Below are 122,635 nucleotides of genomic sequence, written 5' to 3'. Positions count from 1 at the left end.
GGCTCCTGGATTCCCGAAGGCAGTCACCCGGGCGGGAGAAGGCGAAGGGCACGTACGGGAGAGACTGAGGTCCTCACTGCAGCCGGGTCCAGGGGGCCCTGGAGGAGTCTAAAAACGGATTACTATTTCTTTTTTTGCCAATTGCTGCAGTCGAAAGGGTGGGGGTGGGGGCGGGGGCAGGGTGAGACTCCACACCCCCTCCCTCTTCCTCCCACGCCCTAACCCCCCTGGGCCGTCACTCCCTGCCCAGCTGGCCGCTGCTGGCCGCGCGGGGGGCTGAAACCCCAGCCCCGGACTCGGCGGCCGTCTGTGGGGCCGTCGGTGGTTAGGATAGTGATGGGGGAAATGTTACATTATTTTTAGAGGTGGTGGGAGGGATTTATCACCGGAAGTAAATGAGCCTCCCCTAAAGTCGGGACCAGCCAGAGGTGTGAGTGGGAAGCCTGGACGGCGCAATCGCTGGCAAAACCCAGAACAGCGGGCTGGGCGAGAACCCGGGCGCGGCCGGCAGCCGGCGCTGGGCACCTCGCGTGCTCGGCTGAGCGCCGGGGCCTCTGACCCTCCCCGTCCTTACAGTCGCCGGTTCCACCTTTATCTCCACCCCCGGTTTCCAACCTCCGTCGGGGTAGTTAACTGCCCGAGAAACTGTCACTTGAAATGGTACTGATATACCTGCATTTTGATGCAGAAAAGAAAAGGGGAGGAAATGAGAGGATTAAGATTTCTCTCCCACTTTTTCAATACCCACTCTCCTTTCCTTCTCATTTAAAACGAAAACCAAACATAAATTCCCGAGTTTCTCCGCTGAAAGTCAGCGCAGGTCACACTGTTTGGCAGATTCCACTCGGGGATGGAATTGTGTGTTTGTAGACATGCACCTGATGAAAATGACGTTGCTCAAAACATCTGTGCTTGCGCTTGTAGTATGTAAGATAAATTTTAATTTGCGTTGTTTCATGGACAGGATAGATGGAGACGTGTGTGTGTGTGTGTGTGTGTGTGTGTGTGTGTGTGTGAAGTATGTTTCGAAGGCGGGTGAACGAAATATAACTGGTTATCTTGTCTTTGGGTCATATGGGGGAATGCAATAGCTGATTTATTTTGTGAAGAATTGATTTAACCAGGGAAGGTTTGAAGTGAAGTCGCTCAGTCGTTTCCGACTCTTTGCGACCGCATGGACCGTAGCCTACCAGGCTCCTTAGTCCAAAGAATTTTCCAGGCAAGAGTACTGGAGTGGCTTGCCGTTTCCTTCTCCAGGGGATCTTCCCAACCCAGGGATCGAACCCGGGTCTCCCGCACTGCAGGCAGACACTTTACCGTCTGAGCCACCTGGGAAGCCCCTAGGGAAGGTTTAGAGGTTTATTTTGCTAGGGAGAAAAATCTGACCTGCCTCACCTAAGTATTTCAGCAGTACAGTCTGTTCCGTTTGCAGTTAAGAAGTTTGTAGCAAACAAGGTTTATTGGGCTTGGGTGTTGCAACAGGAGTGAGACAACGTTTTTGAATTAGCTACAGTGACCCTGGGGGTAGGGGATAGTGTTGTCTGTATCTGAAGTGGAATGGAAGGCCATTAAACCCTTTGAAGAACTTCACTTATGCCCAGTGAGTGGTTTGGGGATAGGGTCCAGTAGATTTTGGAAGTTTCCAAGTATTTTAAGTTGGTTAGTTCAGACTTTAATGAAAAAGGGGCAGTAAAGGGCAAGAATGAATGGTTCACCCTGCAGACCCAGGGTGTGGGAAAGAAAGAAAGAAAGTGAAGTCGCTTAGTTTTGTCCTACTCTTTGCGACCCCATGGACTGTAGCCTACCAGGCTCCTCCATCCATGGGATTTTCCAGCAAGAGTACTGGAGAGGGATGCCATCAGTGTGTAGGAGGTGCCTTCAAAGACTAATGTGAGGCTCCAGTGGGAATGGACAGGGGGCAGAAGTCTGGTCATTGTGAAGCACTGGCTTGAATGTTCTTTTTTATAATATATAATGTATTTATCATTTATTATAATATATCATTTTTATAATCTACAATGTATTTATCATGTATTTTTGATTGTGCTGGGTCTCCACTGCTGCACTCGGGCTCTCTCTAGTTGTCGTGAGTGGGAGCTCCTCTTCGTGGCAGTGTGTGGGCTTCTGGTGGCTTCTGTTGTGGAGCATGGACTGCAGGTGTGCCCAGGCTGCAGTAGTTGCATCCCTCAGGCTCTGAAGCACAGGCTCAGTAGTGGTGGCACACAGGCTTAGTGCTCTATGGTATGTGGGATCTTCCCAGACCAGGGAATGAACCTGTGTCCCAGGTGATTCTCAACCACTGTATCATGAAGGCGGTCGGGCTTGACAGTTCTTGACAGACCCCAGCACAGCTGCAAGCCAGGGTAGGTGGTCAAGACATAGGTTTAAAGCTACATTTCGAGAGCAGTAGGAAGGCGTTGCCAGGCTGTGTGTGCGTCTTCTTTATGACACTTGAGGGCGGTTGATTCAGTGTGCATCCTTGAAAGGGCCCCAGCTCCTCAGAAGGACATGCCTGTTCTGATGGAAGGGTAATGCTTTACAGTGGAAATGTGGCAGAAGGCAAGCTGCCCATGAGTTCTGGATCCCGCTTTCAAGGATGCTTTACAAAGCTTGTGAATCGAAGAACTGCTGTCCATTAGACATCTTGGAAAGTGAAAGAATTGTAATGTGTTCCAGACTTTAAAAATTATTTAACAAAAATTTAGATGCTTTAATGGTTCTATTTGTTAGATACGTTTTTTAACTTTCTGAAAATTTAGAAAGTAGAGAGGAGAGTGTTTACATGTACCTATCACCCAACTTCAGCAATTCACAACTGGCAGTCTTGTTTCTTCTAAAACCCTAGCCACTTTCCCACTCCACCTCACTCTGATTTTTTCTCGTCGTTGTTCAGTTGCTAAGTCGTGTCTGATTCTCTGTGGCCTCATGGACTGCAGCAAGCCACGCTCCTCTGTCCTCCGATATTTCCCAGGGTTTCCTCTAATCCATGTCTATTGAGATAGTGATGCTATGTAATCACTTCATCCTCTGTCATCTCTTTCTCCTTTTGTCTTCAGTCTTTCCCAGCATCAGGATCTTTTCCAGTGAGCCAGCTCTTCACATCAGGTGCAAAAAGTATTAGAGCTTCAGCTTTAGCAGTAGTCTTCCAATGAATATTCAGGGTTGATTTTCCTTTAAGATCTACATTCAGGATTGATCTCCTTTCTGTCCAAGGGACTCTCAAGAGTCTTCTCCAGCACCACAGTTCAAAAGCATAAATTCTTTGGCTCTATACCTTCTTTGTGATCCAACTCCACATCTGTACATGACCACTGGAAAAACTACAGCTTTGACTATATGGACCTTTGTCAGTAAAGTGATGTCTCTGCTTTTTAATATGCTGCCTAGGTTTGTCATAGCTCTCCTTCCAAGGAGCAAGCATCTTTTAATTTCGTGGCTGCAGTCACCATTTGCAGTGATTTTGCAGCCCAAGAAAATAAAATCGGTCACTGCTTCCACTTTTTCCCTTTCTATTTGCCATGAAGTGATGGGACTGGATGCCATGATCTTAGTTTTTTAATGTTGAGTTTCAAGCCAGCATTTTCACTTTCCTCTTTCACCTTCACCAAGAGGCTTTTTAGTTCCTCTTCACTTTCTGCCATTATAGTGGCATCATCTGCATATCTAAGGTTGTTGATATTTCTCCTGGCAGTCTTGATTACAGCTTGTGATTCATCCAGCCAAGCATTTCTCATGATGTACTGTGCATATAAATTAAATAAGCAGGGTGACAATATACAGCCTTGTCATACTCTTCCCAATTTTAAACCAATCAGTTGTTCCATTTCTGGTTGTAACTTGCTTATTTTAAAATGAATCCCAAACTTTATATTATTTAATATTTTACAATTCACAAATATTTCAATATGTATCTCCAAAAGATTAAGGCTGTCTTTTTAAAAACACAACCACAATAGTATTCGTTGTTGTTGTTTAGTCAGTCGTGTTCAACTCTTTCCAACCTTATGGACTGTAGCCCACCAGGCTCCTCTGTCCTTTGGATTTTCCAGACAAGAATGCTGAAGTGGGTTGCCATTTCCTCCTCCAGGGGATCTTCCCAACCCAGGGCTCAAACTTGCATCTCCTGCAAGTCTCCTGCATTGCAGGCAGATTCTTTTACTGCTGAGCCACAGTCCAAGAAAGTGGTGACTGTTTCTCCATTATTATCTGAGTTTCAGGCTGTTAGGGGAACCACTGATCCAAACCAATATTCACATTTCTCAGATTATAATTTCCTTTTAAAAATTACTTTATTTAAATAAGGATCCAAACTTCTATACATTGTACCTGGTTAATATGTGTCTTTAATCACTTTTAAATCCTCCACCTCTCTCTCAAGTGTTTTGTTGAGAAAAATGATCATTTGTTTAATAGAGTTTCCCACAGTTTGAACTTTCTGGTTGCATCTCCATACTATGTTTGTAATTTTAAATCCTTGTTGTATTTATTTGATCTTTTAACATCCTTAAGAGAATATTTGTGTAGTGATATGCCACAGAAAATCAGTAACTAAGGAATGAAAGCAGGTAACACAATAAAACCGTCTTTGGGTGTGGTCAGATAGCAAAGAATGAGGCCTTTTGTGTTCTTTGGTGTTTATCAGGAACCCTGTGCAGGCCATTCCTGGGCAAATAAACAAACCCCGCCTCTGTTTTCTGGTAGCTGGATTCCAGAAGTAGGTGTCCCCTATTCATCTTTCAGCAAATATTGAATGTGTCGTGGGTTAAAAGGCTTCACTACAAGTTGTGCGTGTCAGGTATGAAATATATAGCCAATTTTCCAGTCTGGGTGGCTGACTTTTCTGACACAAAGCCAGTGAGGGGTGTCAGCCGTGCAGGCACGTGCTGTTCTGGAAAAGGCTCTACCTTGGTCTGGGAAGCAGAATGGGAGCAGCTTCTGCCTTCCTCCTCTGCCCCTGGCTTTCTTCACCTCCTCAGCTCCCATCACTTTCTGGGATGTCCCTTCCTCATTGTACCGCTAAGACCTAGCACAGGGGCTGCTGCTGCTTATGGATCCATGCCCAGCGCTGAGCCTGGGAGGTTCTCTGGCTGCCAAGTGCGTCAAGATAGGCAGAGTCCCTTTCCTCCTTGAGGAGGCCTAATCTGGGGCAGATAATTACACAAATGTGAAATTGTAACAGTGACAATTGACAGCTGTTAGGAAGGACAGAGGAACAGTGGGTGCCCCTCATGGGAGGTTTGACCTTGTTGGGAGGTCAGTGAAGTCTTCCGGAGCAGGCAGGGTTGAGCTCTGGCTGGAAGGAGGAACAGGAATGAACATGGAGTCAGTGAACCCTGGCAGGTGTCCTCTAGGTATGTCGGCTCAGGGGTCACTGGTCACTTTGTGGAGAGCCGTATCCAGGAGTGCTGGGAGCAGGAGGCCGCAGGGGATAGGTGAGAGGGAGGGGCGGGAGCAGATGCCGAATCCATGTAACTCTTTGGAGGAGTCTGTGAGGAGGGAGGAGGGAATAAACAGGCGGTGCAGGGAGGCCAATGAGGTATTTCTGGTTTTTACAGAAAAAAAAAAGACATAACCTAAGGGCCCTGAAATGACTGGAGGAGATGGGACACAAAACACAGGTGTGAGGATTAGCCATGGATAAAGGGAAGGACAGCTTTCTCTATGGCAGCGCTATTGTATTAACTTTTTATTGTGAAAGTTTTCAAACATACGCAAACCATTTGCTCTCAACTCACAGTAGCAGATGCATCATAATTGAAACACAAGCTTTAAGAAACAGCAAATACTCTTGGGATATATAGTAGATGCTATTTTCTATTCTTTTTATTGTATTTTAAAATGTTGGCCAAGACCTCCTAATCAAACTGCAGTTTTCAGTTGATGTGTCAGCGGGAGAGGGTGCAGCTGTTGGTAAACTTGCATGTTTGATGAGTCTGACGGTGTCTGTGCCCTCTGTGAGTGGGTAGCGGGGTCCTCTGCTGGGTGTGAAAGGAAAGAGGTGTGAGGTATCTGAAAAGCAGGGGGAACGTTTGGATATCTTGTGGGAAGAGAGAGAGAGTGTTGCCCAGGGAGGCAGGGCTGATGGTGTGGATGGTCAGCAAATACTTGAGAATGAAGGAGCAACCTTCCAGGGGGCCATCTAGGCCAGAGACTGACTCAGGGGATGGAGCACGGCTGGGGGCAGGGTAGAGGAGAGAAGCTGGTGTGGACAGCCTGAGGCTCAGAAGGCAGGAATTCTTGTGGTGGGGCTTCTCTAGAAAGGTCTGGAAACTTGACTCCTGTGGCCCCTCCTGCATTCTCTCCAAAATCTTCAGAAACTTATGTCAGTCTTCCAAGACCCACGCTGCCTGTCAGCAGATGACCTTAACCTGCTCTTCTCGGGGGCTTCCTGAGTAGCTCAGCTGGTAAAGCAATGCAGGAGACCCCGGTTTGATTCCTTGGTCTGAAGTTCCCCTGGAGAAGGGATAGGCTACCCACTGCAGTATTCTTGGGCTTCCCTGGTGGCTCAGACAATGAAGTATCTGCCCACAGTGCTGGAGACCTGGGTTGGGAAGATCCCCTGGAAAAGGGCATGGCCTCCTACTCCAGTATTCTTGCCTGGAGAATCCCATGGACAGCAAGGCCCCCAGAGAGGAACCACACCTTGCCTCCCTCTTATTACCTCTCTGTGAAGATCCACCTCTTTGCCTCTTGCCCTTCTTCTTCAAGGCCAACACCTCCACCTGATCTGCGTCTCTCCCATTTCCTGGAACCTTGAGCCACCCCCATCCTCTGTTTCTTCAGGATCTTTAATGCTGCTTCTTTGGTTTCTCTTCTGAACAAGCAAGTTCCCTCCACTTAAAACAGTTTTCTTTTTGTCCTTTCATGTACCCAAGGAAATACTTTTTTCCCTCTTTTGTCAATAGACTTTTTAAAAAATATGTATTTTTAAAAATATTTATAAATAAATTTTTAAAAAATTATTTATTTATTTACTAGGCTGCCTCAGGTCTTAATTGCATTGTTCGGGCTCTTTGTTGCGGAGCATAGGCACAAGCTTAGTTGCCCTGCAGCATGTGGGATCTCGGCTCCCTGACCAGGGATCGAGCCTGTATCCCCTGCATTGGAAGGCAGATTCTTAACCACTGGACCACCAGGGAAGTCCCTATTAAAATAGACTATATATTTTATTCAATTTTTTGAAAAAAATTTTGTGGGAGAGGTAATCGGGTTTATTTTTTTCCTGGCTTTGTTGAGATATATTGTGTGAGTTTAAGGTACTCATTGTGATTATTTGACTTGTGTGTGTGTGTGTGTGTGTGTGTGTGTGTGTGTGTTTGTATTTGTTGTTGTTGTTCAGTTGCTAAGTCATGTCCAACTCTTTGCAAGCCCAGGGACTGCAGCATGCCAGGCTCCCCTGTCCTTCACTCTCCTTGAGTTAGCTCAAATTCAAGTCCACTGAGTCAGTGATGCCATCCAACCATCTCATCCTCTGTTTCCCCTTTCTTCTCTTGCCCTCAATCTCTCCCAGCATCAAAGTGTTTTCCAATAAGTCAGCTCTTTGCATCAGGTAGCCAGAGTACTGGATCTTCAGCTTCAGCATCAGACCTTCTAATGATGGAAGGATCAGTCCTTCTTTTACTATATATATGACTGAGCCACTGGGGCGCATGCGTTGTTAACTGTGGGGCTTCCCTGGTGGCTCAGTGGTAAAGAACCCACTTGCCAGTGCAGGGGACTTGGCCTAGCGGGCTACAGTCCATAGATCGAAAAAGAGTCTGACCCGACTTAGGGACTCAACAACAGCATTGTTAACTGTAGTCAACATGCCATATGTTACATTTCCAGAACTTACTCATCTTGTAACTGAAAGTTTGTAACTTTCTATTTATTTCTGGCTGTGTTCGGTCTTCATTGCCCGCGCTTTCTCTAGTTGCAGTGAACTGGGGCTACTCATTCTTTCGGTGCATGGGCTTCTCATTGTGATGGCTTCTCTTGTTGAGGAGCACAGGCTCCGTAGTTGTGGCCCACGGGCTTAGTTGCCCCATAGCATGTGGAATCTTTCCAGACCAGGGATCCAACCTGTGTCTCCTGCATCAGCAGGTGGGACTCCTATCCACTTTACCACCAGCGAAGTGCCTGGAAGTTTGTATCTTTTGACCACCTTTGTCCATCTCCCATCCCACCCCTGGCAGCTGCCAATCTAGTCTCTTGTTTCTCTGGGTTCAACTGTAACAACAGACTTTTAAGAACAGTCATCTACCTTTGCTATGTTCAGATTCTCTATCTTATTCCCTCCTTAATCCCTTATCACCTGGTTTCTGCCTCTGCTACTTCAGTGGGAAATCCCCATTCCCTCCTAATGTTCAAGTCCGTTGTTCTTTGTAGCTCTCAGCACTGGATAAGCCCTTCTCAGAGTACAGCTCCCTGGTTCTGTGTGTTCTCTCTCCATCCCTGATCACTATTCTTCATCTTCTTTACCAGCTTCTCTCCAGCTGTCCCCTAAGTATCCGTGGGGCCAGATTTCTGTCCTGGTACCAGTTTCTAGTTCCTCACACCTCCCCTGGTGAGCTCTCCTCCTCCTCCCAGGGCACCAAGTCCTGTCCTTATGCTGATTGATTCTGGAATCCCTGGCTCCTCCTGCTTCTCTCCTGAGCCCAAACTTGGACTTCCAACACTTTTCTAGATGTTTCTATGTCTCGATATTTCCACTGTCCAAAATACCTATTTTAAGATGGCTTCAAAGGAAGTCCTTATTGTCCCAGTGATGTCCTTTTTTCTTCGATACGTAAGTTTCAGTTTATTGCTGTGTAGCAAACGAACCCAAAACTTACTGGTTTGAAATAGCAGTAACTTATTTCTCACAATTCTGTGGGCTGAACTCGGTCTGGAGCCTCAAGACAGCCTCTCTCATATGTCTTCAGCCTTGGTGCTGCACCTCGTCCCCTCCACCCAGCCTATCTCTTGCTTCAGTCTCCTTCCTAATATTGCTATTGGGCTCCAGCTTTGCATGGTGGCTGGCTTCCCAAGGGCCAAAAGTAAGTGCCACCAGCTCTCTTCAGGCTTAAGCCGGAATTGGTACAATGTCACTTCATTTGGTCAAAGCAAATCACAGAGCTGCCCAGATTCAGGACAAGGAGAAATAGATTCCAGCTCTTGATGGGTGGAGCACAGGTCTTCAGAGGGAGGAGGGGAATTGTTGGCAGATCGTAACTCTTAGCAGATAATACGGCACATTGTATATAGATAATTTTGTGAACTCGCCTATGGCGTTTACTTGTGCCAGGCAGTAGCTGAGCATGTACACCCATTACTCCTTTCAGCCTTCGCAACATCCCTGTGATAATGGTACTACTTGTTACCCGCATTGAGCAGGTGAAGAAATGAGGTGAAGGTGACTTCCGTAGGACAGAGAGCGAGTAAGAGGTGACGCTAAGACTTCAGTCGAGGTGGGACTTCCTTGGCCGTCCAGAGGTTGGGGCTTTGCCTTCTAGTGCCAGGGGTGTGGATTCCATCCCTGGGCAGGGAGCTGTGATCCCACATGCCTCTTGGCCAAGAAACCAAAACATAAAGCAGAAGCAATACTGTAACAAATTCAGTAAAGACTTTTAAAAAATGGTGCATATCAAACCAAACAACAACAAAAAAATCGAGAAAAAGAGACTTGAATGGAAGCCATCAGGTTCTTTTCATACCCCTGTCTGGTTATGATACTGCATCTGGTCACAATCCTCACCACAGTTGTAGTCTTCTGAGCAGGAAATCAGTCATCCACAGAGCCTCATTCCTCCTCACGGGGCCACCAAGCCTCCAAACACTCTCGATTCCCTCCCCTTCTCTCTGGGTCTTTTGTCTCAGCCAGCCCCCTGTCTTCAGGCCTGAGCCCCCTCCTCATCTTCTTCAATAGGTGGGCTATTGCTATAGATTTCCATCTGGTCCCTGACCACTGGGCCTCCCTGACCTCCCCCAGCACTCTGTGCCTCAGCCACTCACTGCCCTAAAATTCAAGTTGCTTGTGTCACTTTACCTAAAATTTGCCCTGGCTCCCTGTTGTCCGACTCTGTTCAGAGTCTTTGGTGAGGACGCCTGGCCCTCACGACCTGTCCCCAGCGTGCCTCCCGCTCATCTACCCCATTGCTATCACCCCAGTCACACCATCCTCTGCCATTACACCCACACTTGTGCTCCTGCACTTCCACTTATTCCTGCCACACTTATTAAATCAGCACTGACTCTGTGCTAGGCACTTCCCGGGGGTGGAGGTGCTTTACTGATGAACACACAGACAGGTCTCCCTCGGAGCTTACAGACTACCTGTGGGATGCAGACGAGCACCAGGTGGGGGGTACATGCTATACTGGGGGAAATCTAGGCGCTGAGCTCACACAGGATCACCTGTCCCCGAACAGGGGCATCAAGAGAGGGAGTGTCTGTTAGGAAGTCTAAGCTGGATCTTAAAGAATGAGTGTCATCAGGTGAAGGGAGAAAGCAGAATCGCTCACGGTGCGATTTTCTGGGTGCAGGAAATACTGCAGTGAATGAGACGGAAAGACCCTGGCCTCAAGCCAGGATAGCTCCAGGGCCTCTGATGGCAGAGGCTGGGCTTGCGCGGCAAACCTGTAAGATGTGTTGGACTAGAGCAGTGTTCTCAGCTGTGGCTGCACACTAATATCACAAAGGGAGCTTTAGAATCCCCGGATGCTCGGGGTCTTCCCCTGAGTAATTCAGTCACAGTGTCTGGAAGTGGGACTGTGATATTGGGTTTTTTTTTAAAAGCTCCCCAGGTGGTGGTGCTGGGCAACTAGGCTCATAAGCCACAGCTTATGAGGAACTGAAGATCAGAGATGAGGTTAGGAAGGTGAGCGGAGGCCAGACCACCAAGGGTCTTGTAAATCCTGTTAGGAGGTTTTGTCTTAATCAGGAAGGCACTAGGATCTAGTGAAGGACTTAAGCAGGATAATGACAGGATCAGATGGTTCCCACCAACCTGCTGCTACCACCGCCCTGCCCCCCCACCCCGGTCCCCGCTGTAGAGTCAGTCTAGATGCTAGATCCTCCGTGCTGAGTGAATTCAATGGAGCAAATGGAAAGTGATGTCCATTTGGAGGCTGTTGCAGGAACCAAGGAGAAATGGTGGCTGCCGTGAGGGGAGTGAGGATAGAGAAGGAAGGGGAGATATTTGAGAGACTTAGAGGGAGACTAGACAGGACTCAGGGATTCACTGGAGGGAAGGGCTATAGGAGGGCAAGGAGTTGTGGAAGGTCCCGGCGTGGGGAGCTGGGGCTGTAATGGGCTTGGTGCCAGGATGAACGGGTTTGGAGAGAGAGCTGGTGGGTCCACATGGGACCTGCTTCCTGCTCCCTTGTTCCACTGCCTGCAGTCTTGTGCCTTTTCTTCTCTGTGTGACAGGGCACTTGTCTCCCACAAGAGCTGTTTTACACATCTCCTCTTCCAGGAAGCCTCCCTGGATTCTCCCCTCCTTTGGCTCTGGGTGAGTGTCCAGTTGTAAAGTCAGTATCTACTCTATTCCTTGGGCTCCTTCAAGAAGGGATGTGTTTTATTCTGTGCCTAACATAACACCTGATACATGTTAATAAAGGCTTGTTAAATTGATGAAGGATGGATGGAGAATTGGGCCAGAAGCAAAGCTTTCTCCTAGGAGTGTGAATGGAGGTGGGTCGGGGGCTTGCTGTTCTCGTTCCTAGGGTAAAGAATAGAAGGAGTCCAGAGGCAGAGAAGAAGATGTTTGCTAAGCTGATCAGAAAAGAGACCTAGTTAAAGAGGTGCCAACCTGCTGACTCTAAAATAGAGTGTTATATTTAGTAAGCTATCTGAATTGTCTTTTTTTTCTTATCAAGGTATTGTACTGTATAATATAAAGATTTCCGGTGTACAACATAGTGATTCACAATTTTTAAAGATTATATTCCATTTATAGTTATTATAAAATTTTGGCTGTATTTTCTGTGCTGTATAAGATATCCTGGTGGCTTATTTATTTCATACATGGTAGTTCGTGCCCCTTAACCTCCTACCGTATCTTGCCCCTCCCTACTTCCTTCTCCCCATTGGTAACTACTGGTTTGTTCTCTAGATGTGTGAGTCTGTTCTGTTATATTCACTAGTTTATTTTTTTAGATTTCATATATAAGTGATGCTATGCACTATTTGTCTTGCTCTGTCTGACTTATTTCACTAAGCATAATACCCTCCGAGTTCTTTCATGTTGTTGCAAATGGCAAACTTTTATTCTTTTTTACGGCTGAGTCGTGTTTCATTGTATGTGCCCGTACCCACGCGTGTAGGTGTGTTAATCACATCTTCTTTATCCATTCGTCTGTTGACGGACGCTTAGATTACTTCCACATCTTGGTTATTATAAATAATGCTGTTATAAACATCATTTGAGTGCACGTAACTTTTAAGTTAATGATCTCTTTTTTTCAGACATATCCCTAGGAGTAGTATTGCTGGGTCATATAGTAGTTGTAGTTTTAGGCTTTTGAGGCACCTCTATTCTATTTTCCATGGTGACTGCACCAATTTACATTCCCACCAAAGGTCTGAATTTTTGAACGTAGTTTCAAATTTCTCTCATGTCAAAAGTCGCATAAATCTCTTGAAGACTTTCTGCATTCGTTCTGTTTTTAATGTCTCTTCCTGCCAGTAAGGTGTGATTGTGGCAATAAGTAGATCTGAGTTTAAATTCTGATTACTTGCTGTGTGACATTGGGCGTGATACTTAATTTCTCTGAACTCAGTTTCCTCCAACTGAAAAGTTGAGATAAAGAGGAAGATATATTTCTCCTAGAATGGTTGTGATGTTCAAGAAGTGGGTGGGAAAGCACCAAGTATTGGGCTAGGCCTGTGGTGGCTCCTCAACAACTGTTCCTTTCTGCCTTCTGGTCACCAGGACTTGGTCCCTTTGCACTTTTCAGCACTCAGGGTCAAGGGTGGAGCCAGAATTTGTTGTGTGTACTAAGATTTTCTCATAAAGGACCCTGTAATGATTCTCCTAGGGACAGGTGTCTGGCCTGTCTGCAATTCTGGGGGACATATGGGTAGAATTTACATGTAAATAGAACTTCCCTAGTGGCTCAGATGGTAAAGAATCTGCCTGCAGCGCAGGTGACCCGAGTTCAATCCCTGGGTTGGGAAGATCCCTTGGAGAAGCAAATGGCAACCCACTCCAGTATTCTTGCCTGGGAAATCCCAGGGACAGGAGCTTGGCAGTTCATGGAGTTATAAAGGGTCAGACACGACTGAGTGACTAACCCTTTTACTTTTCACTTTACATGTAAGTAGTTGCTGCAAAAGAAAACCAAAGAATTCTACAAAGTCAGAGCTGGACAAGTCCTGAGGGAGCCTCAAATTCCAGGACAAAAACTGGCTTATATAGTAAAAGGGAAAAATGAGGCTATGTAATTTTTTTTTTTAAGTGATGATTCATTCACTTTATAGAATTGTGAGATCATTTGCTTTTTTTTTTCAGTTTCTTTTATGAAAGCCTTTTTTATCTGTGAAATCTTCAGTTTTGAGAACCACTGATCTAATCTTACTTCACTTTACAGATAAGGGAACAGGCTATGTAACATTAATGGAACGTGAAGTATTTTCACAACCTCTAAGCTCTTATTTGACTACAGGCGCCATGAGGGATGTAGTTGTGTCTCCTGGTTTTTTTGTACATCCCATAGTCTCTGCACATGGGCACATCATGCCTGGTATGGAAAGCTCACCATAATTATCTATTGGAGGAATAACTGAAATACTCAACCCAGACACTCCAGAATCCTAGTTTGTAATGATTTTTATTGTTACTAATGGAACCAGTAAACTCTTTGTGGGATCCTCTCTCCTCTGTCACCCAGAAGGGCAGGTGTTCAGTGAATGAGCCCCCGGGTCACACAGAGTTCAGGCACGTCCCGGGAAAGATAACCCAAGAACCCGAAGGACAGTGGGAGCCTTCCCTCATATTATCTCTCTCTTTTTTTTTTTTTTAATTTTACTTTACAATCATATTATCTCATTTAATCTTCACAGTCACCTTGCCAGGAGGGTAATAATTTGAAGCAGTACAACTTCAAAATTCTTTACAAGATACAGCCAAATCTTATTTTTTAAATGTATTTATTTATTTGTTTTTGGCTGGGCTGGGCTTCCTTGCTGTGCACAAGCTCTCTCCAGTTGTGGTCAGCAGCGGCCACTCCTTGTTGCGGTACATGTGCTTATTGTGGTGGCTTCTCTTGTGGCAGAGCACACGCAGGTTCAGTAGTTGTGGCTCACGGGCTCAGGTGCTCCTGAGCATGTGGGAGCATCTTCCCAGACCAAGGATCCAACCTGTGTCCCCTGTATTGGCAGGCGGATTCTTACGCACTGTACCACCAGGGAAGTCCCAGAAGACACAGCCAAATTTTAATTCCCAAACATGTGCATTTTTAAATACTGGACATGGAAGGTGGGTGGGTGAGATCAATACCTTTTCAACCTCCATTTTTTTCTTCTTCAGTATAAGGGGAATAATGATCCACAATGTTTTGAGATGGGTTTTTGTAGAAATGCTCATTTGCTGAGATAAAATGCTTTTAAAATGTCCTGGCAGTTGAAAGTTAAAAGAAGCAAAAATATTATTCCTCTTCAACTTTTTTGCCTAGAAGTTGGAAGTTTCTCTTCTTTAGATAGAATTTTATTATTTTCTACAAAGCACCACTTTTCTGTGAAATATCATATGCTTTCAAATTGTAGGTTCCAACACAATAAGGTCATGAAATCCATTTAGTGGATAGAGATCTGCATTTAAAAAAAAAAAAAGATGAAATAAAATGGAAAATGTCACAGTGCATTGTATTCATAAGTAGGCTTATAGTATACATATATATTTTACATATACATATGTGTTACTTGCAGGATAAAATGTATTTCTTTTTAGAGTTTATGGTCAAAAAAATTGGGAAAAAAGGGTTTGGTAATGATGCTTTGCACATTATGGTTCTGAGATGTGCTCATTGACATGAATAAAGGGATGTTGTGTGTCATTAGGATGTGGCAGCAGTCAGGAAATGTGGCTGCACAGTGGGAATCCTTTTGTGCTGCAGATACTTCCTCCTCCTTCATTTCTCAGGATAATGCATGTTTGCTTACAAAATGTGAAAGATGCCAACTTAGACATGGGAACAATGGCACCTACTGTTCAGGACCATGGGTGTGTGATGGGAGCTACCGGGTAAGGCACGTGTGTTTGACAAGTGTGAGTTCTGCTCTCCGGGAAGGATCCAGTGGTCCCTAACCTGTGGTAATTTGAAATTTGTTGTTACTGTTGTTTAGTCGCTGAATCGTGTCTGACGTTGCAACCCCCTGAACTGCAGCACGCCAGGCTTCCTTGTCCTTCACTGTCTCCTGGAGTTTTCCCAAACTCATGTCCATTGAGTCAGTGATGCCATCCAACCATCTCATCCTCCCCGGTCCCCTTCTCCTTCCGCCCTCAATCTTTCCCAGCATCAGAGTCTTTTCCAATGAATCAGTTCTTCACATAATGTGGCCAAAGTATTAGAGTTTCAGCTTCAGTGTTGGTTCTTCCAGTGGACATTCAGGGTTAATTTCCTTTAGGATTGACTGGTTTGATCTCCTTACAGTCCAAGGGACTCTCAAGAGTCTTCTCCAACACCACAATTAAAAAGCATCAGTTCTTTGGCACTCAGCCTTCTTTATGGTCCAACTCTCACGTTCATACATGACTACTGGAAAAACCATAGCTTTGACTGTATGGACCTTTGTCAGCAAATTAATGTCTCTGCTCTTTAATATGCTGTCTATGTTTGTCATAGCTTTTCTTCCAAGGAGCATCTTTTAATTTTGTGGCTGCAGTCACCGTCCACAGTGATTTTGGAGCCCAAGAAAATAAAATCTGTCACTGTTTCCACTTTTCCCCATCTATTTGCCATGAAGTGGTGGGACCGGATGCCATGATCTTAGTTTTTTGAATGTTGAGCTTTATGCCACCTTTTTCACTCTCCTCTTTCACCTTCATCAAGAGGCTCTTTAGTTCCTTTTTGCTTTCTGCCATAAGGGTGGTGTCATCTGCATATCTGAGGTTATTGATATTTCTCCCGGCAATCTTGACTCCAGCTTGTGCTTTATCCAGCCTGGCATTTTGTATGATATACTCTGCATATAAGTTAAGTTAAGCAGGGTAGCAATGTATAGCCTCGATGTACTCCTTTCCCAGTTAATTTGCTGCGGCACTGATCTGAGCACATCCCAGGCCTGTGGGTGAGAGAGACAGTGATTTAGCTTCTGAGGGAGCCACGCCTCCTACCCTCCTTCTGCATTCTACAGAGCTTGTGAGGTTTTCTAATCTTTGTCTTTTTTTTCTTCTGGCAGGGTGGGGCGGGGGGATGGAATATAATCGCTTTACAATGTTGTGTTAGTTTCTCTGTACAGTGTAGTGAGTCAGCTGTATGTATGCACATATCCGTTCCCTTTTGGACCTCCCTTCCACCCTGCCCCCCATCCCACCCCTCCAGGTCATCACAGAACCCTGAGCTGAGCTTCCTGTGCTATAAAGCATACATGCATGCTCAGTCCTGTCCAACTCTGTGACCCCATGGACTGTAGCCCGCCAAGCTCCTCTGTCCATGGGATTTCCCAGGCAGGAATACTGGAGCAGGTTGCCATTTCTTACTCCAGGGGATCTCCTCAGCCCAGGGACTGAACCAGAGCCTCCTGCTTTGGCAGGTGGGTTCTTTACCCCTGAGCCACTAGGGGAGCCCTAGTCTTTGTCTTGTCATTGTTCAGTTGCTGAGTCATGTCCAACTCTTTGCGACCCTATGGGCTTTGGCACACCAGGCTTCCCTGGTCTCCACTATCTTTGTCTAAAGAGCACAATTCTCTTAAAGTAATAAAAAGTTGGTTTTTGTGTGAAGAGTGACCACAAAGTGAGAGGTGAAATTTGGGTAAAACTTTGGATTGTGAAGATAAGCCAAGAAAGATGACCTCTTGACAAAGTTGCGATTTTCCCAGAAAACAAAAGCCGCCGTGAGAGTTCCCCGGTTCTGCAGGTTGGTGATTCCTGGCGCTCTGTGTATGCAGCTCTAAAGACTGTCAGGAGCAGAGCTACCCTGGTGGCTCAGACAGTGAAGAATCTGCCCGCAATAAGGGAGATGGTCAAGGCTCTGTGCAATATGCTTGGATGCCTTTTTAGAACCTGTGGGGTAAGCCTTGATTTGAGGCAACATTCATTTAGCATATAACCTCTGGAAGACAGAAATTTAGAAGGAAAAAAAAAAGAAATTTCGAGGGTAGAAATCTTCACTTTTGTTTAAAAAGAGGAGAAAACATGCTTTTTTTTGTTGTTGTTGTCTTTTACTTATTAATTCTGGATACTTTTTGACCCATTGCATTAGGAATGGCTGTGTTACGTTCTCTGCTATGATCTTTGGATCTTTAGGACAGACCTGTCCATCTCAGGTCTGCCCAGAGCTGAGTCCTTCCCACAACTCTGGGAGGGAGAGGGAGAGTTGGGCACAGGAGATGGATTATCAGTGGACAAATCAGGACCAAATTCTGCTCCTTCCTTTGCATGTAGATGCTGACTCTTTTGAAAGAAGGACACTAAAGTCACTGGTGGGTTGACCCATGTGCCCTTCTTCTAAACCATATAAACTAGGTAAGTGGAGGGTCACCCCCATCTCCATTCTCCAGTAGTTAACCTAAAGCTTGCATTCCATAAGGTACCTGTGAGTCATAACTGCAACTGCAGAAAGAGGGAGAAAGAGAAGAAAGAGAAGTGGCATATTAGTTTATCAGGATATGAGAAATCACACCTCGATTTTCATTTAAAAGAAAAAAAAGTTAGGCTGAGATTCATTCATTCATTGCTGCATGATGGACATCACCAGGAGTCTGACTCTGCTCTTTCAGCTCTGCACCTGCAGAGGCTAGGTGGACACCTCTCCTGACCATCGTCAGATCCAGGGGAAACTTGTTCCTGCCACCTAACTGACTGTCATTGATTTGGTGGCCATTTGTCGAGTGCCTGCTAACTCCAACATCAGCCAGGTGCCTGGATACAGAAAACATGCAATGAATGTTAAACTGTTGATGCAAGATGCTTTATTCGGCCTTGAGCCGAGGGGAAGAAAAAATGAACAAAGCCTAGTCTCCTTGGGGCTCGCGATCCAGAGATAGACAAAAAGACAATTAACTGTAAGTCAGGTCAACCCCAGTATGGGTTATAAAGGAGAGAGAGGAATTCCATGGAAGTACAAAGAGAAGAGAGAGGGCAGAGAGAGGAGTGGACTGAGAGAAAGCGGGCAGAGCAGGGGCCCAGAGGAAAGGGCGCCAGCAAGGGCAGAACCGGAGCCGAGCAGGGTGGACGCCAATTGCACTTGAGGAACCTGGGGTAACGCCAGGCAGCAAGAAGGAGTCAGAAGCATCAAGGTGTGGTGGAAGATGGGGCTGGAGCCTGCAGTCATTCCCAAGGCACCAGGAACCATCAGAGGTTTTGAGCAGGGAGCAAGGCATCGAGTGCTTTCTGTTTTAGGAAGAGAAGTTGAAGAGGATGGATTGAAGCAGGGTGAGTGCCATGGGGAGGCTCCTGTAGTGGGTCACTGGATAAATGACAGGGCTTGACCGAGGGCAGTGGAAATGAAATGGAGGTTACGCCGGAATGATTTGTACTCGAAAGCCAATCTGTGAATTTATAATGGGCATGAACCTACCCAACCACTTGAATGATTAGGTCAGCTGGCCAGAACACAGCTTTTTAAATTGGAGCACATTAATAATCAAAGGATTATTCGGTGAAAGTGGAGTTAAGGCAAAAGGAGTTTAATGGTCTGAACAGACCTTCCACTCGATCTATGGCTGTCTTTGCATAGCGGTAGTTACACAACTGAAGTCTCTGGTGAATTGTTACTCTTCTCTGGAAAGACCCTTGGCCTGCAGGAGGAACCGCTCCCCTGGCTAGCACTGGAGAGAGGCCGTATTCGAGGATCTTTTGGTTTCAAGAAAAGGAACTCACTCATCAATGAGCAAGTAAAATGGGAAATAATTATAAGGAAGGGGACTCTTCCACCCCAAATACTAGAAAGGCGGCCAGACTTTCTGGGGCTTAGAATATCCCAGGTCCTTTCTCCTCCCCACTTCCTTCCCTCCACGTCCACTGAGAATCTGCTTGCTTCTGGACACGTTGGCCTTTCCATTCCCATTCACTTGCATGGACCCCATTATAACTGCCCCCAAATGGTGGTCTTGACCCCTAGTCAGACTTACAGTCTGCTCCTCACACCTGACCCAGTTTCTGTGCCTCAAGTAGGAAAGCTTGAAGAGAGGATCCCATTGTTCCAGCTTGGGTCAGGGGCCTTTCCCTTATCTAGTCAGGCTGGAAATGTGACATGATAGATTCTTGGAGGGAAAAAAAAAAAATGGTAGTCAACCCTGGATAACTCTAGTATACTGGTATTATTGGTCAGCTCTGTTCACTGATTCAGTATATTGGTTGTCTTTTGCTGTATAACAGAGTACTCCAAAACCTAGCAGCTTAAATAAGTGTTTGTTATATTATATACCCAGTTCCGTGAGTCCAGAATCCAGGGACAGCTTACCTGGGTGTTTCTGCCTCAGAGCCTCTCATGAGGTTGCCGTCACACTGTTCTGTGAGGCTGTCACCATTAGAAAGGCGGGCTGGGGGCTGACCTGCTTCCATGACAGGGAGGAAGCCTCCTTGCCCCACTGGCTGCTGGCTGGTGACCTCAGTTCCTTGTCGTGTGGGTGTCTCCACAGGCTAGGTGTCCTTAGGACGTGGCAGCTGGCTCCCCCAAGAGCGACTGTTCCAGAAGGAAAACCTAAAATGGAAGCCGCAGCCTTTCATAACCTAACCTCAGAAGTGACGATCACTAGCGCCCTGTTCTGTTGGTCACACAGACCAACCCTGGTACAGTGTGGGCGGGGGATACACAGAGGTGGGGATACCAGGAGATGAGGCCCATTGGGAATCGCCTTGAAGATCCATTACCATACTCAGTCAGCAGGCAGTGATTTAGTGCCTACACGAGTACCAGGTGCTGGAACCTGAGAGCTTGTCACACAGAGTTTCGTCCCTGAGGAGCTCAGTGTCTGGTGGGGAGACACCTTATAAGAACACCATCATGTGTCCCCTGAGCCACCACACTTATCCTCATGAGATTCACATCTCTTCACAGCAGTCTCTTATTTAACCATCCTCAAGTAGATCCCTTGTTTGCCCAGATGGAGTTTCAGTTTGCTTTTTTTAAGTCACTGCCACAATAAGTACATTTTATATCAAAAACCAGTACATACATAGACACATTTATATTGGAAACAAATTTCACAGAAGAGTTTACGCCCTCACTGCCCGCAATATATTCAAATATTTCCTATTCTAGGCAATTTCATTTTTTGCAAAAGTTGGTCACAATCTCATGGATTTCACAGCCTATCGTGTTGTGACCTGCCGAGTGGAAAGCAGTAGTCTAAAAAAGTCCAAACTCTCTGCCATGCACAACAAAGTCCCTCACCATCTACCTGTCTGCTGCTCCCCGCTCATTCATATTTAATAATGACACCCTGCATAAGGCTTCTCTACCTGGAGCTCTCTCCTCTCCTTCCCCACATGGTTTGGAGAACTCTTATTCATCCTTTAAAACCCAGCTTTACAGTGAGGCTCCTCTTCCTGCTCCATCCTCTGGCCCCCAGAGCATTTCCTGGACACTTGGTCCCTCCTCTACTTCCAGCCTGTCCTAGGGCTAGCTATTCCAAGCCCACCCTGTGTTTTCACTGAATCTCTCTCAGTACTTTAGGACATTGAGCAAATTAGCATCACACAAATGACGATGCTGCAAATGAGCGGTGTGCAGAGTTGGGGGTGTTGCAGGCAGGTTTCCTGTCGATGGAGCCACGTGCTGCTGAGAAGGGATCCCTCCCCCACAGCCGGCCGTGTCCCTGCTCATCCATCACAGGTATAATTCGCACCAGAACTGGCTGCCTGTGTTCATTACTGCGGTTCATTTTAGCTGATCTGGTTTCTTTTTTTTTCTCCTTACTTTTTTCTTGTGCTTGTGTCGATGGGGACAGCCTAGTGAGAGAGGGAGCTTTAGGCAGCAAGATAGAAAGGCCTCTATATCAGCACCCGCCCTGCAGGAGGGGGGTTTCCTTTCTGAAGTGGTACGGAAGGAGGGTTTTGAGGTTTTTGAATATTTGCTTCTGAGTATCTTAAGTAAGAGATTTGTTTGCCCACATTTGTACTATCTTGGCAAGCTAGCAACCCGACAAAATATTTTCTGGTTGGTTTTGCCTGTGCCGTGGTTTTTATTTTTGAGGGGAAGAAAAATTTACACCTTGGTTAAATTATTCTGAAATACAACGGCTGTTGTTTTAAATTGCTGTTAACTTCAAGGGTTGAAGCTAATATGATTTCCAGGCTCATGGGAGTTGCTGATAGACTATGCTGTGAACCATAACCAGAAATGAAAAAAAAAAAAAAATTAGGCACGCGCAAAAGCAATTAAATTATTCCTTCTCCAATATTCTCATTTCTGCATTTATCAACAGCTGGGTAACTACCCAAGGATATGCTGACTTCCTTGTGGTGTGTGCCTGTTGGGGGGAGGGAAGTGGGGTGGGGGACAGACTGTAAACAGATCATTACTGTAGAGTGTGATAAATAGTCTATAATAGAGTACGTATTACATGCATAGAGAGGGCGGTTATTTATTCACTTTCAGCAGTATTTTTCAAACGAAGGTTGCCTCCCTTAGTGAATCATGAAATCCATTATAAGGTGGCAAACAGCATTTTTTAAAATGGGATAATAGAATGAAATAGATCAAGTTGCATTCTCCACAGGAAGTTTGGATACTGTTTTCAGAAACCTTTGTTTCAGCTAAGCATCTACTGCATTGCAATGTGAAATCTGTTTCTTGAGACTGAGTCTCAGACAGAGATGTTTGAAAGCCACAGGGGTGGAGGGAAGGCTTCCCAGAGGAGGTGGCGTTTGAACTGGGCCTTGGAGAATGGTGGGCTTGCCCCCAAAAGAAGGACATTCCAGGCAGAGGGGAAAGGATATGGCCAAATGGGGGAGGAGTTTGTTCTTGTCCAGGGGTGGGTGTTCTCCATGACCAGACTGCAGGGTGTGGGGAGAGGAGTAGCTGCAGGTAGCCCTGGGGAGGCAGGTGGAGCCAATGAACCACTTCAAAATACAAGTATCAGGGCCTCAGTTCATCCCAGAAACTCCATTTCTCTGCAGATGAGTTTGGCCTTGGGAATCTGTGTTTCTAATAAGCTTCCCTGGGCAGTGAGGTGCTAGTAGAGGTATGACACCAACAACTCTGGGTTTTTGAAAGGTGATCTGGGGTCATAATTTAGATAGAAGATTGATTGGAGGGAAGGGAAATCGAGAGACCAAGCAAGAGATGAGGGCCTGAATTTAGGTGAGGCAGTTAGTGGAGAAAAGGGACTATGTTTGAGGGAGATTTTGGAGGTGAGTTGCCTGGGTTAAGGGAGATAAGAGAATAAGAAGTCACAGATGATTCTAAAATATGTAGAGAGTACATGTCCTTTGCTTTGATTGCCCATCTGTGAACAACCTCCTGGTTATTAGACCTGACTCAGGTTAATCTAACTCTATAAGGGACTGACCAGTATACCTAGACTGCTAGTTGACTGGTTTGATTTACAGTGAGGGAGATGCCTTAACCTTTTTGGGCACAAAGGTACTTGTACCTTTGCTCAGCAGTATCAGAGCACCTGGGAAATGGCACCAGTAATTAGAAGATTTAGGGAAGAGAGAATTGTATGGTCTGGGAGGTATTTCATGGAGGCTTTGAAATTGCCTGACCAACTTTACCCTGCTCACATTAGAATGTGATCAGAATACTTGTGGAGGTGATACAGTTTTTTCCTTCCATGTTGAAGATGTATCTTGGTGTATGCTTTGTACTTACTTATTTCTTTGTATTCGACTTGTATGTACAAGTCATCTTTTAGGGGTAGTTTCTTCTTCGTATGTCTTCCCTCTTGGTTTCATTTTCAGAAAGGACACTGACAGTTAATTTATTCAGCAAGCCCCTTTGCATGGGTAGCTTATCTTCACGGTTGGCTTTCTCTCCAAATTCTGAGCTTGTGAGACCTCTCTGCTGCTGTCTCCGTGACCCATGATCCTGCTGGGCATGGTGGAGTGGAAGGGACACTCTGCTGAGGACATATTCAGAATCCTGGCTCCACAGGGACCTGGGAGCTGGTGAATGACGCTTCCTGTGTGTGTGATGCCTCCTCCAAACCTAATGACTGTCCTCCCCCTCACATATTCAGTGGGGAAACAGGCTGGATGTGTAAGACAGCAAGGCCAGTGGGAGTGACTGTGCCTCTGTTTTCTTAAACAGTTCTTCTATATTCCTCATCCTTGTACTAGAAGCTTGTAGGAGTTCAGATTTTTTTTTAAGTCTGTCAAGAAAAATAACCAGCTTGAAATATGTCAGGACTAGAATAGCCTTAGTCTCTACAAAGATGATTTAAAATGTTTATACTCATGTATCAAATAAAATAATAATGTAGGCAAGGTACTGAAAACATTTGTAATCACTCCAGTAATTTGCTTATTTACCACTGCTTTGAAAACAATTCCACGTTACTTCTAATAATAGTATTAGCAACCACAACAGTAACGGCAACTAATGTTAAGTATTTATTTTATACCAGGCACTAAAGCTGGTTTTACATCCCTAATATCATTGAACTCTTCCCCTACTGACCCAAGATACAGATACTCTCACCTTCATTTTACATATAAGTAAACTGAGGTGAGAGAAGTTAAAAAAATAGGCCACGGTCACATGGCTAAAATGCAGCAATGATAAAGCTCTAATTGATGAGAGAGGAAGTGAAAGAGAGTGAGGAAGAACTTATAAACCATTAGGCATTGCTGCCTGGGATCAACTGGGCAATGGTTTTATGTGATTCAGGGAGACTGATTCTATTATTAGCTTAATATGTAGCTGTCTGAGTAGAAATATGATGATTTCTTGCATTCTTATACATCTTGTGGATTGGGTTGTTTTTCTTTTATCCCACAAGTACTGGTTGCGAGCTTAGTGTATACAAAGTCCTCTGCTAGGCCCTTAGAAAATAAAAAGCCTTTGAGGAGCTCCTTATCCTGGACAGAACATAAGAGACACATTTGGTGGAATCATGTGAGATTGCCATTGGAAATTTACATGGGAAGGTTTCACACGATTTAACCTGACACATAACTAAAACGAGGTGATAGGATATTAGCTGAACATACTGCCCTCTCATTATGTTTCAGGCACCATGCTAAACATTTTACATGCACTAGTTCCTGAGTCCTTAAAATAACTCTCAGACGTGAGTACTATAATTATCCCTGTTTTATAGATGAGGAAGTTGAAGCTCTGAAGAGTGAAGTGACTTGCCCAGAGCTGCACACCTGGTGTGTGACAGAGATGGAATCTGAACCCCGGACACTCTCAGTGCACAGCCAGTGCACTTTAGCCTCAGATTATAAGCACCTCAAGAGGTTCAAATAAAAGCCCCGAGCTCATTTATGCACATTGAGAACTTATAAGTTTTTTATATCACAAACATTCATTGGGTGTATCTCGGATTTCTGTGATCTGGACACATCTGGTCATGCATATCACCACTTAATCTCCAGTATTTGCATTCTCCCCGCTCTGAGAACGGCCAACCAACTGAGGGGAACACGTGGAGGAAGGACGCAAAAAACAGCAACATTTTCACTTTTACTTGTTATGTTGGTATTGAACCTGTTTATTTTGAGGTACAAGCCCATGCTAGAGCATTTCAATTTTATCTTTTTTTCCCACCTGTGTCTACTTGCCCTTCTTACTAGGTCACATATTCAGACGAGCATCATAGGAGAGAACTTGAACATAACTTTACACAATTAAAGTTTTTTGCATATGGTCAACCATTTAAAGAACTTTCCTTTTTAAAAGTTTTTGTAATCTTATATTCAGATACCAAAATCCTATCTATATAAACCATCACTTAAAATTTTATGTACAAAGGCATATCCCTTATTTTAAATGTTACATTTTTTAAATTTGCATGTGGGAAATTTTAAGAAGTTGTTTTTATTATTAAATGATACCAATTTGGTGTTATACCTGGTGAGTCTTAGAGTCTCCCTACTGCTGTCCCAGTATTTTGTGACCGACCTCCACCCCCCACCAAATATTCTAAATTATCCTTGACAACTGGCAAAGTAAATCTTCCCCAATGAGAAAGGATGGTTCCTTCTGCCTATGAGCCCCTCTGCCAATGAGAGAGGGTGGTCCCCCAACTACCACTGAACTTGGTTTTTATTGAAATAGCACAGACTGCTTGTTCCCAGGATCCTTTTTGGGACTTGAAGAGAGGGTGTGTTGAGGAGTCAACCAGGCCTGAGTTTCCCCCAGCTCTTAGACTGATGACCTCAGGCAAATGATGAGAAACATCGGGAGACTCATCAGCGAAAATCTGGGTAATTATTCTGTGGGTTTGTGTGAAGGTTCAGGCAATAGTACATACTCTAAGAATAAAGTATCTAGAATAATGCCTGGCAGGACTTTGTAGGCCCTTAATAAAAGGTAGCTCTGGTATTTGGGCATTTGTGAGAAAGCCCACAGTGCCCTGTCCTCTTCTGGAGCTCACCTCTTTGTTAAGTGATTTTAAAGTCAGATTTGTATTTTTTTAGGAGTTTTGGCCTACTAGAGAGAACAGCTTTCTGAAATCCATTAATATTTCATTGGAGTTGTGAAGCAACAGCTGTAAAACTTGCTTGGTGGGCCCTAATTGCAATGAATAATCCATGGACTCCTTTGAAATGTAATTCTTCAAAATGTGTATTATAATTAAACTCCAGCCAATCCAAAGGCACTTTAAAACAGGTTTTAAAATTTCCGGAGCCAATTAGAAAACTGGTTGGTCCAACTGTCAAGTGTAGAGAAATAATGCTAATTTATGCAAAGACTTTAGTTCCAGGAAGACCTTGGCTGAATGTGAACACAACACATATCTTCTGAGAAAACACCTCCATGATACTATGTGATACTAAATCACTGACTGTATTTATTAAGGCAGGTCTAAATACAAAGCACACATTGTGAGTGAAAGAGTGGCAGTTACTTGAACAAGATACGGTTTGTTTTTTGAAGAGATCTATCTTGAATGTGACAACATTGTATACCAGCCTTGACATATTTATTTTGTACAATAAAACAGCATAGTTACAGTATCCTTATAAAAGCAAACATGGTATGCTACCATTATGTTTTTTTAATACTCAGGGGATTTGTATTAGAAACTAACCAATTTCATTTAAATATTTTAAATCTAAGGATAATTTTAGAACTCAGTATCTAGGGGATATGGGTTTGAGCTTTCTATCAGCAGAACCCCATTGCTATATGTATTGTAAACTAATTTAAAATAACTTTAAAGTATTTCTGGGGCCTACATATGTATTTTTAAAACTCTAAATCACATTTTTGTACAATCCATCTTTTACTTTGATATTTATTTAAAATAAAAGACAACAAACCACCGACTTTATTTTTGTGGGCATTTACAGGAAAAGTAAATGTAATTAACCTAAACCACACAGGCACCTACTCCCAATCCACACTGTCATAATTAACATTTCTTTAAGTGCTCTGGATGCTGGATGGTTTATGGAGACGTCTCAATGTGAGATTAAATATGGGTGGTAATTATACTTGGACTACAGAGTGTTAAAAGGCTAGGTAGCTCTCTTTCTCTTTTTTTAACCTATTCTATTTCAATGGATGTTGGGTAGCTCTCTTTTTTTAAGACTGGGGATCACATCGTGAAAATTCCACAAATGTGACGATACAGGTATCTGCATAAAGAGTAAGCACTGGGAACTGGATGTTTTAAGAGTGACTGACTTCCCTCCTCACCTTCATCTTGGCTGCTAAAGTGTTGTGTTGTGTTTTTTTTAATGTTGACATACAGGTTTACAGATAAGGTTTCACTACACTTGGGAATGGAAAGAGGGTGTTGCAAAGGAAAGCTTAGTAGAATTAAAAGTTGGAATGAATTACCAAATAAGTTAAAAGTGATGTTTTCGCTTTTGTTTTTTTAAAGCATAAGCAAAAAAGGATTTATTGGGACATATTCTAATTAGAGTTTAAACAAATATTGTTTTTTGTTTTTAAACTACCCCCCTCCTGGCGCTCCCCCCCGTCCCCTCCCCCAGCTAAAACTGGCGTGTGTGTGTGTGTGTGTGTGTGTGTGTGTGTGTGTGTGTGCAAGGCGCCTGCTGAGAATAGCACGCATCTCGTAGATCTTTAAAAAAAAAACAAAAAACCCCAAAAACCCTGTTTCTTGAATAAACTACTACGTTTCTTGAGGTTAAAAAGAATCCCAAAGGAAGCAGGAATTATCAGCTTTGGAGTTTGATTTTTCTAAAAAAAAAAAAAAATTTTTTTTAAATTAAAAAAATCCTAATCTCCGCATTTTTTTGCTAGGCGAGAACCGAAGTTTGGAGGTAGACGAGCAGGCGAGCGGTTTGCCCGGGCGCAGAGCATGAAGGCCGGGCGGGCGCGGGGAGCGGGCGCCCGCCGCCCGGCGCGGGGGTGAGCGAGAGAGAGAGCGGAGCGCGTGTGGCCGGCGCCGCTCGGCCGGGAGCTCCCGCGCCCGCGCCCCGCGCCCCGCGCCCGCCGCCGCCGCCGCCGCCGCCGCCGCCGCCCCTGGTGCGATGGCGCAGAAACCCCGTTGACAAGGCACTGCTTTTTCATGACGGTGAGTTTCCCTTTGAGTGTATTATAATTTTGTGATAAAAATTTCAAGGAGAAAAAAAAAACACACACAACCTCCTTCCTCTGCCTCTTTCCTTCGGGGAGGGGAAAAGCGAGGGCGGGGGGGCTGGAGATCTATCTCCAGACAGACAGAAAAGAAAGAGGAGCAAATTAAACACCGAGTTGCCAAAACCAGGATATTAGGTTTCAGCCCAGAGAGCTATTGGCTAAGGCTGTGTTTTTTTTTTTGGGGGGGGGGTGGGTTTGTGGGTGGGTGATGGTGGTGGTGGGTGGATGTTTAATGGACACGGAGAAAAGGGGAATCGAGTGTTTATGCCTTTCCCAGCGATGCCCGGGCCCCGGGAAGACCAAGTTCAGTGTCGCGGGCGGGGGCGCGGGCGGGCAGGGGGCGGCGGGGCCGGGCTGGGGGCTCCTCGGCGGGGTGGGGGCCCTGGCGCCTTCTTTTTTTTTTTTTTCTTTTCGCGGATGCAAATTTCTGGAGCGGGGAGAGGGAGAAGCCTGGGAAGGGGGGTGGCGTGGCGGTTGGTGGTGGGGAGGAGAGGGGAGGGAAGCCTTTTAATGACTCATTGATTGAGCCGGTTTAAAATTAGTTGTGTGCGCGAGTGCGAGTGTGTTTTCCGCCCCCCCGGAGCCGCCGGGAGCCGGGAAGGAGGGAGCGGGGCTCGGCGAGGGGAGGACGGGCGCGGCGGGGCCGCGAGCAGGGGGCAGGGAGGGCCAGGAGTGACGGCGGGCGAGGAAGAAAAATAAGCTTTTCCAATCTCCTCCCCTCGGTTCCCCCCGCCTCGTTTCTTTTCTCTCTCGGAAGCTCTTGGGTGTGAATCGCATTTTCTTTCTTCTAGGCAAAATGGACCCCGCGTCTCAAGAGGGGGAGGGGAGCGGGTGGGAGGGAGGCGGCGGGGACGGGGTTTATTTTTCATCCTGGCTTCCTCCTTCCCGGCGCTTGTGCCGCCGGCTGCGGCGGGGAGAGCTCGGGGCCGGCCGGCCGCTCCGGCCTGGTTCCCGGCGCGCGCGCCTGGGCCGGCCGGCCTGGCCCTACCCCGGTCGCCTCGCCGCCTGGGTCCGAAGCACCGCCGACGACCCGCGGCCGGGCCCGGACGAGCCCTCGCGCCGCGCGGAGGACCGGCGGCCCAGCCGGGCTCCTCCTGCGGGCCCCGCGCGGCCGCTCCGAAGAGACGAGAGGCTCGGTGGCACTCTCTTTTGGCTGAGAGTGCGCGGGCCCGACGCGGTTCGCGCCCCCCGACCGGCCAGGACGCAGGCTCTTGCGGGGGTTGTGCGGGGCGGGGTGGGGGGGGGCGGTTGGAAGGCGCTAAGATGGCGCTGGGCCTGGCCCTTCGCCAGTGCTGGTGGCGCAGTTGCTCTGCGGGCGCCATCTTCCCCGGCGGCACGGGCAGCGCCCTTCTTGGACGGTTCGCCGGCCCGAGCGCCGGGAGGTCCGGGACGTGGGGGCCACGCTCCGCGGGCAGAAGTCTGTACGTGGGCCTTGAGTGGAGTAGCCTGGTCCCTCCCGGTGCCCCCAGACCCAAAAGAGTAGGCTGCCGGCTCAGAGCGGGGAGGGGTTGGGGACTGCGGTGTCTTGTTCCTTTTACCACTTGCCTTTAAGGGAAAAGAGCCGGGCCTTGCAGCCGAGGGGTCTCTCCCTAAACCCGCATCCCACCCCAAACCCCAGTCAAAATTGGGGATGAAGGCTTCCCCACGTCTTCCTAGGGCTTGAACCTGGAAGACTTTCCCTGGCCTGGCTGGGCGCAGATCATGCAGGCTTTCCCTTCGCCCTCTTCCACTTCATTTTGAGAGGAGAGTCAAACCCAGTTGCAGAATTGCAGAAAAAAAAGTCGAGGACAGTGTCTGTCTGCCTTCCAGTATCGTGGTTCTGTATGGGTCCCCTACTAGTTTTCTGGGTTGTGTTTTCACAACCCTGGACAGCCTTTTCTCTGGTTGGCACATTTGTGGGAAGGTAATGGGTTCCAGTGATTTGAAACTTCTCTTTGGCTTTCATAATCCCTATTATAAATGGTAGTAAATTACTTAGACCTCTCTCTGATCTGAAAAATTAAACTCGCTTTGAAACACCCCAGAGACTTTTTCCTTTCAAAAAAAAGGGGGGGACTGTTATGGTTCATCTCTTTCTAATCAGTATAAGACTTCTCAGTTCCTCCACTTTTTATTTAAAATGTTTCCTAGAAGCATTCATAAAAATACTCAGCTGTCTTGTAGTAGCAGTATAACAATGGGTGGGTGGGTTTTAACTTTGTTACTGAAAAGATTATTGGGGGGAGGAGTCTGTAAAGCTCTGATCTTTCTAGGCGTCTAGATGGAAAGTAAATAGTTAATTTCTAGTGGATAAAAGTAACATAGTGACACCATTAGGTATGTCCTTGACTGTGGTGGATGTTTTTAGGCCCTTTAAGACCTACCGTGTGCTGAACACTGTTGTAGGCCAGAAACTGTTTTTCAATTCTTATTTATCATACCAGCCCTGCAGTATTGGTTTTTATTCTCTGCTTACCAGGGAAGGAACTAATAATGTTTGTCAAGGTAGTTGAATTGTTCAAAGTCTCAAAGTTTTAAGTGATAGAATTGACAGTGGATCCCAGAAAGCCCTGTACTTTGCTCTGTATCTAATTTCCAAATCTGAGCATCAGAATCAACTGGTGAGATGTTTTTAAAAGACGGATTTGTAATATCCATTATTTGTTAGGGACAGTTGGGGTTTTTCAAAAGGTCTGATGTATTGGACAGTCTCAGTTTTAAGTTTCTGATTTTCAGTTTCTCGATGCTCGTAACTCCCTCCAAGAATTTTGAAATTCTTGCTCATCTAGGATCGCCTGGATCTAAATACGTAGGACTGTGTGTTATTCCAAGCTCTCCAGGTGACTTCATTGTGACCCAGAGACGTATTCAGAACATCCCTATATTAAACTATGCACTGTGCTGCTGGCTGTCTTTTGAATTGGAGCATGTGCTGCAATTCATGGGGTTGCAAAGAGTCGGACATGACTGAGCGACAGAACTGAACTGATGAGACTTGAGGTTCATTTCATTTTGAGTTTCAGCATAATTTTATTGCTTATGTTATTTTTAATTTTTCTCCTCTGCCATTTATCAAAATGTTGAAACGGTTTCCTTACGGAAAGAAATCTTAGGTATCCCAAGACTTTTAAATCTTAGTACATTTTAAAATATATATATAGTTTCATTCTACTGTACTAAGAAGTTATATAACATACTGCTTCAGGTCTATCCAGGCCAGCTAGTTTAGTCAAGATAGCTCTGGAACAAAAATAGAATTGAATCTAGGAAATACAGAAGTTAGAAGTGGGGTAGATTTACTGAAATCAAAACCTAGAGATAAATCCTTGAAAGAATGAGTTCTTTTTTGAATTTTAAATTGAAAAGATATTTCTTGCATTTTGGGAAGTAGGATGGGGAACTTATTCTAAACATGAGACTTGGTAGGAACAGAATATGCATTAAAGACACAGAAGGTCAGGAAGAAACACCCAGAGCAGATAATGAATAGCCAGCCAGACCAAAATGAGAGAACCAAGTCAGTGAGGAAATCATTAACTTCTCTGGAGCAAAGATCACATATTTGAGTTATTTTGTGCTTTTCTTTTTTCTGAAATCACTGTCGTGTTTAGTGATTGCTAGGGGAAATGGTTGAAACTTTTGATGCAGGTGTCAGAGTTTGTTATTTTTGCCTGTATCCGTGTTCCTCTGTCCTACATTTTGAAAGGCCTTTGTAAGGGGCCGCTGTGGACACCTGTGTGCAGCCCGTCGTCTAGTGAGTGGGTGGAGTTCTAGTATTTGACTGTCCCATGTGGTTTTTCTCCGCTTGTTTTTCATGGCGTAAATGCCACAGGAATTATTTTCTTTGACTAAAATCCAGTAAAGCTTCAAAGGGGTCAGGGTAGGAGGGTGGGGGGAGCGGGCGCATGGATCTAAAAATCAGCCTGTTCAGAGGGAAAGAGTAGCTTCTTTATTTTAAAGTAGCCTTCAGTAGAATTCAAGACAGACAAGATCTCTGCCCTCATGAAATTTGTAGTATAGTGTGAAAAACAGGAAATAAGGAAACATAATCAAGGAAACTAAAGATTAAGAAAAAACGTATAAGAAGTTAAGCTGGTGGGTCAAATGAGTGTGTTATGGGGAAAAGAGTGTATTGTTTTGGCTAGTGAGAGTCAAGGAGTGTCCCTGTGAAAAGGTGACATTTGAGCTGAGACTTGACACATGAACTTGTGTTAGCCTTGTGAAAAGCTGGGGAGACATTCCTGGCCTGGGAACAAGTGCAAAGCCCTGGAAGGGCAGGGATGTTAGAACGGAAAGAAGCAGGAGGAGAATGCAGTGAAATGGGGTTCGAGAAGTTGTGCAGGGCCTCTGAAGACATACAGGGGCTTGGGGATTTTATTTTATGAAGAGGAGAAGCTATTGTAGGGCTTCAATTAGGGGAGTGATATGTTTTTGTTTTTAAACATCACTGGCTGCTCTGGAACAAGAGAGGTAGCAGAGAGGGCAGTTGGGGAACTACTGCAATGGTGAGCTCAAGTTTGATAGTATCTTAGGTGAGTGCAGTGGAGATGGAGCAGAGTAGATGGTCGGTTTCAGAGAGATTTTGGAGGTTGAATCAGGAGTATTTGCTTCATGGGTTGTCTGTGGAGGAAGAGGAGGAGGAATCAAAGGATTCCTTCAGATCCCTGGGTTACGGCTTAGTGGCTGGGGGTGCCAGTTGCTTGCAGAGAAGACTGGGGGTGGGGGCAGGTAACTACTAGAGTTCTATATGGAACCCGTTGGATGTCTCACAAGTGTTTCCAAAACCTAAGTGGAAAGTCAAGCAGGCGGTGAATGTTCAAGTTGAGCTGAGGGTAGTGGACACAAATTTTGAGAGTCACCAGCATAGAGATGGTGTGTCATGGAACTGGTTGAGATCATCTGTGAGCATAGAGGACTTACGATCAAGCCTGAAACTTTCCCGTGAGTGAAGTAGGCGCAAAGGAGACCAAGAAGGCTCAGCACTAAAGCAGGAGAATGATTTTATCTGTTTCAAGAAAAGGGAGTGGCCTGCTGTGCCAAATACTACTGAGAAGTTAAACCCTGAGGAGAGAAAAATTCCGCTTGGATTTGGCGGTCTTGACAAGTAGTTTTAGTGGCACATGGAATGGAGGCCAAATTGGAATGCACTGAGAGAATGAGCCTCTTGCTGAGAGTGAAAGAGGAGAGTGAAAAAGTTGGCATAAAACTCAACATTCAGAAAACTAAGATGGCATCGGGTCTCATCACTTAGTGGCAAATGGATGGGGAAACAATGGAAACAGTGACAGACTATTTTGGGGGCCTCCAAAATCACTGCAGATGGTAGCTGTAGCCATGAAATTAAAAGACGCTTGTTCTTGGAAGAAAAGTTGTGACCAATCTAGACAGCATATTAAAAAGCAGAGATATTACTTTGCCAACAAGGTCCGTCTAGTCAAAGCTTGGTTTTATCAGTAGTCATATATGAATGTGAGAGTTAGACTTTATAAAAGCTGAGCGCCGAAGAATTGATGCTTTTGGACTGTGGCGTTGGAGAAGACTCTTGAGAGTCCTTTGGACAGCAAAGAGATCCAACCAGTCCATCCTAAAGGAAATCAGTCCTGAATATTCATAGAAAGGACTGATGCCGAAGCTGAAACTCCCATACTTTAGCCACCTTATATGAAGAACTGACTCATTTGAAGAGACCCTGATGCTGGGAAAGATTGAAGGTGGGAGGAGAAGGGGACAACAGAGGATGAGATGGTTGGATGGCATCATCGACTCAATGGACATGAGTTTGAGTAAACTCCAGGAGTTGGTGATGGACAGGGAGCCTTGGTGTGCTGCAGTCCATGGAGTTGCAAAGAGTCAGACACAGCTGAGCAACTGAACTGAACTGAGAATGGGAGTGAAGCAAATGTGACCCGCTTGTTGGGAAATTTTTGCTGTAAAGCAAGAACAGAAATGGCACAGCAGTGGTTGGGGAGGGAGAGAGGTGGGGTCAAGGAAGCACATTTTTTGAACTGATGGGAAATAGAAGAGCATTTTCAATAAGCTAGTGAGACTGTCTAATAGGGAGAGACTAATGCAGAAGAAAGATAAGACTACCAAAGGAGCAGAATTCTTTCTTTCTCTTCATCTCTCTCTCTCCTTTGCTGCGCTTTCAGGATCTTAGTTTCTCAACTAGGAATTGGGCCAGCTAGGCATCTGTGCCAAGGTAGTGAAAGCATCATGGCCCAACCACTGGATCACCAGAATTCCTGCCAAAGGAACAAAATTCTTCAGTAAGAGAAGAGTCAGAATACAAGAAGGTTTGCCTTTGGTGGGAGCAGGATGACTTGCAGTGTAGCAGGAGAGAAGGCAGAGAGGTTTAGGAATTGGAGGTAGAATACAGGGCTTTTTGTTCTCTTGGTTTCTGTTTTCTTAGTGGAGTCTGACGCAGGGCCAGCACCTTAAAGGAAGAAGGGGTGTGGATGATGTGAGATTAGGAGGACACCTTGCTTTGAACAGCAGGACAGTGAACTCATTGGGATACTCGATAGGGTGGCTGAGCATTGCTGAATGCCTGGGTGCGCATTGGAGGGTGGGGGTCTGCATTAAGGTAAAACTAATCAGTCCAGTTAGTTGTGTGATTTTCTGCCACCAGCTAACCACCACCGTTTATTACAAGCGAAGTAAAAGCAGCCAGGTGATCAGTTCTACCAAGATTGGCATTTTCGCCCCCCAGATATGATAGGGAGAGAGACGCCAGGGACTCGAGGGTGGTTGCAAGGGAGTAACAGTGATGAACCAAGATAATGAGGGTGGGGGCCAAGAATTTAACCATGAGAATAACTTTTGGTTAATAAAAAGGGACATAATGGTAGAGAATTTCAGCTAGGGATAATGAAAAAGTTCTGGAGCTGGATAGTGACAATAGTTTTATGGGGTTGGCCCAAAAGCTCGTTTGGTTTTAAGTAAAAAAAGAGACACGTTTTTCATTTTCACTGAGAACTTTATTGAAGAACATTCAGAATGAACTGTTCGGCCAACCCAATGCAATAGTGTGTATGTACTTAAAACCAATGAAGTGTATGCTTAAGTGGTAAATCTTGCATGTTTTACCACAATTAAATGAATTCAGGAGGTCCCTGGTGGTCCAGTGGTTAGGACTCTGCGCTGTCAATGCTGAGGACCCAGGTTCTATGGAAGAAAGACTTAGAAATCATATCTCAAATTATTGAGAGTGAAGAGACAACCCCTCTTATCATGGGCCCAAATGAGTAGGCGAAGCAGTCACCTGTAGACACAGAGCTTCTGGAGGAGGACCGAGAAATCTTAAGCTTCCCTGTTCACTGACTTTTTCTAAGCCTTTAGCATGGCGTTTAAAACAAGCTGGGCACTCAGTAAACATTTGCTGGCTGACTACTTAGACAGCCAGGTAGAACAGAATGGTGGGAACGAAATAAAAATTGTTTTTTGTGATAGAAGTCAGCAGGGACTTGTACATTCTGGTGGCTGTGGGTGAGAGAAAAGTCGGGTTAAAAGGAGAGGGGGAGAACTAAGAGACGGTCATTTTAAAAATTCAGATAATACCAAGTGGAACTTTGTGGCGCTCTCTTTAACCTCATTTTTTCTCTTCTTTCCTCACACTGTTGTTACTCACTCTGTTCCCCAAATTGCCTGCAGAAAAAGTAACAGGTAAAGAAAAGGAGAGGAGAGCAGGGTAGATGATAGGATTCAGAATAGAGGTCTTTCCTGAGAAGATCGCATGGTCATTTGACAGGGGCAGAGGCAAAAGGTTTTGAGTTTGAGGGGAAGAACTTTGTGAAATGTGTGAGATGTGGGGGAAGATGGAGGAAAGGAGTGGGACTTGGTGGCAGTGAGGCAACGTGAATTAAACAGTGTACCAAATCCACCTGCATGGCATGGTTCTCTCATGATCAGCAGTGTTCTGGAGTGAAAGTGAAAACCACAGTGGGCGCGGGGGCCAGCAGACAGTGGGGGCGGGGGTGGTTAAATGAATGTGCAGTGGGGATGTAGACAGAGAAGAAAGGAGGTGCTGACTTTAAAGGAAAGCCCTAGAAGGGAAACTGTGTAAGTGGTCCCTCGCTGAACGGAAATGGGTCCAGAAGGGCGCTCTGCTGAGGCGGTTGTACACGCGTGGTGTAGCTCAGGAGCGCCCAGAACTGGCAGTGTAACTGGGATGGGAATGTGGAAGAAAGAGGTCTTGGGGAGAGGCAGCTAGGGGCTTGATCTTTTCTCCCCCTTACCTCATATGTGCTTCTATCCAGGAAGAGCCTGAAACCTCACTGTACCAGATGTTTAACCCAGGTTCCCCTTCCCTCTGCTCCCAATCAACTTTGATTTATGTAGTTGTGATTTAATTATACATTTCTTTTTAATAAAGTTGGAAAATTGAACATTTTCTGTTTTTGTGGGTTCTTTGGCTTATCTTGCGAACACACTAAACATTCATTTTACCTGAAATAAAAATCCTGAATGTGAGGGAATGAGATGTGAAAAGTATTGCCTTTCCATGTGCCTAGTCGCTTCAGCCGTGTTCAACCCTGTGACCCCATGGACTGTAGCCCACCAGGCTCCTCTGCCCATGGGATTCTCCAGGCAAGAATATTGGAGTAGATTGCCATACCCTTCTCCAGGGAACCTTCCCAACCCAGGGATCAAACCCTCTTCTCTTAACATCTCTTGCATTGGCAGGCATGTTCTTTACCACTAGCGCCACCTGGGAAACCCACACGGTGGGCTTTCTAGGAAAGGCGTAGGCTTATTTCAGTTTTCTACTGAAATCCATGGTGCTTCCTAGTATCATTAGAAATTAAACATGGAATCCCAACCTGTGATTGAAACATTTTCATAAGAAAGATAATGGGGGAAAGGAGAAAGAATGTTGTTAAACCTTAATATTATTTCAGGCCCTGATGGGTGTTAAGGATTATAAAATTCTAAAGAACTCCCTGTAGATAGGTTTGTCTCCATCTTATAGATAATGAAACTGAGGTTTAGAAATGATAAATTGCTTACCCAAGGTTACATTACTAAGGGGCAGAGCTGGGGTTTGAATATATACTGCATGTCCATACCTCATACAGTTTGCCATTGGTATTAAAACCATGTCTAAATTTTGTCTACAAATAAATGACTGCGTACAAGTTAAAATATTTTGAGGTCCTAAAATTAAACTTGGATGACCTTTGTTTCAATAGGAGAAATAGGAAAAGGTAGTGTCTTATTGATAATTAAAAATGGTGACCCAAAAACCCAGAATCTTGTCGTCAGTGGTCAGATTTTAGGTCAGAGCCATTATTCTGCTCCTCCTGCAGACAATTGAGTTTCAATTTGCATAGCATGATGAATCAAACATAGGGCCCATTTTAACTCTCTACTTGGGAGCAATCAGAGATTATGAATCATATCTTTCACTAAACAAAAATCCTATTTGGAAGTGAGAACATTCAGAACCTTAATTAAACGTGATATGGTGCTGCTCAAGTTGTTCCCTTGCTTGGAATGCTGTAGTGTAATCATAGTACAGATTTGGGGGAAAGGATTTAAAACGTACAAAGTATGATTCACTCTGTAAAGAAACATTCTTTTAAAAGAGGCCTTGCTGTAGGTTGAATATAAGACCAGTAAGATAATGCATCAGAGGATTTTTTTCCTTTTCTTTTTGACTCAGTGAGAAAGCTGAGCCCTGATGGGCAACAGTAGTAAAAGATGATGAAACACTCGTACTGTGGATGTTTCAGTTCGCCCCGCCTGACGTATGGCTCTTGAGCATTCAGTGGCTCCCTGTATAGTCTGAGGTAGTACCTGAGTTCTTCATGGAAGGCTAGAAATAACCTGAATTTTCCCTCTCCCTCATTGAGAACCAGCCCTCTCACTACTTACTAGTGGTAAGCTTAATTTGGGGAGATGAAGAATTTCAAAATCTTGTGGTAAGTGTAATATGGGAGAGACTTTAAAAATTTTGTTATGTAGACTATTTCAAACATAACTAAGGAATATTAAGACTGCTATTATATGTATTAAAATCACCTACCTTTAAAAGTTGCTTGCAGTGTATTTCAGATTTTTATTGTATTTTTTTAAAGATAATCAGTTTACTTAGTTTCTTGGTTTTTATTTTAGAATTGGTATTCAACTCTCCTTAGAATAACATTTTACATTTTATAACAATATAGGTGGTCTCCTGCATTGCAGACAGATTCTTTACATTCCATGTGTAGAAACTGTTATCCACACACACAAAATCAGGTTTTTTTCCTCCTGATTCTTGAGAGTAAAGGTTGTTTTGATGGTGTGCTTTTAACTTGGAAGTATTTCTCCTTGGATTTAAAATAAAAATGCTTCTATAATTTAGATTTCTTTTAACTCTGATATTTCCTAGAACTGCAAAGAAATATATTTAGAAATAAAAAGTAAGAATAAACTGACCTATTTGTATTCTGGTTGTTCAGATTTGTGAGACTCTTAGGATTGGAGAGATCCAGAGAGGCCAGCCTCTTTTCTCCAGGTGTGATCGCACTTAATGGATGAACATTTTCACCTTGAGATGTTTGGAATTGTTTCTATCCATAAGCCTCGAGATGGCTTGTTTATCTATTTATTTTAGGTATTCCTTTTCACTTGACTGGTCTAGTTTAACAGGTAAACAATAACTGATTTTTATTTTTTTAGTTCACTTCTCCCTCCAGCTACTGCCCTAATTCTTTGCTCACTTGTTTCTCTTTTTTATGTCACATGATTTACTTAGAATACTTTTCTGTTACAGCATATATTATATAGGTAAAACAATCTGAAAGTAAATTTCCAAAGAGAGTAATCAAAGAAAAATAAAATTTGGGGAGCTATGTTTGAAAAAGTGGTGGGGAGGGCCTTAACTTATCTAGAAATGTAAAATGGACATTGTGCACCAATGTGAAATGCTTGTGCATACCAGAGAAGATTTCCTTATCTTTTTAATAGATTTTTATGAGTACTAGATTATTACTGTAATTCTTTTTTCATTTGCACTGTTAAAGGTCTAAGCTTAAATTAGCTATATAATCAATTAAGAAATTACCAAAAGTCTTGCAGGGTGTCTGTTTACTTATCTTCCTCACCAGTATTTACAAGATGAATTGTGTGTATGCTACAGTCAAGATGACTGAAAAGATAGGGACTTCCCTGATGGTCCAGTGGTTAAGACTCTGCTCCCAGGGCAGGGGACTCGAGTTCAATCCCTGGTCAGGGAGCCAGATCCCACATGCCACAGCTAAAGATCCGTTGTGCCGCAACCAAGACCTGGCACAGCCAAATAAATCAAATAAATATTTGGACTTCCCTTGTGGTTCGGTGGTTAAGAATCCACCTGCCAATGCAGGGGACGTGGGTTTGATCCCTGGTCCAGGAAGATCCCACATGCCACCAGGCAGCTAAGCCTCTGTGCCACAGCTGCTGAGCCTGTGCTCTAGAGCCTGTGAGCCACAGTTAGGGAAGGGAGCCACCTCAGTGAGAAGCCTGTGTGTCACAACTAGAGAAATCCCGTGCACAGCAGAGACCTAGGCAGACAAAAATAAAAATAATTTTAAAAAGATGACTGAAAAGATCCTAAAGTTGGCTAAACTGGTTTTTAAAAATATGCATATTGGATATGCAATGCAAGATGAACAATGTAGAGAGAGATGTTACAGGTTTCATGTAAATGAAGACTTCAGTTCTATATACTAAACTGTTTTATAGAACACATTATCATTATAATTTAGATGTTTCCCAGCTAGAACTGATACTAGATCAAAAAATGTGCCATAAAACCTATTTGACATTAACCTTTTAATTTTGTGATATATTACATAAATTCTTGACTCGTTATTTAAAATATGTCCTGTGTTCCAAATTACTTTACTATCCATTTAAGACCTGCGTTTTCTTATTGATTTTCTGTCTGGATGATCTGTCCATTGATGTAAGTGGGGTATTAAAATCCCCAAATATTATTGTGTTACTGGTGATTTCTCCCTTTATGTTTGTTAGTATTTCCCTCACATATTGAGGTGCTCCTATGTTAGGTGCATATACAATTGTTTTATCTTCTTCTTGGATTGAACCGTTGATCATTATGTAGTGTCTTCTTTGTCTGTTATAACAGTCTTTGTTTTAAAGCCTATTTTGTCTGATATGAGTATTGCTATTCCAGCTTTCTTATGAGTTTTATTTGCGAGGAATACCTTCTCCCATCCCCTTACTTCAGCCTGTAAAGTCTGTGTCTTTTGGTTGATGCATTTAACCCATTTACATTTAAGGTAATTATCAGTACATGTGATCCTATTACCATTTTCTTAACTGTTTTGGGTTTATTTTTTTGTATATCTTTTCCTTCTCTTGTGTTTTCTGCAAATTACCTTCCTATCCAAATGTAACCTTAAGCTTGACTCTCAGGAATGTCTTCAGTATATAATATACATGGAGGTGACAAAGCAAATAATTTATTTTCAGAGCATGACACAGATTTGGTATGTGTATATGCATTATCTATACATACCTTTAAAATATTTTCCACCCTTTTAAGAGTAATCTAAAATATTTGGGGAATTTTCTGGCAGTCCAGAGGTTATGACTCTGTGCTTTCACTGCCAAGGGCCATGGTTCAACCATGGGTCAAATCCCTGGCTGGGGAACTAAAATCTCACAAGCCACCTGGCGCAGCCAAAAAAAAAAAAAAAAAATTATATATATATATATATATACATACATATATACATATATATATATATATGATATTCTTTTTTTTTTCCCTTTGCTTTCCAGGATGTCTCTTTTCTAAATGGAATGTCATGTTTTGAAGGGTTATCACTATAACTCTCTACTACAGGAGAAGAAGCTACTGTACTGATAATTCATCATCAAGTATTTATTAAATGCTAATTTTGTACAGGGCACTTGGAGGGTATGGGAACACATGATCTAGGTGGGTGGATAATGGATACATGCAGAGAAGAAGGAAATGGCATTCCACTCCAGTATTCTTGCCTGGAGAATCCCCTGGACAGAGGAGCCTGGCAGGCTATATAGTCCATGAGGTTGCAAGAGTCAGACACGACTTAACAACTAAACCACTACCACTACACGGCGGTTTATGCTAAATCCCAAATGCCTGATACAAGTGAGAGCAAAGGAGAGAGAGCCTTTGACTAAAGTGTATGAGCAAGTCCACCCATTCACTTGTTCAGCAAATATTATTGAGCAGCTAATATATTCCAGGTGCCATTCTAGGCTCCAAGGTGCCTCAATGAGCAGGGCTCTCTTGAGAAGACAAACTATAAACTTAGATAAACTTTGTAGTGAGTCATAGAGGATAAAAGAAAAATGTGGTATGCTGGGGGGATGGAAAGAAGTAAGACCTTATCTGAAGGAATGACATTCCAGGCAGAGAGCAGCCAGTGCAGAGGGCCTGAGGCCTGAGGCCTGAGCAGGCCCAGTGAGTTCAAGGCATGGTAAGTCAGCAAGGGCTACAATCAGAAAGCGTTCAGAGATTTGGGGGTAGTGGGAACAGTTATATAGGGTGTTACGGGCATTCACAGTTGAGCACAGAAAAGGATTTGGGTTTTTACAATGGGAAAAATGGGAATGCATTGAATGGTTTTGATTTATGTTTTAAAGGGATTACTCAGGAAGTTGGATGGAGAAGGCAATGGCACCCCACTCCAGTACTCTTGCCTGGAGAATCCCAGGGATGGGGGAGCTTGGTGGGCTGCCGTCTGTGGGGTCGCACAGAGTTGAACATGACTGAAGTGATTTAGCAGCATCAGGAAGCTGGAATGAGAATAGATTGTAGCAGGTGAAAGAGGGAAAGCAGAGAGGCCAGGCGAGGGTATGACAGCTCAGACTAGGGAGGTGGCAGTGGAGGCGGAGTGTGGTTGGATTCTGGATCTCTTTGAAAGTGTAGCTGATGAGATTTCTTGATAGATGGGATATGGGGCATAAGTGAATGAGCAGTGAAAGATTACATGTACAAAATGGCATTTGAACTGGAGCCTAAGAAATTCATTGACCAGGAGAAGATGGCAAAGCAGAGGAATTTAGGTGGGAAAGAAAGAAATTGAGAAGCGTATGGAAAGATGAGACAGTGGGGGAACTTATTTAGATGAAGAGAGAAGTTTCTAGAAGAGGAGAGAAAGAAAAGGAAGGAAGGCTGGGGTATGGGTGGGGGGACTCTAGAGTAACAATTTGTGAGAGACACTCAGTGCAAGGCCAGTGTTTGAATTTTTCTGTATGTATAAAAAAATAAAAATCTGTCAAGCAAGGCAGTTATTTAACTAAGAAAGAAGCATTGTAGTTATTAATAGCTTTGGAACCAGACAGATGTGTGTTCCAATCCTGGCTCTTTTCCTTCCTTTCTGTGCTGACTCCAGTAAATTATGTAACCTCTCTGGGGGCCTGTGCCGTTGTTTCTCCCTCTGGATTGAGGATTTACTTTGCAGAAGAAATTCACAAGAATTAATTGTGAGATCATGCATACAAAGGGTTAACAGTGCCTCACCCATTTGGAGCTTAGCTATCCTGCTTTTTAAAATCACTGTTAAAAAAAAAAATAACGTTAAAGCAGTGTTTAATTAGACTAGTCTGCCAACAGTGAATCAATGAATGAATGGCTCCTTTAGAAAATTACTTTTTATCCTAAGTGAATAATCCCTGTTAGCCAGTGTTGCCTTCCAAGACCTAGACACTGCCCCTTGCAATCCCTGTTAGTTTCCTAGTAGCATGCTCTGATCAGAACAGCAGGGCTTGTTTCCCTCCCACACATTTAGAGATCGAATATAACAAATTCCCCTCTTGACATTTTTCAGCTCAGTTTATTATAGAAAAGACTGCGAAATTTAGTAGTAGAAACCTGACGTTACTTTAAAATCCACCTTCCAAAACTCAGTGTCCTGCAAAACATTAAAAAATGCTGGGAAAGTTAAAAAAAAAGGCATATGGTATTAGTTCAGGCTGCCATAGCAAAATACAGTTAACCCTTGAACAAAGTGGGCTTGAACTGCATGGGTCCACTTATGTGTGAAAGTTTTTTTTTCCCTGAATACATACTGCAGTACTCATGATCCACAGTTGACTGAATCTACGGATGCAGAGGAGCTATCTATGTAGGGGACCCGACTATAAAGTTATATGTGGATTTTCAACTGTGCAGGTGGTCAGTGCCCCAGACCTTGGGTTTAAGGGTCAACTATATCATAGGCTGGATGTCTTAAACAGCAGAAACTTCTTTTCTCCTATTTCTGTAGGCTGTGCAATCCAAGATCCAGGGTGCCAGCCAGTTAGCTTGCTGGGGAAGGCTGCCTTCTTGATGTCCGCACATGAGCCCTGGACTCTCTTCTTACAAGAGCACCAGCCCTACTGGATTAGGGCTCTCCCTTCGTGAACTCATCTAATCTCAATTACTTCCTGAAGACTCTGTCTCTATTCAGTCACATCAGGGCTTAAGGTTTCAACATGAGTTTTGGAGGGGACACAGTTCAGTCCATGGCAGTCACTGGTAGGCAGTGGGAATCATAAGTGATCTTCATTTTCTTTATACATTTCAACGTTTTGCAGACTTTCTGCAGTTGAGGATGTTTGGGTGAAACTGGGTTCTACTTCTAGATTCCACTTATATGAGTTACCTAGAGTAGTTAAACGCACAGGGGCAGCACGTTGGAATGGTGATTGCCAAGGGATAGGGGGAGGGGAAAGGGAAAGTTAGCATTTAGTGGGTAGAGTTTCAGTTTTTACAAGATGAAAAAAACTTCTGGAGATGAATGTTGGTGATGGTTGCCCAGCAATGTGAATGTTCTTACAACCGCTGAACTGGACAGTTGCAAATGATTAAGATGGTGAATTGTATGATATGTTATTTTTACCACACATACACACAAAAATTCTCAGCCCTTTCTCCAGAAAGACCTAAAAAAAAAAAAAACAGTAGAGAAAACCCACCTCCCTGAAACTTCTAAAAAATATTTATTGCTTTTGGAGTTAAACAGACTGGGTTTACATGCCGTTTCTGTGTTGACCTCATGGTGCGCAGACGTGGGTGTGCATCAGGACTACGAAGGCTTGGTGAACACCCTGAGTTCCTGTTCCGGTGGGTCTGGAATGGGCCTCAGAATCTGGATTTTTGACACACTGCCATGTGATTGAGAAGCCTACGGCAAGTCTTGGTTTTCCTTGTTTAAATGGGTCTGAGAGCCAGTTGTGAGGCTTATCTGAGAGTACCTGATTGAGGAACTCTCAAAATCAGTTTTAGTTTCTTTATAGCAAATTTTTTTGTTTATTTTTTCCTTGAATAATTTATTTTTTCTCATGTATTTAAGATAATTTTGCACAAACATGAATAACTTGTTTTTAGAAATATATGTTAAAGTCTTTAAGTATATGAGAAGCATGTAAAATTAACCTTGCTTCTTAGAAGATGAGGATTATTTCAGTCCAATGGCTAGACTAGGGTTGTCTTTGGAACTGATACTTAATCAACTTTTTCCTTTTCTAAATTATGTCCTTATGTATGTGTGTGTGTGTGTGCATGTGTGATACTCCGGTGAAAGCAAGTGTTAATGGCAACTCCATTCCCTTCATCCCCCTTTCCTATAAAAAAATCCCATCAACAAAACCGTTTGGAAGCCATATGTAAATAATTATTCATACCTTGTCAGTTGTTCTCAACTCTTAAGATTTCCACTTTGTGACTGTCCATAAAGACTAACAAGGGGCAAATGAGCCTGTAGGCCAGTGTTTTTCCTAAACTAAGTTCTATGAAAGAAAGTCTCTAGATGATAACTGTCCAATATAATGGCCACAAGCCACATATTATGGCCATTAGTGCTTGAAATGCATCAGTAGCGATGTACTGTAATTGTAAAGTCCACACCAGGTTTTGAAGACTGTGTGTGAAAAAAAATGTAAAATATCTAGTTAATCTAACATTAATGTTGAAATGATTATCTTAAGCACTAAGTAAAATCTTTAAAAATGTCCAAACATTTTTGAGTGTTCTGGACAAAATAAAACACAGTTGACCCTTGAACAATGTGGGCGTTAGGAGCACCAGCTCCCTAGCAGTCAAAAATCCATGTACCACTTTTTATCCCTCCAAACTCAAAATAACTTATAACCTCCTGTTGAATAGAAGCCTCACTGGTTAACATATATTTGGCATATTTCTTATATGCTGAATTCTTACAAAAAGCAAGTGAGAAAAAAATTGGTAAGAAAGCCGTACAGACAAGGAAACGCATTTAGGGTACTGCACTGTGTGTGTCCGTGTCATAGGCTTACAGTATCTTTCCAGAAGATGGATTTTCTTGTCTGTCAATACCTATTTCAGTATTGTCTTATAGAAAATGCTGTAGATGTTACATGTCTTTCTAATCAGTTCAGTTCAGTTCAGTTGCTCAGTTGTGTCTGACTCTTTGCAACCCCATGAACCACAGCACTCCAGGCCTCCCTGTCCATCACCAACTCCCGGAGTTTACCCAAACCCGTGTCCATTGAGTCGGTGGTGCCATCCAACCATCTCATCCTCTGTCGTCCCCGTCTCCTCCTGCCCTCAATCTTTCCCAGCATCAGGGCTTTTCAGATGAGTCAGCTCTTCGCATCTGGTGGCCAGAGTATTGGAGTTTCAGCTTCAGCATCAGTCCTTCCAATGAACACCCAGGACTGATCTCCCTTAGGATGGACTGGGTGGATCTCCTTGCAGTCCAAGGGACTCTTCAGAGTCTTCTCCAACACCACGATTCAAAAGCATCAGTTCTTCGGTGCTCAGCTTTCTTCATAGTCCAACTGTCACATCCATACCTGACTACTGGAAAATCTAGTCTTTCTAATACTAGACATCAAAAATGAAAAGAAAATGTGAAAAAGGTTTATGTATTTATGTGTAGGTATAGTGATTCATGCATTGGTAATGAAGAAGCAGCTATGTGATTGCTTTATGGTGGCCTAATGTCATTGGTCGGAGAAGGTGATGGCACCCCACTCCAGTACTCTTGCCTGGAAAATCCCATGGACAAAGGAGCCTAGTAGGCTGCAGTCCATGGGATCGCAGAAGAGTCGGACACGACTGAGCGACTTCACTTTCACTTTTCACTTTCATGCATTGGAAAAGGAAATGGCAACCCACTCCAGGGTTCTTGCCTGGAGAATCCCAGGGACGGGGGAGCCTGGTGGACTGCCGTCTATGGGGTCGCACAGAGTCGGACACAACTGAAGCGACTTAGCAGAATGTCATTGGTATGATGACTTCACAGTAGCCCAGCCTCTATGTTAATGAATGAATCATTATCAGATGTTGACGGCATACAGTAACAGTCATATTCATAATACAGTATTGGAAACATTATTATATTTTTCTTAAAAAAAAACCCATGATGATAGGCAGATATGCAGGTTCTCCCATTACAAGAGAGAGAGGCATATTTTATGGAGATGTAGGGAATGATGCTGAAGCTGAAACTCCAGTACTTTGGCCACCTCATGTGAAGAGTTGACTCATTGGAAAAAACTCGAATGCTGGGAGGGATTGGAGGCAGGAGGAGAAGGGACGACGGAGGATGAGATGGCTGGATGGCATCACTGACTCGATGGACATGAGTCTGAGTGAACTCCGGGAGTTGGTGATGGACAGGGAGGCCTGGCATGCTGCGATTCATGGGGTCGCAAAGAGTCGGATACGACTGAGCAACTGAACTGAACTGAACTGAACTGTTTGAAAGCAAAGTTACAAAATGGTAAGAATAGAAACATCATTAACTTTGTGTTAACTATCACTCACCTATCCCTGTGTAAGGATGGGCTATCCATATGCAAGTCTTGCATATCATGTTCTGCATGTATATATTTGTAAATGTATCAGAAAACACCTGTGTGTAAATGGACCTTCACAGTTCAAACCTATATTGTTCAAGGATCAACTGTGTATTAAAACAAATTACACTGTAAAAATTTTACTGCTAGAAAATTTTAAATCTCAAAATGTGTGCCTCTCGCTCGTGCCTCGTGGTGTTTCTGTTGGACAGCTCTGCTGCTCTAGACCCACGGGAGTTCATGGGTGTTGGGAGTGAACTTGGGAGAGAATGGAGGGATCTGGGGCAAAGTCAGTGGGGGAAACAGTGACTTTTAAAAAGCAGGTGATCTGATGTGCACATACGAGAAGGGTATGTGATAATGTAGCATCTCCCAAAGTTACTTCATTATGGAGCCTCTTCCAGCCATTTCTATTGAAAAGACTCCTCTCCCCCAAGTCTTACATGGAAAAAAAGACTATAAAATGTCAGCCACAGTGTTCCCACAGCTCCTTTACCCAAGCCAGTTCTAATATATTTCTCCCTGCTTTTCACAGTGATAGATTTACAATAATGTGCTTCACTTTTCTCAGCAAAAATTCCAAGTTGATTTAAAATCTTAGAATTTTAATTGATGGAATAGTGAGGGTTTTTGCTGTGGGAGAAAATGTTTTTTAAGATTCTCACCGAATCTCACCATGCCAAATGACACGGGAAAATGTTGACAGAAATCAGACCTTCCAAGAATCATGTTTCCACTCACAGAGATGAGCACCAGCATGGGCTTGGGAGTTAGAGATTTGAGTTCAAACCTCTTGTCCCACTGCTTGTAAACTACAATGTTGGGCAAGTGTCTTACATTCTCTCCTACAGGGATAATGATTCATACCTCTCAAGACTGTTAGAAGGGTTAGAACTATGTAAAGTACATGGCAGGGGGGAAGGCGCTTACCGTTAGCTGCCGCTACAGTTTTTATCACATCATGTCCCTTCATACATTAATAGTAATTAATGTTAATTTATATTTTTATAATAGTAATAATAATTAATTGTAAAAAAGGCTTGTTATTATTGTAAATGTCCATGCTAGGATATGTTTATTTTCATGCACATTGATAATGCTTTCTACAGTTTGGAAAATTATTTCAGAGGTCTTGCCTTTCCAATAAGATTATCAGTTTCTTGAGAGCTGGGACGTATCTACTTGTGTGGGGTCTTTTGTATTTCTTTAATCCTGTACCCTGCCCTTCCAGCACATGCTTATTTAACAAGTAAATAATCATTGAATCAAGTCATCATTACCATTAGTATGATAAATTACAGTACTGCGTAACATATCATGCTATTTTAATGTACTTTCTTAAAGAAAAATTGTGATACTAATGATCTGAGGATCATTAACAAAATTTGCACTCTTTCATTAGAAGTTTAAGGAAAAGTTAAATAATAACAGACCTTCATACAAAAGTGATTTTTACTAAGTGAGGCAAAGTCAAAGAACTTAAAATATTTAAAGAGGTAAATAAGAGGTTCTATAGGCAAGACTATTAAGACACAATGAAGCAAGAAAAATTTATTCTAATTTGTCCAAAAGAGCAATATTGGATAATGGCACTAATAGCGCTATGAGTCTGTCGTATTTCAGAGTCTGTCCTATTTCAAATGACCCAGAAGTAATAGAAGAAGGTCAAACTGAATGATAAGTCTTTACTTCTTTCCTAAGGAAAAGGGTTGTGTTGTAGCCACAAGTATCTCAGAAGAAGGGACTGTGTTCTAAGCAGGTCATACAGTTTTCCCAACCCCATTTACTTCTTTTGTTTTTTAAACTTTTTATTTTGTATTGGAGTATAGCTGGTTAACCATGTTGTGGTCGTTTCAGGTGAATAGTGAAGGGACTCAGCCATATATATACACACATATCCATTCTCCCCCAAACTGCCCTCCCATCCAGGCTGCCACATAACACTGAGCAGAATTCCCTGTGCTAGCAGGTCCTCGATGGTTTAACTTGTCCATCTCAGACTCCCCGTTTCTTCCCCTGACAACTGTAAGTTTGTTCTGTGTGAGTCTCTTTCTGTTTTGTAAATTCATTTGTATCATTTCTTTTTAGATTCCACATATAAGGGATGTCATATGATATTTCTCCTTTTCTGTCTGACTTGCTTCACTCAGTATCACAATCTCTAGGTCCATCCATGTTGCTGCAAACAACATTCTTTCGTTCTGTTTTTATGGCTGAGTAATATTCCATTGTGTGTGTGTGTGTGTGTGTGTGTGTGTGTATGTGTATAAATACTACATCTTTATCCATTCCTCTGTCGATGGACATTAAGGTTGCTTCCATGTCTTGGCTATTATTGTAAACAGTGCCCCAACACTATTTACTTCTAGCACATATGACTGCCACCTTCAGGATGATGTGGTTTTAATTTCTAAAATCTTTTAATTACACTGAGTTAGCCTTAAAAAAGAAATGTATTTTCATTCTTAGATCTCCAGAGGCTGTTTCTAAATTACTTGACTCTCTTATATGAAGGTTCAATAATCTATAGTGGGATAGCCCAGAAGTGAGTATAGACAAAGGTGTTAATTTAGATATGTGTTCAGTTCCAAACATTCATGTAAAAACTGGAAAAGTTAATGATTATGTGACTATTTCCTGCATTGAACATTTGGGAGAATGAAGTACAAATTTTGACTAAGCTTTCCAGAAAGAAAAAAAAAAACAACTTGTTGCAAGTTTATCAGATGGAACTTGTAACTCACTCTGGTCCAAGGCTGAGAATGTTGATGGTCTTTTCCACTGCAGTGTCAGGCTTTTTAAATTGTAAAATGCATTTCTGTTGCTCTCTACTAAGCTTGCAGAAAACTAGGTTACTTGACCTTCCTCCCTCAGAGAATTCTTTGATAACTTTGGTGATGGTGAAGAGTGTCCTTTCTGCATTGTGGAAATTGGCAGCTTGCTGCTACTATCCTGTGTATCTGGCAGCACCTTCAGCATCTTTGTATTGCAAAAAAGTACAGTGTGTAGAAATGGCCATTGTGTGCTTAGCAAGTCTAAAAATATCTTGTGAATTATATTCAGATGTTCAGAATCCCATTGTGTTTGTTACTGGATTGAGTTTATTTGTTTCACATGTTGAACAAACTGTGTTGGACCCTAGCAGGGCAAGGGCTCCATGGAGTGACCCCTAAAGGATCTCTGGGTAGAACTGGGAAGAGGGAGGCCCATGAATTTGGATATGAAAAAAGTCACATTTTAACTGGTCACATGGGTCCTCTCCATCCCCCAAAGGAAGATGAGGTAATCTGCCACACAGACCTCTTCTGTCCCCGATAGATGGGTTACCTAAGCCTGAAGTAATCCTTTTTGTTTATGACTTTCTTGTCTTGCCTTTAAAAATCTTCCCTTTCTGTAGCCCTGCTCAATGGAGGGGATGTTGCATGATTCATGAATCATTCAATAAAGCCAGTTAGATCTTTTAAAGGAAAAAAAAAATAAATTGCATGTTATTTTCACTAGACTCCAGTTGAAATCTATTATTTCCTAAATCTATAAGTAAAAGGCCACTAGCCACAGTATTGTTGATATTAACAGTGCCTGGAAATATTACTTGTAGAAATATTATCTATCATATTACATTTGCCGATATCTTGAAAGATTACTCTCTCCTAAATGATGGTAGTTACTAGACTCACCACCGTGTATGTGTGTGCATTAAGTCGCTTAAGTCATGTCTGGCTCTTTGTGACCCTGTGGATTCTAGCCCAGCAATCTCCTCCGCCCATGGGATTTCCCAGGCAAGAATACTGGAGCGGGTTGCCATGCCCTCTTCCAGGAGACTCACCACTTCATCTAGTATATTAATACATCGGTGAAAAACCTTGTATACAACTCTCTTACAATATTTTTATAACCCTATTTCAAAAAATCTTCCATATATTATGCATTTTGAAATATTACTCTGAGGAGGGATCCATAGGTTTCACCAGACAGCCAAAAGGCACACCCAGGGTTAAGAACCCTCCTTCCTTCGTGTGATGATTTCTTTCTATTAATACATCTGTGCCCATCGGTAGTTGTGGGGTGATCTGCCTCAGCTTCTTCCACCCCACTGATTGTTGGGGTTAATTTTAACTGATGAATCATGGGTCCCTCATTTCCCCTCATTGAGCATCTGTCCTGATGCTGCCAGCTTGAGGGAGAGGATACTTTTCCAGAAATAGGAAGATTTTTAATCATAGATGTACAACTAGTTATTTTCCAGCAAACCCTTTTGGGTATTTTTTAAAGTAGGAATATTCATAGATGATTTTTGTGTGTGTGGTAAAATATACGTGACACAAAACCTACCATTTTAGCCATTTGAAGTACAGTTCTGTGACATTACGTACATTCACATTGTTGTGTATTTATCACTACTATTTTTCCCAGAACTTTTTCATCTTCCTTAACTGAAACTTTGTATCTTCTGGTATTTTGGTTGAAACAACTGGCAATTTAAATTCCAGGTCCATGGCATTTCTTAAAGTTTGTAAAAAAATTCACACTAGAGGGAAGTTTGTTTCTTAAATGGAGTTTAGCAGAGTGAGATTAATTCAACTTCTTTACAGACTTTGTAGAAACCGGGAGATCTTTATTGGCATAATATACCACATGTATATTTGCTGATATTCTATTTGAAATGGTTTTTAAGGTTTAAAAAGTTCCTTATATTTTCTTCTCCTTAAAAAGTGGACTTCATGTGTACATCTTCCTTTTGAGCCTGCTTTTATAAAAGGGAATCTTCAGCATGTCTTCCTTGGTAACGTTGTTGACTTTGTAAAATGGAATTTTGTTTGTTAATATTATTAGTTGTTTTTATAGAGCTTGTTTTTCTTGGAACATACCATAAAACCAAAATATTTTTAATGTTACTCATTGACCGACAGCAGTAAGAGTCAGGAGTTTGCGTAATAACTTTAACTGGGTTGCTAATACTAAAGCTCAATAAAAGAAAAATAGTTTTGTTTATAATTACTGCCATTTCAAAGTATTTTAAAAAGCAGTTCTATAGAGACAATAACATGTACAAACTATGCTAACACAGAGCAATGGTGTCCTATTATATTTGAGGAAATACAAAGAGCTGGCTTCCCTGGTGGCTCAGATCGTAAAGCATCTGCCTGCAATGCGGGAGACCTGGGTTCAGTCCCTAGGTTGGGAAAATCCCCTGGAGAAGGAAATGGCAACCCACTTCAGTATTCTTGCCTGGAGAATTCCCGTAGACAGAGGAGCCTGGTGGGCTCCAGTCCATGGGTCACAAAGAGTCACACAAGACTTTGATTTTTTAAATAGCTTATTATCATATTGTACTCTAGTGAATTTTGTGACTGTGGGATGGAAATGCAGATGGCAGTCCTTTCTCTGTATTTATGACTGGTATCATGCAGTCATATCCACTGTTTTTCAAAATTAAAAAAATTGCATTGGATTTTTCTTTTACTTCATTTAAAAGAAATGTTCTCTAAAAGAAATCCTTTTCTATTAGAAAAAACACAAATGACTCAGTAAATCTCCACTTAATAAAATATATTTTTCTGAATGAAACTAGAAATTTAAAAAGTGTCAAGGGCAGTTTGTGTTTAATATCCAGGTAGTTTGTTTTTATGGAGAGGATGCAAGTAAGACTTATTTTTGGCTTTCTTGTTTTTAATTCCTGTTCCTAAAATTTTGGCTAATGCGTTTTTGGTTGATGCGTAACCAGGTTTGTCTTCATGAGTGTTTATTTCACGGTTGGCATTACTTCCTTTTGCTAAGTCAGATTCTCACTGGAGCCAATTCTCTGAATGACTGATTATTTTTAGTGGAAGAAAGTAATAAATACGGCAATCAGTGATTAAAACAAATTCACCTTTTGTTTGGAAGTATAATAGAGTTCTTTGATTGAAATGTAGTAGTATAGCTGAAGAGAACTGACTCATTTTTTTTAGTACTTATTATTCTATGTAGTGATACATTGTGAATTATCACAAGGATAGTTTCAACTTAACTTTACTTATTTGCATTTAGCAGCAATTAGGACAGAAGCATTTCTTGGTCATTTCTCAGTCACTTCCTGTGTATTGTTTTCCGTCGTCATTAAAATCTTGTCAATTATAAAACACAGTAAAGACATTACGAAAACATTTTTGGCAGAGCATCTGTTTTTCCTATATTGTAGAGTTGGGATTTTTTTTTTTCCCTGTAAAATCTAGTGTTGATGCCCTCAAAAACCATACATGGCTATGCCAGAGGCTCTTCATCTTTTACTTCTGAGTCTTTTAATGAACACAGCTATTATTAATATAATAAATTAACTGCTCAAAATTTGGGGACTCTCAGAATTATTTTATGTTCGTGTTCAGTGCATAAATCCCTGTTTAAAGGAGGTTTATTAAATATCATGAGCTTTGTAGGTGGCGCTAGTGATAAAGAACCTGCCTGCCTGTGCAGGAGGCTTAAAGAGGCACAGGTTCGATCCCTGGGTCAGAAAGATCCCCTGGAGGAGGGCACAGCAACCCACTCCTATGTTCTTGCCTGGAGAATCCCGTTGACAGAGGAGCCTGGTAGGCCACAGTCCATGGGGTCACAAAGAGCTGGACACGACTTAACTGACTTACACATACACACATTAAATATTAACAGGGTTATCATGGAAGGATACACAATTTTTTTTATCATATGGATCTTAAAAAATGACATTTCCTTATGTGTCAGAGAGTTGAACCATCTGATCTGAAGCAGAGATGGGGAAATCAGTCAACCTTGCAAGGCTTTTTCTCCCCAGCAGGAATACCTGGCTCGATAGATCAGGGCCCAGCATAAGCCAGGGCATCCTGAATGATCAACCCTGCATTCAAATCCTGTGCTTTGTGGTTGTGCTGAAGTGCTCCTGTGTAGCCTAGCTGCATGTTCTTGGAAACCAAATGATAAGGAACTGATATCACCCCTGAAAAACTGAAGACTAAAATTTTAAGTAATTCAACTAACAACATGTTTATGGGCACATTTGTATCAGGTATTGCACTAAACTCTGGTGACATGAAGATGGAAAGAATTGACCGGGCTTTCATGGAACTTGTGAGCTAATAAAGGAATCAGAAAAGCAAGGTTTTGTGATACACATGTCAGATCTAGTAAAATGTCAAGTGTGCTGTAGGGATACAAATAAATAAGGAGTTTTGCTTCAGTAAATTTTTTTTTTTTTTCTAAGAAAGGCATGGGCTTCCCTGATGGCTCAGTGGTAAAGAAATTGCTTACTAATGCAGGAGACACAGGTTCAATCTGTGGTCCAGGAAGACCCCACATGTCTCAGAGCAGCTAAGCCCATGCACCACAGCTACTGAACCTGCGTGCCCTAGAGCCTTTGCTCCACAACGAGAAGCCCCATGCAGGCAACTAGAGAGTGCTCCTCACTTGCTGAACTAGAGAGAAGCCCGCACAGCAACGAAGACTCCATACAGTCATAAATAAATAAATGTATATTAAGAAAAAGAAAGGCAAAATCATTTTACTCAAAACCTTAAAAGATAAGGAGATATTGTCAGTTGACCACTTGGAGATTGGCAGAAAGGTCTTTTATCTTCTAAGTAAAGAGAAAAGTGCAAAGCCAAAGAATTTGAAAAAGTAACATGTTAAATGTAGGGGACATTAAATGGTCAAGATGGCAAAGAAGCAAGGAGGCCAGAGCCAGGGCTTTCAGTTCACTGATAAAACCGTGCAGTCTAAAAGTTGCTTGCCTTTAGGATGGGAGAATTCACTGTACTCTTATAGCATTTTATACTTCTTTTGTTTACATTTGGCTCCTGCTTTTAGTTGGGTATAAAGTCTTCTTTCATAGGCATAAAGAAGTTAATCACCCAGAACAGTGTCTGATCAATGTGAAAAGACATGGTTGTTGCTTTTAAAATTCCGGTTAAAAGGACTTCCCTGGTGGCTCAGTGGATAAGAATCTGCCTGCCAATGCAGGAGACGTGGATTCAATCCCTGGTCCAGGAAGATTCCACATGGTGAGGAGCAACTAAGCCCGTGGGCCACAGCTGCTGAGCCCATGTGCTGCCACTACTGAAGCCTGCACGCCTAGAGCCCGTGCTCTGCGGCGAGAGAGGCCACCGCAATGAGACGCCCATGCGCTGCAACGAAGGGTAGACCCTGCTCACTGCAGCTAGAGAAAGCCCTCGCACAAATCAACAAAGCCCCAGTACAGCCAAAAATAAATATAGAATTCTGAGAAGACCCAAGAGACAACCTAAGGTTGTCAGAGAGAGACTCACAAAGGTAGAGTCAAACTAGGTTTTGAATAATGGGTGGAATTTCAGTAGATGCAGAAGAGGAAGAACATTTCAGGTGAGAAAATTGTCACCTGGACAAGGGCAGATGCTGGGAAAGTGTGCATTGTATTCGGGGGCTAGAAGAGTGGCAGTTTGACCAGAAATAGAGTGCAGGGGAATAGTGGGACGTAACTTCGCCCCACTGTAGATTCTAGATTTAAACATAACTCTTTGTTTTCCACTTTAGATTGCTCTCTCATAGGAATAACCTGGTGTCCAAAATAAGCATGCTTTCTTGGAAAACTGGTGTGTCTGATCCTGTTGCAGGGTTTTCCATTATGTGGCCGACATACTGGAAAGGGTGATAAGTTCAATTCAAAAACTGTTCATTGATCACAACAAGATACCATCCCACACCTGTTAGAATGGTTGCTATCAGACAAGTAATGACAAGTGTTGGCGTGGATAAAGACAGAAGCAACCCTCATGCACTGTTGGTACGAATGTACGCTGGTGCAGCCACTGTGGAAAACAGTATGGAAGGTCCTAAAAAAATTAAAAATAGAGCCACCATAGGATCCAGCAGCTCCACTTCTAGATGTATATTTTGATGGAAATGAAATCACTATCTTAAGAGATATCTACACCCTCATTTTCATTGCAGCATTATTCACAGTAGCCAAGATATGGAAACATCCCAAGGGTCTGCTGGTGGATGGATGGATAAAGAGATTGTTACATGTAAACATAAACATATGGATAGTTGGATGTATACAGACACACACACACAATGGAGTGTTATTCAACCACAAAAAGAAGGAAATCCTGCCATTTTGTAACAAAATGGATGAAACATAAACGAAGTGAAATAAGTCAGACAAAGATATCTCATTTATAGGTAGAATCTTAAACTTGTAGAAACAGAGTAGATTGGTGGTTGCCAGGGACTGGGGTGAGGGGTGGAAATGGGATGTTGGTCAAAGAGTAAACTTTCAGTTAAAGATGAATAAGTTCTGGGGATCTAATGTATAACATGGTGACTATAGTTACTAAAATATTTTAGACCTGCAATTTCTTGAGAGAGTAGACTTTAAATGTACTCACTATACCAAAAAATAAATAACTATATGAGGTGATGGATGTGTGTGTAGTAATCATTTCGTATTAATAGACTATGTCAGATCATCAGACTGTACACCTTAAACTTACATGGTCTTATTTATCAGTTATATCTCAATAAAGCTAAGGATGTTCATTGAGCTCCTGACATGTGCCAGGCGCTGGTCTGAGGTTCATGAGTGATCAGACAAACCTCTGCCCTGGTGGAGCTGACGTCCTAATGCAAATATAAGTCAATACAGTGAAGAGGGGAAGGGAGAGAGAAATTATTTGAGAGGGAGGAGTAGAAAGGGACAGGTATGAGGGTGGTCGAGAGTGATGTACCCTCAAATGAAATTTCACCCACAGCATTTCCTTCAGCCAGATCACCAAGAAGCAACCCTTCACCTGAGTCTGGAGGGTTGGTAGCCTCAGTGTGGGTCTCTGAGCTGACCAGAGGTCTTTGTTTGAAGGTCTCCCCTGCCTGGTGCAGAAAGGAAGAGCCTCTTGATGAAAGTGAAAGAGACGAGTGAAAAAGTTGGCTTAAAACTCAACATGCAGAAAACTAAGATCATGGCATCTGGTCCCATCACTTCATGGCAAACAGATGGGGAAACAATGGAAACAGTAACAGACTTTATTTTGGGGGGTTCCAAAATCACTGCAGATGGTGACTGCAGTCATGAAATTAGAAGACACTTGCTCCTTGGAAGAAAACTTGGAATATTAAAAAGCAGAGACATTACTTTGTCCACAAAGGTCCATCTAGTCAAGGCTATGGTTTTTCCAGTGGTCATGTATGGATGCGAGATTTGGACTATAAAGAAAACTGAGCGCCAAAGAACTGATGCTTTTGAACTGTGGTGTTGGAGAAGACTCTTGAGAGTCCCTTGGACTGCACGGGGATCCAGCCAGTCCATGCTAAAGGAAATCAGTCCTGAATATTAATTGGAAGGACTGAGGCTGAAGCTGAAACTCCAATACTTTAGCCACCTGATGCGAAGAACTGACTCATTGGAAAAGACCCTGATGCTGGGAAAAACTGAAGGCAGGAGGAGAAGGGAACAATGGAGGATGAGATGGTTGGATGGCATCAACGACTCGATGGACATGAGTGTGAGTAAACTCCAGGAGTTGGTGATGGACAGGGAGGCTTGGCATGCTGCAGTCCATGGGGTCGCAAAGAGTTGGACACGACTGAGCAACTGAACTGGACTGCCTGCTGGGGGGCCAGATTTCCCCAGTTTGCCTGAAATATGCCCAAGTATGTGCTGTGACAGGGAAAAAGAGGGACCAACCTCAGGGGCCCAGGGAGAAAGCCCCCTAAAACCCTAGATTCCTGGTGGACCATAATCTCTGGAGTGGGCAGGGGAGACAGGATTCCATGTTTTTGATAACTGACTCCAGTCCATGTTTTGTGAAGCAAATACCAGACATCTTAAAAGTTAGTTCATTCATGCCTATTTCAGTGTGAGCTCTCTTAAAGGTATGAGTTCTTTTTAAAAATGTGACCCAAATGTCATTATTACACCTACAAATTTTATTGGGATGTAATATATTTAACATGTCACTAGTAATTGCAAATTTTCAATGCTGGTGGACCTTGGGAAATTTTACATTTGTGAGGATTAAACTAGAATTATGTGAATTTTCAAGACAACACCTTTGGGAACACAATCTTTACACAGATCGCAGCTGCCCTACATTTAAACCCCAAATATTTATTCAGTATTTATTATATCTGTTTATGTGCTATTTGCTGGGGATGTGAAGATGAATATGACAAGATTCCTGATTTTGAGGGTACAGTTCAGTTCAGTCGCTCAGTTGTGTCTGACTCTTTGCGATCCCATGGACTGCAGCATGCCAGGCCTCCCTGTCCATCACCAACTCCTGGAGCCTGCTCAAACTCATGTCCATCAAGTTGGTAATGGCATCCACCCATCTCATCCTCTGGCACCCCCTTCTCCTCCTGCCTTCAATCTTTCCCAGCATCATTGTCTTTTCCAATGAGTCAGTTCTTTGCATAAGGTAGCTAAAGTATTGGAGCTTCAGCTTCAGCATTAGTCCTTCCAATTAATATTCAGGACTGATTTCCTTTAGGATTGACTGGTTTGATCTTCTTGCAATCCAAGGGACTCTCGAGAGTCCTCTCCAACACCACAGTTCAAAAGCATCAGTTCTTCGACGCTCAGCCTTCTTTATGGTCCTCCTCTCATATCCATACATGACTACTGGAAAAACCATAGCTTTGACTAGGTGGATCTTTGTCAGCAAAGGAATATCGCTGCTTTTTAATATGCTGTCTAGGTTTGTCAGGGCTTCCCTGATAGCTTAGTTGATAAAGAATCCACCTGCAATGCAGAAGACCCTGGTTCAATTTCCTGGGTTGAGAAGATCCTCTGAAGAAAGAATAGGCTACCCACTCCAGTATTGTTGGGCTTCTCTTATGGGTCAGCTGGTAAAGAATCCACCTGTAATACGGGAGACCTGGGTTCAGTCCTTGGGTTGGGAAGATTCCCTGGAGAAGGGAAAAGCTACCCACTCCAGTATTCCGGCCTGGAGAACTCCATGGACTGTATAGTCCATAGGGTCGCAAAGAGTCGATGATAGCGACTTTCACTAGGTTTATCATAGCTTTTGTTCCAAGGAGCAAGCATCTTTTAATTTCATGGCTGTAGTCACCATCTACAGTGATTTTGGAGCCCGAGAAAAGAAAGTCTGTCACTGTTTCCATTGTTTCCCCATCTATTTGCCATGAAGTGATGGGACCAGATGCCATGATCTTAGTTTTTCGAATGTTGAGTTTTAAGCCACCTTTTTCACTCTCTTCTTTCACTTTCATCAAGAGGCCCATTAGTTCTTCTTCGCTTTCTGCCATAAGGGTGGTGTCATCTGCATATCTGAGGTTATTGATATTTCTCCTGGTAATCTTGATTCCAGCTTGTGCTTCATCCAGCCTGGCATTTCGCGTGATGTACTCTGCATATAATTTAAATAAGCAGGATGACAGTATACAGCCTTGACGGACTCCTTTCCCAATGTGGGACCAGTTCATTGTTCCATGTCCAGTTCTAACTGTTGCTTCTTGACCTGTGTACAGATTTCTCAGGAGGCAGGTAAGATGATTTGGTATTCCCATCTCTTTAAGAATTTTCCACAGTTTGTTGTGATCCACACAGTCAGAGGGTTTATGTATAGTCAATGAAGCATATGTTTTTCTGGAATTATCTTGCTTTTTCTATAATCCAGTGGATGATGGCAATTTGATCTCTGGTTCCTCTGCCTTTTCTAAATCCAGCTTGAACATAATTCTCAGTTCACATACTGTTGAAGCCTAGCTTGGAGAATTTTGAGCATTACTTTGCTAGCGTGTGAGATGAGTGCAATTATGTGGTAGTTTGAACATTCTTTGGCATTGCCTTTCTTTGTGATTGGAATGAAAACTGACCTTTTCCAGTCCTGTGGCCACTGCTGAGTTTTCCAAAGTTGCTGATATATTGAGTGCAACACTTTAACAGCATCATCTTTCAGGATTTGAAATAGCTCAGCTGGAATTCCATCACCATCAGTGAGGGTAGCACTGTAATATTGTCTTATATATAAATCTGTTAGTAACATTTAGATTTGAGGTGAGTCTTTTGGTCCGCTGTACTTATTGTTGTTGTTCAGTTGCTAAGTCATGTCCAGCTCTTTGCAACCCTATGGATTGTAGCACGCCAGGCTTTCCTGTCCTTCACCATCTCCCAGAGTGTGTTCAAACTCATGTCCGTTGAATCAGTGATGCCATCCAACCATCTCATCCTCTGGTGCCCCCTTCTCTTCCCACCTTCAGTCTTCCCCAGCACCAGGATCTTTTCCAATGAGTCAGCTCTTTGCATCAAGCGGCCAAAGTATTAGAGCTTTAGCTTCAGCATCAGTCTCTGGACAGAGGAACCTGATGGGGTACAGTCCATGGGGTCACAAAAAGTCAGACACAACTGAGCAGCTAACACTTTCACTCCACTGTACCTGAGCCATAACTTAATACCCAGAGATCTTTCCCACCACTAGCTGTGCAACAGAAGAGCAGACGGTTAAGCGTGTCCTCATATGCTGTTACTCTCAGAGTTTGGTTTCTCTTGAACCAAACTTTCAGAACTCAACCCCCAACCTCTTTTGATGTCCTCCTTTGTTTTAGACCCGCCCATCTACCCAGCCTGGCACCACATGGCAGTTGACATTAAAGGATGATAAAGAGAGATGTTTTCCCCAGGACCATCTTCACATCAGTCAGACAATGCATACACAGGTCTTCCATCAGTGGATTCCTGTTAAATCTCAAAAATTTGAGAGGCCTTCAACAAACATGTTGAGCAGAATTTTTATCAGCCCTGAAATATTTCAGCATGTATATTTCTGGCTGGTTTTAGAATCTGTTGATGTTTCTCAAACTTGAGAACTCAGACCAGCCAGGATTATTTCTTAAGAAATATCCCACCCACAGCCCCTGTAAAGCCTGGCCAGACTTCTCCCTTACCCCCTCAGATCAGTCCCTCTTTCTCCCCATGTTATGGTACGTTGTGTAGTGAGCTTGATTCTTAATTTATTAGGTTTGTGTCTACTTCACCTCGTTCCAAGTTGAAAAGTAAAGCAACTTAAAGGCTCTCAAAGTCTTTTTTTTTCCTTTCTTTCTTTTCTTTTTTTTGGCTGCACAGCAGGATCTTAGTTCCCTGACCAGGGATCAAACCATGTTCCCTGCATTGGAAGTCCACAGTCCTAACCACTAGACCACCAGGGAATTCCCAAACTTTGCATTTCATGAGTTGAACCATGAAATACTGATAATTGCCTACATTAATAATGGTCATCTTTTCTGACTTCAAGGAATTCTTTGGTTCCTAACTTTTCCTCCTAATAATGTTTTAGTTTTTTCCACCTTTCTTCCTTGCTGCTAGTGGGCTCTAGCTGGTGACAAAATAAGTGAAGTTCTTGGTTGAATAACAATGGAAAAACTCAGAAGCCATCATGCTGAGTTTGACAGTTTCCTTTTATTACATATGGGTATAACTGTGAGGATATAGTCATTTTTTTTCTAGCAAAGTGTATTATTTCACAAAAAACGACCAGTGACTTCACCTGAAGAAGCTTGGGAACCCCCTGCAAAAGCTCTAGGACTTCTTACATTGCGTTGCGGTGAATTATTACATCTGTCTTCCAAAAGAGAGTGAGTTCCTTACAGTTAGGAACTGTGCCAGAAAGTCTGACACAGCCTTACAATTGCAAAATTTAACAGTCCATAACAATAGCAATATAATAAAAGAAATAAGATGAGAATACTTTATATCCTAGGTGACATAAACAGTTACTTTCCCTGGGTAAGTGGCTGTTTTATGGTGTTAACTTGTTGATCATGACACTTATTGGGATATTGTTTGCTTAAATAAACACAGTAACTTACTTTTTGGCCTTGCTTTTACAGTCCTACAAAAATGCTAAGGGTATCTATATTTACCATTGCATTTTATGTCGTACTCATTCAACATTCCCAGTCCTTAACACAAGACCTGGCACATAGTGGGCACTGAGTGTTGGTTAAATATTTACTCTCTTCACCCACCGAGCAACTTCATTAAATGTAGTAATTAGAGAAGCCGGTTTCCCCGTTCCCTAAGCTTTTTCTCAGGGTAGAAAACAGAAGGAGGCAGGGCTAAAGCAATTTACTGTCCTCCTTTTCTCCTTCCCTCCTCCTTTTAGGATTCTCTGATCCCACAATTCATGCTAATGAACTCATATAAGCTGTTCTTACCTCCTAAAGTAATTTCTTCCAAAGATGGAATAATAGGGACTGGATTGACCTTCTTTCATAAAAGTTAAAAATTAGATAAAACATGGTTATTAGACATTGACTATCAGGCAGCCTAGGACAGTGACTCATGAGAAAGAGAAAAGGCGTAAGATGGGCCCTGTAACTTCCCCAGTGTCCTGTCTGGGGAGAGTTTCCAGGCCACAGCACCAGGAAAAGGAACCCGGGTGACACCTGGTAGTCTTCTTGAGTTGAGCTGATGGTGCTGGCATGTAAAAGTGGCTAAACTCGTGGGGGCAGAGCACCAGAGAAGAGAGCTGCAGAGATAAATATAAAACCCTGGAGAGTGTCTCCCTTGACTCTTCAGCTGATACCCAGTCAGTTCATGCATATGGGGAAACTACCCAAGTCCTGGGAAAGAACCAACCAAAAGGATTAGAGGAATTAACACTTGGAGATCACACAGGGCAGAAAATAGTTTGTATTTCCACTTGTAAGAGTGCAAAATCCTTACAATTCTGTAGTATCAAGTGAAGTACTCAGGTGGGTATTAGGCAAAACTGACCCTAGACTAAAGACTGACAAAGCTTAAAATCAGACCTCAAGAGAATCAAACTATTCCTACAACCAACCTAATTGTGTTCTAGAGAGAGTTAAAATAGAAAAATATCCAGTACTCAATAATGTAAAGTTAGCAATGTCTGGAATCCAATCCAAAAGATTACTTGGCATACAAAGGAGAAAAACACTACCCATTATAAGGAGAGAAAAGATCAATCAGTAGAGACTGACCCAGAAATGATACAAATGATAGAATTAGTAGAGAGCGATATTAAAAAGTTGTCACTATTCTGCATAATTTCAAGAAGGGAGAGGAAAGATTGAACATATTAAAGACAAGAAAGGTATTTTTAAAAAAAATACCCAACTACTAGAGATGAAAACTAAATGGTTGAAAATTTAAAAATACATTGGATAGGATTAATAAGTGATTAGACACTGCAGAAGGGAAGATTAGTGTGCTTGAAGACACAGCAATAGAAACTATCCTAAATGAAAACTAGAGATATAAAAGGGCACTTAAAAAGTTTCGAAACAGCACCAGTGAGCTGTGGAGCCACTTAAAAGCAGCACAATCATAGGTAATTGGAGTCCCGGAAGGAAGGGTAGGAGATAGAGAATATAAAGTAATGGCTGCAACTATTCAAGATCAGCTTACCTGCCTCCCGAGAAACCTGTATGCAGGTCAAGAAGCAGCAGTTAGAACCAGACATAGAACAACAGACTAGTTCAAAATTGGGAAAAGAGTACTTCCAGGCTGTGTATTGTCGCCCTGCTTATTTAATTCATACGCAGAGTACATCATGTGAAATGCTGGGCTGGATGACTCACAAGCTAGAATCAAGATTGCTGGGAGAAATATCAACAACCTCAAATATGCAAATGATATCACTCTAATGACAGAAAGCAAAGACAAACTAAAGAGCCTCTTGATGAAGGTGAGAGAGAAGAGTGAAAAAGCTGGCTTCAAACTCAACATTCAAAAAACTAAGATCATGGCGTCTGGTCCCATCACTTCATGGCGAATAGATGGGCTCCAAAATCACTGTGGATGGTGACTGAAGCCATGAAATTAAAAGATACTTGCTCCTTAGAAGAAAAACTATGACAAACCTAGACAACCTATTAAAAATCAGAGACATCGCTTTGCCGACAAGGGTCCATCACAGTCAAAGCTATAATTTTTCCAGTAGTCACGTACGGATGTGAGAGTTGGATCATAAGAAAGTTGAACACTAAAGAATTGACGCTTTCACACTGCGGTGCTGGAGAAGACTCTTGAGAGTCCCTTGCATAGCAAGGAGATCAGATCAGTCGATCCTAAAGGAAATCAACCCTGAATATTCATTGGGAGGACTGATGCTGAAGCTCCAATATTTTGGCCACCTGATGGGAAGAGCTGACTCATTGAAAAAGACCCTGCTGCTGGGGAAAACTGAGGGCAGGAAGAGAAGGGGGCGACAGAGCCTGAGATGGTTGGATGGCATCACTAGCTCAATGGACATGAGTTTGAGCAAGCTCAGGGAGATAGTGAAGAACAGGGAAGCCTGGCGTGCTGCAGTCCACAAGGTCGCAAAGAGTCTGCCACCACTTAGCAACTGAACAACAAACGACAACAACAGTGGCTGCAATTATTCTAAATTGGAGGAAGATTACAAACTTACAGATTATGGAAATTTAATGAATCCCAAACACAAGAAACATGAAGAAAACATTGCCAAGGCACATCATAATCAAAGTGCTTAAAACCAGTGATAAGGAGAAAAATCTTTAAAGTATCGGGGGTGGGGGATGAGGGTGGGAAGGGGGAGACCTGTTCTGTACAAAAGGACAAAAGTGAGAACCACAGAATTCTGTTTAGAAACAGGGCAAGCAAGAAACAGTGTAGCAGTATCTTTGAAGAACCAAAAGAAAACAGGCTCAATAGACAGGAGTTTGAGCAAACTTCAGGAGATAGTGATGGACAGGCAGCCTGGAATGCTGCCGTCCATGGTGTGGCAAAGCACTGGACACGACTTAGTGGCTCAGTGACAGAACTATATATATCCAGTGAAATACATTTCAAAAATTAAGGCAAAATAAACATTGAAAGACATATGAAAGAATTCATCACCAGATCTGTACTTCAAAATATTAAAGGAAATCCTTCAGAAGGGGGGAAAGGATACCAGATGAAAATCTGAATTCAGTCAAAGGATTGAACAGCACTGGAATTGGTAAATATATGGGTAAAAAATAAAAGTGACTACAGCTCATTATACCTTCAGAGATCACATGAGAAGACTACCCATTCCATAGCTCAGTTCAGTTTCAGTTCAGTCGCTCAGTCATGTCTGACTCTTTGCAACCCCATGAATCGCAGCACGCCAGGCCTCCCTGTCCATCACCCTCTCCCAGAGTTCACTCAGACTCATGTCCATCGAGTCTGTGATGCCATCCAGCCATCTCATCCTCTGTCGTCCCCTTCTCCTCCTGCCCCCAATCCCTCCCAGCATTGACTCTTTTCCAATGAGTCAACTCTCTGCATGAGGTGGCCAAAGTACTGGAGTTTCAGCTTTAGCATCATTCCTTCCAAAGAAATCCCAGGGCTGATCTTCAGAATGGATTGGTTGGATCTCCTTGCAGTCCAAGGGACTCTCAAGAGTCTTCTCCAACACCACAGTTCAAAAGCATCAATTCTTCAGTGCTCAGCCTTCTTCACAGTCCAACTCTCACATCCATACATGACCACTGGAAAAACCATAGCCTTGACTAGACGGACCTTAGTCGGCAAAGTAATGTCTCTGCTTTTGAATATGCTATCTAGGTTGGTCATAACTTTCCTTCCAAGGAGTAAGCGTCTTTTAATTTCATGGCTGCATTCACCATCTGCAGTGATTTTGGAGCCCAAAAAAATAAAGTCTGACACAGTTCCCACTGTTTCCCCATCTATTTCCTATGAAGTGATGGGACCGGATGCCATGATCTTCGTTTTCTGAATGTTGAGCTTTAAGCCAACTTTTTCACTCTCCACTTTCACTTTCACCAAGAAGCTTTTTAGTTCCTCTTCACTTTCTGCCATAGGGTGGTGTCATCTGCATATCTGAGGTTATTGATATTTCTCCCGGCAATCTTGATTCCAGCTTGTGTTTCTTCCAGCCCAGCGTTTCTCATGATGTACTCTGCATAGAAGTTAAATAAGCAGGGTGACAATATACAGCCTTGACGTACTCCTTTTCCTATTTGGAACCAGTCTGTTGTTCCATGTCCAGTTCTAACTGTTGCTTCCTGACCTGCATACAGATTTCTCAAGAGGCAGGTCAGGTGGTCTGGTATTCCCATCTCAGGACTGCTTAAATAAAGTTTCCTACTGATCCCTGTGCTAGCTCAGCACCTTTTAAAGGCAAATTTGTGAATGATTGGGAAATTATGACATATACTGATGCTATACCAAATCAATGCAAATAAAGCAAATGTCAGTAATTTTTTTTGTATGTTGGTAAGATAACCTGTTTTATTGATTCTTGATGATCTTTTAAAGATTTAGCTTACTAGTCATCATTTTCACTAGATAATGTTTTTGGAAGAAGAGAAAACAGAAAAGCATATAAGGGAGAGAAGAGAATCATTTGTGATGCAGTCACATACCAGATTTCATTTTGTGAATTATTTGAAATCCTGTGTTATGACTTTTAATGTTTTCTTCTGCTCCTAGGTTATAATGTCTTTAATCAGTAGAATTGATTTGCTTAGCTAGCTTTCCTGAAATTTGTTCTTGAAACCAACGCATTTCTTGATATAAGAGCTCCAATTTTTTTCCTCCTATGTAAAAAAAAAAAATATATATATATGTATATATATAGCCTACCATCTTCCTTTTTATCTCTGGCTTGGCAGTCTTTAAAATCTTTTTGTGATCTTGAATATCAAACTGTCTGTAAGGTATTTCTTCTGAGATAGCTGATGTAGGTTATTCTTGAGGGCACTGGACTGCTTGAAAATTTTCCAAGTATTTGATGTCCAGTATGCTTACCGAGAATGAGCCTGACTTGAGGTTCTTGTGTTTCATGGATCTCCCTATCCTCTTTGTTTTATTAATTGTATTGGGGTGGGGGCCACTGCTCAGCTTGTTGGATCTTAGTTTCCTAACCTGGAATCAAACCCAGGCCCCAAACAGGTAAAGCCCAAAATCCAGCCACCCAGTTTCCCTCGCAGAAGCAGCTGGTATTGCTGGTTATTTGTGCCTTATTTCAGGGTCTGGATATTTATAAGCACATGTATATATTTTCCCTTTACCCAACACTTGGGTATCAATTATATTCACCCACACAATGGATTGTTACACAGCCATTGAAAATAATGAGGCAGATGCATACGAACTGACTTGGAAAGGTATATGATCAAAGGAACAAGAAAGGTGCATACCTCTTTCATTTCATTTTTTTTAATGCTTTAAATATAATTTCAATACCATAAGATTCACCCTTTAAAGTGTACTGTTTTCCGTGGTTTGATTCCACAACACTTCCATCACGTTAAGAAGAAATCCCATACTCCTCCCCTCTAGGTTTTTATAGTCTGTTGTTAAAAACCAATCATACTACAGTGGATAAGTGTGGAGACTTAGCCCCCTGACCACTAGGGAAGTCCCCTGCATTGGATAGTCTTATACACACAGCATTTCACACTTGTGCAAGAATATCTGTAGGACAAGCACCTGGAAATGTTTGCTAGGTGACATGATTCATGCATTTAAAATTTTTAAAGTAGTTGCCCTCTCCAGAGTTTATGCTCTCACTGCTGCTGCTGCTAAGTCACTTCAGTCGTGTCTGACTCTGTGCGACCCCATAGACAGCAGCCTACCAGGCTCCCCCATCCCTGGGATTCTCCAGGCAAGAGTAACGCTCTCACTACCAAAGTGTGAAAGTCTCTGCTTCCCATTTCCTGACTAGCATAGTCCTTAATCAAACTTTATCTTTGCCAATCTGACAAATAATCTTATCTCATTGTAATTTTCATTTGCATTTCTCTAAGTGAGGGTGATTACTTTTACACATTTAGGGGCTACTTGTCTTTCCTTTTTTATGGACTGATTTTTCATACCCTTTGGTTTTCTGCAGGGTAGCTGACCTTTTTAAAAATATGAGCTCTTTATATATTAGGGAGAAAAGCTGCTTGTGATATGAACCGAACGTGTTTTCCCCACTTTTTTCGTTTGTTTTTAAATCTTTGTTCATTTTTTTTTCTTTTATCATGCATAATTGAAAAAATTTTTGTCATCAAATTTGGCAGACTTCTGCGTCTTGTGACATACTTATCCTTTCCCTACTCCAAGATTATAAAAACAAAATTCTCCCATATGTTTTTCTTAAACTGTAAGTCTCTTCTCCTCCCTTCCCTGCCCCCGGCACGTTTAACTCTTAGATCCATCTGGAATTTATTTTTGTGTAAGATAGGAGGTATGGATCCACCTTCTCTTCTCTTGAGGGCTAATGTTTTCTCCCGCTGACTTGAAATGTCAGTTTTACGTTGTCTTCTTGATTAAGAACAGTATGAGCAATTTTAAATATTAGCTTTCACTTTCTAGGAGTGGTAGTCAGGGATTTCCCTGGTGACCCATGCTTAAAACGTTGCACTTCTAATGCATGGGGCGCTAATTCAGTCTTGAATCAGGGAACCAAGATCCCACATGTGGCCAAGAAGTAAAAATAAATCAATTTTTTTTTTTTAAAACGTGGTGGTCAGGTGTGTCTGGGCAGTGCCTTCTGATCTCTTGGGGCACCTGTAGGAACTGCAGTCCCCTTCTCTCCCTGCCAGATCCTACTGCTGCAAACTGCTATCACCCAGGGGATGTGTCTTGCTCTAGTGTGTGAAACCAAGAAGTAGTTTGTAACCTCTGATCTAGGGACTTCCTCTTGGAAGAGGGGCGGCCAGAGGCCCATCTTGTGAATCCAGAGTCATTACTTTAATGAGGGCTTCAACAAAAGCCCAGAAGTAATGGGAGAATCTTTCCACGAAAAACTCAGCTCTTCACTTTGGAGTTATTAGTTTCTATCCTCAGATTGACTTTCCGCTTTCGAATCCTAGTCAATTTCTACACATTCACTCTGGTAGATGTACTCTGATGGGGCCATCTGTCCTCCTGGGGAAAGAAATACTGGCTTGGGCTGCGTGTGACTGTGTTTGGGCACCATGTAGAGCTGGGTGTGTAGAGGGAAGAGTCATCTCTTCTAATCTGAAACTGTTTAGTCAAAAAGAGTGTGGCCCTTTAAAAAGTAGAATTCTCACAGTACCCCTGACTATAAAGGCTTGTGGAATTCTACCCAAGGGGCGCTGGAGGAGAAGGTCTGTCTGGCAGGACTGATGCCCTGAGTAGGGTGGATGTCCCCAATGAGTGTTCTATCAAGTGTCTGGGCAGCCCACTTGGTTTGGTAGGGGAGGATGTGCAGTGGCTTGTAATTTCATCCCTCTTGTACAATTGCGCTTGTATTGAGTCTACTCAGGGAGTAGCTTATCACTGAACTGTGGGGTAGCAGATGCTCTCTGTGCTTGAAAGTCTTGGTGGCAGTGACATTTGGGAGGAGCGACTGGTGCTGCCTTCCTATCTCGGTGTGTGTGCATTAACCCTGGGGCATCTCGTGCGCTGGAGGAGCTGATACAGGTGTAAAGGGAACCAGGGAGAGACGTGAAAGGGTTCTGCCCTGATGCAAGCTGTTTTTCACATACTAAACAGACACTTAAAAAATGAATTTACAGAGGGTACAGTGGAGCTCCAATTAAATAGTCATATTTAAGTAAAGAAATAATATGCATTTTATAGGCTTAATTATACATCATAATTAGCTAATGTAGTCCCTGTGATTGGGATGTCTGGGAGACCAGCCCAGGGAACAGTAATGAGCAACAGCTAATGTGGTTCTGCATGCTAAATGTCAGGATTTAAGGGCAGACCTTCACACAAATTTCTACCATATCTACTTGATGATAGTTTTCCAGTTTCTCCTTCCTGTCCCTTTTCACCCCTCAAAAGCCATGTTAGTAAAGTCATCCTAGAATGCCCCTGGGTAACTCAACGTCTGAGCCCTAGACAGAGATTTCACTTGGCCCGAGCTCCTCCCATAGTTGTGGCCATGGCTGTTAGCATTGGATAAGCTGTCCACACTGACCTCCTCCTGTCTCCCATCAGCTCTCCTCTCCACCAATGATCCAGAGGGATAATCCACAGCAGCTGAACCCTGTCACCCACCAATGGGGAGGTCCCACATGGGGGGATACTTACCCCTTCCAGACCCTTCCTGAGGAAAGCAAGTTTCCCTTCATGTGGCAGGAGTAATTTTTATATTTGTTTGGCCTTGTGACCAATAGGATGGGAAGTTGGGGGGAAGTGGAGAGGAGATGGCAGTTTTAACCAAGAAAAAAAAAAACCTTAGTAGAAACTCTGCCTTCTTCGGGCGTGTCCTTCTTCTGGGCATCTCTTCAGGATTTCATTCCTCCGTCCAACTGCCGTTCACAACTGCCCTTTCCAACGGCTCCAGAACTCTTGGCCTTGGCATTCCATGATGTAAATTATTCCACGCATGGCTCGAAATGGGTGCGAAGCAATGTTGCCAGGTGTCGGATCACTAGTGTAAGTTTCCCGGATCTCGGGGGAGGGAGGAGAAAGAAAGGGGGAGAACCACTCTTGGAATTTGTACAGTTGTTATTGTTTCAGCCAGAACACAGCGATTGTGCTGGCTGAGCTGGATGCTGTCGATGGCTGGGGAGAGAGGGAGCTTTGGGCTTAGAGCTGCGGTGAACTGGGAGTTGAGAGTTTCTACTTTAAAGATTGTAGTGTTAGGATGTACACTGTTTACAACTGAACAGTTGGCATTGCTGCTGTGGAGGGAGGAACTTGGGACCTTCAGTGCAAAGCCTGTCACAGTACTGCCTAGGGCAACGGTGCCTCTTCTGTCTCAAAAAGTAGGGAGAATTGACTTTTCTGTTTTCCTAAGGATAGCTAAAGTATGGCTAGAAATCCAGATTGCTCACCAGGTTTGGAAACGTAGTCACAAAATTCAAAGACCTCTGTATGCACGGGATTTTTTTAAAAACAGAACTGTGATTGCTCCTCTTGTTCACTGTACTTTTTGAGGAAGTTACTGTTGCTGGTTTATTCCCCTTGTGGGGAATTGCATGTGAAAGTTTGCTGCCAACCCCCTTAGATTTGTCTGGATTCCTTTTTGACTTGTAAGTTCAGGATTTGTGTTCAATAAAAACAATTTAAATTGAATATTTGATCTCTTGAATGACCACAAAAATTTTAAAAATCACATTCATAATAAGCAATTAGCAGGAAATGCACATGAATTACAGTTATTTATCTAGGAAAGTATAAGGTATATTTTTGTGTTGCGTTGATGCTGGTGGCTTTAATCTGCTCTGCTGAAACAGTGCTTTCTTATTCCTTTTCTTTATAGTTGTCATGGATGATGATGACGACTCGTGTCTCCTTGATCTTATTGGGTAAGACGCTCATTCCGGGATTGGGGTGAACTGAGTGTGTGAGGTCTGCTGTACTGACACAACCTAATAAGCACATTGAAACCAAGTGGATTTTTTAAATAAAAATTAAATAATCATCATAGGTATAGTAGATATATATAGGTAGAGTAGGTAAGTATAATATGCCTACCTATAGGTATATATAGGTATAGTAGGAAGACAGAGTGACATGGCTTAACGTAGGAGTCATCATTAGGTAATCCTTTGTCACATTTATTTTCTAAGAAATCCTAGGAGGCCGAAATGAGTGCTAGTAGGAAATGGAATGGCAGCAAAACAAAGCAGATGAAACTACTAATAGTTTTAAAGCAAGGAGAGGATTTTACTTGAGCTAATATGTTCTTTTCTTTTTACCCTAGTAAAAATGACCCTTCACATAAGTAATGCATTCACTTGCTGTTGTCTCTGGTTGTTGTTTTCTAGAGACCCACAAGCACTGAACTATTTTCTGCATGGACCTAGTAATAAATCGGTGAGTAACACGCAGGCTGTCACAGTCGTACGTTTTGCTACTGCTTTTACAGTCTGAGTGATCATTTTTTTGAATTTGTACCTTTGCAGAGCAATGAGGACTTGACTAACGCAGGATATTCTGCAGCCAATTCAAATTCGATTTTCGCCAACTCTAGTGTGAGTATTGGAAACTGCAGTGATCAGGTGTTTCTGTCTCATTGATGCCTGGTGACTGGAAGCTATAATTGCTTTTGGATCATGATGGGAATCCTCACTTCGTCTTTTGCAGTTGCCACAAGAGGAAAATCTATTGAATTATGTTGACAGTTTCTACTTTTAACTTAGCCTATTAAGATTTTTACTTTACTGTTTTCCTTAGCTTTCAGTTTTCTTTCTAAAATGCCACAGACACATAATCTGAAAAACTTTAGAGGCTCTTGAACACTGTTACATAAGCTTTAAGAAAAAATCCTTCTGAATTATGGTTATGTTCTCATCCTTTTCATCTTAAGCGAGGAAAAGATCATAGTAACTGACACCTATTAAGCACTCAGTATGTTCTTGGCACTAAGAGCTTAACCAATATCAACCACACTAACCCTTACAATAATTCCGTGAGCTATAGTAGGTGCTGTTAGTATCCATATTTGAAGATGAGGCAACTGAAGATTTGTACTTACCGAGTGTTACACAGCCAGGAGTTGCAGAGCTTGGAACTGAACCCAGGCCACCAGGTTCCAGGGTGCAGGTCCTTAAATTCTAGGAGCATCCAGATAAGAAATCTGACCTGGGGGACAGGGGAGTCCTGCCTAGAAACTATATCCAGATGGCTGTGTTTAAGCCCATGTTGCTTTAATCTCTTAACTGCTTTGTTCTCCATGGATGATAGCCCAGAGTCCCACTGCCCAAGTCTGAATCCTTGCTCTGCCCCTTTCTAGCTCTGTAGCCTTGCTTATATTACTAAATCTCTATGAGGGTCGGGTTCTTTATTTGTAAATCCAGGAGAATGCTAGCTCTACCTCACAGGCTGGTTAAGATGAATGGAACTAGTCCATGGGCACACTGTTCAGTTAATGTCAACTTATTGTCATCATCAGGGTCTTTATTTTCTTCATCCATAATATGGAGTACCATTGGAGTAGCATTTGGAAAGTTCTTAGGAACGTACAGTTCTTTAAAGTATTTGAGTGTGTACAAAGTATGTCAGATCCTCCACATGCTAGGGGTGGGTTTAAAGTCACAACACTATCTCCTGTAAGGCTTGTGAATCAGTAGCGATTCTGAAATTCATTCTGCATGGGCAATAACTGCATGCATGCCTATAGCCCATAAAGAAGGTATTTAGCCTGTTTCCCGACACTACTGATGTTTACTCACCAGCTCTCCCCCTTCCATCCGAGTATGATTCTAACTCTTCAGGCTGCTTCATTCAGGGTGTATTTGGGGGGACTTGTATTATGTCATGGCAGTAGAAATATTTTAAACGCTTTGCAAACTATGAACTTTTAAACCCATGGTCTGTTAGTTTGTGCACTGTGAAAACATTACTGTGTATCACCACTCAGGAGATAATCCACTGTTGCCTTGACCTTTCTCTGCAGAAACAAGCAAACACACCTCCTTGGTTTCAGTGGCTTTCCCCCACTTCCTTTCAAGTGACTTCAAGTTCTAATTGGGTGTCAGGTGAACTAGTCTTGCTTCTCTGCCTTGTTCTTCCCGTCTTCTAGCCCCCAGAACACCATACCTTACTAGCCTATGGCTGAGAATTTCTAGGGTTTTGAAAACTGGACTGTTCATTCTTCTTCTTTTTTTTTTTTCAGTCACACTGTGCGGCTTGCAGGATCTTAGTTCCCCAGCCAGGGATTGAACCCAGGTCCTGGCAGTGAAAATACCAAGTCCTAACTGCTGGACCACCAAGGAATCCCTGGGACTGTTTATTCTTGCTTGATCTATTTTTAAATGTTTTTCTTCACCTTTAAAAATTTTTAATTATGTTATACTATATATATAAAAAGTTTACCATCCTAACCATTTTTAAGTATACAGTTTGGTAGTGTAAAGTATATTCACATTGCCTTCACCTTGTGTTAAATAACTATTGATTTCATTTTTTTTCTTTTGTAATCCTGTCGTATCCCATGATAAACTTCTGGCCCAGTGGAGTGTCTCTGACTTATCAGTAACTGTGTTCAGTTCTCCGCATATGCCTGTCTTGTTGTCTCTGATTGGAATGCCCAGACCTTAAGGACTCATTACGGACAGACACTAACGCACAAGTGAGCACTTGACAAACGGTGACCAGCTTTTACTCTTGAATAGGACATTGATACAGTTTTTACAGCATCATAATGAGCTGATTACTTCTAAGAAACCAAATGCCCATTCACTCATTTCACATGGGAAGCTTCTTTTCATCCAGACTGATCTTGCCTGGATTGGGACAGGTTAGAACTAGGGGAGTTCTGAGAAACCTTGAAAGTCAAGGCTGAATCTGGGATACCGTCTGGACATCTAGTAGAACCACACTCAGAACTCGCAAAATTCACGTCTCCTCCTGTGGTACAAAGAACTAGACACTGCTGTCTCCTGGATATACACATACCCTAGGCTGAGTCCCATTCAAGCTTTGGACTTGGGAACAATCCTGAAAAATAATGTTTGTGCCACTGTCTCAAAGAATAAAGCTACCCAGGTAGCCATGAGTATGTTTGCATTATTGATCTGTTCCCTATAAAATAATTTACCAAAATGAATAAATAAATAAAAATAAAATAATTTACCAGAGCAATGAATGCTTATACTTAGCAAAAAAAAAAAAATCTTAAACATCATTACTAAGGAAATCAAGTGTCAGAATAAGATGAGCAGTTTGGAGAGTTGAGTCTAAAAAGCAGACTGTTATGCTTTATTCATATTCAAAAGTGAGATTCGTTTTTTGTTCTAAGAATCTCTTTCAGAGGTGAGATACGCCGTGTAACCTCCCGCTTATTTTTTTAGAATGCTGATCCTAAGTCAGCCCTCAAAGCTGTAAGCAGCCAGCTTGGAGAAGGGCCCAGTGATGGACTGCCACTTTCAAGTAGCCTTCAGTTTCTCGAAGATGAACTTGAGTCTTCTCCTCTTCCCGATCTCAGTGAGGACCAACCTTTCGACATTCTTCAGAAATCCTTGCAGGAGGCCAATATCACTGAACAGACATTGGCAGAAGAGGCATATCTGGACGCCAGTATAGGTTCAAGCCAACAGTTTGCACAAGCTCAGCTTCATCCCTCTTCATCAGCATCCTTTACTCAGGCTTCTAATGTTCCTAATTACTCAGGTCAGACGCTGCAGCCTATAGGGGTGACTCCTGTGCCTGTGGGCACGTCGTTGGCAAGCAATACGGTGGGCGTGCACCATGGCTTCATGCACCACGTGGGGATCAGTGTGCCCAGCCAGCATTTGTCTAATAGCAGCCAGATTAGTGGTTCTGGACAAATACAGTTAATTGGGTCATTTGGTAATCAACCTTCCATGATGACTATTAATAACCTAGATGGATCACAAATTATACTAAAGGGTGGTGGGCAGCAAGCCCCCTCAAATGTGAGTGGAGGGCTTCTTGTTCACAGACAGACTCCTAATGGCAACTCCTTGTTTGGGAACTCCAGTTCCAGCCCAGTAGCACAGCCTGTTACTGTTCCGTTTAACAGCACAAATTTCCAAACATCTTTACCTGTGCATAACATCATCATACAAAGGGGTCTTGCACCAAATTCGAATAAAGTCCCAGTTAATATCCAGCCAAAGCCTATCCAGATGGGTCAGCAAAACACATACAATGTGAACAACTTAGGAATACAACAGCACCATGTTCAGCAAGGGATCTCGTTCGCCTCTGCAAGCTCACCCCAGGGCTCAGTGGTTGGTCCGCACATGTCCGTGAACATCGTAAACCAACAGAACACAAGGAAGCCCGTCACCTCGCAGGCCGTGAGCAGTGCCGGGGGCAGTATCGTTATTCATTCTCCTATGGGCCAGCCTCACACACCCCAGAGTCAGTTCCTCATACCTACGAGCCTTTCTGTCAATTCCAACTCGGTACACCACGTCCAGACCATCAATGGGCAGCTTCTTCAGACTCAGCCCTCTCAGCTCATTTCTGGCCAGGTGGCCTCAGAGCATGTCATGTTGAACAGAAACTCTTCCAACATGCTCAGGACCAACCAACCATATTCTGGACAGATGCTGAACAACCAGAATGCCGCCGTCCAGTTAGTGTCTGGGCAGACATTTGCCGCCTCCGGAAGCCCAGTGATTGTCAACCACGCCTCTCCTCAGATCGTCGGTGGACAGGTGCCTTTGCAGCAGGCATCACCCACCGTCTTGCACCTGTCCCCTGGGCAGAGCAGCGTCTCCCAAGGAAGACCTGGCTTCACCACCATGCCCTCAGTGACAAGCATGGCAGGACCTAGTCGGTTCCCTGTCGTCAGTTCGTCCAGCACTGCCCATCCTAGTCTTGGGTCTGCGGTTCAGTCTGGTGCATCAGGATCAAACTTTACAGGAGATCAGCTGACCCAGCCAAATAGGACTCCAGGACCAGTCAGTGTGTCCCATCGTCTTCCAGTTCCTTCCTCCAAGTCTACCAGCGCCTTCAGTAACACACCTGGAGTAGGAAGCCAGCAGCAGCTCTTCTGTCAGGTAATGTCCCCTTCATCAAACAAATGCTTGGGTGACTGCAGAAGGGAAGAATGGAGTATGTATTTGTAAAGAATATAATTTTCATCCTAGGGTCCCAATTTATTATCTTAAGATGTTCAACTTATGATTGATTGCCTTTTTTCTTCTTAGTTAAAATGTTCTATCCCACATAGCCTTGTGGTTTAGGGTGGAGACTTCATGGATTTGACTCCATGGGAACAAGTCTCACCTTAACTAACCTCTCTAGACTTAAGTTTTTCCATCTGTATAATAGACTTTATATTAATAATGCTACCATCCCACATAGTTATTGAGAAAGTTAAATGAGATAATCTGTATAAAGCGCTTAGCATGGTCCCTGGCAAATGGCAAATACTCAGTGTGTGCTTAGCTCATCGTGTCCAACTCTTTGCAACCCGGACTGTTAGCCGGCCAGCCTCCTCTGTCCATGGGATTTTTCAGGCCAGAATACTGGAGTGGGTTGTCATTTTCCTCCTCCAGGGGATCAAAGAGCCAATATTAATACATATACATGATGGAATGTGTTATAGGCATTTAAAAGGAAAGATTATTTCAGATTATTTACTTACATCAAGGGATTTCCCTGGTGGATCAGACAGTAAAGAATCTTCCTGCAGTGTGGGAGACCCAGGGTCAATCCCTGGGTTGGGAAGATCTGCTGGAGAAGGGAATGGCAACCCACTCCAGTATTCTTGCCTGGAGAATTCTATGGGCAGAGGAGCCTGTCAGGTCACAGTCCATGGGGTCGCAAAGAGTCAGACACGAGTGAGTGACTGACACTTTGGCTTCACTCTCACTTGCATCATATAGAAGCCACTAGGTCCCATGACTATGGACTGGGTAGAGAAGTCGTGGCTGTTTCTTGGGTGCCAACTGGAAAGGCTCAGGGACCTACTGAGACTCAGCAGTGGGTAACTGGCCTGCACAGAGGGGTGCATACAGGAGGGAAGGATCCAGGGCACTGGATGGACCAAGTACCTGAGCCTGTTCTTACCAGGCTGCTGTGCAGGTGAATGACCAGGCAGTCAGTTACACCATGTGAAGATGGTGTTCCTGAGAAGCCTTTCAAACACTTGTCAGCGGTGGTCCCTCAGCCCATCTGCCAGCCCTTGAACTCCTATGGCTTCTGGCTCTCACACATTCTGAGAATGTTCTGTAGCCCCAGTTCCATACCCCACCTGCCCGCTGTGGTATACCCTCTCAACTCCTCCATTTTCCCTGCCTTTCTCCTCCACGTTTAGAAGAACTCAGAACCTCCTCTCTACCACGTAGGTCAATATTTTTTAAACTGTGTACCTTTGACTTAGTAACTCCATTAATCCTAAGGAAACAAAGATTATTTATGATTAAGGATGTTCAGTGTACACTTTTGGTATCAAAACTGTTTGTTTTGTTTGTTGAATTTTGTTTACATTTATTTGGCTGTCCCACGTCTTAATTGTGGCATGCCAGATCTTCGATATTAGTTGTGACATGTGGGATCTAGCTCCCCTGCATTGGGAGCGAGGAATATTAGCCACTGAACCACCAGGGAAGTCCCTTTGTATGTTTTGAAATAATGTCAGACTTATAGAAAAACTAGAGTTGTAAGAAGAGTGTAAAGAATTTTCGTGTACCCTTCAGCAAGATTCTCCAAATGTTAACTTTTTACCCCGTTTGTTTTATTCTTCTCTCTCTCTCTCTGTTTCACACACACACATACACAAACACACACATATAGTTTTGAAGAGTAAATTGCAGGCATGATGCCTCTTGACCCCTACATACTTCAGTCTTAACAGGTTTATTTCTTGAAGTCAGGGGCATTCCACTACATAACCACAGTACTGTTATCAAAACCAAGAAGTCAGCATTATTACAATATTACTATTAAATCTATAGACTTTATTCTGTGTAGTTCATTTTCCTAATAATGTCCCTTACAGCAAGAGAGAATAAAATATGTTTCATTTTGTTTTTATGGTCCAGGATCCAACCTAGGATCACTGCCTAATTCTGTTGTCATGTCTTTAAATCTGAAACAGTTTCTTCACCTTTTATGACCTTGACTTTTTGAAGAGTACCAATCAGTTATGTTATTGAGTGTTCCTCAATTAGAGTTTCTCTAATGTTTCCTCATGATGAAATTCAGGTTATACATTTTTGGTGGCCTTCCCTGGTGGCTTAGCAGTAAAGAATCTGCCTGCCAATGCAGTGGATGTGGATTTGATCCCTGGTTCTGGAAGATCCCCTGGAGAAGGAAACAGCAACCCGCTCTGGTACACTTGCCTGGGAAATCCTATGGACAGAGGAGGCTAGTGGGTTATAGCATATGGGGTGGCAAAGAGTCAGACTCAACAACTAAACAACTATACCTTTTTGAGAGGATTGGCACAGAAGTGGTGCGTGTGTCCTCGTGAGGTGGACTTGTCCCACTCCTGGTGATGCTAACTCTGAGCACTTGCTTAAGGTGGGGTCTGCTTCATGTGGTCTCTGATGTGTCATTAACAAGCTTCTTTGGGGAGCTACATTGAGATCATGTAGATATCGTTTCTTGCCAAACTTGAACAAACTAGTTTAAGCTTTCACTGAAAATTCCCAACTGAATCAGTTATTAGTCAGTCAGCTGTTACTGTGATGGTCACCACATAGAGGCTTTCTAATTCCATCAAGTGGATCCTGCCTTAATTGTTAGCACTCTGCTCTAAGGAAGCGCTTTCCTGTTTCTCCCTTTAACTTCTATCAGTATAGACTCATAGATTCTTATCTTATTCAATGGGTTAAAAATTGTTGCAATCATTTATTTTGATGCTCAAATTGATTTTTTAAAATTATTTTTTAACATGAAACTTGAGATCATATGCTCTTTTATTAAAAATTTCACTTTGATGCTTAGGTTTGTTGGGATTTATATGTTTATTTAATTTTTTGGGTGCATGGCATGTGGGATCTTAGTTCCCTGATGAGGGGTTAAATCCACGTCCCCTGCTTTGGCAGCGCAGAGTCATAACTACTGGACCACCGGGAAAGTTCCACTCAAGTTGATTTGATGGCCATTGAGCGCCCCTCCAAATTGGCTGCTGGTCCCTCTGACATGTTTCCACCATGCTTGGAGCACTGCCTTTTAATTTCTGGGAAACCATGATATTCCATGTTCATCTTTCACTTTCCTGCCCCTGCCCTGGAATTCCACCATTTTAGGGGCCTTGCTCTTTCTAGTGGAGAATAGTACTTAGAAGCCAAGATCAGAGCACTACATATTCATTGCTACTAACGTTGTCACAACTGGGACTCACATATGTTTACACATACACAACATCTGTAGCTATCTATTATCTGTACATCTATGTTAAAAACAGTGAGTTCATACTGATACTTCAGTTCTAATCCAGGACCACCAGATTCGTTATTCAAGTCTCCTTTTCCATATTTATCACTCCCTTTTCTAATAGTGAAGAAGCCTGCCACATAATATATTTGCTTATTTGCCCAGTCCTAGAATACATAGAAAATAGTTTTAGAATCACTAATTCATGGGCTTCCCTGGTGTTTCAGAGGGTAAAGCATCTGCCTGCAATGCAGGAGACCTGGGTTCGATCCCTGGGTTGGGAAGATCCCTGGAGAAGGGAAAGGCTACCCACACCTGTATTCTGGACTGGAGAATTCCATGGACTATATAGTCCACGGGGTCGCAAAAAGTCAAACACAACTGAGTGAATTTCACTTATAAATTCATTTTAAGTGCACATTTAAACATGAAATATTTTAAATGTACGTTTAACTGTAAAATAGTTAATAAGCAATTTGCTATCTCTTTTAGAAAAATGATGAAAGACAATATGGTGAACTAGAAAATAGAAAACCCTCTTGCTTACCAAACACTCAGAAACTTGATTAAAAGGAAATGTACTACTCCATCAACAGCAGTTCCTTGGGTGGTGGAATTACAGATACTCTGTTTTCTTCTAATTTAAAAAATTTACCCATGGTAGAGGAGGTGATACCTAGAAAGCATTTATCAACATATCGATGCATTTTTTAAAAGAGTAAAACTTCCCATTGGTAAAAATTAGAAACAGTTCCAAAATAGCTTAGAATGAAGAGTAAGCCCTCCCCTTCCAGGTTTCCCTACCAGAGGCCACCAATGTCTCTGAGTTCTTTCTCTTTCTCTTCCCCCAGACATCCTTTGCACATTCAGCACACGTCACATATACACTTAACTCTGCAACACACCGTACCCATTTCCATACCCATTTTTACTTAATTAGATAATTTGAGGATCTCATGATATCTGTATGTATTGGTCTACGTCATGTTTATTATAATTAATTATACATAATCAGCCACAGCATGGTTATTTCCTTTCTTTTTCATTTTTTTCAATAATGCTTCAATGAAGGGGGGAAAAAAATCTCTCTCTCTAACTCCCCAAAGTTTCAATTATCCAAAGGTAACAAGAAGCATATTCCAGCAGCTCCAAAGTAATTTTTTGTGACTTAATCTCAAAGAACATTGGGAACTAAATCTTGCATTATACCCCATGTGTTCTGCTCTAGGTTTTCCAGAACAATTAAAATATCAGGTATTTTGCAATAAGGAGGACATAACCTCAGAGGCTACACAAGCTGGAAAAGTAGTGTTGAGGTGCCGTCTAACATTTACACTCCCAGGAAATCCAGAAGCAGAGTGACTCTTTTTACTTTATAATTTCTGTATAAATTACCTTATAGAACATTGTAAGGAACAAAGATACCATTATCAAGGGCCTTCAATGTTTATTTACTTGGGGAAATTTCATTTAGCAAGTTTTGATACCATAAAGCATTAATATTAAATGAGTTTTAAATATAAACTGTATTTATTTTTGCCATCGATAATACACTTATTTGGTTCAAAATTCAAAAGATACAGAAAGTTGTGTACTACAGTGAAAAATTTCCTTCCTCCTATCGCCAGCCACCCAGTTGCCTCTAGTTTAACCAGCTTCTTAAAGAGTGAACTTAAGTCCCCGCCTCACCTTTCCTTTTATGAAAACTTTCAGAACCACAGAAAAGCTGGGAGAGTACAGTGGACCTCTGCAGCGAGACTCACTACTTGTTTATGTTTTGCAGCATTTGTTCTGTTTGTGTCTGGATGTCTCCGGTTCTCTCTCCAAACACAGACACAGACACACACACACACAGACACACAGACACACACACACAGACACACACACACACACTTTCCTCTGAACTATTTGAAAGTAAGTTGCAAAATGGCATGAGACGTGACCACTAAATTCTTTAACAAGTATCTCCCCAAAACAAAGACTGTCTTCAACACAACCTCAGTATCACTATCATGCCCAGGAAATTTAACATTTGTGTAATAACATCATCAGATTTCTTCCTGTTGAGCCAGTAACACCCTTCATAACAATGCCTCACTCTGGAGAGCACTGATCACTTACTGTCCCGTCTCTTTAGGCTGTAGCAGCCTGGATCAGTTGTTTCAAGGGGGGCCCTCAGCGCATTGACTGATTGTTTCCTCGTGGTTGGAGTCTGGCCGAGTGGCTGGCATATAATGTTTGTTTGTCCCTTTATGGGTGATCACTTGGTTCCCATGGCCCCCCTGGCCAGGTTTCTCCTCGAGGTATTCAAAAGTATCTTATTCCAGTACAAGGAAGACATAATCTCTGGGACGGTGTTTTGGGACTATGTGACCCTCTTGTTTCTCAGCCTTTCACCATTGACTTCACTGATATATAATACATTAGTGATTGTAAAATGATTTTCTAATTATCCTAGCTACTGTTAGTGATTGAGATTTTTCCAAAAAAGAGAGCTTTTCTTCTTCTCACATTGTATATATATGCGTGCTGCTGCTGCTGCTGCTAAGTCGCTTCAGTCGTGTCCGACTCTGTGCAACCCCATAGACGGCAGCCCACCAGGCTCCCCCGTCCCTGGGATTCTCCAGGCAAGAATACTGGAGTGGGTTGCCATTTCCTTCTCCAGTGCATGAAAGTGAAAAGTGAAAGTGAAGTCGCTCAGTCATGTCCAACTCCTAGCGACCCCATGGACTGCAGCCTACCAGGCTCCTCCTTCCATGGGATTTTCCAGGCAAGAGTACTAGAGTGGGGTGCCATTGCCTTCTCTGGTATATATGTGTATGTGTGTATATGACACTATGAAATCATAGTTGTTTTTTTTCTTTTTAATTTATTTAATTGGCTATGCCAGGTCTTAGTTGCAGCATGTGGGACCTAGTTCCCTGACCAGGGATTGAACCCAGGCCCCCCTACATTGGCAGTGTGGAGTCTTAGCCACTGGATCACCAGGGAAGTCCTGACATCATAGTTTGTTTTTTCATTCATTTTAAAACTACTTATTATGGGAAACTTTATTTATTTACTTATTTACTTTGGCTGCATCAGGTCTTCATTACGGCATGCAGGATCTTTATTGCATCATGTAGGGTCTGTCGTTGCCATGCACTGACTCAGTTGTGGTGTACAGGGTCAGTAGTTGTGGCCCGTGGGCTTAGTTGCTTCACGGCATATGGGACCTTAGTTTCCCAACCGGGATTTGAACCCATGTCCTCTGCATTGCAAGGTGGGTTCTTAACCACTGGGCCACCAGGGGAGTCCCTATGAGGAACTTCAAACATGAACAGAAGTAGACAAGATAGTGTATTGAACCCTCATGCTCAATCAGCTTCAGGGCTGACCCACTCATGGTTGCTTCTGTGTTATCCATACCTGACTCAGGCTTCCCTTCCCAGTGTTATTCTGAAGCTAATCGAGACACAGAAGTTCATCTCTAATTTTTTAGTGTATTTCTCTAAATATCGTGTATTTTCTTTCATAGTTAGTGTTTCAATCTATTGCTTTCCTTATTCTTTTGATGCTTAAATCCTCCCCAGTTTGGTCAGTGGAGGCGAGGGCTGCTTAAGATGGGTTCTGTACTTTTTTCACCTCCCCACCTCCTTTGAGCACTCTATGGGACAAGACGTTATAGGCATGTCTATGATTTCCTTGCCTCACACCTAGAATCAGTCATTTCTCTAAGTCATTCTCTGTGAATTTAAATCTCTTCCTGCAAAGAGTCATTTAAAGGACTTAGGCTTTCTCTTGAATGCTGCTGCTGCTGCTGCTGCTAAGTCACTTCAGTCATGTCCGACTCTGTGCGACCCCATAGACGGCAGCCCACCAGGCTCCCCCGTCCCTGGGATTCTCATGAATGGATTAATATTTTACAAATCACTGATTAAAGCAGTTTGCAAGAGTTTAGCCTAAACAAAGTAAGTCCAACTCTCTTTAGATCCAGGCAAGAATACTGGAGTGGGCTGCCATTTCCTTCTCCAGGGGATCTTCCTAACCCAGGGATCGAACCCAGGTCTCCCACATTGCAGGCAGACCCTTTAACCTCTGAGCCACCAGGGAAGCCCCTACTAACTAACTAACTATAAAATTCCCTGAGAACTTTGTGTGAGAGATTTCTGGAGTGGTCACCACTGAAGTCTCCAGCCATCCCTGCCCCTCCCTAACTCCTTCCGCATCCAGCTCAGCCTGCCTACTTAACCATGGAACCACTGAATGCTCAGACGCTCAGACTTCATAATCTAGGTGTTCTTGCTTTTTTCTTTTCCTTCTATACTTTTAATAGGTTATTAAATCCTACAAATTCTTCCTTGAATGTCTCATATCCATTCTTCCCAATAAAAATGAAAGTAATAATATTATTAACAACTGGTACATACCTTGGGGCCACAGGTAGCATTATTGTTCCCATTTTGCAGTCAAGGACTTGGAGGTTCAGAGCATGGGCGAATTGCTGTAAAGGCAGACTTCACCTGCTAGCTGTCTTACCGCGCTGCCTCGCATTGCTCTGCTTTCTGCATCCGCACTTGGGGCTAGACTTTAACAGGGACAGCAGTAGAATGGGTAAAACGAGAGTTGGAATAGCAATCAGAGCTCACTTGCAGGTCATCTTCTGCCAGTGACTGGTTTTGTGATCCAAGTTCATATCTTAAATTCTGAGCCCTTGTTTTCTCTTGAAAATGAGGAAACCCTAGCCAAGCCATAGAATCATCTGGGGAGCTTTGTAAAAATATGGATACCCCCATAAATTCTGACTTAAATGGTTTGGATTAAAGGCTCTAGGCATTAGCATTTTCCAAAAGCTCCTCGAGTGATTCTAAAGTGCAAACAGGAAGAAGGGCCAATGAGTAGATGGTTCCCAAGGCCCATCCATATTGTCATTAGGTGGCTGTCACCATTGTCTGAGTGATTAATCTGCCTTCAGCTTCTTCCCAAAGTCTGGTTTATTCATCTTGCCAAAACATTTGTTCGATGACCTAACCCACATCATCTGGGAGCTTCTCATTGCACAGGAAAAAAGTATAAACCCCCACCCTAGCCCTTAAGCTGAACTCAAGCTGAACTCTTCAGGTTAGCCAGGCATGACCCCTCATGGTTTCCCAAACAGGCCAGACTCACTGTGAGCCCCAAGCCTCTGCTGATGGGTATCCACTGAATGTCCTTTCCTGTCTTGCCTGACGGCTTTCCCTCCATCAGGGCATCCAGACTTCTAAAAGAGTGAAGCCTTTCTCACACCATCCATTGATCTCTTCTCTGCACTTTTTGTTTATGCTGCCCACCAGGTACATAACCACTTGCTATTCTGTTTGCTTCATTGATTCATTCGTTCAGCAGTGTATCAGCACCTGCGCGGCCAGCCCTGGGCCATACGACAGGCCGTTGCAGGGCAGAAGGCAGCGGACAAGCTGACCAGTATTCTCAGTGCTCCGGTGGGAGCAGCCCAGAGCTCCAGGCTCCAGAAAGGAGCCTCTCACCCAGATGGGGCAGGTTTACTTGAAATAGTGGTTTCTGACTGAGCCTTCCTAAGGGAGAAGGAAGTCATCCAGCAAGAAAGGGTCTGAGTCAAGAATGTTCAGGCAGTAGGATCAGGGAGTGCAGGGCCTTGGGCAGGGAAGAGAATGTGGTTCTGCAGGGGAAGGAGAACAGGTTCAAGTGAGGCATGAAGATTTAGGTGGGAAAGGTAAGCGGGCACTAAATCCTACAGGACCTTGATGCTGCGCCACGGAGCCATCAGGGTGTCATAACTTAAGCCTGACATAGTGAAAACCGACTCCGCCTGGGTGGCTGTAGGAAGGGCGAGAAGTGAAATGGATTTGAGGCAGGTTAGATAGAATTTCTGATTGATTGGCTGGAGTGGCAGAATAAGGGTGACACAGATTCCTGACTTTTTTAAGCCAAAAAGTTGACTTAAAACTCAACATGCAGAAAACTAAGACCATGGCATCAGGTCCCATCACTTCATGGCAAATAGATGGGGAAACCATGGAAACAGTGAGAGACTTTATTTTGAGGGGCTCCAAAATCACTGCAGATGGTGACTGCAGCCATGAAATTAAAAGACGCTTGCTCTTTGGAAGAAAAGCTATATGACCAACCTAGACAACATATTAAAAAGCAGAGACATTACTTTGCCAACAAAGGTCCATTTAGTCAAAGCTATGGTTTTTCCAGTAGTTATGTATGGATGTGAGAGTTGGACTGTAAAGAAAGCTGAGGGCCGAAGAATTGATGCTTTTGAACTGTTGTGTTGGAGAAGACTCTTGAGAGTCCCTTGGACAGCAAGGAGATCCAACCAGTCCATCCTAAAGGAAACCAGGCCTGAATATTCATTGAAAGGACTGATGCTGAAACTCCAATACTTTAGCCACCTGATGTGAAGAACTGACTCATTTTAAAAGACCCTGATGCTGGGAAAAACCGAAGGTGGGAGAAGGGAACAACAGAGGGTGAGATGGTTGGATGGCATCACTGACTTGATGGACATGAGTTTGAGAAAGCTCTGGGAGATGGACAGGGAAGCCTGGCATGCTGCAGTCCATGGGGTCACAAAGAGTTGGACACACTGAGCAACTGAACTGAACTGAACTGAGATTCCTGACTGACACCCAGGTTCACTGAAATAGAGAACAGGGGAAGACATCGTGGTTTGAAGGGAAGTTCTGAGTTTAGTTTAGGATGTTCGTCAAGAGTGGGGTACTTGTGTGACAGCGGAGTTGTATGGGAGACGGCTCCTCATGCTGAAGCAGAGGGTGAGATGCCAGCTGAAGTGGGGCTGCCTTGCGTGTATATCACGATGGAAGCAGCCAGAGGGGAGGAAATGCGTCAGGAAGAGCGTGTCAGCAGAGAGGAAGAGTGGCCACAAGAGAACCCTAACACACTTCAGCACTTGGGGTGGACGCAGAAAGACAAGTCCACAGTGAGACTCAGGATGTTCCAAAAAACCTAAAGGTCTTGGCAGTTTGGAAGCTAAGAAAGGAAAATGAGGCAGGCAGGGATAGCTGGGGCCCATAGAGTTGAGTGTCACTGAGGGGCTGGTAGAAGTCAGGATGGGAATGTTTCTGACATATTTAGCAACAGGGAGGCAGTTGTTGACCTTGGTCACATTTGTTTCCGTGGAGTGATACGTGCAGAAGCCAGATTATAGATGAGGGGAGATGAGGAGTGTTGCAATGAGCATGGACATCTTCCAGAAAAATGACAGTAACTGACCCTGCAGTAGCTCCACAGATGTGTGGAGTCCAGTGGGTGATTTTTATAAGATACGGGAAAGCCTTGACCTTTTTTCCAAAGCCTTGGAAAGGAGAAGGACATGAATTCCAGGGCATCAGTGGGATTCTTTGTAGAAAAAAAGGAGAGATGCTTCTGCCACTGTAACAGGGAAGGGGGGAAGGGATGACTAGGGATCAGGTGAGGTCATATCTTTGATGGTAGAAGGTGGAATGAATTCTCACCTGGCTTACAGGTTTGAAGACAATGAACTAGCCTTCAGTGGAAAATGAGCAGGGAGCTAGCCAGAGAAAGAAAGGGTTACTGGTCAGGCCTGAGGGCCTGAGATTGGCCACCGTAACTGTGGTGCACTGATGGGCTGGGTTTGGGCCCGCCTGGGTGTTCTCTGGCTGGTGAATGTTCAGAAGACAAGGCCTGTAGCGGTATCCTTCAGCCTCCCTCTTTGATTACCGTGGTATGGTGTATACAGTGAACGCCCAAATGTCTTAGTCAAGGTGCTTTGGGTTGCAACTATCAGAAACTCACTCTAACCTTGTTTAGCAAAAAAGAAGAACATCTCATGGAGTGCAGCTCGTTTATAAGGGTCAGAACCAGGCTCTCTGCTGTTCCCTTGGCCTCTCCAAGATGGCATGTGCCTGCCTCTCTCCTTCACGGTCCCCTCTCCCTCTTCTGGACCCAAGTGGCCAGCCCAGGCCAACGTCACAATATTTGCCAACCATTTAACAGAGACTGGAAAAAGAGAAAAAAGAACAACAGAGACTGGCAAGTGCAGTGGTTTCCCCACCTTCAGAATACATCAGAATCCACTGGAGAGCTTTTTTTAATAAAGGATTCCTGAACGCCACATTGGATTTCTGAACCCATCTTTGTGGATGGAAACCCAAAACTTTGTCTTTCAGAAGCTCCCCCAGGTGATCTTGATACAATTAGGGTATAAACCTGCACTTGAGAACTACTGCTGTTAGGTGCCCACCTGCTCCCCCCATTCTCAGTTCCAAGGAGCATCTGATTGGCCCACGTGGTTCAGTCAGCCTTGACCCGAGGAGCCAGTCGTGGGTGACCTGAGGAAGCAGCTCCATGGGGCCTCTGCTGCTCTGTACAGAGCCTTTGTTCAAATTAGGAAAAAGTGCGCCCTGAGCCGAAATAAAGAAAGGCACCCCTAGGAGGGAGAAGCTGCTCCCTGGCAGGGTTGGCAGTTTCCACGGAAAGAAGAGGTGACCCTGCCCTGGATTCTAGCTCTCCACATCCTCGAGCCCTGTGTGTGCCCACCACCCTGGCTCCACCCATTTCTGTGGCAGGGGGCGCTTCCCAGAGGAGGGCGTGGGCTGGGAAGATTCCCAGTGGCCTCCCTCATTCAGCAGACACCTGATGCTATCATCTTGCTAGTTTGTTGTGGGCTCTTACAAAGGGTACCACAGAGCTGGGGACGGATAGATTCTGTACTCTGATTCATTGGGGGATTTCTCTGTATTCACATGGTATCAAGATAATGCAGGATCTAAAGAGTTAAAATCATACACTGATGTGAGCAGAGTTCTTGGAGCCAAGTTCGCAAGAAGATAGCCTTCAGTAGCTTCTCTATTGTAAAGAAAATATATTTCAAGAGGAAGTTTTCTCCTTAGAGCTCAGGAAAAAAAGACCAGAATGATCAATTTTATTTCTGGAAAAGACTGTCAGTTGGGGGCAACTTAAACTGGGCGGGGGGGGGATGGCAGAAATTTGTTGGCTGCTAGGGAGAGCTTTGGACTAGGAGGCGGCAGGGACCCCTATAACTTAGGCTGCTGTGGAATTCACTCACTCATTTTCATCTAACAGCGGTTCACCCTGTGCTCGCTGTGGTGTCAGGCCCTCTTCTGGTGTTGGGGATTCAGTAGTGAATCAGACAAAAGTCCTGCCCTGAGAATCAGGGGACTGGAAGCGACCAGTGACATCTGGAAACAGAGCGGGCCTGTCGGGCAGCAGAGCTTTCCAAACATACAGACCTGGTGAATGGAGGTGTAACCCACATTCCCAGTGGATTGCTATTCTGCCATCACCCTGGCCCACCCAACCTCCACGTTACCCCACGGACCCGCTGGGGAGATCATTCCAGTCCCCAGCGGAGGCACACAGTGAGGGGCACCGGCAGCAGCTGGAGGATGAAAATGCGCTGATGCCAGTGTTGAGCCCCCACTCAGGTGGGCGAGAGGCCTGTGAAACACTCATACCAGAACCTGCTCAAATGAGAGGTACCCTGCGGGTAGAAGCCTTGCTTTCAGACACAGCGGCACTTTATGCCCTTTGCTGTTACTGTCGTTTGGTCACTAAGTCATGCCCCACTCTTTGCGACCCCATGGATTGCAACACACCAGGCCTCCCTGTCCTTCACTATCTCCCAGAGTTTGCCCAAGTTCATGTCCATTGGGTCGATAATGCCATCCAACCATCTCATCCTCTGTCACCCTCTTCTCCTTTTGTCTTCATTCTTTCCCAGCATCAGGGTCTTTTCCAGTGAGTTGGCTGTTCGCATCATGTGGCCAAGATATTGGAGCTTCAGCTTCAGCATCAATCCTTCCAATGAGTATTCAGGACTGATTTCCTTTAGGATTGACTGGTTTGATCTCCTTGCTATCCAAGGGATTCTCAAGAGTCTTCTCCAACATCACAATTGGAAAGCAGCTTTGACATTATATTAGATTATTCAGGGTATTTTTTTTTCTTGTTACTCTTCTATATTATGAAAACACACACACACATTTAGGAAAATAAAGAAAACATAAATGTACAGCTACCAAATAATTTTAAGCAAATACCTGTGCGAGTAACCACTCAAGAAATGGACTGTTCTCAGCACCCACACAGACCACCTCCTCCTTCCATGTGTCTCCGTAATCCCAGCCTGCTCCTGACTTTCATGATGATTTCTTCTTTGCTTTTCTTATGTACTTTTAAACTTTTTTTTGTTTTGGCTGTGCTGGATGTCTTGTGGGGTATTAGTTCCCAACCAGGGATCAAACCCGAGCCCTCGGCAGTGAAAGCTCAGAGTCCTAACCACTGAACTACTGGAGAATTCCCTAGTGTTACTACTTATGTATGCATGGATTTTGTTTTATTTGTCTGTTTAATAGCTAAGAGTCATTCAGGGTCATGACTGATGATTAAGTTGGGAGATCAGGCTGTGTAGTGAGTGCCATTTACTTATTCGGTTTTTCAAAGTTGTATGCTCTTAAGCAAATAAGGATGAAATTCTTCTGTTTCACGTGAACTAGGCCTATTGAAAGAAATTCCAAACATGTTGTGTCCTGGTAGCACTGCTACGAGGACTTTGGTCATAAAAATGTATTCCTTCTGGTTCATCTATTCATCTGTTGATCTCGTTATTTCAGAGTCCCGTCTAGAATATAGCCTTGCCCTGTCAGACCACATTTTCCCAACTTTTATCTGTTTTTTTAATCCAAAGTGGTACCTTTCTTTCTTTCTTTTTTGACCACACCTTGCAGCTTGTAGGAACTCAGTTCCCCAACCCGGGGTTGAACCTGGGCCACAGCAGTGAAAGCCCAGAGTCCTAGCCACTAGGTCAAGGGGGCCCTTAGTGTTTGTCTGCTGGAAATACTTGCTAGGAAAGCCACAGTCCTCCCTACAACATGGATATCCTCCTTGTGGCTTCTCTGCAGTAGGAGAGTGTGGAGTTCTGTTCCAGGGGAAACTCTGAAGACTGGGAGGTTCTCCCCTGTGGTTTTCTCACTAAGAACATATGACTATTGCCTGTAGACTTAGGAGATGCAGGTCCAAGCTTTCCTGCTAATGGAAAGATGAGCAAGGTGACCATTTCCATCTTTGTAATGACCTCCTTCAGTCTCTCTTGGATGATGTCAAATCCCTCTTCATTTTTGTATTAGAAAAAGGAGCCAAATAGATCATTGTTTAGCATAATTCACTGTTTAGAACAGAAATATTAACATATCTAGTTAACTGGATTGTTGGCTAGTGACCAGGCATTACCCAGTTCTGTGAGCGGCCACATGTGAATGGTTGGTGGGAAACTTTTCCTTAGGCCAGTCACAGGTCATCAGCCATGGAGATGGTGGCACTGAATCATCTGCTGGTGTACAAAACTGAAGGAAAAGCTGGAAACACTGCGCTGTGAAATAGTGATGACGTAAAGGATTAAAAATTGGGTGTGGCTTAGAAACCCACCCTTTATTGTGCGTGCGTTGCGTGCCCAGTGCTTCAGTCGTGTCCCACTCTTTGTGAACCTATGGACTCTAGCCCACCAGGCTCCTCTGTCCATGGGATGCTCCAGGCAAGAAAACTGGGGTGGGTTGCCATGCCTTCCTCCAGGGGATCTTCCCATCCCAGGGATTGAACTTGTGTCTCCTGCATTGCAGGCAGATTCTTTACCACTGAGCCACCAAGGAAGCCCAGAAACTGTTTATCACTTTTAATGCATTATAGAGATAACAGATTTTTTTAGACCTAGAACTTGTTAGCCCTTAAACATCACCCAGTTCATCTTCCTTATTTATAGAAAAACACATAACAGTTTAAACATTAGATTAATTTTTCTAGTCATATTTTGCTCAGACTAATATTCAGTTGAATTTACATTTCCCAGTTACCTGCCACCTAAGGCAGTTATTTCACAAACCAAAGATCTCCCAGACAGCAGGGGTGAGAGGTCCTTCAGATCATCTACACAGCAAACAGCGAGTGTTGACAATAGATTTGGGGTTGGCACTTAGGCCCTGGCTGGGTGCTCAGCATTCCTGCAGACCCCGAATAGTCAAGGACATAATCCTTGCAGGTGTGATAAAGCATTCCTGAAGCTAGAAACTGTTGAGGGGCAGAAACTGAGTTCCAGGCTCAGCTCTGCATCTGAGCACCATGGACACAGGAGTTCCAGGAGCAAGAAAGCAGCTGGTGTCAATGCACTCTGCATCCCTGAATGGTGTCAAGAAGACTCAGCGTGCCTGGAGGCTTGAGGGTACTCTTTGCAGGTCTCCCAATGTGACAGGGAAAATTGTTTTGTAATCTAACCTGAAGGCGATGCAGGAGACTCATTAACTGGCGTGGTTGGCATTTTAAGTGATCTTTTAAAGCTTTTATCATGGATTTAATTTTTCCATCTTGGCCTTGTTTTTCACAGGGTCAGAAAAAAAGCTTGAATCAGACTTCCCCCATTTCTGCTTCCAAGACCACAGATGGCCTGAGGCCAGCGCCCATGCCAGGCCTCTTGAGCACCGCACTGCCAGGTCAGGAGCCCCCCCTGAGCTTGCCTCAGTCCGTGCCCGTCTTCCCAGTGGACACTCTCTGCACATCCATCATCCTGCGTCTCTTCCACTCCGCCTCACCTGTGCTCTGATCCTGCCTGCCTTCTGTGTCCCTTCCACCTGAGTTATATACCGTGCTGCATCTGTGCCATCATTTTATATTAAAAATGAGAAATTAAAACACCTCTGTTAAGCTATGTTCAAAAAGTGTGCTGCTTAGAAAGAGTGAAATCTAGTGTTTTGAAAATAGTAAAATGAAAATAGTATTATATGGCACATGTGACTTTGTGGCTATCCTCGTGTTGCTTGGTTTAGGTATATTTAGAATTCACCCCTCTGAGACAGAAAGTGTCATGGGTCATGTCTCCCATTGCTTCTAAAGCTTTGAACACCCACACTGCTCAGTAAGTACCAGAAAAGATGACACTATGAACACGCATCGCCAGTCCCGTCTGGGCCTCCCTTTCCTGAAGTTGTGAGTATTTGGAGGTTCAGCGGTACGGACAGCTCACTGGCTCGAGGCCTGTTCTGTAGACCTTAGATGATTGGAAACTGCAGCATGGACAGCTTTTATTTATTACCATTCAGGGATGTGTTTATTTCTGTGTGTTACCTAAATAATCTTTCATAACCCTTGCCTCTGCTTTTTGCACTTTGGTAGATAAATGTACTTCCTGCTTTCCTTTCTCATAGCCAACATCCATGATAAATTTATTTCAGCAAGTTCAGTAATGTATGTACATTAGACTCTAGGGGTTACCTGCCAGGTCTGATTTGCTGTTTCTGTTGAATGTTGTCTCATGTGTTCATTCTAATAGGGCAGGATTCTGGAAGCAAAGTTATACCAGCGTCCTTAGGAACCACACAGCCCCAGGAAAAAGTCGTTGGATCACCTCCTGGCCAGCCAACGGTGCAGGTAGAAGACAGTTTGCCTGGCTTCTTAATGTTCAGTGTGATTGAAAGAAAATGTCACATCCCCTCTATACAGTCAGCCCTGATGCCCTGTATGCCCACAAAAGTGCCCGCTGAAGACCTTCCCCAAGGGCCAGGTCTTGTCATATCAGTGTCCAGGTCTTGTCATATCAGTGTTTCTAGGATGAATGCATCTGTTCCTTACATACTTCCAGTGCTATGATTTCTTCATGAATCAATAAGATACCAGCAGTTGTCCACCTGAAACTATCACAACATTATTAATCAGCTATACTCCAAAACAGAAAGTTTAATTAAAAAGAAAAAATTAATCCTCAAGAGCAAAAGTAAATAGAATGTGTCCCAAAATAAAATAGTAATACATTAATACATTTGTTTAAAGAAAGAATAATTTATAGCCTTTTAATTACATTTTAGTTGAAAAATTCCATTCTGATTTTTCTTGGAAAATGTATTCATGTGAAAATATTAAGTACTTATTAAATAAAACAAAACAGTGCAAAAATTTATCTTTTAAAAATAAAAATGATTCTGAATACAAAATAATATACCAGCAGCCAACACATAATAGGCACTCAAAAATGAAATTTACTGTTGAATGATAATGACCATTATCTTATCAAAAGTGGATCTGTTCCTCTTAGCTATACTAGAGATTTTTTTTCCCTTGTCAGAGTGTAGGAAGTAGTCAGGCTCTATGGTCTTTTAACTCATCCACTGGTCTAGAAAGGAAGAAACAAATTTTTTGTCTTCCATTTTCTAAGGCCTTAGTTTCTTTTCCATCAGTTTTACCAGTTAATAGCAAGGCAATGGCACCCCACTCCAGTACTCTTGCCTGGAAAATCCCATAGACGGAGGTGCCTGGTGGGCTGCAGTCCATGGGGTCACTGAGAGTCGGACACAACTGAGCAACTTCACTTTCACTTTTCACTTTCATGCATTGGAGAAGGAAATGGCAACCCGCTCCACTGTTCTTGCCTGGAGAATCCCAGGGACGGGGGAGCCTGGTGGGCTGCCGTCTATAGGGTCACACAGAGTCAGACACGACTGAAGTGACTTAGCAGCAGCAGCAGCTTAATGAAATTTGTGATTGTCTGGGCCTGCCTGGAATACTCAGTGAAGGACCTGGCTCGGTTCTTAGGTTCTGACATAAGGAGTATTTGTTCCTTACTATGATCTAAGAAATACCCTGCTAGATCACACACCTGGACTGGATGTAACAAGAACCCAGATGTATTTGCTCCCTTATTGACTACTAAGAAGATGAGCTAAGGACTATCTACTGAATGTTCAGCTGTTTATGAAGCTGGCACTTAAAATATTATTTTTCAAAAATACAGTGAAAGGACTTCTCCGGTCATGCAGTGGCTAAGACTCTGTGCGCTTCCATTGCAGGGATCCCGGATCAATCTCTAGTCAGGGAATTAGCTCTCACATGCTGCAACTAAGAACTGGTGCAGCCAAACTAAAAACAATAATGAGCATTTAAGGGCTTCCCTGGTTGTCCAGCGGTTAAGATTCTGTTTCTACTGCAGAGGGGCATGAGTTTGATCCCTGGTCAGGGAAGTTCCACGTGTCACGAGGTGGCCAAAGGAAAAAATAAAAACAGAGTGAAGTGTTTGTAGAGGGAGCTGGGAATTCAGGCTGTAAGGTACAAGTGAATCCCTTCAAGGAGCTGATAGCACAGCTGTCTATAATCTTGACACAGTGCAGCTTTGCTGCATGGGTCTGTGGGACTTCCTTGTTTCGTTTTCCAACGTGGCAGATTCTACATTCTTAGAGTGTGCTCTTGATAGAGAGTTGAAAAGGCTGCAGCCACAGTGACCTTTATGTGGAACTGTGTTCTGCTTATGTTTTCTACAGAAGGGACTAAGAAGAGGTGTGTTTTGTCCTCAGGTGGATGGTCATCCGGGAGGACAGAAGAGGCCTGCTGCCAAACAGCTGACTAAAGGAGCTTTGTGAGTCCCCTTCGGAAATGACCCATTTTGAATGTTTTTCTAGGTTTCTAACCTTCAACAAATAGACAACAGCCATCAGGTCACGATGCTATATGTTTTTAAAGTATACTCTGGAAGCCTTTCCCTATAGTTTGTTAGCACCTGTATATATATCAAATGTACTTTGAGCCTACTGCTTACCCTTTTGTTCTTAAGAATAGTTCTTTGTCTTCTTAGCAACCACATGCCCTTTGACTGGCCTCGGGGTCTCTGAGAAGCAGGGTTAGATAAATCCTTCTGTTCAGAACAGAAATGTTAACCAGAAGCTTAGCTGGCCAGTGGTGAGGCTTTGCCAGGGTCTGTGTGAGCACCTGCACTTGAATGGTTGGTGGGAACATGGTGCTTTAGAGGCCAAGGTCATACTTTGAGACTGAACTCAGGGTCAGACTAAACTAAACCCACCATGACGTACAGAGTATAAAACTATACTATAGATGATAACATCCCTGGATGTCTCATTGTCTTTGCATATGAATGACCATTGTGATTAGATTTCTTGACATGACTCAACACAGCCATCGGCAATTTCTCTCTCACAGCATTCTCCAGCAGTTACAGAGGGACCAAGCCCACGCGGTGACACCTGACAAAAATCAGTTCCGGTCACTCAGTGACGCGGTGCAGAGGCTGCTGTCCTACCATGTGTGCCAGGGCTCCATGCCCACGGAGGAGGACCTGAAGAAAGGTGAGCAGGCTGGAGCCCCAGAGCGCCTCCTGGGGACACGGCCCATGGGAAAACCTGAGCTCGTTGCCCCCAGGTGGTCACTGGAGTACTCTTTTTCACCGCAGACCTGCCATCTCCCCAATTTGCTTGGTTTCCCAAGCCATGTTGAGAATTGTGACTTATTTTTCTTTGCATTCTGTGAAGGGATACCCAAATGTCTGGACATTTTATGGGCAAGTTTGAGGGCAGTGAATGCAGAACATTGTCTGGACTCTGGCTGCAGGGGGGACAGCCCTGGGCTAGGTGCTCTGCACAATGATTCAGGCACAGTCCTTGCGTTTAGGCTGAGTACACACATACCCTGAGCTGTTAGCATCACCTTTATGAATTAGATAGATGCTGTAGCCCTCTAAAAGCTTTGAGGTTTCAAAGGCAGTCCAAGGTACTGCCCCACATCCAGAAACTGGCGAAACGTTTAGAGGTAACATCCTCTTATCCTACCTCGAGCTTAGCCCATTCCGATGCCTGGCCCTGCTGCCTGTCTCAGCCACGCTGCCCAGTTCTGCTCTCCTTCCCACCACGTTCCCAGCCTGGACCCCGTTAGGCACCCTCCACTGCTTGAATCAGCCCCTCAGCTGCCCCCAGACTTGTCCTTCCGGCCAGGGTCTCTAACGGGAGTGCAGCCATCAGCCCACTGGGAGCTTCCCTGGGAGAGCCAGGGTGCTCTTCATCCTCATCCAGCATGAAATAGGGATGTGGAGGCTCTGAGAAGAGTGAAGTGGAAACTGAGACGTTTGGAGACAAAGGACAGAGCCATAGTGCGAGATGCCGTGGACCAGTTGGTGTGGTTACAGGAGCCTGGTCTGCCCAGCCCAGACAGTAGGACCCCAGTGTCTCAGTGTTTCAGATTTTCATGCTCTGGAAGCAAGTGGAGGCTTCGGTCCCCTGAGCTAGTAGATGACTCTCTGTTCACTGGTATTTGCTGCTGTGCTGTGTTTCGTGGTTTTCTTTTATAGATGATCTTCAAGGAGTTATGTTTTGGTTTCCTAATCAGAGTTAAAACAAGCTACTATTAAAATGAGTTTCTGAGAGCACATGCCAGTGAACAGGAAGGGAAAGCCGTGCAGAAGCATCGCGTCTAACCAAGGAAGGGCTAAACGAAGAGAGAAAATGGAGGAAGGAAGGGCCTAGTGGTTGATGTGCACTCTCTCACTGTTTTTTTCCTCTCTCTCTTTTTAAAGTTGACAGTGAATTTGAAACAGTTGCCACTCAGCTCCTGAAAAGGACCCAAGCTATGCTTAACAAGTACAGATGCCTGCTCCTGGAGGACGCCATGGTAAAGTTCCACTGAGCGCAGTTTGTTTCTTAAACTCCACAGGTCACAGCTACTAACTCAGAGAGAAAAACTTTAAGGAATTACATTTTCCCACCATAGTTTAAAAGGAACAGATACTTAAAATTGTAGAAAAACTTACCTTTGCCTGTATCTACTACTAACAGCAGCTGTGGGTTGGCCAAAAAGTTTGTTTGGGTTTTCTGTGCATTTTCCGTACGAACTTTTTGGCCGACGCAAATACAAGTGCTGTGCTCTCCGTGATTGATCACTCTCAATGCATGCCATTGTTTTCCTGGTGCCAAGTGAGGAATTGGGGCTTGCTTACGTAACTTGCCCGACGCCATACAGCCAGGAAGTTTGTTCTGTAATTAGCAGAGCTGGGATACAGACCAGGACCACCTGACCCCCCTCCATACTCCGATGCTGTCCACTGCCTCTCATCAACTGAAGAGGCAGGAGAGGACTGGTGACACTTCTGCTGAAGGTTGTTCAGAATAATACCTGAAAAGATGAGGTGACAGATGTTAAAATTAGTTTTGTCTTGTTTTCAGTTGAGAGATCACTAACGTCATAAAAATGCTTCATTTTAAAATGTACAACCTGATGGATTTTAATATGTTCACAGACTGTGCAGCCATCAGCACCCCCTAACTCCAGAGCATTTTCAGCCCTCCAAATAGAAACTAAAATTGATTTTAAAGCATAGCGAACTAGAGAAAGGAGTAAGATTATCTCTGAAAATGATGGAAAGACCAAATCTATCTGAGATTTTAGAAGCAGTTCTAAAATCATACAGACTAATAAATCGGTCTCTTACAAGTGACTTCTTTTTTTCGGTTGCGCTGGGTCTCTGTTGCTATGTACGGGCTTCTCTCTAGTTGCGGCAAGTGGGGGCCGTCCTCTCGTGGTGCGCAGACTTCTCACTGCAGTGGCTGCTCGGGTTTGCAGGCTTTGGTAGTGTCGGTTCCCAGCCTCTAGGGCACAGGCTTAGTAGTTAACGGCATGTGGGCTTCATTCCCTGAGTCATGTGGGGATCTTCCCAGACCACAGATGGAACCCATGTTCCCTGCATTGGCAGCTGGATTCTTATCCACTGTACTAGCAGGGGAGTCCATAACTGGCTTTTAATTTGAAATCAGCTTTGAAAATTTACCTTGGAAGAGTAAGTGAACTATATTATATATGTATACTGTATAGTGTAAATATGTATGTATGTTTGTGTTTACTTTATGCGTGTGTGTGTGTATATATATATATATATAAACAGGCATCAGTTCAGTTCAGTTCAGTCGCTCAGTCGTGTCCGACTCTTTGCGACCCCATGAATCACAGCACGCTAGGCCTCCCTGTCCATCACCAACTCCCAGAGTTCACTCAGACTCACGTCCATCGAGTCCGTGATGCCATCCAGCCGTCTCATCCTCTGTCGTCCCCTTCTCCTCCTGCCCCCATTCCCTCCCAGCATCAGAGTCTTTTCCAATGAGTCAACTCTTCGCATGAGGTGGCCAAAGTACTGGAGTTTCAGCTTTAGCATCATTCCTTCCAAAGAAATCCCAGGGTTGATCTCCTTCAGAATGGACTGGTTGGATCTCCTTGCAGTCCAAGGGACTCTCAAGAGTCTTCTCCCACACCACAGTTCAAAAGCATCAGTTCTTCAGCACTTAGCTTTCTTCCCAGTCCAACTCTCACATCCATACATGACTACTGGAAAAACCATAGCCTTTGCTAGATGGACCTTTGTTAGCAAAGTAATGTCTCTGCTTTTGAATATGCTGTCTAGGTTGGTCATAACTTTTCTTCCAAGGAATAAGCGTCTTTTAATTTCATGGCTGCAATCACCATCTGCAGTAATTTTGGAGCCCAAAAAAATAAAGTCTGACACAGTTTCCACTGTTTCCCCATCTGTTTCCCATGAAGTGATGGGACCAGATGCCATGATCTTAGTTTTCTGAATGTTGAGCCTTAAGTCAACTTTTTCACTCTCCTCTTTCACTTTCATCAAGAGGCTTTTTAGTTCCTCCTCACTTTCTGCCACAAGGGTGATGTCATCTGCATATCTGAGGTTATTGATATTTCTCCCGGCAATCTTGATTCCAGCTTGTGCTTCTTCCAGCCCAGCGTTTCTCATGATGTACTCTGCATAGAAGTTAAATAAGCAGGGTGGCAATATACAGCCTTGACGTACTCCTTTTCCTATTTGAAACCAGTGTGTTGTTCCATAAACAGGCATACGTCAGAGCTATTAAGGGTTTATTTCCCCAGACCACCTCAATAAAGTGAATATCACAGTAAAGTGACTCACAGAAACTTTTTGGTTTCCCGATGCATATAAAAGTTATGTGTACACTATAATCTGTTAAGTATGCAATAGCATTGTGTCCAGAACAAAAATGTGTATGTCTTAATTTAAAATACTTTATTGCTTAAAAATGCTAACCATCATCTGAGCCTTCAGTGAGTTGTAATCTTTTTGCTGGCAGAGGGTTTGAAATATTGGGAGAATAGAGACATGAAATAAGCAAATATAGTTCAACGTTTGCTGGGAAAATGGTGCCAGTAGACTTTCTCAGTGCAGGGGTGTCACAAACATTCAATTTGTTTTAAAAAAATGCAATATCTACAAAGCACAATGAAATGAGATATGCCTGTAACTTATATATATTTATTTTAAATTGTGCCACCAAAGTCAAACAGTTGTTCTTACTTTGACAATCATTTCTGTAATAAAACTGAGCTATCAAGAAGACTGTCATTCATGAGAAAAGGATCATTTGGACAGATTTGGACAAATGAACTAATTATTTGGACAAATTATGTCTGCCATGAACTATGTTAAATTATTTTATGTTGAATAAATAAAACATAAATTATTTTATGTAAAATAAGAGTAAATAGGATTTGATTCTGTACAGCAAGAAATAATTCTAAGGAAAGCCTTAATACAAAACACAATCATAGGGAATTCCCTGGTGGTCCAGTGGTTAGGACTCTGCACTTTCACTACCATGGCCCAGGTTCAGTCCCTGATCAGGGGACTAAGATCCCACAAGCTGTGCTGCAAGGCCAAAATACAATTATAGCGGAACAAAATATAAAGTAAAAGAGTGTCTGAACAAAAAGATCTCCAACATATCATTAAGCAGAGGAGGGAATAAGGAGAGAATAGTGCATATAGTTGCTTGTCATTTGTGTGCAAGAAATAGAGAATGAATAATGTAAATGTGTGCGTGTGCATAAAGTATCTCTGGAAGAGTTTGTCACGGCAGTGGGTGCCTACAGAGAGGGCCCTATGTGGGTGGGAAGGCATTGCACAGGTCAGGCGAAGAAGGAAGGCTCACTTTCCACCTCCCCTTTTAGTACCTTTTGAAGTTTGTACCAATGTTGTAAATGACCTTTTCCCAAAAAATACAATTTTAAAAAATATGTCAATGATAAACACATTTTCTTCTCTGATTGCTTCCTCTGTCCCCCAAATGCAGCAAGATGTTCGCAGTTGTTAAAAGGCATCTGAAATGACTAGACTCTCTCATTTTTAGCGGATCAACCCCTCCGCTGAGATGGTGATGATTGACAGAATGTTCAACCAGGAGGAAAGAGCTTCTCTGTCCCGGGACAAGCGTTTGGCACTCGTAGACCCCGGTAAGAAATGTCAGAGTGAGAGCCGAGGAGAGCTCCTGCCGGGGTTCCGGGGCCGTGGTTTTGGGGGGACCGTCTGAACTGACCTTGTGGGATAAGACCTGAAGGTAGAGCCTGGATTCCAGGAAGAAAAAATCCGGAGTTGAGAGCACAATATGAACACTCTGAGAAGGTCTATGTTCTGCAAAATCCAAACCGGAATTTGACATTTGGTTAACTGAGTCTTCTTCTCTCCTGTAAACTCACACTTCTCAATCTTTCTCTAGTTTTTGAGAACTAAAGTAAGTCAGAAGCCTTCCCAGAAGCAAGTAAACCTCAGCCAGTTATTGAGTTGTCTTACTGTGTGCCAGACCTTGTTGGGGGGGAGTCAGTGAGGCACGGTCCCTGCCCGTAAGCTATTGGATGGTAGTGCTCCTTGTGGGTACTCTGAACACCCCATCAGCTTCCTGCCGTTTGGATCATGCTAGAGTCAACCCACATTCCGCCTTTTAGATATGGGTTCTCAGGACTGCCCTGGTGGTCCAGTGGTTACGAATCTGCCTGCCAATGGAGGCAGCATGGGTCCCATCCCTGACTGGGAAACTAAAATCCTGCATGCCACACGGTATGGCCAAAAAATAGAAAAAGAAAAAAGTATTCTCCATACTATTTTCTAGCCTCTGAAATTTTTAAATCCAATAACATTATAACAATTTGTGGAGTATGGATTTTCACCCATAATTTTACCATCCTATAAATGTTTTTATTCCTACACGCTTTCTTCCAGTTCTGGTTCCCACTTGTATATATCATTTACAGGTTGCTTTCATAGGGCACCCTCCAACTGTGCTTCTGCACGTTCCTGGACGTGAACGACTGATTGACAGGGCGGGGTGGGGCAGGCTGCACCTGACCCACTGAGGGGCGGCTGTCTAGTCTCACTGTCTCCTTCTTTCATTAACATCCTTTTCGTTCCCAATTGCAGAGGGTTTTCAGGCTGATTTCTGTTGTTCCTTCAAACTCGATAAAGCTGCCCATGAGATGCAGTTCGGCCGGAGTGACCAGCATGGCGGTAAAACAGCAAGTTCCGTGCATCTGACGGCCAAGGCCCAGAGCAGAGACCGAGCCAAAGCAGGCCTGGCAGAACCAATGAATCATGACCAATTTCATCTAGTGCCTAATCACATCGTGGTCTCCGCAGAAGGAAACATTTCTAAAAAAACCGACTGCCTCGGCAGAGCACTGAAATTTGACAAAGTGGGCTCCGCTCAGTACCGGAGTGCATCTGAAGAGAAAACCAGCCGGAGAGACTCCGCAAAAGGCAGCGAGTGCTCCCCTGGGCCTGAAGGCCACCGGAAAAACTCGTCCAGACCAGATCATGGTCCCGACAGCAAACTCTCAAGCCTCCTAGTAGATTCGCACCTGGAGATGACCTGTAACAGCTCCTTCCAGGACAAGACGCTGCGGAATTCTCCAAAGAATGAAGTTTTACACACAGACATCATGAAGGGGTCAGGCGAGCCCCAGCCCGATCTCCAGCTCACTAAGAGTTTAGAAACGACATTTAAGAACATCTTGGAACTCAAAAAGGCTGGGCGGCAGTCCCAGAGTGACCCCACGGTTAGCGGCTCTGTCGAGTTAGATTTCCCCAACTTTTCTCCAATGGCTTCGCAGGAAAACTGCCTGGAAAAGTTCATCCCGGACCACAGTGAAGGCGTTGTAGAAACTGACTCTATTTTAGAAGCAGCTGTAAATAGTATCCTAGAGTGTTAATAGCGCAGTCCTCCCCTCACCTGCCCCGAGACCCCGCCCCGGACAAGTTACATTCTTTCCTGGCAGAAGCAATGGGAACGGCCTCCTGTCTCCAGCCTGCTTGGTCTTTCATCACAGGTTATTCTTTCTAATTTCAGTCCCATTCTTTGTTTAAGAGCAATACTCGTCGTAGGTACAGGGAGATCCTTCAGTAAAGCTGATCCTTACTAGAAAGCAGTCTGATAGGCCCTATACATTTCAAGTGTTTTAAAAGTGCTTATCGTCATTTTTGTTGTTGTTTATTTTTTTTTTCCCAAACACTGTAATTCAATGAGATCACAGTACACTTGGCCCTAGGTAAAATTCTGACAATCATAAGTCCTTTGAAAAGAACTGACTTTATTAAAGAAAATCAAACAGGACTGTTAGAAGATACTTTTTAAAGAATATCCCCACTGCATCTCCAAATTTGGGCTTCGAGGGGGTGGGTCTTGGGGCTGTCGTGGGCCAGGAGACCGCATGGCTCTCCCCTCGGCCGTCTGTGAGCAGTTAGTCCCGGCTACTCTGCTATAGCGCACAAGCAGGGCTTCCTGTTCATTCAAGTGCTTTCCTGATGCTCCCTGAGCAAAACCTCACCTCTTCAGCATATCCATGTTGAATTTCATGTAGGGAAAACTTTGTTTTGAATTGCAACAGCATGACTTGAGATAATCTCACCAGGCAAAATAAAGGAAAAATGGAAACCAGTTAAGTGGCACAGTGTACAGGGGAGGCCAGGATCGAGCCTTGAGGAATATAATATGTATATATGTAAAAGCATATATATTATGTTCACTGTTGAGAAAAAAACAAGTGTTTTGCATTCTACAATTGGATCTAGTCAACATACAATGTATGTTTTTGTTGGTTGCTGGGTTTTGTTTCATTCAACCTCTCTTCGCACCCCCTCCCACAACAAATAGCCAAGCGTCAAAAGCACTTTCATTTGAAAACTGTGTTATAATTTTTCAGTTTAAGTGTTAAGGGGACTTTGGCCTTTTTTCTGCTTCTTGTTGTCTGAGAACAGTAGTCACACCCCCCGGCAGCAATCATTACCAAAACACAGACAGACCAAAGGTAACCAGCCAGCCCACCACTGAAGGGAAAGGTCTGAGACCCGGATGCCCACTTGAGAGCCAAAGGACACGCCCTGTCATGGTTTGGCCCGTGTTCATGTTCATGGGTGTGACTTACTGCTTTATTTATTGATACTTCTTTTCGGGGAGCTTTCCCCATTTTCCTTTCTGTATGCCTGCCCCAGGTCCTCCCATTTCTGTTGTCACTTTCATTCTCAAGGTCCCTGCAACCATCAGTGTCCCCCAGCACTGGGAACGCTACACACGGCATTCTGTGCATGCTGTCTGACATGCGTGCGTGTGTCTGGGCTGTTCAGGCACAGAGGCTATTTTGGCTACAGAGTGTACAGTCACCCTCCCTCTTATGTGGACAGGCTCTCATCTCTTCTGTCCATCTCTCTGGCTTTAGAGGAACTCCCACTGGTCTTCACTCGAACACGTTGCCAAGATCTACTTCTGGCCTTCCCCAACATGAGGACAACCCCCTGTCGTCATGTTGGGCATTTCTTTTCCAGATTGGCCTGCAGTGGAAAGGAGGGCTTCTGATTCCTAGAAAATACAACAGAAGACCTAGACTCTGCCTGCCCCTTAGTGCCCTCCCCCCACACACAGACAGAGAAATCCTGGGAGACTGCCAGTCTTCCAAAAGCAAAATACCTTCTCCCCACTCCCAGCCCTGAGCCAATAGAAACCAGAAAGTCTGGGGCATTTCACAGTTGCCATGTTTTCCTCATGTGTGCCAATGTCCAAGTTGCAGATTTCCCCTTTTTCCCCGTATTGTAATATATGAGAAAGATAAGTCGGTGTTGCCAGCTGGAACTTTCTGTTTGGGCAGCCCTGGGAAAACACCCTGCTCTGAACCCCGTGATGTCACAGGCTCTTCTCTTAGGGCTCATGCTTCCCTCGTTACTAGCAAGACTTTAAGGTGGTTCCTCCTGGTCAAATTCTTCTCATTGTGGAAATTTATACCTGGAAGCCTTCTTGGGGGCTACTGATGAGTTACGTTAATTACCGAATCAGTGGAATTCTTAAGAGACAAGGTAGATTCATGTACGTTTGTCACCGCTCTCCTTCCCTACCCTGCCCCGCTACCCCAGTCCCAGCTTTTCAATCTACCATCGTAAAGGGTTTTGTAAAGACTTGACACTTGTCTTGAAAACAGAGAGCCTAATTTACCAAAATGAAACTTGTAAATTTTTGTGTCCTTGTATGTAAGTTTACTTTTAACGGAGGAAAGGTTCTAGATAATGACAAATGACGATTACGAAATACATTTTACTCCTGTGATTAGGTCATAACTCGCGTGTCGAGGCCCCTCTGGTGGAGGGCGAGAGCTCAGCCTCGGATGGCCAGCATCCAGTTGTTAAGGTTCATTAGTCAAAGTTAAGTTTTAGAGCTACTCGTGCTCAGTAACAAAAATCATTTTCTTTTCTTTCTTTTTTTTTTTTTTTTCCTGTTGTTGTTGTGGAAGAGTGTGAATTTGTTATTAAGCATTTGATTTTCTGTGTCCTTAAGTACTGCCTAAAGATAAAGCAAATTTTAAACTGGCAATTACGAAAAAGAACTATTTTAGCGCTGAAGAATTTAGTAGACTTTGTTAGATTAGGGAGGCCTTACAGACTGACTTGACTTAAAGAGGACGCGTCACTCACTGTCAGTGTGGTGTGGGCTTTATTTGCTTAAATACCTTCATTTGTATAGTATGTCTCACTTGAAATTGCTTTGTATACATTTTGTAAAAATATTTATAAAATGTTTTGTAAAAAAAAGTATAACAAATTGCAGTTTATTTTGTTATGTTGGATAAATACTGTTAAAAGAAACCAGTCAGTAACTATATTGTTAATCCATGGTTAGGAAATGTTTAGTTGGAGATTACAAAATGAAACAACCATTGCAATACAGCCAAAGATTTGGGAAAATGTGCAACTGTGATTGTCTTGATTTTGCAAAGAAGAATGGCTGCTTTTCCCAGAAGAAAAGGGTAAGTAAGTGTCCAGCGGGCTTTCTGTTATTAAATCCTGTTACCCAAAACTAGCTCTGCCGGTGAAGGGGTAGGATTTTAATTGATCAGCGTTTCCAAACAGTTTAAAGCTGATCAGTGAGAAAGTTTAGTCAAGTACATGTCAGGCCTCCCTCCCGGGACTCCTGCCACATGGGCCCTTAACTAAGGAAGGAAAAATGAGGTCATTTAAAGGTCTCAATCTGCGAGAAATTTCCTTTAGTCATTATATTTATTTTGTTTCTGCGGGGACAAGAAGGCTAAGGGATAGGTTAAAAATGAAAAAGATTAAGAACTGTCTGACATGAGGCTTGTTCTAGAATGAACACGTTTCCCTTTGGATTCACACATTTGACCAAATTATATTGAGAAATAACCCCTGTTATGTCTATAAAGTCAGCCCCAGGGGCACTTCTGAATTCCTATACTCCCTCCCAAGTGTAACTTTACTGAAATGGTCAGGAAAACTACCAGAGTGGAAACTTCATGGAGTAAAAGTCTAAGACTCCTTACGTTTTTCTTTGGGGCCTAGAATTTATACTTGCTGCTGCTAAGTCACTTCAGTCGTGTCCGACTCTGTGCGACCCCATAGACGGCAGCCCACCAGGCTCCCCCATCCCTGGGATTCTCCAGGCAAGAACACTGGAGTGGGTTGCCATTTCCTTCTCCAGTGCATGAAAGTGAAAGGTGAAAGTGAAGTCGCTCAGTCGTGTCCGACTCTTAGTGACCCCATGGACTGCAGCCTACCAAGCTCCACTGCCCATATGATTTTCCAGGCAAGAGTACTGGAGTGGGGTGCCATTGCTTTCTCCTAGAATTTATACTCAGCCTCCTTATTTTATGGTTTAATGGCTCCCTTCCCCACCCCCACCATTAGGTGGAAGCAGTTGGGATATCAAGATTCTTCAATGTCTTAACAGAAGTTAGAATAATGACATCAGTGGACGGATTCCTTAATATCTTTTGCAGCAGTGTCCTGCTGTCGAGCCTGTCCCCTTGCTAAGGACAGATACGTCACCAACATGACACTCTTGCCCCTCTGCCCATTTACAGTGGTGTGCCCCGTGAATAAAGAGAAGGATCATCTGGCTGCTTGGTTAGGAGTGAAGTCTGTGTGTTGCGCCAGAGCACACACAGAGGAAAAACCTCTTAGGATGGTTAGAGCCCTGAGCCCTGTGTAGGAGAGGCCCTGTCCCAGGAGAGGGGTCCTAGCACCACCTGATGTAGGGAGAGTAGCCAGGGAGTTACTGGGGGAAAAGGGAAGGGAAAGGAAAGAAACTCTACCATCTTGGGGCACAGCAGCAGCATCGCTCAGGCAGGATATCTGTGACACTGGATCTGAGCTCTGGCTCTGCTTCAGAGACAGAGGGCGGACTCGCAGGCATCTGGCATCAAGTATCAAGCTATCGAGCAGTTTGCAGGCAGTGTGCTAAACCCTGGGCATCTACAGGTCACTCAGGTGTGATGTCTGTGCTCAAGGAGCTCAGTCTAGAGAGGAAACAAGTCCATAAATAGCTACATTCCAAGAGAAAAGAAACTTGGGGCTAAAATTTTTCCGGATCTCCACTTGGTAGAGAGCCACGATCTATATTCCCGTGCCCCTCTTATTTCCATGGTTCATAGTGCAATTTCCTGAGGTACGTTTGAGAAAAAATAAGTATGATACTTTGTGCATGAATGAAGATAGAGGAATTTTATAGCGTTAACTATATGGAGAAATCTGGTGCAGCAGACACAAACTGCAGGAGCACCTTTGCAGTATCAAGTGGATTCTAAAGGATACATACAGGCTAAAGTGAATAGCCTGTTGCGCTGGAGCACACACAGGCCTTCATGAGTCCCGGATCTATATTCATTGTAGGCATGTGCTGGAGCAAATCACGTGTGAAGGTCAAGGAAAGCGGTACAATGGGAGGTGGGAGCGGGTGGGCACGGAAAGTGTCTTTAGCAGCAGAACCTGGGAACGGGCCCCAGGACTTCACCTAAACTCTCATCAGACAGCTTCGTGCAAGTTACTCTCATCCTTTGCTTCCTTGCCTATCAACTGGGAAGACTTGTCCTGATTCTCCACTTTTTAAGGTGTAAAATGAAGTCTTAAAGGAATGTGGAAGGTAGGAAAAGCTAAAGTTCCATTATCCCCTAAATAATTGACAAGAGGTCTGGGTGGTTCTGTTTTGCATTCGGTCTTGCCTGCAGCATGCTCTCTGCCCACGCCTTCAGCTCTCCTGAGAGCTGCCTCCACCAGCTCTCTCCTTTTCCCCTTTCACTTTTGCCCCCTTTGCTCGTTTATTAGGACCTAAAGCTGCTGTCCATGTTGTCTTTCCCAACTCCAGGCTCACCTGGTTGCTCTCTCCCACCGGCCGCCTGGGGGCCCCATGGCACTCTCTGAGGAGGCAACCAGGAAATCCTGAAACAGAAGTCGACTGCAAGAAGGGTCCTAATTCAAGAAAGAGGTTTGGGGCGGACAGGAAATTGCAAGTTGGGCCCACTTTTGGGTGTGTGGGGTGTGATGCTTTTGCCTTACTGAGAAGGCATGGATTCCAAATAATCCCAAAATGCAGATATATGTTAGGAAAGGAATCCTAGAGCCAATTCAGAGAACCACAGAACATTGGCTCTGAATTTTTTTTATCATGGATCCTTGTTCCCCCATTGGGGATCTAATCGGTGCCCCTGCATTGGCGTCTTAACCACTGGACCACCAAGGAAGTCCCTAGCAAGGAGTGCTAAAAAACAAGCAAACAAACAGACATACAGTCAAGTGGTTTCTAAAACAGGCAAATCGCAAGAACCTAAGAGAGCGCTTTCTTAAGTGACAAACAAAGGGCGCACCACAAAGAGTCAGTCTTTCTGCTATTCCAGGCCCTACTCCCATTTCCCCAAAATAACCTCTGCCAGCACTTTCCTATGTGTGTGTGAGTTGTGTGTGGGGTGCTCAGTCGTGTCCAACGCTGCAACCCCATGGACTGTAGCCCACCAGGCTCCTCTGTCCATGAGGGTCCTCCAGGCCAGAATACTGGAGCAGGTTGCCATGTACCCCTCCAGGGGATCTTCCCAACCCAGGTCTCCCGCATTGTAGGCAGATTCTTTACTGTCTGAGCCACCAGGGCAGCTCACACTTTCCTATATATCCTTTGTATTCTATTCTGTATCTTGATTTTTCAAACGTAGCCAAATGTCTGGGAGTTTTATAGTTAGGATTCATTTGTTTTATGTAACAGAAACCCATCTGGTCAGTTAACGGCATAAAGTTTTATAGGAAGGATAAAGATTAAAGGGAAGATTGAAGAGCTTGAAGACTTAAGGGAATTTTCTGCTAATCCAGTAGTTAGTACCCTGTGCTTCCATTGCAGGGGCCATGGGTTTGATCCCTGGTCAGGGAACTAAAATATCTCAAACCAAACAGCATGGCCAATAAATAAATAAAAATTAAAATTCTAAACTTAATCAGCAAAAAATCAATTAAAGTATTTGGGGGTCAAATTCCAAAAACAAAGAACTTGAAGACTTGAGAAAGACAGGAATAAGAAAACTCCAGGAGGCCTTCCTTAGGAGGTAGAAATCCTTAAAAGTCTTGCCCTGGACTAATTCTGTTTCTTCCACTGTCACTCCGTTGAAGATTCAAAATCTGGAGGAGAGAAGGTTAGGGTCTTATGGGCAGGTGGGAGTTGAAAAGATGTTCCAGAGACCCCTTCAACGGATGTATTGGGAGGTCAAGTGTGTTTGGATTTGACGCCCCACCCTCCAAAGACTGTACACAGTGCAGGAGAGCTCACTCAGCCCACAAGAGAAGAGGGGACAGAGGTCAGCAGGCCAAAACAGAAAAAATACCACTGAGATTTCAGGACATAAAGACCTACCTCATTGCATATATCAATAATTGCATAGTCTTCCATAAATTGTTCTAACCATTCCCTAATGATGGACAACTGAAATGGTCGAAAAAAAAAAAGAGAACTGAGGCCTATGCGGTCTGGCTGTAAAGAATCAGATTCTAGAGGCCGTATATGGCCATGCGCCATTCTCATTCAGGAACCTGTTTCAAGTAAAAAATCTATCTTGCCCAGAGCTCAGGGCATATATTCACTTCACTATAAACATGTAGTTAGTGACCATCTGGGCCTTGAGAAGTACTCCATCCCTTTCTCTCTGGATCAGTCTGGTGGAATGACGGCTTTGGGCCTGAGAATACGTGTTCTGCTAGCGCCACCTGCTGGCCCTGGAGAGCCTCTCCTGACTGCTGGCCTCCAAGTCTCAGCCAGGAGCGTTACATGAAAGTGAAGAGGAGCTAAAAAGCCTCTTGATGAAAGTGAAAGAGGAGAGTGAAAAAGTTGGCTTAAAGCTCAACATTCACAAAACGAAGATCATGGCATCTGGTCCCATCACTTCATGGGAAATAGATGGGGAAACAGTAGAAACAGTGTCAGACTTTATTTTTGGGGGCTCCAAAACCACTGCAGATGGTGACTGCAGCCATGAAATTAAAAGACACTTACTCCTTGGAAGAAAAGTTACGACCAACCTAGATAGTATATTCAAAAGCAGAGACATTACTTTGCCGACTAAGGTCCGTCTAGTCAAGGCAATGGTTTTTCCTGTGGTCATGTATGGATGTGAGAGTTGGACTGTGAAGAAAGCTGAGCGCTGAAGAATTGATGAGTTTGAACTGCGGTGTTGGAGAAGACTCTTGAGGGTCCCTCGGACTGCAAGGAGATCCAACCAGTCCATTCTGAAGGAGATCAACCCTGGGATTTCTTTGGAAGGAATGATGCTGAAGCTGAAGCTCCAGTACTTTGGCCACCTCATGCGAAGAGCTGACTCATTGGAAAAGACTCTGATGCTGGGAGGGACTGGGTGCAGGAGGAGAAGGGGACGACCGAGGATGAGATGGCTGGATGGCATCACTGACTCGATGGATGTGAGTCTGAGTGAACTCCAGGAGATGGTGATGGACAGGGAGGCCTGGCGCGCTGCGATTCATGGGGTCGCAGAGTTGGACATGACTGAGCGACTGAACTGAACTGAACTGAACACCTCTGAAAGAACTTCTAGTACCACAGAACCTATCTTGTATGTGTAGAGGGGAACTTACAAAACATTTATTTTGTTTCTTGCTTACTATGTAATGGATGTTTCATAGTTTGCTGGCCTTTCTGTTTTTGCCTTTCCACAAAGTAAGACACATGGTGAGGTGCTGAAAGAGCGAGTTAAAATGAGCCTCACACCACAGTCTGTGATTCTGAAGACCATGTTGTCCTTCGACATTTATTCATCAGGTACTGAGCTCTGTGCATGGTACTTCATGGTTGAAGTATTAATAGTTACGTAGCACTTAACCAAAATGATGTTTTGAGCTTAGATGGTTAATAAGTCCCTGCAGGTGTCCATTGTTTTGAGAGGTGCTGTAGAAGATTCAGAGAAGTATGTGACAAGTTCTCATACTTCAGAGAACCCAATCTAGTCAGGGAAACAATAAGCCAAGCAATACAGGATAATATCTGTGGATATGCCTGCAAGTGTGTGCCTGCATGCCTGCTAAGTCGCTTCAGTCCTGTCCAGCTCTCTACAACCCTATGGACTTCAGCCCCCCAGGCTCCTCTGTCCATAGGGATTCTCCAGGCAAGAATACTGAAATAGGTTGCCATGCCTTCCTCTGGGGGATCTTTCCCAACCAGGGATCAAACCCGTGTCTCTTATGTCTCCTGCATTGGCGGGCGGGTTTTTTACCACCAGTGCTACCTGGGAAGCCCCCGTTCCTGTAAGTACTGTCAGATAATGACATTGTTTTAGATCTTAAGATAAATATATAAATATGTATATTTAAAAGATAAATATATGTACTATGCTAGACATGTGGCAATGCCTGGAGCATTTTTTTTTTTCTTTTTTGTCACAACTGAGGATGCTAGACACCCTATAATGCACAAGACAGCCGTCCCTGTCCTGTCAAAAGAATTTTCTGGCCCCAAATGCCAGGAGTGATGAGACTGAAAAACCTGTGCTGATGATCATTAGATCAGTGATGAGCAAAGCAGGTGTGATCTCTGCTCTCCTAGTATCATGGGCAAGAGATGTTAAAAATATAATTGCTTCCTGACAGAATTCAAGACAGAGACTACTCAAGAACCTTGGTTGTCAAAGTGTAGTTTTCAGAGCTGAAGCATCCGTATCACTTTGAAGCATGTTTAAAATGTAAAGTATTGATCCCCGCCCCTTCCTGAATAAAAAGCATGCATTTTAACAACATCCTCAGGTAACTCCGATGCACATTAATGCCTGAGACACGCTGCTCGTAAGGTTTCCAGAAAAGACAAGACATGCGTTTTCATTATTTTATGAAGACCAGGAAAGAAGGAAGCATGTTCCAGGCGGTAAGAGCTGTATGAGGGAAGGTCCTGAGATAGTAAGTTGGAATTTCTAGTTTTCGGTTCAGCACCAGTAACGATTAACATAGTGTTAAAAGTTCGCTTAGCGCCAGACTTTGTGCTAAGAGCTTTAGATGGAATGGTTCATATAACTCTCCTGAGACTAGTAATAAGGCAAGATCCATTATCTATCTATGGGAAAAAGAAACTCAGGGACACAGGGGTCAAAGAATTTGCTCAGGGATCCACTGACGGAGCCAGGCCGATGGAATCAGAGCTGCGTTTTCCCACCATCCTAAGTGGTTCTTATTCACCTTTACCCACAAGAGAGCGCCAAAGCTGTAGTCCCAACTCTCCCCACCCAGCCACGCAGACGCTTAGCGCAACGAGCGGAAGCCGGATGCCCAGCGCCCACACTCCACCGGAAGTCAGTGCATTGTGGGAAGCGTCTCTATGTTTATTTACATCCCCGCCTCCAGCGCTAAAGCGAGTACACTTGGAATGGAAAGGACTGGATTCTGAAGATGACACGGCTCCGAAAAGCTTCCAAGAAGTGCGAAGGAAGCTTTGTGTAACTTTTGGCGGGAATCAAGGCTAGCAAAACCTCAGCAGTTCACTACTGCCAAGACGGCCCGGGCCGCCCCGCCCGCCCCGCCTTGAGCTAGAGTAGACGTCTCTATGGTCGAGTAAACGTAGAGAGGCGTCTCTCGGCCCTGGGGGTTGGAACTGCGCATGAGTAAGTAGCTGCAGCGTTGGAAAAATGGCGGAGGAAGAGTAAGTGTTTGGGGATGTGTATCTCTGGCGTGGCTTCTTGAGCATCCGGTGCCATCCACAGTGTTTATTTCTCGCTGGCGGAAAATAAGGGTACTTGTGGACAGAAAGAAGAGAATAGGAAAGGCTCCAGATTACAGAGAGAGGAGTGAGGTGCCGTACGGCTTGGTGTGGGTGGGCGAAGGGGGCCGCCGCGGAGCTCGGGTCATCATCTCAAGGGGGCGAGGATTGACTTTCGGGCAGAGGGCTGAGAGCAGGCGGGGTTCCCCCAGCTGTGCTTAAGTGTTACCACTGTAGCTGGGTCTGCACGCGACCCAACTCCACGGGGCGGAATCTCATCGCTGATAGTCTATAAAGCTGTGGCATTAGAAGCTCCGTTGACGTGTATGAGGACTTAGTGGCTGTGGGGTTCGTGACTTATTAAGTCTTTGGGTCCTAGGAAATGTGAGGGGTCCATTTTGAGGGCTAGTGTTAGAAACCACAGATTTCGGAAGGGCCACAGCCCTTACGAATTTAAAGATAGTGTTTCCCTAGGCCCGGGATATCTTTTGGAAATCTGGTGCATATTTGTTTCTTAAATACTATTTCTGGTCTCCATTTTCTGTATCAGACCAAGAAGAAAGATCCCTTTGGTTCCAGAGAATCTCTTGAAAAAGAGGAAGGCTTATCAGGCCCTCAAAGCCACCCAGGCAAAACAGGCGCTTTTGCAAAGGAAGGAGGTAATGGTGGGAACCAGGTGGAGGGAATTAAGAGTTTGTGTTTGAGTTGTATCCAGCACGTGTTGAACTAGACTTGGTACCGATGGCCCCTTCCCCCATCGGTTGCGTTGTACCCGATATTGGTTTCTTGCCTTTGTTTAGCAAAAAATGTTATCAAACACTTTACACGGGCAAAGTACTGGATTTGAGTTGTTAAGGAAGAAAGTAATTGCAGAGTTCCGGATTCATACCAAGTAATTTGAGAGACCAGAATTTGTACCTGGAAGAAAGTTTTTAATGTACCAGTTTTGTACAATTTTTGCTATTTGCTACATGATTTTGGAGGCAGTTTATGATGCCTAACACAGTGTTAGGGTCCCTAAACACTTGATGTATTACTTGATGGTAAACATTGCTGCTGCTGCTAAGTCCCTTCAGTCCTGTTTGACTTTGTGCGACCCCATAGATGGCAGCCCACCAGGCTCCACAGTCCCTGGGATTCTCCAGGCAAGAACACTGGAGTGGGTTGCCATTTTCTTCTCCAGTGTGTGGAAGTGAAAAGTGAAAGTGAAGTCACTCAGTCCTGTCTGACTCTTAGCTACCCCAAGGACTGCAGCCTACCAGGCTTCTCCGTTCATGGGCTGACAGCATGTACATTGGTTTTTTCGTTTGTTTATAAGGGACTTTTCCCAATAGTTCCCAAGTTTTCTCAGCTTCACTTCTTTCTTGTCGATCTTGTTTTTTTATTATATAAGAATAGAGGGGCCATCCCTAGCATCCCAGTGGCTAAGAATCCTTGCTTCTATCCCAGGGGGCATGGGTTCAATCCCTGGTCAGGGAACTAAGATCCTGCATGCTGGAATGCAGCCAGAAAATAAGTAAAAATAAATTTAAAAAAGTAAAAACAGAGGATGTTTGTTTGTGCCCCTTTCCAGACCATAGGGGAAATAAGCTCTGTGAATAGTGACTAGTGAATTACTCTTGTGAAAAAAAAGGTGCATACAGAGGCAAAAAAAATGGTGATGATGGTCTGCCTTCTCTGTAGCAGAGGAAAGGAAAACAAATCAAGTTTAAGCGACTAGAATGGTTTGTACATGATTCCTGGCGGCAACTACGGGACAGAGTGCGACTCAGACGGCTAAAAGTGAAACCGCATGGCTTGGAAGTGCCAGACAAACATTCCTTGGCCTTTGTTGTACGCATTGAAAGGTAGGGAACTTGGTGGATTCCATGAGGCTGGGGAGACTGTTGGTTCAGCTTTAGACCCTTTTTAGGGAGATGAGATTTAAGCCCTAAAGGCAAGTTGTGCTAGGAATTCTGGGCTAAGTAAAACAGATTTTGTCTTCAAAATTAGGGAGACTGGAGGACTTCCCTGGAGATCCAGTGGTTAAGACTTCACCTTCCAGTGCAGGGGGTGTGGCTTTGATCAGTGGAACTAAGATCCCACCTGCCTTTGTAGCCAAAAAACCAAAACATAAAACAGAAGCAATACTGTAACAAATTCAATAAAGACATCTAGTAAAGTTAGCCACATGAAAAAAAAAAAAAAGATTCAGGAGATTAGGACTTTCCTGGTGGTCCAGTGGTTATGACTGTGCACTTCCATTCCAGGAGGATAGGTTTGATCCCTGGTGAGGGAACCAAGAATCCCACGTGCCACAAGGTGCAGCCAAAAAATATATAAATATATTAGGGAGACTGACATTAAGCAAACAAGCATGACAATACACTAACTGCTGTGAAGGCAAAGTGCTGGATGTTAGGACACGGGGGCCACAGTGTGATCTATAGTGGTTTAGGACGCTTGAAGCAGGAAGCTGTGGCCTGCCCACATGAAAAGTTTGGGGGGCAGCTTTCCAGGCAGAGATGCAGGAAGTTCAAGTGTAGGATCAGGGTGGTTTCTTAGGAACGGAACCAGGGTCCAGCAGATGGTGCATAGTCAGTGCTGGGGAGAGCTTTTTCACATTCAGCAATAACCTTACCCATTCCTACCGGCACATACAGCGTTAGCTCTCCCTTTCATACCCAGTCATCCAAGTCAGAAACGTGGGGTTTTGTTTTGTTTGGCTGCAACAGGTCTCAGTTTCAGCACACAGGATCTTCGATCTTCACTGTGGCATGTAAGAGCTAGTTCCCTGACCAGGGGTTAAACCTGGGCCTCTAGCATCAGGAGCACAGAGTCTTAGCCACTGGACCACCAGGGAAGTCCCAGAAACCTGTGGGTTTTAAGTATGTGTGAGCCTCCTATCCTTGCCCTTGCCCATAATCTCTTTTTTGCCTTTTATTTGTATTTTTAAAATTAGAGTGTAATTGGCTTTCATTGCCCATGATCTCTTTCCTGGCCTATCACATCAGCTGTCTAGCTAAACTTCCCAGACTTGGGTGTCACTTTTCTTGTTTCTGTTTTATATGCCCTCTTTGGTGGTTGTCAAATCTGGTTACGTCTCCTTAAAATCTTCTCTAGCTTTTAATACCCACAGGCACAAGTCCATTGTCCTTAGCTTGACACATACAGCCCTCCCCATTACAAGTCCAGGGACCATTCCTATCCCACGTAGCGTGGCAAGTGATCTGTTTACATGGCTGCTTCCCACTCAGTTGCACCTGCCCTCTGGGTGCCCATTAGTGGCACACAGTTCATGGTGCTTGCTGGGCAGAGCCTGACTTTGCTGTTCATTTCAGGATTAATGGGGTGAGTTCACTGGTGCAAAGGACCATTGCCAGACTTCGCCTGAATAAGATTTTCAGTGGTGTCTTTGTGAAAGTGACCCCTGAAACCATAAAGACGCTTCGTATCGTGGAACCTTATGTGACCTGGGGGTGAGTATGGTTTTTTGTGTGAATTCACATTACACGATACTGGAGAATGTTGAGAACATTGGGATACACAGGGTACTGTTCTCCAGCACTTATGTTGCTGAGTCAGGGGAACATTGTGCCAAACATTAAAACCCCAAAAAAGACTTGGATTTCATTTCAAAATTTTCAGACTCTTGAATAGGGTCACATAAGGCCAAAGTCCTAGATTATAACCCATGACTTTATTTTTGCTGGGAAATAAACATCTTTACCTGGCAGTCATTTGTATCTGTAAATTTTAGTTTCTAATTACATAGTTGGGGCTGTGTGGGTTTTTTCACCTCCTTTGGGTGTATGCTTCCCAAGTGTCCCAGCTGCAGTGTGTTGAGGACACTCGTGGGGACGGGGGTTGGGAGACTCCTTAGCCAGGCTACAGGACTGCGCTGCCAGCGTGGTGCAGCCTGCCAGGGGCGGGCGGTGCTGTGATTGACCTTCGTTCTGCCTCACATAGATTTCCAAATCTGAAGTCTGTTCGGGAACTCATCTTGAAACGTGGACAAGCGAAGGTCAAGAACAAGGTCATCCCTCTGACAGACAACACAGTTATTGAGGAGCACCTGGGTGAGTGAGCGTCTGAGGAGTCAGCAGAGAGGGCCCCCAGAACTTGGCAGAGTGCTGAGCGCTGGCATATCAGAGTCTCACAGTATGTGCTGGGAAAGTGCTAAACACAGGAATCTGAATCTTACGTTTCTTAGGAAAGTTTGATGTCATTTGCTTGGAAGACCTCATTCATGAAATTGCCTTCCCGGGGAAGAATTTCCTGGCGATCTCAAGGTTCCTATGCCCTTTCCAACTCTCAGTGGCCCGTCATGCTACCAAGAATAGAGTGGGCTTCCTCAAGGAAGTGGGCTCACCAGGCTATCGTGGTGAACGCATCAATCAGCTCATCCGGCAGCTGAACTAAACCCAGGTGAGGTGGGGCTGAAACTGCCCTTTGGTGGACTCTCAATGGGCCAGGCCTCACCCCCTAAAAGGTCATCTTGCATTTATAAGTGTATGAGAATAACTTTGGGTGGGAGGTGGCTGGTACTCACAAATTTAGTAGATGGAGATACTTGAAACAGTGAGTGCCTGGTTAGGACATGGGGCTGTGTGTATCTCAAGAGTTACAGGATAGAAAACACTTGAGTGACCAAAAAACCTTCTCTGTTGCTGTGTTCATTTTAGCTGGAGATGGAGAGAGAATAAAAAACTAATTTCAAAAAGGATATTCCTTCCTCTGTTGAAGGAATCTTAATTCTGGAAAGCTTTTATTGTTACGCTTAGGTTAGGGTTATGGTACATCTGTATTAATGGAGTTGTTTTTTCTTCCTCAGCGTACCTGAAAATAGTGCACTGGAAGCGTGTGGTGGTGTTTTATGGACTTGTCACTCAGTATCTTCAGGGAAGATTGTTTTCTGCTAGAATATATCTTCAGAAACTGGAGGAGAGAGCCAGGGGAAACACAGTGATGTTCCCAGCCTGCACTGCATCCCACCTCAGTTCCAAGGAAGAGTTCCTGTGGTGACCACCGTCCACCTCTGAAACCAGCAAAGGCTCATGCCACGGAGGAGGAAGTCCTTTTCTATCACGTCTCTCCTGGGCTGTACTGTTGGTGACTGAACACTTACCTATGAGTACAAGACAGCAGTGGACCAAGCCCGGGAGCCTGTTGAACCTGGGGTTTCCTGGGGCCTTGTTTTTGGAAGAACTTGAAGTTACAGTTGAGTTAAGTTAGAACTTAAAATTAAAATTGAAAGCACACAAAAACGGTACTTGGTTGTCTCTCCCGTGAGTTCATGTTCTAACTTCAGCGACAGCTTGGCAAGCTCTCAGGCTGGCTCTAGGTATATCCAGTGTCTTATCATTGCAGCTGGCTTAGTGCTTTTCTCTAGCTCAGGATTTTAACCTACTCCTGGATCTGTGAGAAGGTCCTTTTCCCAGAAAAACATACACTCCAGTTTTTTCTTGGAAGTTTAGGGTATTTGTAGATCCTTCTCAGGGACCCAGGGACCTTATGTGAAGAAGTCCTGTGCTATCAGTATTGGTCACACAGGCTCTGATCTTGCAGCCTCCTCTGGTTCTGTGCCCTGTTGGAAGACCAAAGCTTACCAGAGGTTTTTTTTTCTCCCTTTCAAGCCAAGTGGATGTTTCCTACAATATGGTAGAATGCTGAGCCCCTGTGCCATTAATCAGTCGATCTAAAAAGAAGTGGAAAACTATCCAAGCCAAATTTAAGAATCATAACTCAGAAAGAGCATCTCAGAAAGCTCTAAGAACTATTCTGATTAGAAGTGAAGACACAGTTACATAAATTTTTTTGAGAGGAAGGCTGTACATCAAATAACATTGACAGCTGATACAGTCCAGACCTGAGTGCCATGGGACCCCTTATCAAATGAAATGTTACCTCTAAGGGCTTGTCTTAGGAGAATATTGCTCTTTATGGTTGAGGGGAAATTTCTGCCAAAGAGGAAAGTTTGGTCAATGCATAATGTAGCTAGATACACAATGCACAGTGGCAGGAGAGAGAAGGCCAGAGACGATTTCTTGTTTTGGAGATTTCCTTAGTCTAGTGGCTAAAACTCTGCTTTCAATGCAGGGGCCAGGGTTCAGTCCCTAGTCAGGGAACTAGATCCCAAATGTCTTAAGTTCGCTTGCATGCTGCAAAGATGGAAGATCCCATGTAGAAGACCTGGCTTAGCCAAATAAGACACTTAAAAGTCTTGCCATAAGGTAGTACTTCACAGTTTCCCCCTGTTGATCTTTAATCTTTTGACAGAAAGTGTTAGGTGACCAAGTGTTTGGTCCCTCAAAGCAGGGATGGGTGCTTGCCTGCTTCAGGGCCATCAGGCCGCTTGATGCCAGGTCCTGATAGCCCGGTTCTCTCTTTGGGGGTTATGCTAGCAGAGTGTTGGTCAGGGACTGACGGTCAGTTCTAGATTGTCCAGTAAGGGACTTGAGCTAATTGTCCTTGCATGAACATTGTGTATGTACATTATTTTATAGAGAACTATAGATGTGATCCAGTTTCAAGCCATTCAAACATCTGAACTTCAGAGCAGAAATTTGCCTCTTCATGGGTCTTAAGATGAGGAAACAAGTACCATGGCCAAATGGTTCTATCACTGGAAAACAGAAACCAGTGTCCTGCACTGAAGGCAGACTGACAGCTTGCCAGGGACTGTTCTCGGGCTGCCTGTGAGTATCCTTGAGCCCAGGGGAAACGTGATTGTGCATCCCCCTAACCAACCTGGGGAGAGCTGAGGTCACAAAGTGTACCAAAAACTTACTGGGTCCTGGTAGGAAGTACCAGCCACTAATATAAAGGATTAGATATCGCAGAAAGAATCCACCTGCCATTGCAGGAGACGGGGATTCAGTCCCCGGACTGGGAAGATCCCACGTGCCATGGAGCAGCTAAGCCTACGTGCCACAATGTTCGGGCTTCCCTGGTGGCTCAGCGGTAAAGAATCTGCCTACCAATGCATCCCGCCTGGAGAAGGAAATGGCAACCCACTCCAGTATTCTTGCCTGAAAAATCGCCTGGACAGAGGAGCCTGGCGAGCTACCGTCCACGTGGTCGCAGAGGTGGACACAACTTAGTGACTACACAACAACGGCATGGCAGAAGAGGCATCATTAATTGGCTGGTGAAAGGGTCTCAGTGATACTGGCAGTGTAACAGCTTGCACAGTGCTAGACTGTCTTAAAATAATTGCTTTTTGAAACTTGCATGTGTTTGAGCCCAAGAAATACATTTGGTTCCTAAGCAAAACTAAGAGCAATTGTCAAAATAGTATACAAGCCTGGTCCAGAATCTTGGGTCAGCTGTCTTATTTCAGGTGTCTTATCATGGTCTGGTAGTGCTGGTCTTAAAATCAGGTGTCAAAACAAGTTTCAGTTTATTCAGGAAAGGCCTTCTAACGTGGCTGTAAGGAATCCTTTATCCCATGTCTTTTCCAGTATGAATAATATCCTGGTTGCAGGTGATGGTGAATCCAATCTTCATCCAAAGTTGGATTACTGTTGTAAAGCAACTATGCCCCAAATAAACACACAAACACAAAAAACCCCAAAGTTAGATTATTGTGATAGACTTCAGAAACAGTGTTCTTTTAATAACTAAACTTAAAAGGAGCTATCTGGGAAGTGAGTCTTAATCAGTAAATATACTTCAATTAACAAAACTAGAATGTTCACTGAAACAATCTTTTTCTTTCTAAAATTACCCTCATTTCTACCAAATAAGTGGTTAACTGACCATATTGTTAGCTATATATGACAAAAACTTTCAAAGTCAAGGTTGAAGACTTTGATTACATTGCAGTTGAAAAGCAATTTGATTACTGACTGCTGTGACATACACTAAATCTATGACTGATATCACCAGGTCATACCAGAATTTTAGGAGTTCCTTATAATTTCTAGTATATATCTATTAAAAATGTTTACCCATATGACACAACCTAAGAAGTTTTATCACCACTTGTTTAACAATGCTTCTCATTTAACATACCAAATAAGTAATCAGTGTAATATTCCTCTGAGATGGGAAGAAAACAAGTATTTTGAGGTGTTCCAGGGGCAATTAGGAAAACCTCAAAGTTAGCTAGACAGATCAAATAAACTTCACTTAGAATTTGATCATTGGAAAGGTTGTCAGAAGTATCAAAAAGTTTTAAAACACTTGGTCAAATAGAATCAGGTCACTGTGAAACACCACCTAACCAAAGTGCCAGTGAAAGATCTCAATGGCAAAGTCAGGTCACTGAAACACAAACTCATAATCTATTAACAAAAGCAGCTCAGTATTTTAAGAAAAATTTGCCCTCTTAGAAGGCCAAATTCAGGTTTTGTACCACTTTAAAACTTTTTCTTAATTAAGTTCAGTCTTAGCCAGTCTTGACCGTGCACAAAACTCTCACAGTGTCCTTTTTCACAAACCTCGATAAATTTCTCTATCTGTAAAGAAACAACCAGCTCTAGGACACCACCTTTTTTTTCCCTTTAACAAAATGCATTTTCATTCCTTATACTTTTCTTTGTTGAAAACACACATCCTACCTTCCTTGCATCCTGAAATGTCTCCCTCATAATTCTTAACCTTAAAATTTCGGGATTTCCCTGGTGGTCCAGTGGTTGACTCTAAGCTTCCACTGCAGGAGGCTCAGGTTTGATTACTAGTCAGAGAACTAAGATCCACCTGACATGCATGCTATGGCCACACACACACAAAAAAATCTCTAGTGAAAACCAAGAAGTAATTGTAAACTGCTGTGATATCAGCATTTCCTGACTGACAAAACTAGGTGTTAGTTTTCCTCTCTTAAGAACAGACCTCCCCAACAATTAATGTTCTGGTATTTCATCCTATTTGAAATGACCTGGATAGCAAATGAATTCTCATAATTGAATTTGGTTTAATTTCTAGTTACTAAGATCTGGAGATACTATTTTATTTTTTTGCCTCACCACACAGTTTGCTGGAGCTTAGTCAAAGTGCCAAGTCCTAACCACTGGACCATCAGGGAATTCCCTGGTTTGAGTTCTTTTAGGTGGCTCAGTTTCTCTCAACGACACCATCATGAGTGCTTGAAGCACTAGGCAATCAGCCTCTGTCATGCCCCCAGATAAGCAGTACTTACTTAATGATCATAGTGGGGTTTCCTTATGGGACTGCTACAGGTCATGAAAACTGATCCTATGACACTTCTGGGAGATCCTCTGTCATCTAAGAGTATCTTGTGACTGGAAGGAGCAAAATGTCCTTTTATTCTTTGGAGATGAAAAACTCAGTCTCTGATTTCACTAGTAATATTTTGTTCAGACCATATATTAACTCTTTTTTTTTTCAATTTAAGCCAAATTTGACAAAAACCCAGCCACACGTTTCCCTGGTCCTCTTGTCCAGACCCCCTAGGTGCCTAGGAAATGTACCAGTGCCCTAAAGACAGCAAGTCTTAAAACCAGCTCAAATAAAAATTTTAGGATCAACACCCAAACAATGAGATCAAAGTATCAGGAGTACTTATCAAGAACTGAGGAGTGTTGAGAAGCTGGTGGGGCTCAGTGGGCCCATGCCAGTACCAAGCACTGGTTGAGTAGACCCCAGGTAGCCTCTGGCAGGAATCTCTAATAGCCTACAGCAAGCATATATTAATGAAATGAAAAATAAATCTAAAAAAGAAACTTAAGCTTTTATTTGAGCCAAATTTGAGAATTATAATCCAGGAAGAGCATCTCAGAAAGCTCTGAGAACTATTATGCCCATAAGAAGTCAAGTTATATAAGTTTTTTGATACACAGGGCTGTACATTAAATGACATATTGTTGACAATTTGCATAATCCAGATCTGAGCACCATGTAACCTCTTAGGAAGGAATATTACCTTTAAGGAGTTATTTTAGGAGAATGTTGCTCTTTACTGTTGAGTGGCAATTTTGACTGATGGGGAAGGTTTCAACTGATGCAAAATACAGGTACACAATGCCCAGTGAGAGAGAGAAGAGGCGAAAGGGCAGAGATTTTTTTGTTAAAATTTTTCTTCTCTTGGCCATAAAATATGAATTTTATTTCATAGTTAATTGGCTCAAGAGTTAACCTGCCAGGAATAGATGTTACTCATACCGTAAAGCAGTGTGAAGTCTGATTTATTTAAAATGATGTATCAAAGTCACAAGAAAAGAGCAGTTGTGAGTGTGGAAGCCCAGGGTTTA

At 43.5% G+C, this 122,635-nt stretch overlaps 2 protein-coding genes across 8 annotated transcripts; both read left to right on the top strand.

Annotated features, from left to right (window-relative positions):
• On the top strand, positions 27,699–105,165 carry GLTSCR1L (GLTSCR1 like). 6 transcript variants are annotated; one of them, XM_018039006.1, is made up of 12 exons: positions 27,699–27,783; positions 70,781–70,826; positions 71,289–71,337; positions 71,427–71,495; positions 74,316–75,995; positions 91,706–91,811; positions 92,648–92,745; positions 94,659–94,720; positions 95,299–95,444; positions 96,665–96,759; positions 100,296–100,398; positions 101,360–105,165. In XM_018039006.1, exons 2-12 carry the CDS (start codon positions 70,786–70,788, stop codon positions 102,145–102,147), a joined length of 3,237 nt encoding a protein of 1,078 aa, XP_017894495.1. In that variant the 5' UTR covers positions 27,699–27,783; positions 70,781–70,785; the 3' UTR covers positions 102,148–105,165. The 6 variants fall into 6 exon arrangements, with proteins under 6 accessions (XP_017894495.1, XP_017894497.1, XP_017894493.1 ...); XM_018039004.1 differs by lacking the exon at positions 27,699–27,783 and adding an exon at positions 28,728–29,269; XM_018039007.1 differs by lacking the exon at positions 27,699–27,783 and adding an exon at positions 59,098–59,118.
• RPL7L1 (ribosomal protein L7 like 1) lies at positions 112,039–118,646 on the top strand. Of its 2 annotated transcripts, none has more exons than XM_005696317.3 (7): positions 112,039–112,382; positions 112,990–113,098; positions 114,123–114,286; positions 115,760–115,897; positions 116,388–116,497; positions 116,632–116,846; positions 117,253–118,646. In XM_005696317.3, the coding sequence occupies exons 1-6, from the start codon at positions 112,369–112,371 to the stop codon at positions 116,838–116,840; spliced, it is 744 nt and encodes a 247-aa protein (XP_005696374.2). In that variant the 5' UTR covers positions 112,039–112,368; the 3' UTR covers positions 116,841–116,846; positions 117,253–118,646. The 2 variants fall into 2 exon arrangements, with proteins under 2 accessions (XP_005696374.2, XP_017894671.1); XM_018039182.1 differs by having other exon boundaries at positions 112,261–112,382; positions 114,126–114,286.

This window comes from Capra hircus, chromosome 23 (assembly GCF_001704415.2).
Source record: "Capra hircus breed San Clemente chromosome 23, ASM170441v1, whole genome shotgun sequence".
NCBI classification, from domain to species: domain Eukaryota; kingdom Metazoa; phylum Chordata; class Mammalia; order Artiodactyla; family Bovidae; genus Capra; species Capra hircus.
The sequence above is the reverse complement of the archived record's forward strand: the minus strand, read 5'-3'. Positions and strand labels throughout refer to the sequence as shown.

What these genes read in the sequence shown, in the direction of transcription:
- GLTSCR1L (XM_018039005.1), top strand. Translation starts at nt 71,230, where the DNA reads ATGACCCTTCACATAAGTAATGCATTCACTTGCTGTTGTCTCTGGTTG. An exon ending in CGATTTTCGCCAACTCTAGT is followed by an intron (nt 71,496 to 74,315) that starts GTGAGTATTGGA and finishes TTATTTTTTTAG; the next exon opens with AATGCTGATCCTAAGTCAGC. An exon ending in AGCAGCAGCTCTTCTGTCAG is followed by an intron (nt 75,996 to 91,705) that starts GTAATGTCCCCT and finishes TGTTTTTCACAG; the next exon opens with GGTCAGAAAAAAAGCTTGAA.
- RPL7L1 (XM_005696317.3), top strand. An exon ending in CGCTTTTGCAAAGGAAGGAG is followed by an intron (nt 113,099 to 114,122) that starts GTAATGGTGGGA and finishes CCTTCTCTGTAG; the next exon opens with CAGAGGAAAGGAAAACAAAT. An exon ending in TTTGTTGTACGCATTGAAAG is followed by an intron (nt 114,287 to 115,759) that starts GTAGGGAACTTG and finishes TGTTCATTTCAG; the next exon opens with GATTAATGGGGTGAGTTCAC.